Source organism: Pan troglodytes, chromosome 3, assembly GCF_028858775.2.
Source record: "Pan troglodytes isolate AG18354 chromosome 3, NHGRI_mPanTro3-v2.0_pri, whole genome shotgun sequence".
Lineage (NCBI taxonomy): Eukaryota > Metazoa > Chordata > Mammalia > Primates > Hominidae > Pan > Pan troglodytes.
Genome location: NC_072401.2, coordinates 75,551,871 through 75,696,049, shown reverse-complemented (window position 1 = coordinate 75,696,049; position 144,179 = coordinate 75,551,871). Strand labels below are relative to the sequence as shown.

Below are 144,179 nucleotides of genomic sequence, written 5' to 3'. Positions count from 1 at the left end.
ATCACTTGAGGTCAGGAGTTTGAAACCAGCCTGGCCAACATGGTAAAACCCCATCTCTACTAAAAATACAAAAAAATTATCCGGGCATGGTCGTGGGCACCTGTAATCCCAGCTACTTGGGAGGCTGAGGCAGGAGAATCGTTTGAACCTGGGAGGCAGAGGTTGCAGTGAGCCGAGATTGTGCCACTTCACTCCAGCCTGGTTGACAGAGTGAGATGCCATCTCAAAAAAAGAAAAAAAAAAAAAAAGAAAGAAAAGAAAATATAAAAACAGTTCATCCAGTAGAATGAGACATGGTGGATTAATTTTAGAGGACAGTTATGTCTAAGTGTAGATTTTCCACTGCAAAGACAGATGTATTAGTATTATCTCCAGATAATTAAGGAAATAGACAAAACAACTCAAACATACAAGTTCTAATGTTTTTATCACACAAACATATACGAATTTTGCCCTGTATTCTTGGAGAAACACAACCATTTTCTCCCTACAACTTGCTTCTCTAGCAATAGGATCTGCCAGAGAATACAGCTATGAGTATGTTTTCCAGGAAAAATTTGTTGTATTTTAAATTGACAATTTTTTCATCTTTTCATATGAAAGTCTTATTTGCTATTTATAGAGGCCTATTTGTTTTAGCTGCCTACCTGGTTGGAGTGACAAAGAACCAGCTTTTCTTGCTGAAAACTGAACCAAACCATTTTAATACTCCTGCTTCCCTAGACAAACTTTTTCTAAATAAACATAATCATGGGTGCTGGGTGTTTTATTTTGTAATTAAAGCCTAAAATCATCCATTGTCTTATATTCCTCTTCACATCTATACATATACTCATCCTTTTCTACCTCCCTCATGCACAGAACCACAAATTTACAACTGACTGAAATGAATATGTTTCATGATGTATTTATTTTTCTCTCCAAGTTCTGCAAGAAAAACTGTCTAGAAGCCAGTGACCATTAATAACTCCTTTCTTGCCAAGTAGCTACTGGTATTTGTTCAAAACATATTCATAGCTTGCCACTCTAACAACTTGGAAAGTAGTTTAAAATCACTACCATCCTTTTCCATCCCACAGCAATTTTGCATTTCAGTGCTTCACTGGACATCTCAGGAATAATCAACAGGACTCAGATTTTCCTCTTAACTTGTAGGGTAGAACTTTGATTGGTAGGGATGTCAAATCTTGGAAGGTTTGACTAAACCCCACTTCCTTCTCCTTCCCCTCAATGTGGGCATCCCTAAGACTCTGTCCTTTTCTTGCTCCTAATTTTCTTCCTCAGAGCTCTCACCTCTCCCGTGGGATCAATGATTCCTTTCATAAAGATGGTTGGTAGAACTATCATCTTACTATGTTTGTGTTCTTATATGTAACATTGTGTATTTTATATATAACATAAAATGTACTATTTTAGCCATTTTAAGCATACATTTCAGTGACATTATTGTGCAACCATCACCACCATCACACATCTCCAGAACTTTTATCTTCCCAAACTGAAACTCCATCCCATTAAACAGTAACTTCCCATTCCTTCCTTCTCCAAGCCCCTGGCAACCACCATTCCACTTTTTGTCTCTATGATTTTTTTTTTTTTTTTTTCAGATAAGGTCTCACTTTGTCACCCAGGCTGGAGGGCAGTGGCGTGATCTCAGTTCACTGCAACTTCTGCCTCCCGGATTCAAGTGATTCTCCTGCCTCAGCCTCCCAAGTAGTTGGGATTACAGGTGGGCACCACCATATCTGGCTAACTTTTGTATTTTTATTTTATTTATTTATTTATTTTTGAGATGGTGTCTCACTCTGTTGCCCAAGCTGGAGTGCAGTGGCATGATCTCGGCTCACTGCAACTTCCACCTCCCGTGTTCAAGTGATTTTCCTGCCTCAGCCTCCAGAGTAGCTGGGATTACAGGCGCCTGCCACCATGCCCTGCTAATTTTTGTATTTTTAGTAGAGATGGAGTTTCATCATGTTGGCCAGGCTGATCTTGAATTCCTGACCTCAAGTGATCCACACGTCTCGGCCTCCTAAAGTGCTGGGTTTACAGGCGTGAGCCACTGTGCCTGGCCAAAGTTTCTTTTCTAACATCTCGTATAAAGACTTCTCTTCTAAGCTCCATCTCCACACTTCCAGCTGTAGTGGATACTTTTCTTAGTTGTGCTATGGCTGATCAATCCTTCTGTATGAAACTCCTACTCCTCAGTAACTCAGGCTTAAGAAATATAAGGTAGCTTTTACTTTTCATCTCTTTTATTGTCATTATTCCAACTTAGACCCTTAATATTTTTACCTCTACCTCCAATTCATACTGTTCTACCTTGCTAAACTAAACTTAAAATATCTTCTGTCACTTTCCTTTCCAATACCCTCTAGCTTATTAAATAATTTCTAAAATTCTTAGCTAAATGTCAGAGGCCCTCTTGATCTATTCCTTACTCTTAGTTTGTTTGGAATACTATAACAAAATATCTTAGACTGGGTAAATTATAAATAAGAGAAACGTATTTTTCCACAGTTCTGAAGGCTGGGAAGTCCCCGATCAAGGCACTAGCAGATTTGAGTCTGGTAAAGGCTTACCCTCTGGTTCATAGATGACATCTCTTGCTGTGTCCTCACACGGTGGAAGGGGCAAACTCTGTGTCCTCACATGGCAGAAGGGCAAAAGTGGGAACAAATGCTGTGCCATCACATGGCAGAAGAGATGGAAAGGCCAGGAAGCTCTCTAATGGACTTGTAAAAGGCCATTATTAATTCCATTGTTTGAGAGTTAATCACTTTCCCAAATGCCCCACCTCTTAATACCACCACGATGAGGATTAATTTTTTTTTTTTCAACCTGGAGTTTCACTCTTGTTGCCCAGGCTGGAGTACAATGGCACGATCTCAGCTCACTGCAACCTCTGCCTCCCGTTTCAAGCGATTCTCCTACCTCAGCCTCCCAAGTAGCTGGGATTACAGGTGCGTGCCACCACGGCTGGCTAAGTTTTGTATTTTCAGTAGAGACAGGGGTCTCACCATGTTGGTCAAGCTGGTCATGAACTCCTGACCTCAAATGATTCACCTGCCTCAGCCTTGGAAAGTGTTGGGATTACAGGCATGAGCCACCGCACCCAGCCGGAGATTACATTTTGACATGAATTTTGGAGGGATGCAAATATTCAAACCACAGCACTAGCCGACATTTTTAGTTTCCATATCAGTTGATTAATCTCAACAGAGTCAACCATCCACTCCACTCCATCTGTATCTATTAAACTCATTAAATGCCTTGTGTTTTCCTGCCTGAATATCTTGGCCATGCCATTTTCTATATCTGGACAGCCTTTCTCTCTCTCTTCACTATCTCCTCCTACACATCTTCCTGTGGATTGCAGCACACACTGATGTCTCTCTTTTCTCTCTTTAGTAATTATTGTAAATCTCTCTTTTACTTCTTAGCAAATAACTGTCTTGGAATTATTTTTCCACTTTTCTATGTCTTAGTTTCCAGCTAGATTGTACATTCCTGGAGTCAGGGACTATGTCATTTACTTATTCATTCCATAGTGACTGAGTACCTCTGGAATGTTTTTGGCCCTGTGCTGGGGTTACAAATTGGTTTGTGGTGTGCTCACTGCTTTTAAGTTGCTCATATGGGGATGTAGACACAAAGGCAAATTATTGCAATTCAATATGATAATGGCTTTAGTGGAGCCACAGACAGAAAAAGAATAGCTAACCTTACCTAGGGGAACTGAAAAGGGCTTATACTTGACATTTCCACATTGACCAATGACCCCCTAAAGAATCACATAAATTCCTTGTAGGTGATAACTCATGATTTTCACAATTGATTTTTCTGTCACTCTAGAGAAACCATTAGTCTTTTCATGAATTTGTCTGCAGTATTCACATGTGTAGATGTTTTTAAACTACCGATTGTTAGGAAAAATTGTCAGGCCCTAATGAATTAGAATTTTTTTTGCAATTCAAATTTACAATGGGTACATATAGACCCCTACCCTGAAGACGGTGTTCCAGGAGTCAGGAAATTGCTGCAGTACATGGTCTACTTCCCAAAGCCTGGATGATTGGTGAAGAATGGATGTCTGGAGAATAAAGTGATAGTATTCAAGGCCAGGCACAGTGGCTTATGCCTGTAATCCTAGCACTTTGGGTGATTCTCTTGAGCCCAGGAGTTCAAGACCAGCCTGGGCAACATGGTGAAACTTCATCTCTACAAAAAGTACACACACACACACAAAATAGCCAGGCATGGTGGCATGTGCCTGTGATCCTAGCTACTTGGGAGGTTAAGGTGGGAGGATTGCTTGAGGCCAGGAGTTGAGGCTGCAGTGAGCTATGATCGTTCCACCACACTCCAGCCTGAGGGACAAAAAGAGATCCTGTCTCAAAAAAAAAATACATAAAAATAAATACATAAAATAAAAATAGAATAAAAAGAGGATACTATTCAGGTAACACCCAGTACTCAAAAGAAAAGATGGTAAAACTTTTAAAGATTATGTTATTTTTGATGGGGGGACGTGTCTTAGGGCATTCCTGCTGCTGTAATAAAATGCCACAGATTGAGTAATTATAAATATTAGAAATTTATTTCTCCTAGTTTTGGAGACTGGGGAGTCCAAGTTCAAGGCTCAGACACATTTGGTGTCTGGTGGGGACCCACTGTCTGTTTCCAAGATAGCGCCTTGTTGCTATATCCTCCAGAGAGGATGAACGCTATGTTCTTACCTGGTGGAAAGGATTGTAGGATAAAAGAGACTAAGATGCTGTCTTCAACCTTTTTTATAAGAACACTAATCTCATTCCTAAGGATGGAGTGCTTATGACTTAATTGCTTCCCAAAAGGCCCCCACCTCTTACTGTTATCACATTGGGTGTTAGGTTCCAACATGAATTTTGGAGAAAAACACACATTCAAATCATAGGCAAGTGGGAATCTTATATGTAGATATTTTCATTTATCTTCCCTTCTCATAAGGTCCATACCTCAAAGCCTGCTGGATGTCGCTGATTTCATGTGTTAAAGAAGGAAAACCCTTTCCTGCCTCTGAGGACTTTTGCCTAGAGTTCAGTTAATTAGGAAAGGGGAAAAACTAGTCTTGGGAATCTGCCCCTAATGGGATGACATCCCAGCTCTTTAATGCTGCATCTATGATATTCCTCACCTGTACATCCAGTTAAATGAGACCATTTATTGCTTTATTCAACAGTTACTTGTTGAAGGTCTATTGTCTGCCAGAGGCTCAGAGTAAATCACTGTTAGTCCATTTGTGCTGCTATAACAAAATATCCAAAACTAGGTAATTTATAAACAAGAGAAATTTGTTTCTTACAGTTCTAGAGGCTGAGAAGTCCAAGATTAAGGTGCTGGCAGGGTCAGCGCCTGGCGAGGGCTGCTCTCTGCTTTCGGATGGTGCCTTGTTGCCGTATCTTCAGAGGGGATGAATACCATGTCTGCACATGGTGGAAGGACAAAAAAGGGGCTCTGCAACTCACTTGAGCTTTTTTTATAAGGAGAATTATCCTATTCTTAGAGCCCTCATGACCTAATCACCTCCCCAAAGCCCCACCTCTTTTTTTTTTTTTTTTGAGACACGGTCTCATTCTGTCAACCAGGCTGGAATGCAGTGGCATGATCATGGCTCACTGCAGTCTCAAACCGAAACGATCCTCTTACCTCAATTTCCTGAGTAGCTGGGACTACAGATGTGCACCATTATACCTGGCTAATTTAAAAAAATTGTTTTTGTAGAGATGGGGGTCTCACTATGTTGCCCAGGCTGGTCTTGAACTCCTGGGCTCAAGCAAACCTTCCACCTTGGCCTCCCAAAAAATGCTGGAATTACTGGCATGTGCCACCAAGCCTGGCCCAAGCCCCACCTGTTGATGTCATTGCCTTAGGGGTTAAGTTCCAACATGAATTTTGGAGGGACACATTCAAACCATAGCAATCACAGGAATGGTGTTTACCTTTTTGGAGCCGACACAGATAAAATAGAGTCACAAACAAGAATTAATTAGAAGCAGTGATAGGTTTTATCAAGGAAGCACAAATGTCAGCAACAGAGAAAAATTAGGTAGGACTCTCTGTGTTTGCCCAGAGAAGTGTATTCCAAGGAGGTGACATTAAAGTTGGCAGAAAGATGAGGAAGAGCCAGGCAGCCTTAGGGTAGAGGGAGTGTCCCAGGAAAGAGAGAACTGTGTGTATGAGAGGGTCCCAGGATGGGGGGACAGGGAGAGAGGAGGGCTGGAGAGCACTAACCCCATCTAACTGGCAGGGATATGACATGGGAGTTAAAGAGTACAGACTCAGGAACCAGATTGACCTGGTTCAAGTCTCCACTCTGCCTCTGCTAACGCTGTGATTTCATGTAAGCTTCGAGTTCAATTTTTCAGTTGTCTCATCTATAAAATGGAGGTTAAACATAATACTTGTCTCATAGGGTTTCAGGAGAAGCCATAAACCCACTTTTTAATATGAACTCTCCCAATTTTTAAATTTTGGTCACTTATTTGGAAAGATTAAAAAAAAAAAAAAAACTGAGTAAATTGACCGGGCCCAGTGGCTCACGCCTGTAATCTCAGCACTTTGGGAGGCAGAGGCGGGTGGATCCCTTGAGTTCAAGAGTTCAAGATTAGCCTGGGTGGCCAGGCGTCGTGGCTCACGCCTGTAATCCCGGCACTTTGGGAGGCCAAGGCAGGCAGATCATGAGGTCAGGACCTGCCTGGCCAGCATGGTGAAACCCCATCTCTACTAAAGATACAAAAAACTAGCCGGGCGTGGTGGTGTGCACCTGTAATCCCAGCTACTCGGGAGGCTGAGGCAGGAGAATCAGTTGAACCTGGGGTGACAGGGCAAGACTCCATCTCAAAAAAAAAAAAAAAAAAAAAATTAGCCTGGGCTACATGGCAAAACCCCGTCTCTACAAAAAAATACAGAAATTAGCCAGGTGTGGTGGCATGTGTCTGTGGCTGCAGCTACTTGGGAGGATGAGGTGGGAGGATTGCTTGAGCCGGAAAGGTTGAGGCTGCAGTAAGCTATGATGGCGCCACTGCACTCAAGCCTGGGTGACAGAGTGAGACCCTGCCTTGAAAAAAAACAAAAACAAAAACAAAAAAACCCAAACTGAGTATTTAACTCCATTTGTGAACTCCTTATGACTTGGGGGGGTCACTAGTTTACAGTCTTTTATTTGGTGCCTCATATGGCCCATAGTTTGGATTTTTTCCCTCAAGTTTTATGGGAATTCATTGAGATGACATAATCTGACCTATGTTTTAAAGATGATGGGACTGCAGACCAGAAAATGGATTAGAGAGGGCAACAGGGAAGCAGTAAGACTGTTAAGACTTGGATGCAATTTCTAGAATGACCCTAGAATGCTTTAATGACTCAGCTCAGCTGTTTAGTTACTTCCTTTTCCATTTGCTCCCACCCCCAAACTCCCGTTAGTCCAGAGTCATTCTGAGACTTTCTTAAGGCTTCATCCATTTACATTTGGAAGCCTCTGCCCATATTATCTATGTATTTGTTCATTCATCCATTCATTCAACAGACACTTATTTAGTATTTTTCTCTGTGCCAGGTACTGCTCACTGTTCTAAGCACTTGACATTTACTTCTCACAGTCTTCTAGAGGTAGGTATTATTATTACCCATTTTTTTTTTTTTTCTTTTCTGAGACAGAGTCTTGCTCTGTCACCCAGGCTGGAGTGCAGTGGCACAATATCAGCTCATTGCAACCACCACCTCCCAGGTTCAAGTGATTCTCCTGCCTCAGCCTCCCAAGTAGTGGGGACTACAGGCGTGTGCCACCATTCCAGGCTAATTTTTGTACTTTTAGTAGAGATGGGGTTTCACTATGTTGGCCAGGCTGGTCTTGAACTCCTGACCTCATGATTCGCCCGCCTCACCCTCCCAAAGTGCTGGGGTTACAGGCATGAACCACCGCACCAGGCCTATTATCCCATTTTACAGGTGTCTTGTCCCAGTCAACACTGCTAGAATGAGGAAGAGCTTTTAACTGGGCAGTCAGACTCCAGAGTCTGATTAGAGTTTGCCTTTAATCGTGATCTTTTGCTGCCATGGCATCCTGCATTAAATAAAAGTACACATAAGTCTGTTAGGGAGAAATGGTGGGGATTGCTATGACTTTGCCTTTGAAAATATTTATTTCTGAATCTTACTAAATTTATGGCAGACCTTGAGTTTCTCAACAATCACCAGGCATAATACAAAAATCTTGCAATTCAAAAAATCTAACCTACAACTGATTTTCAAATGTGGTGAAATGTTTATGAACACTAATTAACAGTGGGCTGTGTGAAGTGGCTCATGCCTGTAATCCCAACACTTTGGGAGGCCGAGGCAAGAGAATTGCTTGAGCTCAGGAGTTCAAGACCAGCCTGGACAACATAGCAAGACTTTGTTCTCTACAAAAAAAATTTAAAAATTAGCCAGGTGTGGTAGCACACACCTGTAGTTCTAGCTACTAGGGAGGCTGAGGTGGGAACATTGCTTGAACTCAGGAGGTGGAGGCTGCCGAGCTGTGATTGTACCACTGCATTCCATCCTGGGTGACAGAGTGAGACCCTGTCTCTTAAAAAAATAAAAATAGGTTGGGCTCAGTGGCTCATGCCTGTAATCTCAGCACTCTGGGAGGCTGAGATAGGTGGATAACAAGTCAGGAGTTCAAGACCAGCCTGTCTTGAAATAGGGTGAAACCCTGTCTCTACTAAAAATACACAAATTAGCCGGGCGTGGTGGCAGGCGTCTGTAGTCCCAGCTACTCGGGGGGCTGAGGCAGGAGAATCTCTTGAACCCAGGAGGCAGAGGTTGCGGTGAGCCAAGGTCACACCACTGCACTCCAGCCTGGGCAACAGAGCAAGACTCTGTCTCTAAATAAATAAATATAAATTAATAGTGGGTGGGTGTGGTGGCTCACACCCGTAATCCCAGCACTTTGGGGGGTCAAGGCGGGCAGATCACCTGAGGTCAGGAGTTTGAGACCAGCTTGGCCAACATGTAGAAACCCTGTCTCTACTGAAAATACAAAAATTAGGCAGGCGATGTGGTGGGCACTTGTAATCTCAGCTACTCGGGAGGCTGAGACAGGAGAGTTGCTTGAACCAACCAGGGAGACAGAGGTTGCAGTGAGCTGAGATTGCGCCACTGCACTCCAGCCTGGGTGACAGAGCGAGACTCTGTCTCAAAAAATTAAAAATAAAATAAAATAAATTAATAAGTGAGTGACAGTGACATAATGCAATGTGTTGTAGACATTTAATTAACCATTTATTAATTTTGATTTTGCCAATTAAAATTTGTTTCCATGTCTTAAATTACTTCCATGAACCCTGGAACCCCTAAGTATCTAAAGTCCTGACCTCAGTGGCCTGAGGGATGGGCTGGCCTCACAGTGCTCCCAGTCTCTATCCTCCACCTCTGATCCTTTCCTGTCTGTATCTGGGATCCTGGCCCCTACTGGTTCAGACCCTACTGACTGAAACCCTGCTCTAAATCCCTGCCCAGAATTGAGCTCCTGCTGCTTTGCTTTCCTCTTGCCAGTCCTGCCATAGGGCACTGGAGTTTTGCCCTGCAGATCAGGGGATTGAGTTCCAGATCCCCTGGCTTCACCTGCCCTCTGTGTAGTGTCTGCGGCTGGATTCCCTCTCATTTAGCCTACCTGGATTGCAAGTCACAGGAGCTGACCATTTCCGAACAAAACCCTGAGAGCCAAATCCGTTGTGTTTCTTGGACATTGTGCCAGTCCAGTCAGTACCTCTATTTGGCAGCTCTGTCGTGCCAGCCTCCATTCCACCCTGAACTCAGGGTGGGTGATGGATCCACTTTGTTGGTTTTTCTGCCTTTTCTCCCACTATCTCTGATGGACCTTCTGGGTACTGAGTAGCACTTCCTTTACATCTGCTTATGTGATTATTTGGATTATTTATGTCTTCCTTGTTACTCATAAGTTCTGCAAAGGTGAGGCTCAACACTGATTTTGCACAGCATTGTATCCCAGAATCTAACAGTGCCAGGCACTTAGATGGTGCTCCGCATATTTTTATTGGATAGATTAATGACACTGAGGTGCATTTTCTATTTACCCTTCCTGTTCTGTTCCCTTTTTTTCTCTTCCCTTTTTCATTTTTTCCTAGTTCCTCTACTCTCTTGGCTTCTTCAAATTCTTAATCTTTTTATCTGATAAGAGATGGTTCTCCTTTCCCTGTTCATGTATTTTGAAGCAAAGGGCTGCTATTTCCCATTTCCATCTTCATTTTCAAATGTGTGGTCGTACAATGCTGTTCCAAATATATATATCTGGAAGACCAGGTTAAAGGCTCAGATAGATTTGGTGTCTTGTAGGGACCCTGTCTCTGTTTTCCAAGATGTTGCTTGGAAACAGCAGCCTTGTTGCTACATCCTCCAGAGGGAATGAACACTATGTTCTCATGTGGTGGAAGTGATGGTAGATAAAAGAGACTAGGGTGCTCTCTTCAACCTTTTTATTTTTGATGGAGTCTCCCTCAGTTGCTCAGGCTGAAATCTGAAGGTGTGATCTTGGCTCACTGCAACCTCTGCCTCCTGGGTTCAAGAGATTCTCCTGCCACAGCCTCCCAAGTAGCTGGGATTACAGGCGCCTGCCACCACACCAGGCTAATTTTCGTATTTTTAGTAGAGACAGGGTTTCACCATGTTGGCCAAGCTGGTCTCGAACTCCTGACCTCAAGTGATCTGCCTGCCTCCACCTCCCAAAATGCTGGGATTACAGGCGTGAGCCACTGTGCCCAGCCCCCCCTTATTTTTTTTTTTATAAGAACAATAATCCCATTCGTAAGGATGGATATGGCCAGGTGCAGTGGTGCATATCTATAGTCCCAGCTACTCAGAAGGCTGAGGCAGAAGGATCGTTCGAGGCCAGTAGTTGGAGACCCAGCCTAGGCAACAAAGCAAGAACCTGTCTCAAAACCACAACAACACAAAAAAACAAGCGGCAGCTTCAGCAAATGGAATTATAAGGTGGATGTATAGTACTCTCAAACACCATAACACTGAAAAAAAAAATCAGAGGAAAAAGAGAACTAAACTCTGCACAGGAAAAAAGGCAGTGGGTAGTATTTTTCAAATGTCTTGACATTCTAAGAAGTCTCTCAACAGTTAATAAATACGATTTTCTTTGGAAACTGCTTGTGAAATATTTTAATATTTAAGATTTGTTTTGGTTATTAAGCTTATGTAACATGCCAAGGCAGAAATTAAGTTACAAAATTCTTGTCACAGTTGGATATGACAACAACCCATTAGTCTAGACCTTAAAATGAAACTAGTTCATACAGTAATTTTTTTTTTTTTTTTTTTGAGACAGGAGCTTGCTCTGCCATCCAGGCTGGAGTGCAGCATGCAACGCCAGCTTACTGCAACCTCTGCCTCCTGGGCTTAAGCCATCCTCTCACCTCAGCCTCCCGAGTAGCTGGGACTACAAGCGCATGCCACCATACCCAGCTAATTTTCTTTTTTTTTGATGTTTTGTTGAGACAGGGTCTCACTATATTGCCCGGGCTGTTCTCTAACTCCTGGGCTCAAATGATCCTCCTGCCTCAGCCTCTCAAAGTGTTGCAATTACACGCGTGAGCCACCACAACCCACCCATAATAAATATTTGTAATTTCTACAATGCTTTGTCATCTGCAGCCCTTCAATGACCAGCAAACACAAATAGCCTTATTTTCCTGTGGTTGAATACATTTCATAACACCTGGTAGCCAAGCTTACTCTGAGCCCCATGAGACAGGAAGGGAAGTATATGCTTAGATCAAGACACTTTGTATCTTGCAAGAAAAGAAATAGGTGCTAAAAGGTAAGTGGCCTGACAACATTTCCTAGAGAAATGTGTGAGGTATGGGGAACTCTGAGTAGAGCCCAGATTTTTCTTCTGGGAATCATCAGCTCTGAGGAATTAAGGGAAAGGTGAAATCATGGTTTGTCCTGTGTTGAAAAGTTTAGTAATCTTTCAACTCACATATCATACTGGACTATTCCCTACTTTTTTTTATTTTTTTATTTCTTATTTATTTATTTATTTATTTTTGAGACAGAGTTTTGCTCTTGTTGCCCAGGCTGGAGTGCAATGGCATGATCTTGGCTTACCACAACTTCCGCCTCCCAGGTTCAAGCAATTCACCTGCCTCAGCCTACCGAGTAACTGGGATTACAGGCATGTGCCACCATGCCTGGCTAATGTTTTGTATTTTTAGTAGAGACAGGGTTTCTCCATGTTGGTCAGGCTGGTTTTGAACTCCTGACCTCAGGTGATCCACCCACCTCAGCCTCCCGAAGTGCTGAAATTACAGGCATGAGCCACCACACCTGACCTTTCTTTTCTTTTTTGTTTCTTTATTTTCTTTCCTTTTTTTTTTGAAAGAGTCTCCTTTTGTCACCCAGGCAGGAGTATAGTGGTGTGATCTTTGCTCATTTTAACCTCCACCACCTGGGTTCAAGAGATTCTCCTGCCTCAGCCTCCTGAGTAGCTGGAGCTACAAGCATGCACCACCACGTGGGCTAATTTTTTATATTTTTTGTGGAGACAGGGTTTCACCATGTTGGCCAGACTGATCTCGAACTCCTGACCTCAGGTGATCTGCCCCTCTCAGCCTCCCAAAGTGCTGGGATTACAGGTGTGAGCCATGGCGCCCAGCCAGTTCCCTACTCTTTTATACCATTAGGATATAAACCAACAGACTGGTTGATTTGCACATTTAGAACAGCTTTTCTGGTACTTAGTGTCTGTCAAAATATGGAGAAAACAATGTAACAGAATCAGTGGTCAGCTGAGTTCACTTGAGTCCTGGCCCTGCCAACAAGTTAGCTATGTGCCCTTGGGTGTATCTCACTGTCAGACCTCAGAAGAGGAAGGAAGGGAGGGAGAGAGAGAGAGTGATTGAGAGAGAGAGAGAGAGAGAGAGGAAAGGAAGGAAGGAAGGAGGGAGGGAGGGAAGGGTGGGCGAAAAAAGAGAAGAAGAGGGAAAGAGAGAGAGTGATGAAGGGAGAAAGGGAGTAAAGGAAGGAGGGAAGGAGGAAGAAAAGAAAGGGAGGGATGGAAAAAAGATGGAACAAAATGATTATGAAGCTCTGTTTCAGTTGTAATAGTCAAAACCATGATTCTTTTTTATTTCCTTTTCCTTTTTCTTCTTTACAACACAAGAGCAACTTCACAAGAAAAAATGCAAAGTCACAATTGATAGATACACATGGATTTCTCCCATCTGGTTTTGGCAGGACATCCAATGATTCCTTTGTTCTAAAAAAAATATTTAAAATCATAGATGATAAAAACAAATGGAAAAACATTCCATGCTCATGGATTGCAAGAATTAATATCATTTGAATGGCCATACTGCCCAAAGCAATCTACAGATTCAACACTATTCCTATCAAACTACCAATGTCATTTTTCACAGAATTAGAAAAATACTATCCCAGAATTCTTTTTTTCTTTTTTTGAGACGGAGTCTCGCTCAGTGCAATGGTGCGATCTCAGCTCACTGCAACCTCTGCCTCCCAGACTCAAGCAATTTTTCTGCTTCAGCCTCCCAAGTAGCTAGGATTATAGGCACCCACCAACATGCCCAGCAAATTTTTGTATTTTTAGTAGAGACGGGGTTTCACCATGTTGGCCAGGCTGGTCTTGAACTCCTGACCTCAGGTGATCCACCCACCTCGGCGTCTGAGGCTGAGGCACACTTACGGGTGTGAGTCACTGTGCCCGGCCCTCAAATTCATATGGAACCAAAAAAAAAAAACAAAAGAAAAAAAAAAGCTTGAATAGCTACAGCAATCCTAAGCAAAAAGAACAAAGCCAGAGACATCACATTATACAACTTCAAATTATACTATAAGGTTAGAAAGAACCAACACAGCATGACACTAGTATAAAAACAGACACACAGACCAATGGAACAGAATGAAAACCCCAGAAATAAAGCTGCACACCTACAACCATCTGATCTTCAATAAAGTTGACAAAAACAACAATGGGGAGAGGATTCTGTATTTAATAAAATAAAAGGTGCTGGAATTACTGGCTAGCCATATGCAGAAGAATGAAACTGGATCCCTCCCTTTCATCATATACAAAAATTAACTCAAGATGGATTAAAAATTTAAGTGTAATACCTCAAACGATAAAAATCCCGGAAGAAAACCCAGGAAATACCATTCTGGACATTGGCCTTAGCAAAGAACTTTTGACTAAGTCCTCAAAAGCAATTGCAATAAAAAAAAATTGACAAGTGGAACCTAACTAAACTAAAAAGGTTTTGCACAGCAAAGAAACTCTCAACAGACTAAACAGATAACCCACAGAACGGGAGAAAATTTTTGCAAACTATGCATTTGACAAAAGGCTAATGTCCAGAATCTGTGAGGAACTTAACAAGCAAAAAACAACCTTATTAAAAAATGAGCAAAGAACATGAACGACACTTCTCAGAAGAAGACATACAAGTGGCCAACAAACATATGAAAAAATGCTCAAAACTACTAATCTTCAGAGAAATGCAAATCAAAACCACAATGAGATACCACCTTATACCAGTAGAGTGGTTACTATTAAAAAGACAAAAAATAACAGATGCTGGCTGGTTGCAGCAGCTCACGCCTGTAATCCTAGCACTTTGGGAGGCTGAGGCAGGCAGATCATCTGAAGTGGGGAGTTCAAGACCAGCCTGACCAACATGGAGAAACCCCGCAAACACTAAAAATACAAAAATAGCCGGGCGTGGTGGTACATGCCTGTAATCCCAGCTACTAGGGAGGCTGAAGCAGGAGAATCGCTTGAACCAGGAAGGCAGAGGTTGTGGTGAGCCGAGATCATGCCATTGCACTCCAGCCTGGGCAACAAGAGCGAAACTTGGTCTCAAAAAACATAAAATAACAGATGCTGGAGAGGCTGTGGAGAAAAGGGAATGCTTATATACTGAAGGTGGGAATGTAAATTGGTTCAGCCTCTATGGAAAGCAGTTTGGAGATTTCTCAAAGAACTAAAAATAGAACTACCATTCCATCCAGCAATCTCATTACTGGGTATATATCCAAAAGAGAATAAATTGTTCTACCAAAAAGACACAGGCACTTGTATGTTCATTACAGCACTATTCACAACAGCAAATATATGGAATCAACCTAGATACCCATCAGCAGTGAACTGGATAAAGAAAACGTGATACATATACAGCATGGAATACAATACAGCCATAAAAAAGAATGAAATCATGTCCTTTGTAGCAATATGGATGCAGTTGGAGGCCATGATCCTAAGGAAGTTAACACAGGAGCAGAAAACCAAATACTGCATGTTTTCACTTTAAATGGAAGCTAAACATTGGGTAGATATGGACATAAAGATGGGAACAGTAGACACTGACAACTGCTAGAAGGACAGACGGAGAGAGGCAAGGCCTGGAAAATGACCTATAGGGCACTATGCTTACTACCTGGGTGATGGGACTATCTGTACCCCAAACCTCAGTGTCATGCAATATGTCAAGTAAGAAACCTACACATGTATCTCCTGAACATAAAATAAAAGTTGAAAAAATGCCTTGTGTTGTGTTTCCTCACAAGAAAGAAGCAGCTAACCAGTCTGGATCATCAGAGAGTGCCTCTCCTACCCAGTGGAAGGAGATCCTTTTGCTTGGCTGGGGCAGAATTATTAGCTGGCAGGTACAGAAACTGCAGGGGCATCTGGACATTGCATTCTCTTATCTCATTTTTGCACTTTGCCCGTATTAACCAACTACCTAGACCTTCACTGCATACCACATGGACTGTGAATGGCTGCTTTCACTTGCTTTGCTGTTAAGTCATATTAATATACGTGTATCAAGTTTCTAGAAAATAATGTCTTTGCAGTGTAGGGAATATGATGAAACCAATGGCACTGTCCCTACCCTAGTGAGATTTGAATGGGCATAGAGAAATGTGCTCTTTCTCTTCAAGGCATGCAACTTGGCCTCCCCTTTCCTTCTCTTTGTTTGGATTCTTGTAGTTGCAAAGGCCAGAAAAACTCTATTAATAAAATTTCCCATAGCAAAATGGGGATCTTTACTGGCTTTTAACACAGACCAGTTTGCACACAGCCGGATTTCGGGATTCAATTATGTTACTGAGTCAGGTCCATCTCTTGGCTAGAATTTCCCTCATGTACACTTTACTCTCTGGAAGGTCCTCGTCAGAAAGGTGAAGCCCAGCAGAACAGCTGGCCTAATCTTCACAACTTTCATCCAGCAACAAAAAAACCTCTTTTCTGGTCCCTTCAGCAATAGTTGTGGGATTGGTTCAGAGTGGGTCTGATTGGGTGGGTGCCATTCCTGAATCAGTCACTGTGGCTAAGGGAAGGGATGCTCCGATTGGTCTGGTCTTAGTTAACAGTCAACAAAAGGAGCTGAGAATGTGGTTGACCCCACTTACTCAGCTACAGGGACTGACAATGGGCAGGGGACAAAATTTCCCAAGAGAAAGGAAGGACACCTTTACTTAACTCCAAGAAGAGTGAATGAATACTGGCCAGGCTATGTGAACCAATATCCACATATCCTATAACATGAATCTTCTGAATCTCTTCATTCAGAAGAATAAGGGAGACTAAGCAGGCAGAGGGACGATGAGATCAACCAGGTTGAAGTTGGATACTTGACCAACCCCAGTATCATTTTATCCTAAGGACTAACTGAACCAAGTACTAAGTAGACTGTCCACTTTTCTGTTTATCTTTGTCATATCACAAGTTAGAATTCTTACAAATCCTTAGTAAAGCTGCTCCTTACAATGTACACAGGGTTTTGCTACATTATTGTTTAAATGTTGAAAAGGGTTTCTTTTTTCATCCCTCATTGCATTTTGGTTTTTCATAGTGTGCAATTTTGCTGCATTTATAATCATTATGTACTTTGTTTTGGGAGAATGCATTTTGTCATAAAAGCTCTTCACACAGCAAGAGGAATGATCAGCTTCACGATCAATATCCCAGGACAACCTGTTTTTTTTTCCTCCCTAACAATATTAAAAATAAATTGTAAAACTGTATGTATAGAAATTGAATAAAGAAACTGAAACCATTTTGATTCTTTTAATCAAGAAATAATTAATGTGTGCATGACAATATTAGAATATTATTTTTAAAAGGCTGGATGTATTTCTTTCCCTTTTCCTTTCACAAAGTTGTCATTTAAATCTAGCTTTGTTTGTGATATAATAATGCAGCACTTGTGCACAAAGTGTGACAAAACTAACAGAAAGACTTTTCTTATGAATAGGAAAAATGAATGTTTTTTAACTTAAAGGAAACTGTATTTAAAATTCAATTTTTGAAAAATATAATAAAGTCAAATATAAATATTATGAACAGATGTTTCTTAAGAAGCTTCTGAAATGAATAGTCACCATCTGGAACCATTTACAAGGAGAAGAAGGTAAGCACGCACCTGTTTCTTTCTTTAAAAAGATGTAATCTCTGTCCCAAATTATAAAGAAGTATGGCAGTTACCATAAAAATGTAATACTCAATTTGTCAAACTGTTTAGAAAAATATTGATAAGAATGTAGATGGTTTAGAAAAGTGTGCTTCTAAAAGGCTTAATCTGTCTTCAGATTTGTTTATAATTTTTTAAAGATAAAACTCTTTAAAGTGGATGCATGTTCTAAGTTTCAAAAAACATGCGCAAAACCTCAATAGACACTATCACTGCTGCTGCCACCACTATCATCCAAGGTATCTATTTGCTCATTATTGCATGTTAGATACTCCACAACAAAAGTTGAACCCATATACTCCTTCCAGTTAATGTGATTGATTGCATTAGTGGCTCTAATTAATGCCCTTCCTTTATCCATGGCCTTTGCAACATGGTATTGCAGCAGCTTTCATCAAAAAATGGAGTTTTTGGCCGGGCATGGTGGCTCACGCCTGTAATCCTAGCACTTTGGGAGGCCGAGGCCGGTGGATCTCCTGAGGTCAGGAGTTCGAGACCAGCCTGGGCAACATGGCGAAACCCCATCTCTACTAAAAATACAAAAATTAGCTAGGCATGGTGGCGGGCGCCTATAATCCCAGCTGCTTGGGAGGCTGAGGGGCAGGAGAATCACTTGAACCTGGGGGGTGTAGATTGCAGTGAGCTGAGATAGCGCCACTTCACTCCAGCCTGAGAGAAAGAGTGAAACTCTGAAATGGAGTCTTGTTGCCCATCCTTTGCGTCTGGGCTGAACTTGTAACTTGCTTTGGCCAACAGAATACAGGAGAAGAAACAGCATGCCAGTTCCAAGACTAGATCTCAAGAGGTTTTGTACTTTCTCATTCTCCCTCGTGGAGACTTGCTACTGCCATGTAAATAAACTTGGATTATTCTGCTGGAGGAGGAGAGATGACATGGGGGAGAGCCTTGCAAAGGCCATCTTAGAGCAGTAAGACAGCAAGCCAAGATCAGCAAAGCAGCCTTACTTAGCTGTTTGCGTGCAGCAGGAGGCTTTTAATTTCTCCCTGTCTTAGGATTGAGAGGGTGATACAAAAGTTGCTAAAAGATTTTGGGAACTTCTGGCTACTGTCCTTGAACTGTAGGGAGGTAGGCACAGTTGCAGGGACATAGTGCAAAAGAGAAGATGCTGGGATTTACAGATAGAACTTGATGTGCAGATTGGAGGCTCTAAATAAACAAAATAGGAAAAACTCATGGGGTTTGTGTAGAAATACAATTAACTTATTGAGGAGGATAATCTATTTTAAATTATTTTGGCATATTTTTAATATAATTACAAATGAGGCTAATCTCTTTATCAAAACTCTTCCTTCCTATAAATGAATTCTTCTTGTTCAATAGTTAGCTCCACATGCTGTATGTTCTTCTAAAATACTCAACTACTTTATCTGTAAGTTAATTCGTTTCCTAGCTAATTCATCTTAATTAGAATACTTTTACCATAACTGAATTGAGTTGTATTAACTCCATTAGTAAATTTATCTGAAAGTTCTTGAGACAAAATTTCAAAGAGTGAAGCAATGAAGAGTTACTTTTCACCGGGTGCGGTGGCTCACGCCTATAATCCCAGAACTTTGGGAGGCCGAGGTGGGCAGATCACGAGGTCAGGAATTCTACACCAGCCTTGCCAACATGGCGAAACCCCGTCTCTACTAAAAGTACAAAAAAATTAGCCCGGTGTGCTGGCAGGTGCCTGTAATCCTAGCTACTTGGGAGGCTGAGGCAGGAGAATCGCTTGAACCCGGAAGGTGGAGGTTGCAGTGAGCCAAGATCATGCCATTGCACTCCAGCCTGGGTGACAAGAGCAAGACTCTGTCTCAAAAAAAAAAAAAAAAAAAAAAAAAAAAGAATAAAAAGAAAAGTTATGTTTCATATTGGTAATGATCATTTATTGGTTACTTCCCTGGCATCTATCTTCCAGTTTTCCCTTTACCTTTACTCCACAATGTGAAAACCTCCACGGTGTAAAACCCTCATTCCTGGTCATGTGATTTGGGTGGAACCAACTTTACTCCAAATGACAGGGGTGGGCTCTGATTGGCTTATGTCCCATGGTCACTTGTGTTGGTTCTGGGGTGATATGCTGCACAGTCAGAGACAACAAGATGCAAGGAGATGTTTGTTGGCCTTCTGTTGTGGAAAAGCTGGGCAATTTCCCTGCATGGTATGAGAACTAGAATTGCGCCGGGCGCGGTGGCTCACGCCTGTAATCGCAGCACTTTGGGAGGCCGAGGCGGGCGGATCACAAGGTCAGGAGATCGAGACCGTCCTGGCTAACACAGTGAAACCCCATCTCTACTAAAAATACAAAAATTAGCCGGGCCTGGCGGCGTGTGCCTGTAGTCTCAGCTGCTGGGGAGGCTGAGGCAGGAGAATGGCGTGAACCCGGGAGGCGGAGCTTGCAGTGAGCCGAGATTGCGCCACTGCACTCCAGCCTGGGCGAAAGAGTGAGACTCCGTCACCAAAAAAAAAAAAAAAAAAAAAAAAAAAAAAAAGATAACTAGAATTATGGAAGTTTCCTTCCTTCCTTCCTTCCTTCCTTCCTTCCTTCCTTCCTTCCTTCCTTCCTTCCTTCCTTCCTTCCTTCCTTTCTTCCTTCTTTCCCTCCCTGCTTTCTTTCTTTCTCTCTTTCTTTCTTTCTTTTTTTGACTGAGTCTTGCTGTATCGCCCAGGCTGGAGTGCAGTGGGGATGATTTTGGCTCACTGCAACCTCTGCCTCCTGGATTCAAGCGATCCTCCTGCCTCAGCCTCCCGAGTAGCTGGGATTACAGGCATGCACCACCAGGCCCAGCTAATTTCTGTATTTTTTAGTAGAGATGGGATTTCACCATGTTGGCCAGGCTGGTCTTGAACTCCTGACCTCAGGTGATCGCCCACCTCGGCCTCCCAAAGTGCTGGGATTACACGTGTGAACCACCAGGCCCAGCCAGAAGTCATTTTTCTATAAGCAGAGGAGAGGAGATCCTAGAGTTGCCAGAGAGCCACAAAGTGGAGTCTAACGGTAAAGCCAGACCATAGAAGGCAGAAAAGAGACATATAGAAAAAAAATGGGTCCTTGGAAACATTATTCGAGCTGCTAGATACAGCCTTGCCTGAAGTTAACATTGCCTCTGGAGTTTTCGCTGATGAGACCGATAAATTTCTATTATTATTTAAACCAAATTGAGTTGTTTTCCTCACTTGCAAGTGAAAGATCACTGAAACAATCTGTACCTCTTAGTTTCCAGGTTTGCCTCAAGCACCCTAGTTCAGGCCCTCTTTCCTCTTGCCTAGACTACTGCACTCTCTTAACTACAGGCCCTATTTCAAGACTTTACCTTCAGATCTCTACTTCCCTACTGGGTTAATATCTCTTTTTTTTTTTTTTTTTTTTTTTTTGAGACAGAGTCTCGCTCTGTCACCAAGGCTGGAGTGCAGTGACGCAATCTCTGCTCCTTGCAACCTCCGCCTCCTGGGTTCAAGCAATTCCCCTTCCTCAGCCTCCTGAGTAGCTGGGATTACAGGCATGCACCACCACGCCCAGCTAATTCCAGCTAATTTTTGTATTTTTAGTAGAGAGAAGGTTTCACCATATTGGCCAGGCTGGTCTTGAACTCCTGACCTCGTGATCCACCCGCCTCGGCCTCCCAAAGTGCTGGGATTACAGGCGTAAGCCACTGCGCCAGCCCATGGGTTAATATCTCTTAAGCACATCTACAGTCATATCCCCTTGCTCAAAGACCTTCAGTGGGTCTCCAGTGCTGACTGGACTGTACTAAAAACAAACATCTTATTTTGACATTCCAGGCCCACCTCCGTGTTTCCCAGCCATTCTCCTTAAGGCTTCCCATGATCTCCATTCAATGTTGGTAAGTCAGAAAATATCTTTTCACTTTTTCTTATTCTTTTTTTTTTTTTGAGATGGAGTTTAATTCTTGTTGCCTAAGCTGGAGTGCAATGGCGCGATCTTGGCTCACTGCAACCTCCGCCTCCCAGGTTCAGGCGATTCTCCTGCCTCAGCCTTCCTGAGTAGCTGGGATTACAGGCATGTGCCACCAGGCATGGCTAATTTTGTACTTTTAGTAGAGACGGGGTTTCTCCATGTTGGTCAGGCTGGTCTTGAACTCCCGACCTCAGATGATCTGCCTGCCTTGGCCTCCCACGCCTGGGATTACAGGCATGAGCCACCGCACCGGCCAACTTTTTCTTATTTGACAGCTCATTAGTGTTTAGCATTGTTGATGGCTCTCTACTAAGACGTTCTTTTCCCTAGTGTCTGTAATACAGCATTCAGACCATTCTTCTCTACTCAAATATTAAATGTTGGTCTTTTTCAGGTTTTTATTCTAGTATTGCTTTCTTCTGAGTTGACATACATCACATTTTCTGGACATCTCTCATCTATTCCTATGACTTAAAATTCCCCCTTTTTGTCTTTTCTTTCTTTTTCTTTTCTTTTCTTTCTTTTTTTTTTTTTTGAGACGAAGTTTCGCTCTTTGCTGTTTTCATCCAGGCTGGAGTGCAGTGGCGCGATCTCAGATCACTGCAATCTCCGCCTCCCCAGTTCAAGCAATTCTCCTGCCTCAGCCTCCCGAGTAGCTAGGATTACAGGTGCACGCCACCATGCCCAGCTAATTTTTTGTATTTTTAGTAGAGACAAGGTTTCACCATGTTGGCCAGGCTGGTCTCAAACTTCTGACCTCAAGTGATCTGCCCACCTTGGCCTCCCAAAATGCTGACATTACAGGCGTGAGCCATCGCACTTGCTTTTTTTTTTTTTGAGACGGAGTTTTGCTCTTGTTACCCAGGCTGGAGTGCAGTAGCACGATCTCAGATCGCTGCAACCTCTGCCCCCCAGGTTCAAGAGATTCTCCTGCCTCAGCCTCCTGAGTAGCTGGGATTACAGGTGCCTGCCACTACACCCAGCTAATTTTTTGTATTTTTAGTAGAGAAGGGGTTTCATCATGTTGGCCAGACTGGTCTCGAACTCCAGACCTCAGGTGATCCACCCGCCTCGGCTTCCTGAAGTGCTGGGATTACAGGCATGAGCCACCATGCCCAGACTTTTTTTAAAAAAAAAAAAAAAAAAAAAAAAAAAAGATGAGTCCTCACTATGTTGCTCAGGCTGGTCTCAAACTCCTAGGCTCAAGTGATCCTCTTGCCCCTTGGCTTCTAGAGTCACTGGGACTGCAAGGTGCACCACCACATCTGGCTAAAATACCTTTTAAATGCCAATGACTCCTAAATCCAAGGCTCCAGCTGAGACTTCTCCTCTAAGTTTCAAGTCCCAACATCCATTTTTTCCATTGGACATCCTCATCTCAGCCTTTCCACGTTACCCTTTCCTACTCCCATAGTTGTCACCACTTATCTAGGTGCTCATGCCAGAAATTTCGAAATTATGCTGGTCTCTTGCACCTTTTAATTCTTCAAATCTAATCAAACACTAAATCCTCTCAATTCTACGTGCTAAACATCTCTTGTCTTTGTTACTTCTCTCTGTTCCCTGGCCGTCACCCTCTAGGAAAAGCCAAAAATCACCTGTCCTGAACTATTCAATAGTCTCCTAACTGGTTTCCCAACTCCCACAACCTTTCAACATTTACTGGGGGGCTTAATTAAAAATACTAAACACAAATTGGGCTGGACGCAGTGGCTCATGCCTGTATTTACTTTTTTTTAATTTAAATTTAATTTCTTTTATTTTTTTAAACAGAAATTCACTCTGTCACCCAGGCTTGAGTGCAGTGGTGTGATCTTGGCTCACTGCAGCCTCTCTGCCTCCCAGGTTCAAGCGATTCTCCTGCCTCAGCTTCCTGAGTAGCTGGGATTACAGGCACACACCACCACCCCTGGCTAATTTTTGTATTTTTAGCAGAGATGGGGTTTCGCCATGTTTGACAAGCTGGTCTCAAACTCCTGGCTTCAATCGATCTGCCTGCCTTGGCCTCCCAAAGTGCTGAGATTACAGGCATGAGCCACCATAAAATACTTTTTAAAATTTTAAAAATACAGAAGGAGTCTCACTATGCTGCCCAGACTGGTCTCAATCTCCTGGACTCAAGCAATCCTCCCATCTTGGCCTCCCAAAGTGCTGGGATTATAGTTGTGAGCCATTGTGCTGGCCTCATGTATGTAATCCCAGCACTTTGGGAGACTGAAGTGGGAGGATTGCTTGAGGCCAGGAGTTCAAGACTAGCCTGGTCAACATAGCCAGACCTTGTTTCTACAAAAACAAAAAAACTATCCAGGTGTGGTGGCGCATGCGTATCATCCTAGCTACTCAGGAGGCTGAGGTGGGAAGATCGCTGGAGCCTAGGAATTTGAGGCTGCAGTAAGCTATGATTGCCGCCACTGCACTCCAGGCTGAGCAACAGAGTGAGACCTTTCTCTTAAAAATAAATAAATAAAACAAACACAAATTCTGTCTTTCCTTTTTAAAATGTCATGCTTACATGTGCGTGAAGATTGAAAATAAATTAAAAAGGAAGCTAAATGTTTTGCATAAAATAAATTTCTCAAAGTATATTCCTAGCTTGTGAAATAAAGAAGCGGATACAGATGCCCCTTTTAAAATAATATTTTAAAACCATTATTTAAATAAGTCTCTTACAAAGGAGTATATTTGAGAAAGCAAAGAAGTAAAAACTCTCAAACCTCTTAGCATGTTTCTATCTTCGTATCTATTTGCTACAGTGGAGAGAATTGCTGACAAAAAAAAAGTTAAGTACTATAGGTCATGCAAATAGGCAGTTGCTAATGACAATGTTACAAGTTAAAAATTTGAATTATAAACGTTGAATTAATTTTCATTGCATGTGGTTTCTTTTGATAAGATCCTTTTAAATGTAGTCTAAATTTTAATTTATTGCACTTAAAAATAAAATCAATGCCATTTATTACAAGAAAATGTGGGCTGATTGTTAATTCAGCCTTTGTGTTTGGGGTAAATGAGTCAGAACCTCCTAGCATCTAAGCTTTTCTTAGGTGGTAAAGGGAAATTCTTGGAAACCTTTATTAACTTTTCCTAGCCACATGAACATGTTCAAAAAGCTACAGTTCGAAAGCTGTGCTAACAAAGAAGAATGCAGGGCCCAAACTCAAACTGATTGCACTGTTCAGTTCACTCAGTAAACAGTCATTTCCTACATTAGCCAGTTATCAGAGCTTTAGGAGATATGCCAAATACACATAATTAGTTTTTGAAAACTTAGTACATAATAACTGCATTTAAGGCCAAAAATATACTAAACATAATTTTAGGTATTTGTGAACTTAATAATTGATACTGTTCATAGCACTATGCTACATGCCCTGCATGCACTATCTCATTTAATCCTCCCAACAATTCAATGTGATATGTACTATTATTCTCTATTCCCTTTACACAATGGAGGCAATTGAGGCTCAGAGTGGTTAAGTAACTTGACCATAGCCACACAGCTAGGGGGAGCTAGAATTACAGGCCATGGAGCTGGGTGTGGTCATAGGTGCCTATACTCCCAGATGGGAGGATCCCTTGAGCCCAGCAGCATAAGGGCAGCCTGGGCAACAAAAATAAGACCCTGTCTCTGAAAAACAAAACAAAACAAGCCATGTTTTCCGACTCTGAAGCCAGTAGATTTAGTCACAATTGTGTACTACTTCTTTTTAGATTACAAATTTGAATATTCCTGTCCTGTAAGGTGTGGAAATGATAATACCAATTTCTGATTATACAATAATAAAAAGCTGAATTTGACGCCATATTTAATTTTTCAAATTTCTCACAGGAAATATATTTTTCTCCCAGAGAGAGTTTTAGCAATCAAAAACAGTTCTTCCAGGAAATGGGTGGGCTTCTCTTATCTCAGGACACTTGGTGGCTTATCAGTATCAACTTGATTTCCCAATACTTGTTTTAGAGTAATTTAAATTCTATTAATGCTGATAAGCCCTGCCCATCTCCGTATCAGCTACAGGATAGGACATCTGGGAGGCAGGCTCTGTTTGATGGGGACAGCCCAGTGGGGATTTGCCTGGGGGAAGAGGAAATAAGTGCACCTTAAGCAGAGAATTGAGAAAACTAGAGTCTAGCTCACTGCAACAGTTTGTTTGTTTCTTGAGACAGGGTCTCACTCTGTTACCCAGGCTGGAATGTGGTGGTGCAGTCATGGTTCACTGTAGCCTTGGCCTCCCTGGCTCAAGCAATCCTCTCACCTCAGCCTCCCAAGTAGCTGGGACTACAGGCACACAACACCATACCCAACTAATTTTTGTATTTTTGGGGTTTCTCCATGTTGTCCAGGCTGGTCTCGAACTCCTGAGCTCAAGAAGTCCTCCTGCCTCAGCTTCTCAAAATGCTCAACAGTTATTAAATAAAGGTGGAGCATCCCTGACCTGAAAATCCAAAATCTGCAATGCTTCAGAATTTGAAAACTTTTGAGCACCGACATGATGCCACAGTGGAAATTCCACACCTGACCTCATGAGATAGGTAGCAGAGATTATTTAAAATATTGTATAAAATTACCTTCAGGCTATGTGTAGAAAGTGCATATGAAACATAAATGAACTTTGTGTTTAGATGTGGGTCCCCTCCCCAAGGTATCTTATTATGTATATTCCAAAATCTGAAAAAATTCCAAATTCAAAACACTTCAGGCCGGGCGGGGTGGCTCACCCCTGTAATCCCAGCACTTTGGGAGGCCGAGGCAGGCAGATCACCTGAGATCGGGAGTTCAAGACTGGCCTGGCCAACATGGTGAAACCCCATCTCTACTAAAAACACAAAAATTAGCCAGGTGTGGTAGCACACATCTGTAATCCCAGGTACTCGGGAGGCTGAGGTAGGAGAATCGCTTGAACCTGGGAGGTGGAGGTTGCCGTGAACTAAGATTGTGCCACTGCATTCCAGCCTGGGTGACAGAGTAAGACTTCATCTCAAAAACAAAAACAAAAACAACAACAAAAAACCCACTCCAGTACCAAGCATTTTGGATAAGGGAATAAGGGACACTCTACCTGTTCCTGTCATGTGTTAGGCACTGTGCTCCCCACTTTTATCTGGTAATATTGGCTTTTACAGTTGAGGAAACTGAGGCCCAGAAAGGTGTGACAGCCACAGTCACAGTAGTGCAGAACCCTAATGTGTCCGACTTTTATCCAACACTCTGCTCCGCAGCACTGTCGGGTGAAGGCATGCACAGAGGCTGGAATCCAGCACTCACTGCCTGTTCAGAGTCCCAGGACAGGGCAACTCTGAGCCAGCACAGTAAGGGCTGTGAGAAACATGGGACACTGCCGCCTGCCTTTCAGAACAATGCAGTTTCGCTTCCTCTGGGATCAAGTCCAACAACGATTGTACTTCCCAATCTCCTCTCCCAGTTTATTAACAGACGCAAGTTTTCTTTATCAAAAAAAATAAAAAACCTTTCCTTGACCTTGCTACACTTGGAAGCAACCCCCTTATCTTTCAGCTCTTCCTTGCTCAACCTCTCTTAAAAGGGGTTTACACCAAGGCCAGGCGCCATGGTTCGCGCCTGTAATCCCAGTATTTTGGGAGGCCAAGACGAGCAGATTACTTGAGGTCAGGAGTTTGAGACCAGCCTGACCAATGTGGTGAAACGCCATCTCTACTAAAAATACAAAAATGAGCTAGGCATGGTGGCACACGCTTGTAATCCCAGCTACTAAGGAGGCTGAGGCAGGAGAATCACTTGAATTTGGGTGGTGGAGGTTGCACTGCCCTCCAGCCTGGGTCACAGAGCAGACTCTGTCTCAGAAAAAAGGTGAGGCCGGGGGTAGGGTGGTTACACTAGCTGCCATGGGTAGGGTGGCCCTGGGTTACCCAGGACATAGGAGTTTCCTGAAATGTGTGACTTTCTGTGCTAAAAAGGGGACAGTCCTAGACGCATTAGGACAGTTGGTGACCATAATACCAAGAGGATCCTCTCCTTACTCTGGGCTTATGTTCAGATTTAACCTTAGGAATCTGCCTTTCTCCTCCATCCACTGAAACCAACACTAACACCTAAACTCAGTGGGTTTTGTGGTGTTTTCTTAGTTCTGGAGCATTTGACTGGTGAACTTTTCCTTCTTGAAATTCCTTGGTTTCTTTCTTCACCCTCAGTAGCCCCACAAAGTTATAATTTTATTTCTTCTAGGTGGCTCATGCCTGAAATCCCAACACTTTGGGAGATTGAGGCAGGTGGATCACTTGAGGTCAGAAGTTCGAGACCAGCCTGGCCAATATGGCAAAACCGTGTCTCTACTAAAAATACAAAAATTGGCCAGCTATGGTGGGGTGCTTCTGTAATGGTATGGTGTATGGTATGGCCGGGTATGGTGGGGTACTTTTGTAATGGTATGGTGTACGGTATGGCCGGGTATGGTGGGGTACTTCTGTAATGGTAGGGTGTACAGTATGGCTGGGTATGGTGGGGTGTTTTGTGCTACTCAGGAGGCTGAGACACGATAATTACTTGAACTTGGGAGGTGGAAGTTGCAGTAAGCCGATATCACACCACTGCACTCCAACCTGGATGACAGAGTGAGACTCTATCTCAAAATAAATAAATAAATAAATACAATAAATAAATATATAAGCTGGGTTCGGTGGCTCAGGCCTGTAATCTCAGCTCTTTGGGAGGCTGAGGTGGGTGGATCACGAGGTCAGGAGCTCAAGGGCAGCCTGGCCAGTATGGTGAAACCCTGTCTCTATTAAAAATACAAAAAAAATTAGCCAGGCATGGTGGCACACGCCTGTAGTCCCAGCTACTAGGGAGGCTGAGACAGGAGAATCACTTGAACCCAGGAGACGGAGGTTGCAGTGAGCCAAGATTGCGCCACTGCACTCCCGCCTGGGCAACAGAACAAGACTCCGTCTCAAAAAAATAAAAATAAAATAAAATAAAAATAAATATATAATTTTCTTTCTCCTAACAAATTCTTCTCTGTCTGTTTCATTGACTCCTTTGACTACCAAATTCTGACATCAAACTGCATGGGATCAGGTGGATCTGGGTTCAAGATCTAGTTCTTTACTTGTGAGTTCTGTGAACATGACAAGTTATTTGATTCCCCTGAACCTTAGCTTTCTGGTCCGCAATATTGAGTTAACAACACTTACTTACACTGTACCATAACGATTGGGAGAGAAATATTTCAAATATTTAAGGCAGCTGTTGGAAGAAAGCAAGCCTTATTAAAAGGAAGTTATAGTTATGACTGTGGTTCATCATATCTTAGGGCTTCAACTTTCATTTCCATGCAGCTTGACAGACTGCAGCCTCAAGTACTCTTTCTACTTCTATGACCTAATTTCTAATTGCTGCCTTTCCCAGGTTGTCTTCCAGCTCTATCAGTGAAAAATACTAGAGGATGAGGTGGCTCACGTCTCTCATCCCAGCACTTTGGGAGGCCAAGGTGGAAGGATCCCTTGAGCTCAGGAGTTTGAGATTAGCCTGGGTAACATAATGAGACCTCATCTCTACAAAAAATTAAAAAATTAGCCAGGCATGGTGGCACACACCTGTTATTCCAGCTACTCGGGTGGATAGCAGGATCGCATGAGCCCAGGAAGTTGAGGCTGCAGTGAGCTGTGATCATGCCACTGCACTCCATCCAGTATGGGTGACAGAGTGAGTTCCTGTCTCAAAAACAAATTTAAAAAATTAAAATTAAAAATATTTAAGGCCAGGCACAGTGGTTCACACCTGTGATCCCTGCATTTTGGGAGGTCGAGGCGGGTGGATCACCTGAGGTCAGGAGTTCCAGACTAGCCTGGCCAACATGGTGAAACCCCGTCTCTACTAAAAATGCAAAAAATTAGCCGGGTGTGGTGGTATGCACCTGTAATCCCAGCTACTTGAGAGGCTGAGGCAGGAGAATCGCTTGAACCCAGGAGGCGGAGGTTGCAGTGAGCCAAGATGGCACCACTGAACTTCTAGCCTGGGCAACAGAGCAAAACTCTGTCTCAAAAACAAACAAAAAAACAATTTAAGGCCAGGCGCGGTGGCTCACGCCTGTAATCCCAGCACTTTGGGAGGCCGAGGCGGGTGGATCACAAGGTCAGGAGTTCGAGATCAGCCTGGTCAACATGGTGAAACCCCGTCTCTACTAAAAATACAAAAAATTAGCCAGTCGTGGTGGTGCATGCCTGTAATCCCAGCTACTCAGGAGGCTGAGGCAGGAGAATCACTTGAACCCAGGACATGGAGGTTGCAGTGAGCCCAGATCATGCTATTGAACTCCAGCCTGGGAGACAGAGCAAAACTCCGTCTGGAGGAAAAAAAAAAAAAAAAAAAGCAATTTAAGACCAAAGCTATCATCTTCCCCTCAAACTAAATCTAAGAAACAGTGTCTCCTCCTAGGTAACAGGATTCTCAGGAATCCAGGTTGAAACACTCCTGGCTAGCTTTGACTTATTCTCTGATTCTTCTGTCTCCCCATCCACATCTAATCAGTTCCAAATCTGACTCATTTTCTATGGTATGGTTGTTGATTTTCCTTCCTCTTGTATTGATTCCCAGTGCCACTGCTCTTCCCGCTTCTGCCCACCCCCTAACCCCCGGCTCCCATCTCAGTGTCTCATAAGCTCGTACCCGGGCTATCCCAGTAGTCTTTTTACTGACTCCTCAACCCACAAGATCTTTTGTGCCTGCTTTTGCCGGATTAATTTCCTAATGCAAGACTCAAAAAGACCTTCAGAAACAAATAAGGCACAAACTCATTGGTCCGACTTTCAAGGCTAAAGGTTCAAGACTTTCGAAAATGACTTAGCCCACATCATTTGATTGCTTAATAAGTGCTTCTTGAGTATTCAGATTCAAGCAATTCCTTGAGAAATACTATGATTATTTCCTCAATTCAAATCAGGATTGGCTGGGCATGCCTGTAATCCCAATACTTTGAGAGGCCAAGACAGGGAGGACTGCTTGAGGCCAGGAGTTCAAGACCAGCCTTGGCAACATAGTGAGACCCCCATATCCATAAACAATAAAAATTAGTCAGGTGTGGTGGTGCACCTGTAGACCCTGTTACTCTGGAGGCTGAGGCAGGAGGATAGCTTGAGCCCAAAATTTTGAGGCTACAGTGAGCCATGATTGCACCACTGTACTCCAGCGTTAGTGACAGACTGTGTCCAAAACATTTAAAAAATCAGGATTTTGTCCCCACCCTCCAATAACATTCCTGTTTGCAAGTTCACCTATAAGCTTACATTCCCAAATCCAATGCTACTCTTTTTTTTTTTTAGACAGAGCCTCACTCTGTCACCCAGGCAGTGGTGCGATCTCAGCTCACTGCAACCTCCACCTCCCAGGTTCAAGTGATTCTCCTGCCTCAGCCTCCTGAGTAGCAGGGATTACAGGTTTGAGCCACCATGCCTGGCTAGTTTTTGTATTTTTAGTACAGATGGGGTTTCAACATGTTGGCCAGACTGGTCAGGTGATCTGCTTGCCTTGGCCTCTCAAAGTGCTGAGATTACAGGTGTGAGCCACTGTGGCTGGCCCCAGTGCTACTCTTCTTTGCATTCATGCTATCCCACCTCTTGACTGTAGGGCCTCACCCTCCTTTACACATTTCCTCTCCTCTGCCACAAGGAACGGATCAAGAATGGTTCCAAAGTATTTGGTCTGAGCAACCAGAAGAATGCAGGTCTGAATATGGAAAGGAATGAGCTGGAAATATAAAAATGGGATGCTTGATTGAGGCTATAGAAAAAGGCTTAAGAAAATATTAAGAAAGACAAAATCCAGAGAGGGCCATGGAAGTGTATGGTTAAGATAGGGTGGAGACAAAATTATTAAAGGTGAGGAGATTAAGAAAATGAGCCGTGTGTGGTAATACATCCCTGCGGTCCCAGCAACTCCAGGGGCTGAGGCAGGAGGATCCCTTGAGCCCAGGAGTTCAAACCCAGGGGTTTGAGGCCAGCCTGGACAACATAGCCAAGCTTCCACCTCTAAAAAAAAAAAAAAAGAAAGAAAGAAAAGAAAAGAAAAGAAAAAACGAGGCTGAGGGCTGGGTCCAGTGGCTCACACCTGTAATCCCAGCACTTTGGGAGGCTGAGGCAGGCAGATCAGTTGAGGTCAGGAGTTTGAGACCAGCCTGGCCAACATGGTGAAACTCCATCTCTACCAAAAAATACAAAAATTAGTTGGGCATGGTGGCATGCGCCTGTGGTCCCAGCTACTCGGGAGGCTGAGGTAGGAGGATCACTTGAGCCCCAGAGGTGGAGGTTGCAGTGAGCTGAAATTGCCCTGCTGCATACCAGCCTGGGTGACAGAGCAAGACTCCATCTCAAATAAATAAATAGGCTGGGTGCATGGCTCATGCCTGTAATCCCAGCACTTTGGGAGGCTGAGCTGGTAGATCACCTGAGGTCAGGGGTTCGAGACCAGCCTTGCTAACATGGAGAAACCCGTGTCTACTAAAAATACAAAAATTAACCAGGCATGGTAGTGGGCACCTGTAGTCACAGCTACTCAGAAGGCTGAGGCAGGAGAATCTCTTGGACCCGGGAGGCAGAGGTTGCAGTTAGCCAAAATTGCACCACTGCACTCCAGCCTGGGTAACAGAGTGAGACTCCATCATCAGAAAAAAAAAAAAAAAAGATGAAATTAATATTGACATTGCTAGTATCTCATATTCACATCCCATTCAAGTTTTGCCACTTAGATCAAAAGGATTCAATTCCAAATCAAGCATTATGTTTAGTTTATCATGTTCCTTTAACCTACTCCATTATAGAAAGGTTCCTTGGTCAGTGCCTCTGCCCGGCCGCCAACCATCTGGGAAGTGGCCACTGCCCCGTCTGGGAAGTGAGGAGCGCCTCTGTCTGGCCGCCAACTGACTGGGATGTGAGGAGCGCCTCTACCTGGCCGCCAACCGTCTGGGAAGCGAGGAGCACCTCTGCCTGGCTGCCAACCGTCTGGGAAGTAAGGAGCGCCTCTGCCCGGCCACCTCATCTGGGAAGTGAGGAGCGCCTCTGCCCGGCCGCTGTGCAACCTTCCAAGTGTGAAGTGACAGCCTTGTGTGTGATCTTTTCTGTCTTCCCCAAGTTTGCATTTTCGACATTAAAGTTTACTTTTTAATTAAAAGTTTTAAATTGGAGAATATATACATGAAAAAGAAAGACTCCTTGGTCTTCTATTGACTTTTATCACCCTGATAATTTTGAAGCTTGTAGTTAGCTTATTTTGTAAAATGCCCTTCAATTTGGGTTTTTCTGATATTTCCTTGTGATTAGATTCATGTAGCAGGATGATCACAGAAGTGATGTCGTGTACTTCTCATTGTATGGTACCAATGGTGCACAGTTTCAATTTGTCCCATTACTGATGTCAAAAGACAAAATCATGAGTTTAGTTATAGACCTAATTGGCTTTTATTTGGAATTTATGAGTTAAGATAGCCTCTATTCTACAAAATAGAAGAATAGATTGGCAGGGGGCAAAAGAGAAGTGGGTTTTGTAAGGTGAGAACAAGGAAACAGAACAATAGAAATAAAGCTGATTGACCAATGTCAAGTTACTTCAGGTTACTTTTTTCCCTTTTCTTTCTTTCTTTCTTTTTTTTTTTTTTGAGACAAAGTCTCATTCTGTAGCCCAGCTGGAGTGCAGTGGCATGATCTTGGCTCACTGCAACCTCCTCCTCCTGGGTTCCAGCGATTCTTATGCCTCAGACTCCACAGTAGCTGGGACTACAGGTGTGTGCCACCACACCCGGCTAATTTTTGTATTTTTAGTAGAGGTGGGGTTTCACCATGTTGGCCAGGTTGGTCTCAAGCTCCTGGTCTCAAACGATCCACCCACCTCGGCTTCCTAAAGTGCTGAAATTACAGACGTGAGCCACCACACCCGGTCCAGGTTACCTTTTTGTAAGGGTTAAAGCAGAGGGGACTTCCTTATCATGCTGTATAAAACTGGCCTGTTTAGGGATTTGGCTATTTTTCTTTCCTGGTTTCGTGGAAGGTCAGATAAACAACTTAGTTTTGGATTGGTTTAACTCCATTTTGGTCTGTTAGGCCTAGGGTAGGAGCCCAGTCTGAACCAATGCCCTCCTATTAAGTTTTATTTAATTAACACTGATGATGTTCATTTTGTATAATTTTTTTTAACACACTCTAAGAAACCAGAATAATGTTGTTGTTTTAGAGATAGGATCTTGGTCTGTCACTCAGGTTGGAGTCTAGTGATGTGATCGCAGTTCACTGCAGGCTCAAACTCTTGGGCTCAAGCAATGATGATGTTCAGCTGGATCACATGATTACTGTGGTGTCTGCCTGCTTTTTCACTGTAAAGAGACTCTCTTTTCCTTTATAATGAATAACTATGTAAATGTCCCATCCCTTCAAACTCTTAATTTACTCATGTTTTAATGTACATCTGAATGGGCTCATGATTTCTATTTTAGCAAATAGATTATAATTTGTTACTATAATTATTTAATTTAATGTTCAAATCCTGACCACACCGGCCAGGGGAAGCCCATTCTAGTTCACTTCTGTGTCCTTTGACAGATCCTTATCATTGTTGGAGTACTGTCTTGATTTCTGGTACAAGATGTTCGAGGCTCATCGTGCACATTCTCAGTCTTAACTCTAGAATCTGCCAGCTCTCCAAGAAGTCCTCATTCCTTTTAGTGAAAAACAATATTTAGAAACCAGATCTGAGCACTAGGTGTGTTCGTTGCTCATGGGGTGTCGCTGCTCTCAGCACACGGAGCTAGGGAATAGAAATGTATATGCATATATACACATTTAAAACTATATTATTCATTGATCTCTATATATGAAAAACTTTAAGTTTTCACCAACACATCTAATCCTGGTTCAACAATTCAGAATTTATCCTAGTTTTCCTTATTTCCATAGAGACCTGGCTGTCATTATTCTTATCGCATTTATTTATTTGATCAATCCTCTGGAGTACGGCTAATATCCCATCTCATTCTCCCATGTGACAGGCTTTCTCTCCTGTTTGAGTCCTGACTTCCCATGCCAGAGGCTGCCCTGCTTCATGGACAACTTGCTCACCTCTCCTGGGTGCTGACACCCCACATCCCTTCACCTGGCATCCCACTTATGCATCCTGCCCAGGCTCTGCTTCCTCATGCTGGGCCACTGTGGATTCCTCTGTCTCCCAACCTTGGAGGTCTACCATGCTCAATTTACCTAAAAATTAGAGGGAGGGGGAGAAGAGAGAAGGGAGGTAGAAGTGTAGGGAAGTGAGAAGTGGAAGGCAGATGAAGGAGGGAGGGGAGGGAATAGAAGAGAAGTGGGGTGGGTAGAAGGAGAATGGAAGAGAGGAGGAAGAGGGGGAAAAGAAAGAGAATGAAGAGGGAGGGAAGGGTAAAGAGAAGGGTGGAAGAGAGGAAAGGTGAGGAAAAATGTGTAATTTTTAATCTCTTTAAAAAAGGCAATGGCTAGGCTGGGCATGGTGGCTCACGCCTGTAATCCCAGCACTTTGGGAAGCCAAGACAGGCGGATCACTTAAAGTCAAGAGTTCAAGACCAGCCTGGTCAACATGGTGAAACACTGTCTCTACTAAAAATACAAAAATTAGCTGGGCATGGTGATGCATGCCTGTAGTCCCAGCTACTCCAAAGGCTGAGGCAGGAGTATTGCTTGAACTAGGAAGGCGGAGGTTGCAGTGAGCCAAGATTGGGCCACTGCACTCCAGCCTGGGGGTGACAGAGCTAAACTCCGTCTCAAAAAACAAAAAGAAAAAAAGGCAATGTCCAGGTGCGATGGCTCATGCCTATAATCCCAGCACGTTGGGAGGCCAAGGTGGGAGGATCACATGAGTTTGAGACCAGCCTGGACAACATAGTGAGACCCTGTCTCTACAAAAAAAAAATTTTTAATTAGCCAAACATGGTGGCATGAGCTTTAGTCCCAGCTAATTGGGAGGCTGAGGTGTGAGGATCCCTTGAGCTCAGGAGGTTGAGGCTGCAATGAGCCATGTGGGCCTCTGTACTCTAGCCTGGGTGATAAAGTGAGAGTCTGTCTCAATCAATCAACCAATCAATAAAAATTAAAAAAGCAAAGGCAAACATGGTAAAATGTTAAGTTTTGACAAAGGCTGGGTAATGGCTAAATGAGTGTTTGGTGGGGTTTTTTTCTTTCTTTTTTTGTATCGTCTGTGGTTTGCTTTTCATACTATGTGTGATAGGGTTTCCTTCTTCTTGAATTATTTCCATGCCATTATGGACTGACATTCTTATAAATATACTAAAAATGAATAAATAGAAAAGTGAAATAGCAAACCAAAGACATGTAAAATATAGGCTCCCCAATTTTTATTATTAGATTCAAGAGACATAAGATTATTCTGTGAAAGCACTATGAAATTTTCTAAATGCATTCTCTCAATTTCTTCGTTTCTCCACTGACCAGTAGTAAGAGCCATGAGGAGCACTGTCTGTTAGCAACCCACAGTTTGAGTAACATTGTAGTCTAGATTTTTTCTTGCTCGACATATGACTTTTAAAAATAAGATGAAAAACAGGCCAGGTGCGGTGGCTCACAACTCTAGTCCCAGCACTTTGGGAGGCCGAGGTGGGCAGATCATGAGGTCAGGAGTTCAAGACCAGCCTAGCCAAGATGGTGAAACCCCATCTCTACTAAAAATACAAAACTTAGCCAGGTGTAGTGGTGGGTGCCTGTAATCCCACCTACTCGGGAGGCTGAGGCAGGAGAACTGCTTGAACCCAGGAGGCAGAGGTTGCAGTGAGCCAAGATGGTGTCACCGCGCTCCAGCCTAGGCGACAGAGTGAGACTCCGTCTCAAAAAAAAAAAAAAGATAAAAAACAAAGACTAAGAGCCTGGCTTCTGCTTCGAAAAGTCACAGCTGTGTTCATGAATTTGTGGGTGACTAGGTGAGGCCTTCTGTAGGCATTCATTCCACTGCCAAAGCATCCTGCCAAAATAATGGTGTTTAGGGACTGGTAAGCTGCCCTGACCTTGACTTCCTGGAATCCAGGGATGAAAGAAACGAAAGAGACAGAGAGCAGACTGGGAGAACCAAAGGGACAGATGCCCAGGCAGACAGAAGCCCATTAGAAGGCTCCTTACAGAACACAAAAACTTCTAAGCAGAGAGAGGAGATGGGCAGGCCAATGTAAAGAGATTATTTTCAAAAAATTGCATCTGTGGGTCTGGATCTTCCCCAGACAAGGCAGTCTCCTTTCCAGTCATTCCTGGTCCATGAGCCTGAGTAACTTGGAGTGTTGGCAGCTACTCTGAAAACCACGCCTTTGGCTCCACGTTTTGCAGACAGTGACTACCCCCTGAGAGCCTTGTCTCCTGTCATCTGTGTGGAGATTCTGCAGTCCCCATTGTTCTGGGATCCTGTAAACAAAATCACAGTGGAAGAAGGGAGATAAAGAACAGATGTGACCAGCACATCTGAAATACAAAACAAAGCACAACAGAAAACAAGGGCATTGCACAGTTTTCTCCACAGTGGGGATCAGGTTTCTATGGGGTTTGACTTCGCCTTGGCACAGGACGCTCCGAGTGGGTAGTGAGCGTGCTCAGCACAGGAAGAAAGGGGCTCTCTGTGGTGTTCATTTTGAAGGTTTATGTTTTTAGAGCAGCCATTTTGATTTGAAAAATGTGTCAGCTTAATGCCCTCTCCCCAGGGGCCTGAAAGACCATTTCTTTAAGTGTGAATTTCCCAGCAAAATATTTACTAGATTTTTGGGCTTTTTTTTTTTTTTAAGTACAGTTAACCTGGAATTTTCCCTAATAGTTAGAAGTGTTTTTTTTCTTTAAATGAACCCTTTAGCGCAGTCATGTAGAAAATACTATTCTTCATATTTCCTCTGCTAGAAGGCTTTATGTTGCATTTTCCTTCCCCCGATGGCATTTTTATCCATGCCTGACAAGCCACTTTGACAGGTGGCCCTGGGAATTCTCTAGAGGCCAGGATGAGGTCTGGATACCATTCCTGGGTGGTCTGAGAGCAGGGTATTTAAAGCTAACTTTTCACATTCTGGGTCTGGAATTGTTTCTGAATCCATTCCTCAGAGGTCTGCTGCTTGTTCTATGAGACTTTTCCTTCCAGTGTATGAACTGGGATTTTGGCTGCATGTGCTCATTAAGAAAACCATGTCACTTGTCTCAAGTGTAAAAAAGAGTGTTTCAAATGTTCCTGGAAAACTTTCAGCTCGTCTACCTGCATGCCTAGGTCCTTCTTATAATTTCCCATATTCCTCCCTGCCCGGGTTGTCCATCAGAGTTATTTCTGAGGCAGAATGACTGCCACGGTTCAGCCAGGCAGACTGGCTGCCTGTAGGTGATGGGTAAAGTCATTGATTTGGATGACTGACTGACACTGTAGAGTTCCTTAGGGAAGGGGCTCAGGGGTGAGGAAGGTGTTCCTAGGCTGGATTTCTATTAGTGTGGCCAAGACAGAAGATTTATAACAACCCTTCAAGGATTTAATACCCTTTTGTGGATATGATCCCAGAGGATCTTATTAATACAGAGGCTCATTCTAAAGCGAAGAAACTCAATAGACATAAAAGCAGGGGGGAAAAAAACCTAGCCTTTATTCCCAAAGATTTACTTAGGATGGAATTTTTTTTCTTTTTTTTTGAGATGATGTCTTGCTTTACTACCCAGGCTGGAGTGCAGTGGCACGATCTCAGCTCACTGTAACCTCCACCTCCCAGGTTCAGGCAGTTCTCTGCCTCAGCCTCCCAAGTAGCTGGGATTACAGGTGCCCACCACCACGCCTGGCTAATTTTTATATTTTCAGTGGAGATGAGGTTTCACCATCTTGGCCAGACTGGTCTCGAACTCCTCACCGCGGGTGATCCACCCGCCTTGGCCTCCCAAAGTGCTGGGATTACAGGCATAAACCACCGTGCCTGGCTAGGATGGAATTTTTTTTAATGAAGCCCCATTCACGTGTAATTTCTTAAATGTTTTTGAGCCTATTTATCTAATTATTTTATTTTATCTTCTATTTTTTGATTGACAAATAAAAATTATATATATTTATGGTATACAACATAATGTTTTGAAATTTGGAGTGGCTAAATCAAGCTAATTAGCCTATGTATTACCTTACGTTATTTATTATAATTTTTAATTGAAAAAATGTTTGGTGTGATCCTTTTGGATTTGTTGTCAGCATCAGCATGGCTATGAACATACACAAGTAAGCACTTAGAGACTGTTCTGAGGTCTTCAGGATTTTTTTTCTGTTTTCTCCTTTCTTTTCTTTCTTTCTTTTTTTTTTTTCTTTTGAGATGGAGTCTTGCTCCGTTGCCGAGGCTAGAGTGCAGTGGTGCAATCTCGGCTCACTGCAACCTCCACCTCCCAGGTCCAAGTGATTCTCCTGCTTCAGCCTCCCAGGTAGCTGGGACTACAGATACCTGCTGCCATGCCTGGCTAATTTTTGTATTTTTTAGTAGAGATGGGTTTCACTATGTTGGCCACGCTGGTCTTGAACTCCTGACCTCAAGTGATCCACCTGCCTCAGCCTCCCAAAATGTAGGGATTACAGGCGTGAGCCACTCTGTTTTTTTCTTTCTCATCTATTTTGTGAAAGAAGGTAGTCCTAAAGTTACGGCACTGGGCAACACCGACCTCAGGGGATTAAGGACTATTAACCTGCATTCAAAACAATATCACTCTTCTTTAAAATAAATAAATAAATTGAAACAGGGTCTCACTCTGTTGCCCAGTTTGGAGTGCAGTGGCATGATCATGACTCACTGCAACCTAGACCTCCAGGGCTCAAGCAATTCTGCCACCTCAGCCTCCCGAGTAGTTGGGATTACAGGCGTGTGCCACCATGCCCAGTAAATTTTTGTTTTTTGTTTTTGTATTTTTATATTTTTTTTGGTAGAGACAGGGTTTTGCCATGTTGCCAAACGGGTCTTAAACACCTGGGCCCAAGCAATCCACCACCTCAGCTTCCAAAATTGCTGGGATTAGAGGTGTGTCTGGCCACAGTATGACTCTTGAGGGAATGAAAAGACAGGACTGGGAGAAATTCTTTGTAAAACGTGTATCTGATAAAGAATTTAGGCCAGGCTCAGTGGCTCATGCCTGTAATCCCAGCACTTTGGGAGACCGAGGTAGGTGGGTCACGAGGTCAGGAGTTCAAGAACAGCCTGGCCAAGATGATGAAACCCCATCTCTACTAAAAGTACAAAAATTAGCTAGGTGTGGTGGTGGGTGTCTGTAATCTCAGCTACTTGGGAGGCTGAGGCAGGAGAATTGCTTAAACCCGGGAGGTGGAGGTTGCAGTGAGCCGAGATCGTGCCACTCCACTCCAGTCTTGGCGACAGAGCAAGACTCCATCTCAAAACATATATATATATATATACACACACACACATATATATACACACATATATATATACACACACACATATATATACACATATATATACACACACACATATATACATATATGTGTATATATATATCTGATAAAGAATTTGTAAGCAAAATATACCAAGAACCCTTAAAACTCAGCAATTAAAGATTTTAATTAAAAATGGGCAAAAGAGCTGAACAGACACCTCACAAAAAAAGATATGCAGATGGAACAAACATGAAATGATGCAATACATTATATGCCATTAAGGAATTGCAAATTAAAACAACAATGAGATATCACTGCACACCTATTAGAATGGTAAAAACATATTTTAAAAAACACTGACACCACCAAATGCTGGGTGAGGATGTGGAGCACCAGGAACTCTCATTCATTCCCGGTTGTAAATGCAAAAATGGAGGACAGTCTGGCAGTTTCTTACAAAGCTAAACAGTCCTACTACATGATCTAGCAATTGTGCTCCTGGGTTTTTACCCAAATGAATTAAAAACTTATGTCTACTCAAAAAGTTGCACATTGATATTCATAGCAGCTTTATTCATAATTGCCCAAAACTGGAAACAGTCAAGATGTCCTTTGAGAGGTCAATGAGTAAATGGTAGTACATCCATAAAATGGAATGTTATGCGGTGATAAAAAGGAAATGAGCTATCAACTCATGAAAAGACGTGGAGGAAACTCAAATGCATATTTCTAAAAGTAGCTAGTCTATAAAGGCTACATATACATACTTTATGATTCCACATATACGACATTCTGGAAAAGGAAAAGCTTAGAGGCAGTACAACGATCAGTGGTTGCCAGGGGTTGGGGAGGAGGGAGGGAGGAATGGATGTGGGTGAAGCATCACTATTCTGTGTAATATTACAGTGGTGGATATATGATGGTATGCATTTGTCAAAACCCATAGAACTGCACAACACAAAGAGTGAATCCTAATATAAACTATGGCCTTGGCCAGGTGTAGTGGCTCACACCTGTAATCCCAGCATTCTGGGAGGCTGAGGCAGGAGAATCACTTGCGGTCAGGAGTTTGAGACCAGCCTGGCCAACATGGTGAAACTCTGTCTCTACTAAAAATACAAAAATTAATCAGGCATGGTGGCACACAACCTGTAATCCCAGCTACTCGGGAGGCTGACGCAGGAGAATTGCTTCAGCCCGGAGGCGGAGGTTATAGTGAGCTGAGATCGCACCACTGCACTCCAGCCTGGGTGACAGAGCGAGTCTCCATTAAAAAAAAAAAAAATCACTATGGCTTTTGTTAATAACAATATATTCATATGGGTTCATCAATTGTAACAAATGTACCACATTAATTCAAGATGTTAATAATAGGGAAAACTAGGGGAGGTGGGAGTATATGGAAACTCTTTGTACTATCTGCTCAATTTTTATGTAAACCTAAAACTGCTCTAAAAAGTAAAGTCTAATAATTTTTTTAAAAGAGACTCAAAATGATCAGTTTTCATGATGAAGGGAAACTCTATCTTCTACTATATCTCATATCTTTGCTTGTTCCTCAAGGGCCCTGGTCTAGCGTGTTAACCATCGTATCCCCAATGGCACATAGATGCTCAATAAAGACTGCTAAATCAGTATGTTCAAAAGTCTTAGCCATTAAAACCTGCTCTTGGCTGGGAGCAGTGGCTCACGCCTGTAATCCTAACACTTTGGGAGGCTGAGGTGGGTGGATTGCTTGAGGTCAGGCGTTGGAGGCCAGCCTGGCCAACATGGTGAAACACTATCTCTACAAAAAAATACAAAAATCAGCCAGCTGTGGTGGCAGCCACCTGTGGTCCCAGCTACTTGGGAGGCTGAAGTGGGAGGATCACTTGTGTCTGACAGTTCGAGGCTGTAGTAAGCTGTGATAACACCGTGATCAGCCTGGGTGACAAAGTGAGATCCTATCTCAAACAACAACAACAACAACACTTTTGTTCTTATCACTTTATACTCTGTTTGACAGACAGAACTTGACCAAGCACAAACCACTGAATTATTAGTTATTATGTATGGAACATTTAATGTGTATCAGCCATTTTTCTAGAATCTTGACATGTAGTACTTAATAATTCATTTACTCCTCATGAGAACCCGGTGAAATGGTACTTGTTTTACAGATGAGGAAACTTGGCCATAAAGAGTTTAAATAGGCCGGGTGTGGTGGCTCACACTTGTAATCCCAGCACTGTGGGAGTCTGAGGCAGGTTGATCACCTGAGTCAGCGGTTCAAGACCAACCTGGCCAACATGGTGAAACCCCATTTCTACTAAAACACACACACACACACACACACACACCAAAAATTATCCAGGCGTGGTGGTGCACGCCTGTAATCCCAGCTACTTGGGAAGCTGAGGCATGAGACTCGCTTGAGCCTGGGAGGCAGAAGTTGCAATGAGCCGAGGTCACGCCACTGCCACTCTAGCCTGGTCGACAGAGCAAGACTCTGTCTCCAAAAAAAAAAAAAGAGTTTAAATAACGTGTTCAAGGTTACAGAATCTGTGAGTTATAGAGCCAGGATTCAAACCTAGAGAGTCTAGCTCCAGAGGCCACACTCTTTGACAACTCACTACAATAAAGCTGTGAGAATAAAGACGTGTACCTCCTCACTTAAGGAGATTTCAGTATACCAGGATAGTGAGGCATGAAGACTACAGACTATTGTAGAGAGGGCTGATCTCTGTCCTCTGGAGGGCTCAACCAGCACAGCTCTAATGGATACACCTCAGCGGGGTGGCTTGTTTATCTACATCCTGAGCCTAGTTTTCCCTTCAGACACTATCACAGTCGACATTACTTACTGATCCTTTCTTCTGTGTTCATCATTTCCCCCAATTAGACTCAGACTCCTTGAGGTCGGGGATGACTTCTTATAATTGGCTCTCTACCTGCATGGTGAATGGTTGTCTTAGTCAGTTCAGGTTGCTATAACAAAATACCTTAGACTGGGTAATTTATAAATAACAGAAATTTATTTTTCACAGTTCTAGAGGCTAAGAAGTCCAAGATCAAGGCACTGGCAGGATCCCTGTCTGGTGACGGCTGCTGTCTGCTTCCAAGATGGCACCTTGTTGCTGCGTCCTCACATGGTGGAAGGAGGGCAAAAGACCCAGGGAGCTTTCTGAAGCCTTTTCTATAAGGGTATTAATCATATTCATGAGGGCTCCATCCTCATGGCCTCCTCACCTCCTGAAGTCTCTAGCTCTTAATACTATCACATTGGCAATTAAGTTTTGACGTATGAATTTTGGGGGACATATTCAGACCCTAGTAGTGGTTAATAAATACTTTTGGATTGATTCACTGTTGGGAGAACACTCAATAAGAGAACAAATTCAAGTCCAATTTTGAATAAAAATAGAGTTCAAAAGTTATTGGGTTTGTGTTTGTTTTGTAGGATGTTTGGTAGCAGATTTCCACTTTATTTACATTTGGTTAACTGTGAAGTCATAGTGTTTGATGTTAGCCATATCTTTGATGGCCCATTAGGGGGCAAATGCTTGTGTAAACCATTCATACAAAAGCAGAGAGGGGTCCTCACTGGATCCCAGAGTTAAGGGGTCAGGAATCACCAGACTTGGTGGAAGGGGTCAATCTTCGGGGAGTTGGAGAGCTATGTTTTAGCCTAATATCGTCACTGGTGCTGTGTCTGGGGTAGGTCATTTAACTTTTCTAAGCCTCAGTTTTCCCATCCATGACATGAAAGGTCACTTTTTTGGGGGGGTGGACAGAGTCTCGCTCTGTTGCCCAGGCTGGAGCACAATGGTGTGATCTCAGCTTACTGCAACCTCTGCCTCCCTGATTCAAGCGATTCTCCCGCCTCAGCCTCCAAGTAGCTGGGATTACAGGCACACGCCATCATGCCTGGCTAATTTTTGTATTTTTGTAGAGACAGAGTTTCACCATGTTGGGCAGGCCAGTCTTGAACTCCTGACCTCAGGTGATCCACCCGCCTCGGCCTCCCAAAGTGTTGGGATTACAGGTGTGAGCCACCACACCCGGCCAATGTGAAGATAATTTTACCTGCCCTGCCTACTTTTTGTGTCAACTGAGATTTTGGTAAGTAAAAGTTCAGGATGTTATGTAAATTGAGAGAGAACATGGTAGAAAAGGATAGTGATTAAATATTTTGTACTTCATTTGACATTAATTCTGCATTAGAGGCTTATTGTTTGAAACAGGGCATTGTATAAACACCTTTTTTTTTTTGCTGTTGCAGGATATGTAAAGAGCTTCTGAAAGACGGTTTTGGTCATCTGGGTTAGCTGTTGAAGAACACCAAGTGAATGTCCTCTTTTCTCTCTAAATAAATTTCCCTCTGCTGGGCATGGTGGCTCATGCCTGTAATCCCAGCACTTTGGGAGGCAGAGATGGGAGGATTGCTTGAGGCCAGGAGTTTGAGACCAGCCTGGGCAACATAAGGAGACCCCCATCTCTACAAAAAATGAAAAGAAAAATTAGCTGGTCTTCATAGCACACATCTGTTGTCTCAGCTACTTGGGAGGCTGAGGTGGGAGGATCACTTGAGTCCGGGAGGTCAAGGCTGCAGTGAGCTGCGATCGCACCACTGCACTCCAGCCTGGGTGAGGAGGAAGACCTTGTCACACACACACAAAAAAAACATAAAAATAAATAAAATAAAATAACATATATAAAACATCCAGCCCAGTGTCTCACATGTAGTAAGAGTTTGCTGGTTGTTATCGTTTCACATGACAGCCATGTTAGGGTTATTTGCATATATGCCAGTCAGTCCTATTTGATTATAAGTCCCCTGGGGGCAGGCTCTGAGTGTACTTATCTTTGTCTTTCTTCTTCTGGAACTGAGAACTCCCTGAAGGCAGGGACTGTTTCTTATTCTTTTCTTTTTTTGTTTTTTTTTTGAGACGGAGTCTCGCTCTGTTACCCTGACTGGAGTGCAGTGGTGCCATCTCAGCTCACTGCAACCTCTGCTTCCCGGGTTCAAGTGATTCTCCTGCCTCAGCCTCCTTAATAGCTAGGATAACAGGCGTTTGCCACCATGCCCGGCTAATTTTTGTATTTTTAGTAGAAACAGAGTTTTACCATGTTGGCCAGGCTGGTCAGTTCAGGTTGCTATAACAAAATACTTTAGACTGGGTAATTTATAAATAACAAAAATTTATTTTTCACAGTTCTAGAGGCTAAGAAGTCCAAGATCAAGGCACTGGCAGGATCCCTGTCTGGTGAGGGAAGCTCACCATCTTGGAAGCTGCTGTCTGCTTCCAAGATGGCACCTTGTTGCTGCGTCCTCACATGGTGGAAGGAGGGCAAAAGACCCAGGGAGCTTTCTGAAGCCTTTTCTATAAAGGTATTAATCGTATTCATGAGGGCTCCATCCTCATGGCCTCCTCACCTCCTAAAGTCTCTAGCTCTTAATACTATCACATTGGCAATTAAGTTTTGACATATGAATTTTGGGGGACATATTCAGACCCTAGTAGTGGTTAATAAATACTTTTGGGTTGATTCACTGTTAGGAACACCTGACCTGAACACCTGACCTCAAGTGATCTGCCCGCTTCAGCCTCCCAAAGTGCTGGGATTACAGGCATAAGCCACTGCACCCAGCCCATTTCTTATTCTTGTAGATATTTGTTCTTAGCAAACAGCAGGCACATGGTAAGCAACATAGAAACTAGGTTGAATGAGTGAATGAATGAATGAAGGAGTAAATGAATAGATGGAAACCCACAAAAATGAAGAGAATGGAAACCCAGGAATAGAGTGTGATTCCATATGCCTGTTATTTTTGCTTGACATTAATTCTCAGATATTCTCTGCTGGGATCTTGGCTGACATGCATTTGCTGGAGTTGACTGGATTATATAATTGCTGTTTTCTGTCTCTGCTGTGATTATGACTGAAACAGTGGATACATTTACGGTGCTACATAAATAATAATTATTTTAATTATGGTTTGACCTGTACAACATATTCTAGCAACGTAGCTGACTGTGCATTTGTGTATGTGCTCCCTTGAGAGTCCTGGAGAAGACTCCTATTATGAGGGTACAAAGGAATCTCCCCTCTATGCACATGGTAATTTTACAATTATAACATGGAGAATTACAATACCACTGTAATTATAGCAAGTTTTCAGAACAAAATGGCTTTGAAATAATATATAATCTAACTGTATTGTACATATGTAGTATAAAATTTAACAATATTTTATTTTTGGTGCCAGGAAAAATGGATGTATGGCCATTTCTCCGGCTTCCTATAAGAGTACAAAAGTGACTTGTAAATTTTAAGTGAGACTTAAGCAACATGATTTGTGTAACATGCTTAACTAAGTGCCCAGCATGTAGTAAGTGCTCAGTAAGTATTAGGTAACTGAACTTAACTAACAACAATGATAAAAAAAAAAATCGGTATCATTTGGTCATAGTGTATCTAAGTAAGCATTTGATATAAATGATGGTGTCTCTGCATTTTAAAAATGATCCTAGGGAACTCAGATTTGGTCCACATGCCACCTGTAGGCCCTCACCAATTCAGTGAACTTTTTTTTTTATCCCACTTGTAGTGCATAGGGGACCATGCTAGACACTGGAGGGGTTGAAGAATGGTTTAGGCCCATGGAGCCCATGGGTAGGACACAAAGATAAATATGATAATAACTGCTGCTATGAAACTGACAATGTAGTGAAACAGACAAGACAGTCATGGAATAATAGAATTCTCACTGAGCACTTACTACATGTCAGGCAGTGCTCTATGATTTTACTCATGAAAAATCATTTAATCTTCACAGAGACGAGGAAACGGAGGCATAGAGAGTTAAATAGGGTGTTACAGATAAGCAGCAGTTGAGATTCCAACTCAGGCTGTCTGATCAGAGTCTACACTCTTGGCTGCTATATTATGTTTTCCCCTTTACACCTCACACCTTTAGTGTGCAAATAGCAGTTATATAAATATAATTTGCAGAGAGGGGTAAGAGAACTACTGTGGGTACATTACAGCCAAGATATTGGGACTACTTCTGCAAGGAGTGAGATTGAGTAAGAAAGAACAGCTGCCTAGAGGTTTTGACTGACACTCCCCATTTCCACCAAGTCTGGGGTAGACTACTCCTATGGGATCCCACAACAACTATAATTACCCCTATTGGAGCCCTAAGTACATTTTACTGCAATTGCCTGTTTATCTGTCTCTTGGCCATTAAATATATAAGCTCTTTGACCTGCTTGGACATATTTGTATCCTGAGCATCCAGGAGACCCTCAAGAGTTCACTGAGGGCTGGGCAGAGTGGCTTGCACCTGTAATCCCAGCACTTTGGGCGGCCCGGGCGAGAGGACCTCAAGCCCAGAAGGTTGAGGCTGCAGTGAGATATGATCATGCCACTGCACTCCAGCCTGGATGACAGAATGAGACCCTGTCTGTTAAAAGAAAAAACTTTACTGATATGAACTGTCACCATTTTTTTCCCTGAAATTAGATGTTTTACACAATAAAATGAATACATTTAATTTAAAAGACCAGACGCCTTGCAGAAATGCTCATTTATATAGTGCTAAGATTTGTTGAGCATGTAGCTCAGGATTTGAAACAGTTTTGTGGCTAAAAATCAGTAGGATTACTGGAGCCAAAGTAAACCTTTTAAATGCATATGTCATGGAGGATGAATGTTTCCCAATTATCTGGAAAGTTAATATGGCATTTTAAATGAAATAACAATAAATCCTGCTCCTGCTCTCATTGGAATGCTCTGTGCTTTTCTATTCTATTCACACATAAAGCATGTTCAGCCTTTCCAGTCCAGTAGGAAATATATAGCCATGGTTGTCAGACAGGTGCTATTTAATTGAGTAGACAATAGAGGGAAACCAGGTTCACACAAGAGAGGATGACCATATTTCAGAAATGAACAAAATTAACAATTTATGATAATTAATGTATTCTCAAATTCCTTCCAAGGAATGCTATTTTTCATGTTATCAAATTCTGTCTCCATTGTTATTGAAATGTTAGAATATTAGAAGCATATTCTTTCTCACACCAAAGTTACTGGCTTCAGGATCTGAGCCAGCTGATTTCTATGGGCACTCTCTCCTGGAAAACATTAGGGTGCTTTTTGGAGACATGGAGGGCCGTGTGTTTATTTTTAAAAATTCATTTCCTAGGCCAGGTGTGGTGGCTCACACCTGGAATCCCAGCACTTTGGGAGGCTGAGGCGAGTTTATCATCTGAGGTCAGGAGTTCGAGACCAGCCTGGCCAATATTGTGAAACCCTGTGTCTACTAAAAAATACAAAAAAATAGCTTTGTGTGGTGGTGCACACCTGTAATCCCAGTTACCTGGGAGGCTGAGGTAGGAGAATCCCTTGAACTCGGGAAGTGGAGGTTACAGTGAGCTGAGATCGCACCACTACACTCCAGCCCCAGCAATAGCATTAAGACTCTGGCTAAAACAAACAAACAAACAAACAAACAAACAAAAAATATATTTCCTAGAAGACCCAAACCCTCCCCCAGGATTTAAGCCATACTCTGCTTCTTCAAGAGCCCTCTTTGGGTTCCCCCTGATGCTTTTTTCTCGGGGCTCCTGGCTCACAGACAAGCTCTGAGCTGCCTGCCTGTCTATGCATTGCTTGGTCTGCCACTCAGGCCCTTACCATGTCCACTTTTGGCCATGTTTTTCATGCATCTTCAGTGAGTGTCAAAACTCCATCCCCAAAGGTGATATTTGACATTACTTTGGCTGGGCACGGTGGCTCACACCTGTAATCCCAGCACTTTAGGAAGCTGAGGAGGAAGGATCCCCTGAGGCAAGGAGTTTGAGACCAGCCTGGACAACACAGTGAGACTCCCGTTTCTACAAAAAATATATATATAATAATAATAATTAGCTGGGCATGATGGTTCGTGCCCATAGTCTCAACTACTAGGGAAGCTAAGGCAAGAGGATCGCTTGAGCCCAGGAGGTCAAGGTTGCAGCAAGCCATGATCACACCACTGCACTCCAGCTTGGGCGACAGAGCAAGACCCTATCTCAAAAAAAAAAAAAGAAAGAAAGAAAGAAAAAAATATATATATATTACCCATTGTCTGAAATAGACTGGATTCATTCATTCATTCCTTCAAAAAACATTTGATGAATGCCCAGTATATGCCAAGCACTGTCTGGCAGGCACAGGCACTAGAGTGGCTTATGAAGTAGTGAGGCTCCTTGTTTTCATGAACGTTATACTCTAAAGAGAGGAACAAACAAAAAAACCAAGCAGATGAGTATGTACCTATAAACTGTGATCAGTGCCATGTGGTAGCCCTATGATGAGAATAAGAACAGGAAGGAGGGGTCAGGGACTTCCTTCCTAAGGACAGACATTAAATCTGAGATAGGAGGGGTAGGGAGGAAGGCTAGCGAAAGGGTGGGAGAGAAGGTGAATGGAGAAAAGTTTTCCAGGCAGAGGAAAGCAGTGTGCAGATCCAGAGGTGGGAAAGAGCTTGATGGATTTTAAGAAGGAAAAGACCATTGTAGAAAGGAAAAAGAGTGGTATGAGATGACATTGGAGAAGGCAGGCAGAGCCACATTTAGGTGTCTGGGTTTTGTTTTAAATTCAATGGGAAGCCATCGAAGGCCACTAAGTAGGAAGTGACACTAATCAGATTTACGAAAGAGCACACTGCCAATGAGAATGGCTAAGATTAAAAAGACATCAAATGTTGGCAAAAATACAGAGCAAATGCAACATTCATGTCTTTCCAGTAAGAGTATAAATTGGTATAACTACTTGGGAAATTGGCAATATCTACTTAAGTATGCATATCCCATGCCCATCAATTTCATTCCTAGGTATATTTCAACAGAAATGCATACATACACTCACCAGAAGAAAGGCATGAGAATACTCATAGCAATATTATTCATAATAGTCAAAAACTACTTGAAAACTACTCAAGTATCCATCAACAGTAGAATGGGTAAATAAATTGTGGTAAATTCATACAATGAAATACTTCCCAGGAATAAGACTAAACAATCTACAACTACAAGCAACAACATGGATGAATTGCATCAACAAAATGTTGAATAAAAGATGCCAGGTACAGAAGAGGATGCATGGGATGATTCTACTTACATAAAGTTTTAAAGCAGGAAAAACCAATCTTACGGTGTTGGAAGTTAAGATAGTGGTTCCCCAACCCAAATGCTCATCAGTGACAGACCGAATAAAGAAAATGTGGCACATATACACCATGGAATACTATGCAGCCATAAAAAATGGTGAGTTCATGTCCTTTGCAGGGACATGGATGAAGTTGGAAACCATCATTCTCAGCAAACTAACACAGTAATAGAAAGCCAAACACCACGTGTTCTCACTCATAAGTGGGAGTTGAACAATGGGAACACATGGACACAAGGAGGGGAACATTACATACCAAGGTCTGTTGGGGTCTGGGGGGCTAGGGGAGGGATAGCATTAGGAGAAATACCCAATGTAGATGACGGGTTGATGGCTGCAGCAAACCACCATGGCACGGGTATACCTATGTAACAAACCTGTGCATTCTGCACATGTATCCCAGAACTTAAAGTATAATAATCATAATAGTAAAAAGATAGTGGTTCCCTTGGAAGGAGGGAGTGTGGAAGGGGCGTGAGCGGATGTCTGGGATGCTGGTCATGTCTTATGTATTGATCTGGCGTTGGTCACATGAGTATGCTCTTTTATGTAAAACCACTGAGTTATACAATATGGTTTGTGTTTCTTTGTATATAAGTTATATTTCAATAACATACATATAACTTGCATAAAAAATAAGACTTTATTATTATTTTTTTTTTGAGATGGAGTTTCACTCTTATTGCCCAGGCTGGAGTGCAATGGCGCAATCTCGGCTCACTGCAACCTCCACCTACGGGGTTCAAGCAATACTTCTGCCTCAGCCTCCCGAGTAGCTGAAATTTCAGGTGTGCACCACCACGCCCAGATAATGTTTGTATTTGTAGTAGAGACAGGGTTTCAACATGTTGGTCAGGCTGGCCTTGAACTCCTGACCTCAGGTGATCCATCTACCTCAGCCTCCCAAACTGCTGGGATTATAGGCATGAGCCACCACACCTGGCCAAAAATAAGACTTTATGTTTTAATAAGGGTACCCCCTGATTGCTGTGTGGAGAATGAATTGCCAAAGGCAGGAGTTGATGTAGGTAAGCAATTGGAAGGTGATTCCTTGAGAGAGGAACCTCTTGAGATTAGGTGGATGCCGTGGAGCAACAGAGGAGTGGACAGATTTGAGAGACTCTTAGAAAGTAAAAATCAATAAAACTCACTATTGGCCGGGCACGGTGGCTCACGCCTATAGTCCCAGCACTTTGGGAGGCCAAGGCAGGTGGATTGCTTAAGTTCAGGAGTTTGAGACCAGCCTGACCAACGTGGTGAAACCCAGTCTCTACTAAAAATATAAAAATTAGCCAGGCATGGTGGTGCACGCCTGTAATCCCAGCTACTCGGGAGACTGAGGCAGGAGAATTGCTTGAAGCCAGGAGGTGGCAGTTGCAATGAGCCAAGATCCTGCCATTGCACTCAAGCCTGGCCCACAGAGTGAGAATCCGTCTCACACAAAAAATTAAAAATTAAGGCCAGGCGTGGTGGCTCACATCTGTAATCCCAGCACTTTGGGAGGCCGAGGTGGGCGGATCATGAGGTCAGGGGATCGAGACCATCCTGGCTAACACGGTGAAACCCCGTCTCTACTAAAAAATACAAAAAATTAGCCAGGTGTGGTGGTGGACGCCTGTAGTCTCAGCTACTCGGGAGGCTGAGGCAGGAGAATGGCGTGAACCCGGGAGGCGGAGCTTGCAGTGAGCCAAGATCACACCACTGCACTCCAGCCTGGGCGACAGAGCGAGACTCTGTCTCAAAAAAAAAAAAAAAAAAAAAATTAAAAATTCAAAAAAAATTAAAGTGGCCGGGCACGGTGGCTCACGCCTGTAATCCCAGCACTTTGGGAGGCCGAGATGGGCAGATCACGAGGTCAGGAGATCGAGACCAACCTGGCTAACACGGTGAAACCCCGTCTCTACTAAAAATAGAAAAAATTAGCCAGGCGTGGTGGTGGGCGCCTGTAGTCCCAGCTATTTGGGAGGCTGAGGCAGGAGAATGGTGTGAACTCGGGAGGCAGAGCTTGCAGTGAGCAGAGATCATGGCACTGAGCTCCAGCCTGGGCGACAGACCAAGACTCCATCTCAAAAAAAAAAAAAAAAAAAAAAAATTAAAGCTTGCTATTGGCCTGAATGGGAGGTAAGAGAAAAGGAAGAAGAAAGTAAACTACTAGATCTGGGGTCTGGGTTACTGAATGGTGGTGTTATCATTTGAGATGGGAAAGTCTAGGGGAGAATCAAGCTTGGGTAAAAATCTACAGTTCAGGACTCAAGGCTTCCCATCATGTCTATTGGTGCAAGGCTGATTTTAGAGGAAATGGAGAAAATCAAAATGGCTCAGAACACCTATAGCTTTGCCAGCTTTGACAAGGACTCTCTGGACAAAAAGAGGGAACATTCACATTCTAAAGAATTTTCTTCCCAGGATTTCACAGTCTCTCCTCCAACTCTTCTCCACTCCTTTAGCTCTGGATCTGACAAGCAAACTCCTGCCACCAGAAAAGTGGTGAGGATATCCTTGCATTCCTCTCTCTGCCAGAAAGTGGAAAATTCCCATGTCTTCTTTTTAGGTCAGAGAGTGTTGCAATTAAAGAAAAGACTTTTCCTAGGATAAGAAGGAAAGGAAACAAAAGTACCAACCTGAGAAAACAAAGTGGAAGGAAAACGAAGAGTGTTTTCTGAGCTGCCGGGGTTCTGACACAAACAACACCATGTTGAAAGAGCTGCGATGCTGGAGCTGCAGGGTGCAGGCGGGGGTGTCCAGGGCAAGGCAGGAGAGGGCGTCGGGGATCCTATATTATATGGTAGGCATGGTAGGTTCTGCAGAGGATTCCGGCACTCAAGCTTATAGTCATTGAACAACTTTGAATAACACAGTGTGGTCTGCATTTCAGAAGGATCCTTATGGTAGGATTGTGGGGGGTGAGGAGAAGAGGTGAAGATTGGAGTTGGGAGATGCAGTTAGGAGGCTGTGACCATAGTCTGGACAAGAGAAGGCAAGGACTTGAACTAAGGCCCTGGAGGCAAGAAGGAATGAAAGAAAGACTTGGTGCCAAGAATGATTTGGGAGGTCAATCTGGAGATTTCCCAGTTTAGGGAACTGGGCAGATTCTGATGGGGAGGGGGATGGGCTAGTCAAGGACAACGTCCAAGCTGAAGGGACCCTTGGAACTGTGACATCAACAACAGATAATACAGGACAAGAAGGAGGTTTACAGGAGCTTGAATAGGATTTGTTGACTCCTATAATCTGGTGAGAGCCTAAATCCTGTTTCTGCAAAAGTCGTCATTGTTCTGGTCAATCGATGCCCCACCCAGGCACTGAGTCACTGGTTCCATGCATTTGTTCATATGCTAATTTGTTCATAAAGTTCTGGGAAATTACTTTCTATTTCTTATCTCCTTGCTGTTTCTTCCTGGTCACCAAATACTCAGCCTCGCACGTAGAAGGAACTGTATCCAAATTACCTTTTGAATTTAGTGGCTTTTATACAGTGTGAACCATAATGCTAGGAAAAGGACACAGGAGGCCAGGCGTGGTGGCTCACGCCTGTAATCCCAGCACTTTGGGAAGTGGAGGCCAGCAGATTGCTTGAGCTCAGGAGCTAGAGACCAGCTTGGGCAACATGGCCAGACCCCATGTCTACAAAATATACAAAAATTAGCCAGGTATAGTGGCACATGCCTTTGGTTCCAACTACCCAAGAGGCTGAGGTTAGAGGATCGCTTGAGCCCGGGGGTTGAGGCTGCAGTAAACTGTGACTGCGCCACTGCACTCCAGCCTGGGTGACAGAGCGATACCTTGTCTCAAAAAGAAAAAAAAAAGACAAAGGAACACTAAAGTCCACCCCATTTAGATGAGAGGAGAAAAAGAATGTTTTCCTTTGAGTTCGTTGGTTAGCAACTCTGTCCCCATTATGTGCACATAAGTTATTTCAAATGGCAAAGAGCACAATGATGTTTGAGATATCATTGCTGGGAGCCAGGAGGGTCCCTGTTCTTTCCTTATCTGAGTATGACAGTAGCTTGAGTAAATCAGTGACCTCTCCTACTCAGTTTCTTTTTTTTTTTTTTTTTTTTGGAGACAGAGTCTTGCTCCATCACCAGGCTGGAGTACAGTGGTGCCATCTGGGCTCACTGCAACCTCTGCCTCCCAGGTTCAAGAGATTCTCATGCCTCAGCCTCTTGAGTAGCTGGGATTACAGGTGGACACCACCATGCCAGGCTAATTTTTTTTTAAATTTTAGTAGAGACGGGGTTTCACCATGTTGGCCAGGCTGATCTTGAACTCCTGGCTTCAAGTGATCTGCCCACCTCAGCCTCCCAAAGTGCTGGGACCACAGGTATGAGCCAGTATGCCTGACCTACTGAGTTTCTGTGTGCAAATGGTGATAGAATGCTGCCCTTTCTTTCCGTGGCTGTGAGGAGCATCAAATAAGCTCATATATTCAGATATGCTTTGGAAGGAGTAAAATGGCATTGGAAATACCAGGCCATATAAAATGGAATAGCAAAACTAAACTGAAAGGAAATGACCTGTATACTTCTATTGGTCCATCTGGATTTTGGAAGTATCAGGGTAATTGAAATATTTATTTTTCATTCAACCTTCAGGTAAAATGTAGACCCAGCTGGTGTTTATCCTCTAGGTGGTGTGTGTGATTGCACGTGTGACACAAGGATGAGCTATTTGTCACACAGCTTTAGAATGAAACTTGAAAAGGTCACAGAGAGGGCTGTGAATTTTAAGCCATGCTCCAAGAGGGAGTACTAAGCAGCACCTATCAGAAAAGCTCTTCCTTTGTCCTCCAGGTGGGGTGAAGAGGGAACTCTTGAATCTCCAATGCCACTTTCTCAGGTTCTATTGGTGGCTTTAGTGAAAGCAAACAGGACTCAGACAGGCAGATAAGATAACCACTATCTGAAGTGTGAGCCTGCAGTTTTAAATTGCCTTTTATTTGGAAATACCTTCAATCTCATTTGGATGCTAAGGGAAAAAACTTAAATCTATCACACACAGCCCTAGACAACTTGTTTATTAAATGTGCAGAATAAAGATTTGATGCGAACTTCTATGGCAATAAACTAGGTTCATGGGTGGGTATTAGGTTAAACCAAATGAATCGCTGACATTCAAGGGATTTTTGGCTGCAACAGTTACACAGGCCAGAACTGCCTAATCTAATCCAGGTTCTGTCACTGGCAAATTCGAATCACCTACAGGAATCTTTGACAGAATTTATATTAGTAATTCCTTACTTTTTGTGTGTGTGATAGTCTGGCGTGTCTCTAATTATCTCAAAATGTGTTGAAGTATATCTTAAATCAAGTTTACTTTCATGTATCTTTACAAATAAAAATATGTCATTGCACTCTTATTTAGTACAATACGTGTTAGAGAATGAACACAAAGCTTGGAAATCATCACAATCATGCCTGAATTTGACCAGAATAGAGACAGGCATTAAATCTGAATTATCAATATTGTGTGTGTGTCTGTGTGTGTGTGTGTGTGTGTGTGTGTGTGTGGTGCTACTGGTGTCTGTAGCAACATAACTCAACCACAAATACATGAATCTTGTAGTTGGATAAATCATTTTGGTTCAGCCAACCTTTATTTTCTCAAGTGAACAAAATGCAGCTTCCCTCAATAATATCAGGTTTTTCACAGGGCTGCCATATGATATTATTTGATAATAAATATTTTCTATAATGCACGCTTGTTTTAGAATGTTATTTTTATGGAAGAGCCTCAGAAAGTTAAATCTTTTAATTCCCCAACGAAGGCTAGTCTGTCAAAATACTGTTTTTGTGATAATAAATGCAAAACCTACTATGCCATTTCTTACCAGCAGCCAAGTTGTTTTTTTTTTTTAATGTTTGAGAATTTCAGCAGTTGATGCAAAGTGGACATTATCAGCCACGGATCTATGTTACAGGAGCCAATTTTAGACATTTTAATTTGAGTGGAATTTAAGTTCAGCTCCTCCCTTATCTCTTTGAAGTTGCTGGGGCCCTGTTGCATTTTAAATCTACTCAAAAGTGCCCATAGGAGTACGACTCACCAGTCGCAGCCACTGATGGAGTTCATGGCCACCCCTCTCCCTGCTCCTGTCCGTATGCCTTTGTTCATGCAGTTCCCTCTAGAAGAAACACACCTCTGGTCGTTCTTCTCTCTCTCTCTTTTTTTTTGAGACGGAGTCTCACTCTGTCGCCCAGTCTGGAGTGCAGTGAAACGATCTCGGCTCACTGCAACTTCCATCTCCCAGGTTCAAGCGATTCTTGTGCCTCAGCCTCCCAAGTAGCTGGGACTACAGGCATGCGACACCACACCCGGCTAATTTTTATATATTTAGTAGAGACGGGGTTTCTGCATGTTGGCCAGGCTGGTCTCGAACTCCTTGCCTCAAGTGATTCACCTGCCTCGGCCTCCCAAAGTGCTGGCAATACAGATGTGAGCCACCGCGCCCGGCCCGTTCTTCTTACTTTTTTTTTTTTTTTTTTTTTTTTAAATGAGACACAGTCTCCCTCTGTCGCCAGGCTGGAATGCTGTGGCTCGATCTCTGCTCACTGCAACCTCTGACTCCCTGGTTCAAGCGATTCTCCTGCCTCAGCTTCCCAAGTAGCTGGTATTACAGGCATGCGCTAGCATGTCCAGCTAATTTTTGTATTTTTAATAGAGACGGGGTTTCACCATGTTAGCCAGGATGGTCTCGAACTCCTGACCTCGTGATCCGCCCACCTCGGCCTCGCAAAGTGCTGGGATAACAGGCGTGAGCCACCGCGCCTGGCCCGGTTCTTCTTACTCTTAAAGACAGCTCAGACAGCAGCCCAAGAAGCCCCCCGCCCCACCCCCCAAATCTCTTAGTTTGGGTAAAGCGCCCCGATTCCGTGTGGTCATGGCTTTATATTTGTCCCTCTTCCTGTTCAAATAACTTGTGCGCCTATATAGGGCCTGGCCCGCGGTGGAATGGACGCGGCTGCAGCTGGAATCGCATCACTCCCTCCTCCCCTCCCCCAGCACTGACATACGATCCCCAGTGTCCTGAGGATGACTCCAAACAGCGTCGGACCTTCAAGTGGAACCTCAGGCTTGTTAAGGAGTGGCCTGGAACTGCACCAGATTTTAGGGGTGCCTGGGGAGGCTTAGAGATGGGAGACGCCCTGACTTGGTTCCTTTCCAGAACATTTGGGAACACTTGGCTTGGTTTCAGTCACCAAATGCGGACTCGCCCAGGGTGGACTTAGTTCTGAGGTGGCCTCTTGCTCCCTCTAGTGGTTTAGAAATCACTGCAGGAGGGTCAAAGACGGGTCTGGTTTTTCTCCGAGGAGGAATCCGCATTAACCATTTAGACATCTACTGCGCAGTGAAGTCAATTCATGACTACGTTTTTGAGCAATCCAATAATTAACCAAATGCACACACAATAAGGACTTTGGACCGTCTTGTGGATCCTTGGAGGACCTTGGGTTCATTTTATAATGCAAACCTAACAGGCTGTAAGTACCCAAGGGATAATTGAAAATATGCTTTAATCAAAGGCAATCACCCTGTCATTGTCAGCCTGTGAAACATTAGCTCGTGGAGCGGGATGAGAGCACGCAGTTCTCTTATCGCTCCAAGATAACTCCACCAGGATGACAGAAAAGCATCAGATTTGGAGATGTCACCAGTCTGGAGTCTCAGTTACATTCAAATTTCATGATAGCCTATCCTTGGGGAACTGAATTGTCTCTTTTGAACAAAGACAATTTCTTAGTTGAGTGAGTTCAGTCGTTTTTTGATTCAATATCAGATCATTACAGTTCCTTTGGGACATAAAAACTATCGTTTCCAGAGACAGAGGAGTGTACTTTGCTATGTTTGTACCTGCCCTACACACAAACTTCTTATGCAACATACATTTTCTGAATGACTTAAAAATAATAGCTGAATATGGCATCTTTCTTCAGAATTGCACGAAGCTTTAAATATCACCTACTGTGGGGTGCAGCGGTGCATGCCTGTAATCCCAGCACTGGTAAGGCTGTAATGGGAGAATTAGGCTTGATTTTCGGAGTTTGAAACCAGCCTGGGCAACATAGGGAGACACTGTTTCAATTATAAATAAATAAATATCACCTCCTCAGAGAAGATTTCCTGAGGCACCAGACCAGCTTGGGCTTCCCACAGTGACGATGGCCTCCCACAGCACTGGGTGACCACAGAGCACTAGTCACGCCTGCCATTTAATGAGGGCCTGGTTTGTTTTCCGTCTGTCTCCTCTGTCCAAAGCTGAGCTCCATGGTTGGTTGTTTGTCCATGACAGCATGCCAGAGTCTAGCACAGTGCCTGGTATAAGAGGTGCTGAATAAATATTTGTCAACTGATACAATCTAGGGGGGTAAATGCTGAGGAGACAGACAGCAGAGGAGAGCTGGTGCTGTTTTTTGTTTTTTGTTTTTTGTTTTTTTTTGAGACAGGGTCTCACTCTGTCACCCAGGCTGAAGTGCAGTGGTGCCATCTCGGCTCATTGCAACCTCTGCTTCCCAGGCTCAAGCGATTCTCCTGCCTCAGGCTCCCAAATAGCTGGGATTGCAGGCGGTCACCACCACACCTGGCTAATTTTTGTATTTTTAGTAGAGACGGAGTTTCACCATGTTGGTCAGGCTGGTCTCGAACTCCTGACCTCAGGTAATCCACCCGCCTCAGCCTCCCAAAGTGCTAGGATTACAGGCATGAGCTACCGTGCCTGGCCTGATTCTTATCTTAGGGCTGTGAGGGAACCCTTCATTCAGATTATGAGCAGAAAAAAATACCTGATTAAAGACTCAGGAATAGTGAGGTGAAGGGCTGAGATTAGCACCCAGGTGGCCAGTGCACATCTGTAACCACAGTGCAGCGAAGAGGAGAGAAGCCCAGAATTCTCCCACTCAGATCCCAAGTCAAGCAGGAATCACCATCTCCTGGCTCGTGGAGCTGCATTTCTTTGTCAACGGCCTGATGGAAACTGGCCTAAGCTCTGGGGGATGGTTTACCAGCAGGACTGTCCTATTATCTTAATATGTGTGGGATGTTTACCTTAACAAAGGCATTTTTTTTTTTTTTAAACAGGCTGGAGTGCAGTGACATGATCTCAGCTCACTGCAACCTCAGCCTCTCAGACTCAAGAGATCCTCCTGCCTCAGCCTCCCGAGTAGCAGAGATGGCAGGTACATGCCACCACACTTAGCTAATTTCTCTACTTGTAGGTGAAATGGGGTTTCACCATGTTGGCCAGGGTGGTCTCGAACTCCTGACCTCAAGTGATCCACCCTCCTTGGCCTCCTAAAGTACTGGAATTACAGGTGTGAGCCACCATGCCTGGCCTCTAAAGGCATATTTTTAAAGCACTGAAAATTAAACAGTAACAAAATACCTGGAAGCTCTGGAGGCAACAAAGACAGAAGGCCAAAAGTGTGCAGACTGTAAGAATAGAATACAGAGTAAGGGTAAGACAATAAAGAGGAATGAGAATATGAGGCCAGGAGAAAAGATACGGAAAAGAGAACGAATGTGTTCCTTCTTGTGTGTCCTTCAGCTTTCCTTCTGTATCACTGACTATCCAAAGAAAAATTTAGTTAAACAGGCAGCAAGTATGAATTGAATGCTGGGAAAGACACACATACATTTAAAATCCCACAGGAAAATTATAAATGTGAGTAGGTCAGCAGAGAGGCACCCAGCCTTGGTAGGCCTCCTGGGATGTTATGTAGCTGGGTGTGTGTTTTCAGCCCTGCTATACCCCAGATTTCATTTTTGAGTGAGGGTGATTGTATTTGGAGTTAGAATGAGTAAACCATTTTTGACTTTATTAGTTAGGATTGTTAAGGTTGGCTGTAAGTAATAGAAAAAAAAATCAAAATAAGTGGCTTAACAAGAGAGAGAGAAGGTAGAATTTTAGGCCAGGCACTGGCCTAAATTTGTGGCTCACACCTGTAATCCAAGCACTTTGGGAGGCCAACGCAGGAGCCCAGGAGGTCGAGGCTGCAGTGAACCATGATTTCACCAACGCACTCCAGCCTGGGCAACAAAGTGAAACCCGGTCTCAAAAAAAAAAAAAAAAAAAAAAAAAAAAAGAGGCCGGGTGCAGTGGCTCACGCCTGTAATCCCAGCACTTTGGAAGGCCGAGGCGGGTGGATCACCTGAGGTTGGGTGTTCGAGACCAGCCTGACCAACGTGGAGAAATCCCGTCTCTACTAAAAATACAAAAAAAATTAGCTGGGCGTGGTGGTGCATGCCTGTAATCCCAGCTACTCGGGAGGCTGAGGCAGGAGAATTGCTGAACCTGGGAGGCGGAGGTTGCAGTGAGCCGAGATTGCGCCATTGCACTCCAGCTTGGGTGACAAGAGCAAAACTCCATCTCAAAAAAAAAAAAAAAAAAAAAAGAGACAATTTTCTCTCTGCTGGCATGGCCGACTCACAAGGGCATCTCAGAAAGACAAGAAGCCCAAGAGGTCAACCTGGAAGTTTAAATTGGACCTTACTCATCCAGCAGAAGATGGAATTTTTGATTCTGGAAATTTTGAACAATTTCTACGGGAGAAGGCTGGATATCTCAGGAATGTTGTTCACATTGAATGCTTCAAGAATAAAATCACAGTTCTTTCTGAGAAACAGTTTTCTAAAAGGTATTTGAAATACCTTACCAAGAAATACCTTAAGAAGAGCAGTCTTCATGATTGGCTTCGAGTGGTTGCATCTGACAGGAGACTTATGAACTTTGTTACTTCCAGATTAGTCAAGAAGATGAAGCAGAGTCGGAGGACTAGGCAAAGGCTTCCCCTATAGGGCTTTGCTGATTAATAAAATAAATGAAGTATACGTGAGAAATACCAAGAAATTGGCTTTTAGTTTATCAGTGAATTAAAAAAAATGCACCTTAAAAAAAAGAGAGACAATTTTATTTCTGTTACATTTTCAAGAAGGCAGGAGGTAGCTTATCAAGGTTTGTTTGGGGCTTAAGGGTGAGGGATCTTCTACTTGGTAGTACCACAGTGCTCAGTTTCCCTTTTCAAGGTGGCCTCATAGTCTAAATTGGCTGCTGAGGCCCCACTCACACACCTGCTTTCTACTCAGCAAGAAGACCAGACTGAGAAGGATGCATCCTTTTTTTAAAGATGCTTTTTAGCAGTTGCACCCACAACTCGTGCTTACGTCTTGTTGGCCAGAACTTTTCTTCATGACACATCGACCTGCAAAAAAGTTGGTGAAAGGAAGACTTTTGTTCCAGGGGGGGGAAAAAACAAACTAAAATTAAAAATCAAGGACTCTATTACTGAGAAGGAAAGGAGAATGATTACTGGAGGCCAATATGCAATATGCAATCTTCTTCACTGGAATTGAACATATATTTTTTTGTTCCTGAAAATGAGTCCTGCCTCAGTCTCTCCAGGGCATGGTGAGGGGTGGGAGTGGTAGCTGGTAGAAAGCTAGTGTCCTTAAGACAAGGATTGGCTTTAATCCTGCTTTGGGTCTTTGGGTGATTTGAAATCCAAATGTGGATACAAATGTCTACTTTTTTTGTTTGTTTGATTTTGAGACAGGGTCTCACTCTGTCACCCAGGCTGGAGTGCAGTGGCATGATCTCAGCTTACTGCAGCCTTGACCTCCTGGGCTTGGGTGATTCTTCCACCTCAGCCTCCCCGAGTAGTTGAGACTACAGGTGCCTGCCACCACGCCCAGCTAATGTTTTGTATTTTTAGTAGAGATGGGGTTTCACTATGTCACCCAGGCTGGTCTTGAACACCTGAACTCAAGGAATCCACCCGCCTCAGCCTCCCAGAGTGCTGGGATTACTGGCATGAGACACTGCACCTGGCCACAAAAGTCTATTTAAGAGTACAAATGAGGGAAAAATAATCTAGTTTTGCCAATTATATTATCACTAAAGCTCTTACGTTGTTGTAAAAAGTCACCAGACATATTGTATAATGTCACATCCATCTTTCTTTCTTTCTTTCTTTCTCTCTCTCCTTCCTTCCTTCTTTTTTTTCTTTCTTTTTTCTTTCTTTCCTCCCTCCCTCCTTCCCTCCTTCCTTCCTTCCTTCTCTCTCTCTCTCTCTCTCTCTCTCTTTCTCTTTAGAGACAGGGTCTTACTCTGTCACCCAGGCTGGAGTGCAGTGGTGTGATCATAGCTCACTAAAGCCTTGAACTCCTGGGCTTAAGCCTCCTCCCGCTTCAGCTTCCCAAATAATGTTGAATGTAGATGATAAGTTTACACAGGTCTTTAAATTCAACCAACTCTCATCCTATGGATTCAGAGACAACAGCTGACTATCCAGGAGATAAAGATTCCTGGCTGTTCCTTCTCACAATCTTCTTTGCTTATTGGAAAATGCTGGAGTTACCCCAAATTCTGTCCTGTTTTTTTTTCTTTCTCTCATTTTAATCCTTCTTGAGCTTTTTCAAATGTGTCATGTTTAAAAGTGGACTCATCCTTTCTTTTCTTTCTTTTTTGTTCTTTTCTTTCTTTCTTTTTTTTTTGAGATGAAGTTTCGCTCTTGTTGCCCAGGCTGGAGTGCAATGGTGCGATCTTGGCTCACCGCAACCTCCCTGTCCTGGGTTCAAGATATTCTCCTGCCTCAGCCTCCCAAGTAGCTGGGATTACAGGCTACCAGCTAATTTTGTATTTTTAGTAGAGATGGGGTTTCTCCATGTTGGTCAGGCTGGTCTCCAACTCCCGACCTCAAGTGATCCGCCTGCCTCAGCCTCCCAAAGTGCTGGGATTACAGGCATGAGCCACCATGCCCGGCCCATCCTTTCCTTTCTAACCCAGTTCCTGGTTGTCCCCCTGCTGAGTAGACAGCACCAGCCATGGCCTCAGCCAGGCACCCCACTCTCCCTCACAGTTCACATTTTCAGTGAGTGCTAGGCTTTCTACTTCCTTCTCTCTAATTCACTTTTCATTTTCTCCAAACTCCTGCCATCCCCCAGGAACAGGGAAGCATCCTCTCTTGCTAGATTATAGCAGAAGCCTCCCTATCTCCTCAGATCATCCAGGCTGATCTTGCTAAATGTTCAACTCTGTTCCTGTCTTGCCCCTCTTTAAACCGTATACTTCCATAGAATTAAGCCCAGGTTCTTTTGTCAATTGTTTTCCTTTTTATTAATTAATTAATTTTTTTTTGAGATTGAATCTTGCTCTGTTGCCCAGGCTGGAGTGCAGTGGCGCGATCTCGGCTATCCACAACCTCTGCCTCCTGGGTTCAAGTGATTCTCCTGCCTCAGCCTCCTGAGTAGCTGGGACCACGGGCACACACCACCATGCCTGGCTAATTTTTGTATTTTTAGTAAAGACGGGGTTTCAGTGTTGGCCAGGCTGGTCTTGAACTCCTGACCTCGTGATCTCCCCACCTCAGCCTCCCAAAGTGCTGGGATTACAGGTGTGAGCCACTGCACCCAGCCTTATTATTTTTTAGAGATGGTGTCTTGCTGTCTCCCAGGCTGGAGCGCAGTGGTGCGATCATAGCTTACCTCAGCCTCGAACTCTTGGGCTCATGCATTCCTCCTGCTTCAGCCTCCTGAGTAGCTGGGAATACAGGCGTGCACCACCACATCTGGTCAATTTTTAAATTTTTTGTAGAGATGGAGTCTCACTATGTTGTCCATGCTGGTTTTGAACTTCTGGCCTGGAACCTTCCATCGATCCTCCCATCTCTGCAAGCCTAGACATTTAACATGGTCTAGAAGGCCTCCATGAGCTCCATCTCACCTCTTTTTTGCTCCTTCCGCTCCGGACCTTTACAAGTTGCGGCCATTCCAAACTCCTTTCACTTCTGATTATCTCATGTTCTCTCTCACCTCCCCGCCCATGCAATGAGGTTCCTCCCCAACTAGATTCTTATTCCTCTTAGATTCTCAGAGAAGCCTTCCCTGAAAGAAGCCGTCTCCCATCTCCCGGATTGGGTTAGGCTCCTCCTGTGTGCTGACTTCATTGTCTCTCTCCAACATTGCTTAGAACGCTAAGTTGCAACTTTATGTCTAATTTATTGCTCCACTAGTCCATAAAATCTAGGAGGAAAGGGCTGTATCCTTAGCCCTTGACACATGGCCTTGTACATCTTAAGTTTTCATATGAACCGCTTTATTTACCTGGGATATTATCTTACTTAATCCCCAAGACAACCCTATACGTTGTGCATGATTATTCCAATGGTCATTACTGTTATTTTAAATAGAGATGGGGGCTCACTATGTTGCCCAGCCTGGTCTTAAACTCCTGGGCTCAGGTGATCCTCCCACCTTGGCCTCCTAAAGTGTTAGGATTACAGGCATCAGCCACCATGCCTAGTCGATTATGCCCCTTTTAATGGATGAGCAAAGAGTCGAGGTTCCACTGGTTTTCCACTGCAGTGTCTCTGCTGAAGGATTAAAAGAAAAAAAAAATCACAGGGCTGTGCTGGACTCCTGGGACTTCCAGAGGACAAGGCCCTCTCTTCAGTGAGGCTGACCTACACAGAGCCAGCCCTCCTTCCCCTCCCAGCCACAGCTGTGTGTTGGAAAGCTAGAGGCCTGGGCCCCTAATAAAGAGCAGACCTCCCAATCTCCTCGTTCCTTCCCCCTCCCCTCATATGGTTTTTCAAATTAAAAGCAACTAAAACAAAAGACCTAAGGAGCAGGAGAGGGCAGAGGCACAACAACATCCCTAAACCGAGGAAGGGGGCTCTCTAGCGAGGGAAGGGGTATCCAAAAGCCAGATCCAGAGGGTTCCAGTCCTACCAGTCTGTCCCAGGCTCTAAGGAGTGTATGGCCCACCGGGCTGGGCTGGACCAGGAAACAAGCTCTTGTCCTCAGGTCTGTAAACAGGCTGCGTTGTTAGGAACCCTCTGCTTCTACTTCCTGAAGAGCAAGCCCCCCAAACCCAGAAGAGAGGCTGCACCTTGAGATCCAGCCAGCAAGGTGGGTGCGGAGTCCTGGGGAGGGAACTTTCACCTCAAGGTGCACAGACCCATCTCGATCTTTTTGGAGAATTCCTCCTTTTCCAGGACTAGTGCCGTTCTGAATTCTGAGCGTGCAAAGAGACTCCTTAGAGCTAGCTTCCGAGCCTCAGCTGGGGCAGACCAGAGGCCAGGGCGTCTCTCTCTCTGCGGGGACCCCCCACATCTGTGCGTCACCTCCACCACCTCCGGGCAAAGGACCCTTCCTCGCTGGACCCAGGGAGGCGGCTATTCCAGATGCAGCCAAGGGTTAAAGGGGGTGGGAGAAGGAGCAGTTAGCACCGTTTTCTTTTGCAAACCACCAAACGGGCCCTTCATTTTCAAATTGTGAAGGCAGAAACATCCCCCGTTCCCTTGCCCCGCCCATCACCATTTGAAAAAAATAATTCACAAGTTTAAACGTGATTTTCACAACTAACGGCTTTGATAACTGTTAAATTCGTACGGCTTCTAGAGCAAACGGACCTGAATTCTTCAAGGAAAGTAGAATTGGCGGTGGAGCTGGGGGGCAGAGGAGGAGAAGACACAAAAAGCCAACTCAGTGGGAAGCGCCCTCAAAGCCAAAGGTGTGGCGCTCGGAGCTGCGGCCGCCCTCGCCCGGGAGTCGGGGCCAGGAGAACGGGCCCTGGAGGCAGGGCAGGGCACGGCGAGATTTTGCTTTTGTTTTTAGTGACCATTTTGATCTGGTTGTAAAAAGTTTACGAGGCCCTCTTTTTGAAAGTCAGCTCATCGACTGCACCTTTTTATACCCTTGCCCTCAATTTCATGTCGCCTGCTGGCCTAGACGCGCAAGGCGGAGGACAGAACTGTCACAGTCCCTACCCTTTTCTCCCAACTTCCCAGCCCGGCTCAGTTCGGGAGTTGGGCCTCCTTCCTCTCGGCTCGCAGCCTCCCCGACTCCCGCTTTGGGGAGAAAACCCACATTCTTAACCCCTTGATAATCCCTCAAGGAAAAAACAAAACAAAAAACCCCAAGAGGTTGAAAATTAGAATCCGGGCGCGGGTTGAGATCTGCGCAGAGCTGCCCAGGCCAGTGCATGTCGCTCCTCTCCTCCGGGTACATATGGTGGCCTGGTCCCCTCCCCCCACCCCCCACACGGTGCCCAGTGAGAAGCACAAGAAGGGGAGAAAAGACCCGCAGCTCGCCTCAGGAGGGCAAGGTTTCTCGCCCCCTGCGGCTCCGGGACCACCCAGGACCCGGGGCGTCGTGGGACCGATCTCGAAGGATCTTAGAACGACACTGGGAGAGCGCGGCAAGAACTAGCCCCACCTTCCCCCGACGCCCCGGGCTGACTGCCGGGCGCAGACCCGACTTCTCCCGAACCAGCCTCGGACCAGCCTTAGAAGGCGGAAAACAGGATTCAAACCCGCCTATGAGCAGTGGTAGGGGCGGGGGCTGTGGGGGCAGGACTCGGTTTAAGGAACCAACCGCCTCGGTTCGAGGGCCTCCTGTCCGGAGGTTGCTCCTGACCACTGGGTTTATTTTGCTTTTGCAGAGGAGGCAGATGTTGACCTCTCTTCTTTGCACAGTCTCTCCGCAAAATCTTCCCCCAACCATTTGCTTTCTTGCGCCACCCCCCACCGGGGCACTATCCCTGGAGTCAGCTCCTCAGGCCTTTAAACCTTCCAGAATGTCACACATGGAAACCTTTAGCAAATGTTTGTTAATGATCATAACAAAGGCATCATTCAAATTAGGCAGGTAATTACTACCAGAAGGACAACTGGGTGCTCGCTTGCTCATCCATTGCTTTCTGCTTTAAACTCCCGAGGAGTCGCTGCCTGGAGACACTCCCGCCCGGACTGCTTTTCGGGCCCCATTAAACGGCTCTGAAATGAACTGTGAAGTTACCATTTGTGGGCGGAGAGCGCTGGGGCCCTGCGGACGGAAGACCCTGGCTTGACCGGACTAACAGTGTCGCCGAAGCAAAGCAGCCCCTCTGGGTAGACTGTCTGTCTCGCCTCCTACCTTCTGGGGCAACTAGCCTAAAAACCCGGTTCTCAACTTAACAGCATGTGGCCCAGCACCCGCTTTTGCCTTTTATTCCGCACTCTGATTTTTGGGGGGATCGTTTGTTCCCGCTCATTTTCTACAAACATTACGGTATCCTGTTAGCATTCCGAACAAGGGGCTGTTCATATATTTGCCTTCAATGATTTCCTGAAGGAACATGTGGAAGTAATAGCGAGCGGTGCAGTCACCCAAGCTGAAGATGCACGAGAGCGGGTCGCGTAGAAGAGCTGGGGCAATGGGACCCCCAGCGCAGCCCCAGGCGCCCTGTTTTCGAGGCTGACACCCCAAGATCCTGTCCTGGTTAGGGACAGCACCGCGCCCGTTGGAGTACTTCTCTGTGACTCTCCCCTGTCCACTGCACTGTGTCCACCCTCCTGGTGAAGGAGGAGACGGCTGTTGGACATGCCAGTCCCAACCTGGCCACTTTGGCCATTTTCAGAGTACCTGTGTTGGGGTGGGGTTGAGGGAGAAGGATGAAAGACGACCCCCAACCCCAACAGGAGAATTCAAAAATCAGAGAGCGATGAAGGTGAACGCGCTCCCCTCCCCCGCTGTCGCTGGGAAGCCCCACTCTGCCCAGGTCTGGTTCCTGGAGCATCAGCGCCCCCTTTCCCTCGCCGGCAGGATCGTTTCCTCCCGACACTGGCCTCTCGCCTTGGGCGCAGGGTTTGGGGCTCAGCTGTCAATTCCAAGGCATTCGTAGGGTTCGACCCACGCGGCGGGAGGGAACGGAGGGAGAATCAAAAGGCATCCTCCCCCACGACGCGGAGGCGGTGGTACGATTCCTCAAACGCCCAAGCTTGAGCTTTTTTTGTATGCGAGATAGAAGCCAGGGCAACCTCGCCCAGATAACCCCGAAAACAAAGGCACGACCAGATAAGTGACTTCAAGGGAGTAAAGGTCGTTCTGTCGGAGAACGTTCCAAACCTACACAGACCCTCTTTTCTTTGTACCGTATTTCAGACCACCCAGTCTTGCACACACACACACGCACACACACACACACACCACACAAAACAAAAACCCATCATTGTCATATTGGACTCAACAGTTTGCCTAATCCTATTAAATAACTAGCAACTATATAGCCCTTCCCCTAAAAGACCCCTAGTTCAAAACGGCGCAACCGCTTGGAGATTTCTCCCGAGGGCCCTATTTCTCGTTGGGCCGAGTTTGTAGAAGGGACATTTCTTGATTCTAGATTTATATTCTCTCTGGGTATTAAATGCAATTTTGTATGTTCCTTTTCTTCTTTTCAAAGAGAATACAAAACTATAGCAGTCTAAGAAAATAACCCCAAAATGGGGAGGCAAACTCATTCTGGAAATGATGGGCTGTTTGTAGTTTCACAAAACCTCTTTCCCGGCAGAGCACCAACACCTCCCCCTTCCACCACCCCCCATCCCATCTGGTCTGCTTCTCCCCGCCCCCCAGTTGTTGTCGAAGTCTGGGGGTTGGGACTGGACCCCCTGATTGCGTAAGAGCAAAAAGCGAAGGCGCAATCTGGACACTGGGAGATTCGGAGCGCAGGGAGTTTGAGAGAAACTTTTATTTTGAAGAGACCAAGGTTGAGGGGGGGGCTTATTTCCTGACAGCTATTTACTTAGAGCAAATGATTAGTTTTAGAAGGATGGACTATAACATTGAATCAATTACAAAACGCGGTTTTTGAGCCCATTACTGTTGGAGCTACAGGGAGAGAAACAGAGGAGGAGACTGCAAGAGATCATTGGAGGCCGTGGGCACGCTCTTTACTCCATGTGTGGGACATTCATTGCGGAATAACATCGGAGGAGAAGGTAAGGGAAAAGAAAAAATGATTTTTTGTTTATAAGGGAAATCCCTGATCAGACTCTGGGACTGGAGAAAGCGAAGTAACTTCAAACTTTGGGCGACAAGAAAAAAAAAAGGAGCTGGATTCCAGTTGTGTGTCCAGAGAGTAATTTTTTTTTTTTTCGGAATAAACTTCACTTGGGGACGGGTGGGAGATAACCATAGAGTTATAAAGTCTAGGTATTTTTTTTAAACACACATTTTCCAGACCTATTTTTAAAAACAATGTTTTTCTAACAACCCTATGGCCTCCCAAAGAAATTGTTTAGGCTTACATTTTTGAGGTTTCTTTTGGGAGTGGGGGTGGTGTTCGTGAATACTGGGCCGAACACCAAGGAACTGGGGGTGGAGGCAGAGGTGTTTGCCCTCTTCTTGGCAGTGGGTCCTGGAAGGCGACAGGTTTTAAATGAGTGTTTTCATTCCTCGCCTGCGGTTTGGCGGGACAGCGCTGCAGCCCATGGTGTGGAGCGCGGCTGGGGGACCAGGGGAGGTGGGGAGAGGGGAGCGTGGAGGGGGGCGCAGGAGGCGGGCAGGGCTCGGCTGGAGACCGGACCTCGGTGTTGGCCTACAGCACAGGGAGCCGGCCGAATGCGCGTGATTACTGGACGGCGCTGCTCTGGGTGAGAGTCGGGGCCAGATTTGGCGCGGCGGTGAGGCGGCTGCGGGACAAGCAGAGGCGCGCGGGCGTGGGCAAGGGTTTGGGGCGCTCTGGAGCGGTTTGTTGGGTCAGTGAGGTGCCAGGGAGAGCGGGTGCCTGCCGGGCAGTGTGCTCGGGTTGCACGCCCTAGCGCGGGGGCGACAGCGGCGGCGCGGGCGGGCGGTCTGGAATAATGACAAACACATTTGGCCCTGAGTGAAGAAGTCGTCGTCGCCTCGCATTCCAGCAACTGGGATTTGAGGAATTTCGAACCGCACACCAAGGGGCCCTCATTGTGCGCCGTGGCCCCCGCCCCCGCCCGTCTTCCCGCGCCTCCTCCTCGGTAGAATCATTTCTGCATTGCCCGGGGGCTCTACTTTCGCTCAGTTCTGGCCGCAGGCAGGAAGAGAGGAAAGGTCTCCAGGAAGGTGCCGAACTTCTTGTGAGGAAGTTAGGGACGACTTGGAACTGGGGAAACTTGTTTGCAGGTAAGACAGAAAGGTGGGAGGTAAGCCATATTCTCCCTCCGGGCACCCGAGCCCTGGACACCCCCTACCCGGCGCCCTTCTCCGCGCGGGGGTGCGTGGCACTTGCCGTCTGAGCTCGCCCAGCGCTGCTCGGTCCTCTCTAGTTGCCCTTTTTTCCATTCCTCTCCCTGCCCGCTTCAGAGCCTTCTGTGCGTACTTCTCCTTCCTCTGCTGTCTACCCCCATGGAAACCAGATTTACACACGAAATTAACTCCGCCCGGCTGCGCCCAGGGAGCGGGCGGCGTCCATTTGGCATTGAATATGTGGGATCAGCTGTTCTATTCCGGGAGGGTGTCGGCCAGGTCGGAGCGACGAGTGTGGCCCAACCCGAGTACGGTTGCCAGAGGGAGCCAGGAGCCGGGGCCGGGCCAGGTGTGCGAGAGCTGCCGATGGCCTGGCCTCGCGTCTTGGTCGGGAAGGACTTGCTGGCCCGGCAGGCTGTGCGTTGTGCATCCCTCCCGCAGCCAGAGCGCCGGTCCGGCACTTCGCTCCCCGAATTGTGCTAAGACCTCAGGATGTGCGCAAGGAGTGCCTGGAAGAACTTGCCACTCACTCCATCTCCCTGGGTGGGAGGCAAGCATGGATGGGGCCCCTATCAGGTCCCTACCGCCCCGCGTCCGAAAAGCCCCGGGCTGGGCGGTGTGGGAAATGGCTTTTTGGCTCCGAGGCCAAATTGCTCAATGTTTTGGACCGACTCGCCTCGCCGCGGTCGCTCCTGACAAGAACTAGACAGATTTTTGGAGCAGGGAGCATCCAGGGCAAACGCACGACAGTCCTCCGCAGTGCATCTCACCGGACAAACATCCCCGGAGCCACAGGAGGGGAGGAAGGGGCTCTCCGGGCGTGCGCACCTCCCCAGCCGCCGCGCTGTCCCATCCCCGACCCCTAATCTGGTCAACCTGGACCCCGGCACTGCTGAATTGCATCCCCCTCCCTCTTCTCCCTTTCTCCTCGGCCTCCTCCTTTCCAAAACCCTCACGATGAGGAGGCCCTGCCTCGACTCCCCGACAGGCGCAAGGCCGACCAGCCTCGCTTTGATGCCCTGGTCAGGCCCTGCTTCGGAGCTTGCAGTTTTGGGTTGACCCAAGTGCAGCTGGACCTCGTTCACAAGAGTGAGGGGACGCCAAGAATGAACCCGTCGTTAGCCCCCGGTGCCCTGGCTCTTGTTTAAATCCTTAGATCGAGAAGGACTTGAAGGAGATCCCAGGCTCCCAGCTCTCCGCCCCTGGGCCAGTTTCCTCTCGGGACGCGGACTGAGGAGGGATGCAGGGGGAGGGGCATTGGGCCGGGCTTTCCAGCTGCAAACACGTCTGGCGCCGAGGCGGGCCCATTTTGTGCCTCCTGGGGACGGACCGTGGGCGGCGCGCAGCGGCGGGACGCGTTTTGGGGACGTGGTGGCCAGCGCCTTCCTGCAGACCCCACAGGGAAGGACTCCCTTTGACCTCCGGGGAGCTGCGACCAGGTTATACGTTGCTGGTGGAAAAGTGACAATTCTAGGAAAAGAGCTAAAAGCCGGATCGGTGACCGAAAGGTGTGGGTCTCAGGATTCCCCGGGTCTAACTCGCCGGGTCCAACCGCAGCATCAGCCTTGGGGCGGCAGATAATCTTTCGGTCTCGCCTGGGGCGCAAGATGCAGGATCGGGGGCAAATGGCTTCTCCCAACTTCCCCCTAATTCGGGTTCTGCCAGATGGTTGTCGTTTGCTGAAGTGGCTCGGCGGCATTTCCTTTTGTTTTAAACTGATCAATGAGCGAACCTGGGATGGGCTGAAAAAGTAGATTGTAGGAGGGAATAATGGGAAACCCGACTTGGGGCGCCTCCTTCCCTGCCTCCTACTGCAGTTTCTCGGCCCCCGCGAAAGGGGAGCGACAAGCGCGGGTGGCCGCGGACTCTTGAGGGGGCAGAGGCGGCTATGGCGCGTGTCGGGCAAGGTGGCACCAGAAGGCACTTTTGTGTGTGTGTGTGACAAGAGTCTCGCTCTGTCGCCCAGGCTGAAGTGCAGTGGTGCGATCTCGGCTCACTGCAACCTCTGCCTCCCAGGTTCAAGCGATTCTCCTGCCTCAGCCTCCCGAGTAACTGGGATTACAGGTGCCCGCCACCACGCCAGGCTAATTTTTGTATTTTTAGTAGAGACGGGGTTTCACCATGTTGGCCATGCTGGTCTCGAACTCCTGACCTCAGGTGATCCGCCCACCTCGGCCTCCCAAAGTGCTGGGATTTACAGGCGTAAGCCACCGCGCCCGGCCAGGAACCGTTCTTAAATGCCGAGAGGGCGCATGCTAGCTCTCCCCAGCATTCCCGGTGAGCCGCTACCCACGGCCGTGCGGCTCTCGTGCCCATAGGAGGCGCTGGCTAGCGCCTGTAACCCTAAACCCCTCGGCCCCTTTCCCCCCATCCGCCCGGACTCTCTTCCCGCTCTCCCCCCTCTCTCCACACCCCGCCCGGCCCCCTCTCGGGTCTCAGTTCAAAACAATGCAAACGCAGAGCGTCGTGCCTGGGGCGCAGCGGCCTCTGCAGCTCTGAGGTTCAGAGCGCGGCGCGCAGGGGCTCAGGGGCGCAGGTCCCCGGAGCGGCTGGGCATCGCCACCAACCCCGGGACAACCGAGCCGCCGAGGACTTGGTGGAGGTGGGAGGGAGAGCGGACCGCGCAGTGTTCCTCTGGGTCCCGGGGTCAGAAACCGGACAGTGGCGGGGGCTGGACCGTCCGAGCGCAGAGCCTCCCGGGCGAAGTCTGCGCGCAGCACTCCCGGCTGCGCTGTCGGGGACCAGGAGCCTGGGCTGCGGGCGAGCTAGCTGGCGAGCCGGGTAAGATTCGCGGGGCTGTCGCGCCCTCTAGTGGGCTCCGGGGACGCATCCCGCTTTCCCCAGCCCCGGGCGGTCGGCGCCGCTATCTCAGTGGAGCGCAGCGCTGGAACCCCGGGGGCCCGGAGCGGAGGCTAATCTGGGTCACCTTTCCCCTCCTCCGGGCAGCCAGTGGACGCCTCGCAGGCTCTGTGTGGGCCCGGGAGGCGCCGGGTGGACGAGCGGGGGCCGAGGTCTCTGGGTTTGGATTGAGAATGGGACGTCCTTGTAATTCAATGTGGGAGAAGCAGGGGAGTGTGGAGGAGGACGGGTCCCGTGCGTTCTTGGGGGGCAGGCGCCGTCTTCTGCGTTCCAGCCCCTCGCCAGCTCCCTTGCCCCGCGGGCGGCCTGTTGCTGTTTGTTTTACGACCCTGCGTTATTGTGCAACGGGAACAGTCGTTTCCAATCAGCTGCGCGGCCGTCGCGGCCCTCTCCAGGCTGGTTTATGGGGGCGGCGGTGGCGCGCGGACAGATAGGACAGCGCGGCCCGGGAACGGCGTCGAGGTCCAGGCGGTCCCCCTGCCCCGAGGGGGCGGAAATGCTGAGGTGGCGAGAGCGTGGGTTCCACAGAACCCTAGTAGCGAGTCCGGCTGAGCCTCTGCGGCCTAGCCCAGCAGCGTCGTCTTCCCGGCTCCGAAGACGTCTTCCCGAAGCCCCGCTGCCCCGGCGCACCAGCTCCCGGTGATGGGGATGATGATGGGGATGATGGGGATGATGATGGGGATGATGGGGAGATGTCCCCGAATTCTCGTGGGGTCCCGAGGAGATTTAGCCATTTTCAACATCAGTTTTCCTATTTCTGCTTAAACCCCGCGGGCTTTCAACTGAGGTCACCACGAAAGCTAAAAGTACAACCTAAGGAAGGAAGAGACTGGAAATTAACATTTGGGGTAGTGGAGCTCAGAATTCCTCGCAGCGGCGTCTGTGTCGCAACCCGTGGACGCACGTCCTTGGACCAACACTGCCATCTGCTGGCCACTCGCAAGAACTACTGCGACCCGCTGTGAGAATGGGCTTCGCGGAGACCATTAGGAAGGTGCTTTTTTTTTTTTTTTTTTTTTATTTTTTTTTTTTATTTTTTGCTCAGTAGGACCGTAATAGGTGACTGATTTTCTTTTGCTGTGAGGCTACAAGAATCGCTGGAAGACAACATTTTTATTTCGTGGAAATTTGTGTTGTGTTTCGCCTTGGTTGTTAATGCTTTGCATTTACATAGTGAACATCTTATTATCAGAGCTGGCCTGTGAGGAGGGTAGTGGGGGGCATTGATGTTCCCGTTTCTGAGTGAGGAGACCTATGTCGGGGCCTTGGTGACCTCAAGCCGAATGCTCAAACTGCTACTGCTACTCTTAAGGTTGTGCCATTAGGAGTCACACCCGTTTGGTGATATTCAAAAGGATATGTCATTTTATTCTCCCGTGGTTAAATATATGGTGAGAGGAGAGCAGGCATGTTTATGAGCCCAGATTGTCCCATAAAACGCTCCTGTGTAAAAACACTCCAGCCCCCTCCCATTACTGGAATGTCTGATGGAGCTCCGGGAGATCAAAACAACAAAACAGGCTCTGGTAGGGTGCAGAGGTCCTGGTAAACACACCCTCTGCTGGAAAACAGGGAGAAGTTTCCACCAGTGTAGACCTGCACTTGGGTTGCCTGGGCTGAAGTTAGGAGACTGCGTAGAAAAAGGAAGATGTGTAATTTTCACAGTTAGAATTAACTTAGGAGAGCTGAAATTAACTGAGCCTCGGAAATCTGAATCTTGAAGTCACCAGTGGCTTTTGGGGCTGTGAGAGAGTCTCCTGTGGTCTTTAATCATGTGAGGGTGGGGTGAAATTCAATATTCAGTGGTTCTGCAACGGGATGCACTGTGCAATTGGTGATTGAGAAGCCAACTCTCTGGCTTTAGGAGAAGAATGTCTTGCTGTTAGTCCTTCTGGAAATAGAGCCTTGCATTGCCTGCTGTCTGTTTACACTAGCTTTGCACATTGCCTTTGGTTATAGAGTCATGTCCAATGGCTCTTTACTTCTGTTTGCAGGGCAGGAGATGGCACCCTGTTAAAGAGAAAGGATAGTAGCTGCAAAATCATTTGTTTCTCTGTTTCTGTGACTGTATATATTGGCTCATCTTTGAATGGTCTTTATAGCCACACCAGGCTGGAGGTAACAGGGTCATGGGAGTGGACTGCTGGTGTGGGCTGAATCAGAGTTCAGATCCATGTCTCCAGGAGGTAGGAGGTGCAGGGCAAGTCATGTGGCTTCTGGGGCATCCCTCACTTTCTTAGTTAAGGAGAAGTTGAAGGAGCCGATCTAAAATACCTTGGGAGTCTGCAGAAAAAGTCGTGAAAATCAAAGCACTTTCAATTAAACTATATAATTTAGTCCTTACAAGAATGCCACAGGGCAAGCAACCAGTCAGGCCTTGCTAGTCGTGCTTCCTAGAAGAAAAGACTGAGGTTCAGAGAGTTGGACAGAGTGTCAGATTTGGGATCAGTGGCTAGTCCAATGTGATTTCCATCCTTTCTTCTGAGAGAAAGCATAAGAAGGCCAAGAGGATGGCGGAAAAGCACAAGTCACCTGCCTGAGAGTCAACAGGGCAGGGGGTCTCTTTCTCAGTTTGTTTCTCTAAGTTACGGCAAATGTTTTTTGAGCTGTGATTATTGAGAATGGGGGCTGAAGTTCAACATGTAGTTGGCATGAGGGAAGTAATTATAATTGAAGAAAAGATGTGGGTGAAATCTATTGTTCTTCCCTGCAAAGGGGATTGTTCTCACGGATTCTTATGGTGCCATGTTTCTCAGAATTTGTAGCTTCAGTTACTTATATTTGCACACCTGACTTTAGATGAGCTCCAGAATAGCAGTTACTAATTAAGGATGAGCATTTAGAGTAGATAAAAGTGGCAGGAACAGCAAGACTCACTCCCAGAGAGCCTCACTACAGGTCTAATAGGTGAGGAAATTCCCCATGTTTCCCATTTTTCTTCATTACCTCCCTGTGGGGCAAGCACTGCCATTATGCATGAGTAAACTGTCTGAGTTATAGATAAGTAATGACATGAAACTTCACAAACACGCTGAGCACAGTGGCTCACGCCTGTAATCCCAGCACTTTGGGAAGCTGACGCGGGTGAATCACGAGGTCAGGAGTTCAAGATCAGCCTGGCCAACATGGTGAAACCCTGTCTGTACTAAAAATACAAGAAATTAGCTGGCCATGATGGTGGGCACCTGTAATACCAGCTACTTGGGAGGCTGAGACAGGAGAATCGCTTGAACTTGGGAGGCAGAGGTTGCAATGAGCTGAGATCATGCCACTGCACTTCAGCCCAGGCGGCAGTGCAAGACTCCATCTAAAAAAAGAAAAAGAAAGAAAGAAAAAAAGAAACTTCACAAACAGGCCTGATTTCTACCCAGGGAACCACTGTTATCAGAGATGGGAGTTTGGAATCTTAAGCAACAAACACATGTTTATTCTCTTCTCTCCTGATGGCTTGCTCAAAGGGCTGTTTCCATTGCCCACTTTTTTTTTGAGACGGAATCTTGCTCTGTCACCCAGGCTGGAGTGCAGTGGCGAGATCCTGGCTCACTGCAACCTCTGCCTACTGGGTTGAAGCCATTCTCCTGCCTCAGCCTCCCGAGTAGCTGGGATTATAGGTACCTGCCGCCATGCCTGGCTAATTTTTTGTATTTTTAGTAGAGATGGGGTTTCATCATGTCGGCCAGGATGGTCTTGAACTCCTGACCTCAAGTGATCTGCCCACCTCAGCCTTCCAAAGTGTTGGGATTACAGACGTAAGCCACCACGCCCGGCCTCATTGGCCACTTTATATGTCAGTAAATAATCTTTCCTGGCAGAGGGTCCACTGTATCTGGAGGCACTGAAGGAAATCTGGGAGTGTCTGGCCAGGGCAAAGCACTGCTTAGAGCTTGCACAGGAAAAGCAGTGAGCCCTTCTTTTAAGCTGGAGAATGCTTTAAAGATGCATCTTTGGCAAGTCTTGCCAAAGAAATATGGGATCTAAATGTGATAAAACCAAAGACATCAAGCTGGCTCTGGAGGCCTTCTTTGAAGTTTGCTGAGTGGATTGTCAGTGGGAGGCTGATATTTATATGTACAAACACACAAGCATTACTGCTAATTGTGGTAAATCAGTCTGGCCAGCCTGGCTCTGGGGCCCACTGTGCCTGCCACCGCAGCAGTGTGGAAGCCTTGCATCCCAGGCACATGTCAGGATCCTCGGAGGCCATCAGCCAGCCAGCATTGTGTGAATTGCATTTGGGTTCACAGCACTGTAATTGTGTTTCTCCTGCTGTGGTGAGCAAAGGAGGAAAATGGAAGGAGGAGGTGTAATTTGCCCTAGGAAATAGTCAGGCAGGTGGCACACAGGGGTGGGATATGGCTAAAACACTGACCTTCCCTTGAGAGAGACCATATGGTGAAGTGGAGAGGGCATGGCATTTGTATCACACGACCTTGTGTTCGAATCCTGGCTCTGTCACTGGCTGTGTGACTTTGGGTCATTTGCAAAACCTCTCTGAGCCTCAACTGCCACTTCTTAAAATCAGCTCTAAGTAATCACAGGGTTATTCTTCACAAACACAGCATGCACATGCAAACTTTGGCTTAGTAAATAATGGTTTCTCCTTCTCTTACTTTGTTTTCTACGTACCCCACTCCCCTTCCTGTAAGGAGCCTTCCACCGTTTTCTCTGTGTTCTCTTCCTCTCCCATTTTCCTGGTAGCATTCAATAAAACAGAAATCTGATTTCTGCAAAGTAGGCCACCTTACGGTAGAAATACATGATTAGGCCCCACCAAAAACTTTGTTTAGGCTATTATCTTCTGGATCCTAGATCCCCTCCAACCAAACCAAACCCAACTAGGGCTAAACACAGCAATATATGAATACATTGAATTTCTCTCTCACTCTTTCTTTTTTTAAACCAGTTTACTCAGGAATCACATGCACACATATTTTAGCTTCCAAAGTCAATGATGGAACAAATCGTGTCCCATTAGGCTCGCTCCATTGTATGAGTTAGCGTCAGAGGAGTTCATACCAGAGTGACTTCATCTTGAATAGGGCCTAGGTAAGAAGAGGATGAGACCTGCTGGGCTGCATTCCCAGGAGGTTACACATTTGTAGTCACAGGAGAGAAAGGAGTTGGTATAGGAGTTGATAGATACAGGTCATAAAGACCCCAGTGATAAAACAGGTTGCAGGCCAGGTTTGGTGGCTTATTCCTGTAATCATAGTACTTTGGGAGGCCAAGGCAGGAAGATTGCTTGAGCCCAGGATTTCAAGATGAGCCTGGACAACATAGTGAGACCTTGTCTCCACAAACAATAATTTTAAAAACATGAGCTGGGCATGATGGTGCAGGCCTATAGTCCCAGCTACTGGTCTGAGGGGCAGTTGGGTGGCAGGCTGAGATGGGAGGATGGAGGCTGCAGTGAGCTGAGATCAGGCCACTGCACTCCAGCCTGGATGACGGAATAAGACCCTGTCTCAAAAATAGATAAATAAGCAAATAAATGAGCCAGCAAAACCAGGATGCAGTGAAGAAGCTGGCCAAAACCCACCAAAACGAAGATGGTGATGAAAGTGACCTCTGGTCATCCCTACTGCTTATTACACACTAATTATAATGCATTAGCATGTTAAAAGACACTCCCACCAGTGCCATGGCAGTTTACAAATGCCATAGCAATGACCAGAGATACTCTATATGGTCTAAAAAGGGGAGGAACCCTCAGTCCTGGGAATTACCTGTCCCTTTCAGGGAAAACTCATGAATCTTCTACCGCTTGTTGAGCATATAATCAAGAAATAACTATAGGTATACTCACTCAAGCAGCCATGCAGTTGCTGTGCCCATGGAGTAGCCACTCTTTTATTCTTTTACTTTCTTAATATATTTGCTGTCATTTTACTCTTTTGGCTTGTTCTTGAATTCCTTCCTGCATGAAGTCAAGAACCTTTGTGACCTCCCAGGCCGAACCCCAATTTTGAGGTTCACCCTATGACATCTTTTCTGTGTCCAATCACCCTATGACATCACCCTATGACCAATGAAGGGACAATGGTAACCTCCCGTTGACTTTAAATTAGAACTGATTGGCACTGTTTGGGCTTCACCAGTGGGTGAGTCTCTCCTTGCCCAGATTCAACTTGCTAACATTTTTTTCCCTTCAATTTTGGCTCCTTTGTCCTTTCTAATGTTCTTTATTTTGGACAGATGGGAAAGTGGCTGTGAGGCCTCTGGCTTAGCAGCCTGATAGCAGCCTCCTGTTGTCTGGGTGCCCCAGATGGGAGCACGCCTGGCTGGCCACATCTTTTGCAACCCACCTTGTCATCCCTTCTCTGGGACCTTTTCTCTTTAGTTTCTTTTTTTAAAATTTTTTAAAGTATTTATTTATTTATTATTTATTTTTAGAGATAGCATCTCGCTGTGTTGCCCAGGCTGGAGTGCAGTGGCATAATCATGGCTCACTGAAGCCTGGACCTCACTGGCTCAAGTGATCCTTCCACCTCAGCCTCCTGAGTAGCTGGGACTATAGGCATGCACCACCACGCCTGGCTAAATTTTGTATTTTTTTTGTAGAGACGGGGTTTTGCCATGCTGCCTAGACTGGTCTTGAACTCCTGGGCTCAAACGATCTGCCTGCCTCAGCTTCCCAAAGTACTGGGATTATAGGCGTGAGCCACTGCACCTGGCCTCTCTTTAGTTTTTAATGACTGGCTGTTTGACTTCTCTGCTCTTCAGGCTGAAATTCTTATTTCATGTTTGTAGTCTTTGCCTTGGCTATTTGGCAACTGTTTAAGGCAAGATACTTGGTTTTGAGAGTTCTCCCATTGTGTTGACCCTGGGACACCAGGGTCATTGTTCTGTAGCTCCAATTATGTTAGGTCTCATGCTTTTGGGTTTCACTATTGGCCACCCTCCAGATGCTCTGGGGTTTTTGGCATTTGGTGTGGGGACCCTTGTTAGCTGATACTCTGGGTTTTTCGGCATTTGGATGCTCCAGGGTGTTTGGCACTGACATTCCCCTCTAGCATTGTGGGTTAGAGTCCCACCCAGGGGAAATCTTGGTCTTGCCTTTCCTTGTTTTCTACTCTAAAGTTATCATTTTCTGTAAAAACATTTTCTTTTCTTATTGTCACTTTGTTTAATGCTTTGCTCCAGGAGGTGGGAATTTGCAGGGGAAAATAATTGGGCTCTCCCTATACTTAGAAAAACTTCTGTGTCTAGTAGAGATCCTTGTTAGACAAAGGGACAGTGGTGAGTCCCAGAGAACTCGTCACTAGGGTGCCTTTTAGGCAATTGGAGCAAATTCAAATTAGCAAACTAAGTTTGGCCATTTGGATAAGTCCCAATTTTGTCAGGGAAATAATTTGGGTCCAGCTATCTTTTATAAAATAGTGCGTTTGCGTTCCTACATTATGGCTAGACCTCAAAGATAAAAGCTATTGGATCTTTGTTTATGTGTGTGTATAAATGTCTAGATGTGTTTATGTGTATGTACATTTATTATGTTATATATTTTGTCTACAGGGTACCAAATTGGCTTATAAATAAAAGAGTGCTCATAAAAAGAGTAAATAAGTCCAAGCATTTCTCAAGCTCATGTAACTTAAGTTTACTAAAATTTAGAGTTACTAAAAATTCATATATAACTCTGTATAAATGTGCCAAAGAAGATATGCTCTTAGTGAAAATAAATTCTTTTTGGCCAATTCAGATGTCATTTATATGTGGGGTTTAAAATATGAATTTCGAAAGAAAATAAAAACAAGTAGAAAGAAATAAAAAACAATAAGCAGTGGAGAGAGATGTGAGGAAAGTTATGAATATAAAGATGTATTTTTGGTAAGGAATGTTATAAAGAAATTTTATGAGAAAGGATCTTATATGATAAATTCTTGTCCTAAGGTAGAATGACTGATTGTTTAGAAAAGAAGGAAATATAGGACAAGTCAGAAAGTCCAAGCATGTTGTAGATGACTTATGTAAGTCACGATAAAGTTTATACAAGAGAATTTATTAAAATTTAGCTGTAATTAGCCATAACTGAAAGGAAATTTATTTATTTATTTATTTATTTATTTATTTATTTATTATTTATTTTGAGAAGGAGTTTTGCTCTTGTTGCCCAGGCTGGAGTGCAATGGCATGATCTTGGTTCACTGCAACCTCTGCCTCCTGGGTTCAGGCATTTCTCCTGTCTCAGCCTCCTGAGTAGCTAGGATTACAGGCATGCACCACCACACCTGGCTAATTTTGTATTTTTAGTAGAGATGGGGTTTCATCATGTTGGTCAGGCTGGTCTCAAACTCCTGACCTCAGTTGATCCACCCACCTCGGCCTCCCAAGGTGCTGGGATTACAGGCATGAGCCATCTCATGCGCCCAGCCAGGAAATTTATTTATAACACTCTATCTAAATTTTGGTGCCCTATGTTAAAACAAGTTTTTCTTCAAGTATTGGTTTGCTTTCAGTAAGATTGCAAGAAATATTGACTTTTAATTCTAGAATCTGTTTCCTTTGAAGGCCTCTCAGATTTATATCTTTTCCTTTTCCCTTGAAAAGGTATAGCCTTTGCAAGTTCAAAACTGACTTCCCTAGACTCCTTTTAGGAAAAGCAATACAGTGCTTGTTTCAGGCTGTGGCTCAATAGCCAAGCCTTTGTTCTTTCATGGTGGTGGCCCGGGTTCAGTTCCTGGCTTAGAGAATGAGAGGTTTCCAGTTTGCTACTTCTGGGACTTTTGTCATTTATTTATTCTTTTTGTCTCCATCGACAGCTTCTGATTTTCTCACTTGAATTTTTTTTTCTGTGAGCTACCTTAAGGGTAATGCTGGATCTTGTAAAAATTGCTTGCCATCTCTTTGGAGATACCTCTTGTGTCCATGGTTAAGTTATAACCTTGGTTAAGGCCTGTTGGTTTCACTAGGGAAAATACCTTTAAAAAAAGGCTTAAAAGCCAGAGATGTTGGCTATTTGTCCTGGCTAGAGTCTGGTATTAAGGGATTTAAAAGGAGTTTTTAAAGGACCTCTATAGTTATAAGTCAGCTTAATTAAAAATGGATATTCCATATTCATATTTATATATATATACACACACATATATATGTATGTATGTGTATGTGTATATATATATATATATATATATATATATATTTAAAAGACCTGTATGATTTGTTCTTCTTGGAACTTATTTTTTTGAGAGAAAGTGTTTTGTGTGTTTGTTGTTTGTTTTTCTTCTCAGTGGACTGAATTATTTCTCCATTCTGTCTTTTTACCCCCTTTAATGCCCATATTAGAGGACCTAAGATAATTTCTGACAGTCTGGGACTCCTTGGGAGGAAACAGAAGGTGCCACAGACCTCGTTTTGGGAGAAACCTCTGTTTTCTTCATGGAACCCCAAGAACTGTAAGCAGACAGGTCTCCCTCAGAATCCAAGGCTCTGCTCTGTTTACGTCACATTACCTGACCTTTGTGACTTTTGGGGGCATCAGAAATTACTTTGCATTATGAGGGAACCTTTAGCATTGGTGTGTATTACCTAGGTAGGATGTGTGCTTTTAGGGATTGCAGTTGCTTCCATGAGTGGTTATTACTACAGACCAATACTTCTTTCTTCTCACATTTAAATGAAAAAAAAAGCATGCTCTTGGGCATCCACCTATGAATGGAGGGTGGGCTGATTTGCTTTAGGTTGGCCACCAGCCTTTGGGGAACATCCTTGCAGTGAAATGCTTGGTGAAAGCATTGCACTGTCTTATTGCATAGTGCATTTCTATGCACTTCTGTCTGATGTCCTAGGCTTAACACCTGCTACATAATTAAGATCACTTACTTATCAGGTTTTTAATCAAAATGAAATGTTGCTAAGAGTTAACATTGTAGCATATGTAATTGAGATTACTGGAGAAACAGTTTTACCTACAAGATATGTAAGGAAAGCAAAATGTATTTTTGGTAAAAGATTATAGGAAGGTGTGCCAGTATAGTTTTTTATTTTGCTTACTTTAGTGGGTTAAAGGATTGTTTTAAGTTTGATAGGAGAAAGCTGAAGCATGAGCAAGTTGTGGAAGGTATATGAAAGATGAACATTTTAAAAGAAATTCTGTGTGTAAACATTGGCTGAAGTTAAAGGGGGAGGCTGGAGCCAAGATGGCTGAATAGGAACAGCTCCGGTCTACAGCTCCCAGCATCAGCGACGCAGAAGATGGGTAATTTCTGCATTTCCATCTGAGGTACCAGGTTCCTATCACTAGGGAGTGCCAGACAGTGGGCGCAAGACAGTGGGTGCAGCGCACTGTGCACGAGCCGAAGCAGGGTGAGCCATTGCCTCACTCGGGAAGCGCAAGGAGTCAGGGAGTTCCCTTCCCTAGTCAAAGAAAGGGGTGACAGACGGCACCTGGAAAATCGGGTCACTCCCACCCCAATACTGCACTTTTCCGACAGGCTTAAAAAACGGCGCACCAGGAGATTATATCCTACACATGGCTCAGAGGGTCCTACGCCCATGGAGTCTCGCTGATTGCTAGCACAGCAGTCTGAGATCAAACTGCAAGGCAGCAGCGAGGCTGGGGGAGGGGTGCCCACCATTGCCCAGGCTTGCTTAGGTAAACAAAGCGGCCGGGAAGCTCAAACTGGGTGGAGCCCACCACAGCTCAAGGAGGCCTGCCTGCCTCTGTAGGCTCCACCTCTGGGGGCAGGGCACAGACAAACAAAAAGACAGCAGTAACCTCTGCAGACTTAAATGTCCCTGTCTGACAGCTTTGAAGAGAGCAGTGGTTCTCCCAGCACACAGCTGGAGATCTGAGAACGGGCAGACTGCCTCCTCAAGTGGGTCCCTGACCCCTGACCCCTGAGCAGCCTAACTGGAAGGCACCCCGTAGTAGGGGCAGACTGACACCTCACACAGCCGGGTACTCCTCTGAGACAAAACTTCCAGAGGAACGATCAGACAGCAGCATTTGCGGTTCACGAAAATCCGCTGGTCTGCCGCCACCGCTGCTGGTACCCAGGCAAACAGGGTCTGGAGTGGACCTCTAGCAAACTCCAACAGACCTGCAGCTGAGGGTCCTGTCTGTTAGAAGGAAAACTAACAAACAGAAAGGACATCCACACCAAAAACCCATCTGTACATCACCATCATCAAAGACCGAAAGTAGATAAAACCACAAAGATGGGGAAAAAACAGAGCGGAAAAACTGGAAACTCTAAAAAGCAGAGTGCCTCTCCTCCTCCAAAGGAACGCAGCTCCTCACCAGCAATGGAACAAAGCTAGACGGAGAATGACTTTGATGAGTTGAGAGAAGAAGGCTTCAGACGATCTAACTACTCCGAGCTACAGGAGGAAATTCAAACCAAAGGCAAAGAAGTTGAAAACTTTGAAAAAAATTTAGATGAATCTATAAGTAGAATAACCAATACAGAGAAGCGCTTAAAGGAGCTGATGGAGCTGAAAGCCAAGGCTCAAGAACTACGTGAAGAATGCAGAAGACTCAGGAGCTGATGCGATCAACTGGAAGAAAGGGTATCAGTGATGGAAGATGAAATGAATGAAATGAAACGAGAAGGGAAGTTTAAAGAAAAAAGAATGAAAAGAAACGAACAAAGCCTCCAAGAAATATGGGACTATGTGAAAAGACCAAATCTACATCTGATTGGTATACCTGAAAGTGACGGGGAGAATGGAACCAAGTTGGAAAACACTCTGCAGGATATTATCCAGGAGAACCTCCCCAGTGTAGCAAGGCAGGCCAACATTCAGATTCAGGAAATACAGAGAACGCCTCAAAGATACTCCTCGAGATGAGCAACTCCAAGACACATAATTGTCAGTTTCACCAAAGTTGAAGGAAAAAATGTTCAGGGCAGCCAGAGAGAAAGGTCAGGTTACCCACAAAGGGAAGCCCATCAGACTAACAGCGGATCTCTTGGCAGAAACTCTACAAGCCAGAAGAGAGTGGGGGCCAATATTCAACATTCTTAAAGAAAAGAATTTTCAATCCAGAATTTCATATCCAGCCAAACTAAGCTTCATAAGTGAAGGAGAAATAAAATACTTTATAGACAAGCAAATGCTGAGAGATTCTGTCACCACCAGGCCTGCCCTAAAAGAGCTCCTGAAGGAAGCACTAAACATGGAAAGGAACAAACGGTACCAGCCACTGCAAAATCATGCCAAATTGTAAAGACCATTGAGGCTAGGAAGAAACTGCATCAACTAACGAGCAAAATAAGCAGCTAACATCATACTGACAGGATCAAATTCACACATAACAATATTAACTTTAAATGTAAATGGACTAAATGCTCCAATCAAAAGACACAGACTGGCAAATTGGATAAAGAGTCAAGACCCATCAGTGTGCTGTATTCAGGAAACCCATCTCATGTGCAGAGACACACATAGGCTCAAAATAAAAGGATGGAGGAAGATCTACCAAGCAAATGGAAAACAAAAAAAGGCAGGGGCTGCAATCCTAGTCTCTGATAAAACAGACTTTAAACCAACAAAGATCAAAAGAGACAAGGCCATTACATAATGGTAAAGGGATCAATTCAACAAGAAAAGCTAACTATCCTAAATATATATGCACCCAACAATACAGGAGCACCCAGATTCATAAAGCAAGTCCTGAGTGACCTACAAAGAGACTTAGACTCCCACACAATAATAATGGGAGACTTTAACACCCCACTGTCAACATTAGACAGATCAATGAGACAGAAAGTTAACAAGGATACCCAGGAATTGAACTCAGCTCTGCACCAAGCGGACCTAATAGACATCTACAGAACTCTCCACCCCAAATCAACAGAATATACATTTTTTCAGCACCACACCACACCTATTCCAAAATTGACCACATAGTTGGAAGTAAAGCACTCCTCAGCAAATGTAAAATAACAGAAATTATAACAAACTGTCTCTCAGACCACAGTGCAATCAAACTAGAACTCAGGATTAAGAAACTCACTGAAAACTGCTCAACTACATGGAAACTGAACAACCTGCTCCTGAATGACTACTGGGTACATAACGAAATGAAGGCAGAAATAAAGATGTTCTTTGAAACCGACGAGAACAAAGACACAACATACCAGAATCTCTGGGACACATTCAAAGCAGTGTGTAGAGGGAAATTTATAGCACTAAATGCCCACCAGAGAAAGCAGGAAAGATCCAAAATTGACACCCTAACATCACAATTAAAAGAACTAGAAAAGCAAGAGCAAACACATTCAAAAGCTAGCAGAAGGCAAGAAATAACTAAAATCAGAGCAGAACTGAAGGAAATAGAGACACAAAAAACCCTTCAAAAAATTAATGAATCCAGGAGCTGGTTTTTTGAAAGGATCAACAAAATTGATAGACCGCTAGCAAGACTAATAAAGAAGAAAAGAGAGAAGAATCAAATAGACGCAAAAAAAAAAAAAAATGATAAAGGGGATATCACCACCAATCCCACAGAAATGCAAACTACCATCAGAGAATACCACAAACACCTCTACGCAAATAAACTAGAAAATCTAGAAGAAGTGGATAAATTCCTCAACACATACACCCTCCCAAGACTAAACCAGGAAGAAGTTGATTCTCTGAATAGACCAATAACAGGCTCTGAAATTGTGGCAATAATCAGTAGCTTACCAACCAAAAAGAGTCCAGGACCAGATGGATTCACAGCCGAATTCTACCAGAGGTACAAGGAGGAACTGGTACCATTCCTTCTGAAACTATTCCAATCAATAGAAAAAGAGGGAATCCTCCCTAACTCATTTTATGAGGCCAGCATCATCCTGATACCAAAGCCGGGCAGAGACACAACCAAAAACGAGAATTTTAGACCAATATCCTTGGTGAACATTGATGCAAAAATCCTCAGTAAAATACTGGCAAACCGAATCCAGCAGCACATCAAAAAGCTTATCCACCATGATCAAGTTGGCTTCATGCCTGGGATGCAAGGCTGGTTCAATATACCCAAATCAATAAATGTAATCCAGCATGTAAACAGAACCAAAGACAAAAACCACATGATTATCTCAATAGATGCAGAAAAGGCCTTTGACAAAATTCAACAACCCTTCATGCTAAAAACTCTCAATAAATTATGTATGTAAATGGGACGTATCTCAAAATAATAAGAGCTATCTATGGCAAACCCACAGCCAATATCATACTGAATGGGCAAAAACTGGAAGCATTCACTTTGAAAACTGGCACAAGACAGGGATGCCCTCTCTCACCACTCCTCTTCAACATAGTGTTGGAGGTTCTGGCCACGGCAATTAGGCAGGAGAAGGAAATAAAGGGTATTCAATTAGGAAAAGAGAAAGTCAAATTGTCCCTGTTTGCAGATGACATGATTGTATATCTAGAAAACCCCATTGTCTCAGCCCAAAATCTCCTTAAGTGATAAGCAACTTCAGCAAGGTCTCAGGATACAAAATCAATGTACAAAAATCACAAGCATTCTTATACACCAATAACAGACAAACAGAGAGCCAAATCGTGAGTGAACTCCCGTTCACAGTTGCTTCAAAGAGAATAAAATACTTAGGAATGCAACTTACAAGGGACGTGAAGGACCTCTTCAAGAACTACAAACCACTGCTCAATGAAATAAAAGAGGATACAAACAAATGGAAGAACATTCCATGCTCATGGGTAGGAAGAATCAATATCATGAAAATGGCCATACTGCCTAAAGTAATTTATAGATTCAATGCCATCCCCATCAAGCTACCAATGACTTTCTTCACAGAATTGGAAAAAACTACTTTAAAGTTCATATGGAACCAAAAAAGCGCCCGCATCGCCAAGTCAATCCTAAGCCAAAAGAACAAAGCTGGAGGCATCACGCTACCTGACTTCAAACTATACTACAAGGCTACAGTAACCAAAACAGCATGGTACTGGTACCAAAACAGAGATATAGATCAATGGAACACAACAGAACCCTCAGAAATAACGCTGCATATCTACAACTATCTGATCTTTGACAAACCTGAGAAAAACAAGCAATGGGGAAAGGATTCTCTATTTAATAAATGGTGCTGGGAAAACTGGCTAGCCATATGTAGAAAGCTGAAATTGGATCCCTTCCTTACACCTTATACAAAAATTAATTCAAGATAGATTAAAGACTTAAACGTTAGACCTAAAACCATAAAAACCCTAGAAGAAAACCTAGACATTACCATTCAGGACATAGGCATGGGCAAGGACTTCATGTCTAAAACACCAAAAGCAATGGCAACAAAAGCCAAAATTGACAAATGGGATCTAATTAAACTAAAGAGCTTCTGCACAGCAAAAGAAACTACCATCAGAGTGAACAGGCAACCTACAAAATGGGAGAAAATTTTTGCAACCTACTCATCTGACAAAGGGCTAATATCCAGACTCTACAATGAACTCAAACAAATTTACAAGAAAAAAAACAAACAACCCCATCAAAAAGTGGGCAAAGGACATGAACAGACACTTCTCAAAAGAAGACATTTAAGCAGCCAAAAAACACATGGAAAAATGCTCACCATCACTGGCCATCAGAGAAATGCAAATCAAAACCACAATGAGATAGCATCTCACACCAGTTAGAATGGCAATCATTAAAAAGTCAGGAAACAACAGGTGCTGGAGAGGATGTGGAGAAATGGGAACACTTTTACACTGTTGGTGTAAAAGTGTTGGTGGGACTGTAAACTAGTTCAACCCTTGTGGGACTGTAAACTATTTGGTTGTTGGGACTGTAAACTAGTTCAACCCTTGTGGAAGTCAGTGTGGTGATTCCTCAGGGATCTAGAACTAGAAATACCATTTGACCCAGCCATCCCATTACTGGCTATATACCCAAAGGATTATAAATCATGCTGCTATAAAGACACATGCACACGTATGTTTATTGCGGCACTATTCACAATAGCAAAGACTTGGAACCAACCCAAATGTCCAACAATGATGGACTGGATTAAGAAAATGTGGCACATATACACCATGGAATAGTATGCAGCCATAAAAAATGATGAGTTCATGTCCTTTGTAGGGACATGGATGAAATTGGAAATCATCATTCTCAGTAAACTATCGCAAGAACAAAAAACCAAACGCCGCATATTCTCACTCATAGATGGGAATTGAACAATGAGAACACATGGACACAGGAAGGGGAACATCACACTCTGGGGACTGTTGTGGGGTGGGGGTAATGGGGAGGGATAGGTTTAGGAGATATACCTAATGCTAAATGACGAGTTAATGGGTGCAGCACACCAGCATGGCATATGTATACATATGTAACTAACCTGCACATTGTGCACATGTACCCTAAAACTTAAAGTATAATAATAATAAAATAAAATAAATTTAAAAAAATAAAGTTAAAGGGATATTATTATTATTATTTTTGTAAGTTAAACATTAGGATTAAAAAGCACAACAGAGTTTTCTAGAGCACTGATCTACTCTGTAACAGAAAATTGTAAAGGGTTATAAAAGGTTTATGAGAATCTTACCTTATGGTCAAACTGATTAAGATTGGGAAGATTTGTCTATAAAGTTTTATTAAGAATTGGGTTTGACATTAATACTACACTAATGCAAAGGTGAAATTTGGCTTTCTCTCTTGAATAAGATTTTCATGTATTATTACAAGGTAAAGAAAGATTTTTATTTGCTTTTTAAATAAACTATAGGAAAAATAAGGGAGAGAAAAGTGACAGATTGTTTGGAAACCCAAGTCTCCCCTATATCAATGAGTAAAAGTTTTTACCTTTTTGAATCTTTGAGTTATCATTTTGGCTAAATAAATGCTTTATGGTGACCTGGGATTCTATTTTGTAATATCAACCGTTTAAACCTTTTGTATTTGACAAACGTTCCAAACTGAAATTCTAAAGTAAGTCTTTTTCTGACCTGATTAGTCCTTCTAGATATTAGGTCCCCTAAAGTCCAAAAGTGACATATTTGACTTACTTGATATATTAAAATCATACAGGAAGCACTTTCAAATATAAAATACTATTTGGCTTTCTTTGGACTATACTTATATAAATGTGTTATTGGTATGTGTTCCAAAATTATGCAAAACTCCTATAATTCTGATATGACTTAGTGTACATTATCAGTCATAATTATAGTTCTTATGTTACATTATTGTGTGCTACAGAGTTAACCAAATTTCTTTGTCAATTGCATCTTTAATCGGCTGTCCTAAGACTTTTGTCACCCACAGACAATTGTTGTCTTGTTTTAATCCTTTTCAAAAGGTGGTTTATAATCAGCTATAGGACTCTGATGGGTACTCTAAAATGCAAGCCTCTGATAACTTTGAAAATTGTGCCATTGGCTGGGCATGATGGCTCACAACTGTAATCCCAGCACTTTGGGAGGCTGAGGCAGGCAGATCACGTGGGGTCAGGAGTTCAAGACTAGCCTGGCCAGCATGGTGAAATGCCATCTCTACTAAAAATACAAAAATCAGTCAGGCATGGTGGCATGCACCTGTAATCCCAGTTACTTGGGAGGCTGAGGCAGGAGAATCACTTGAACCTGGGAGGCAGAGGTTGCAGTGAGCTGAGATCGCACCATTGCATTCCAGCCTGGGCAACAAGAGGGAAACTCTGTCTCAAAAAAAAAAAAAAAATAGAAAAAGAATATTGTGCCATTGAAACAGAAAAGAAAACACAAATAAACTTCCAGGATTCTCATAGAAACTTAATATATTCATAAGGAATGTGGCCCAATATCAGGCAAAACAAGAGTTAACAGCATGGACTAAACTAATAAAAGACCAAAACAATCTTTTAATGACTTTTTGCTTAAAACATTGCATATCCTTTCTGTTTTGCTTTTCAGAGTCAAGAAAACTTTTCCTTTGGAAAGTATTTACTGCTTTTAACAATTGAAAAAAGTATACTACTATGGACAAAATTTGGAGCATATGTCTTTCTTTTTACCTGATTTCTCCAGAATTTGAAAACTATTTGGGAGTATTCTTAACTAATGACAATATAGTTATTTGCATAAGTGCAGTAAGAATCCTTTCTTTTGTAACAGGACACAATTAAAGAAACTGCTTATTTTATGAAGGCTTTGACTAGAATGGTGTGCTTTCAGATACAAACAGACTGCTTTAAGGGATCAAAGTTGACTTATAGAGCCAATAAAAGCCACTATGGAAAACTGGCCTCATTCCTTGTCTATGCAGTCTCTGTATGGGGTTCCTGACCTGTGGTAAGTGAAGAATGTCACTTTCTGACCAGCCCAGGAGCCCCAAGTTATCTTGGGACATCAAGAAGAAAGGAATGCACCCAACTTATACAGGTATTTGCAGGCACAGATAAATCTGTGGCTGGCTCAAGGCTTTAAGAAGCCTAATGTGAGATTCTTTATAAATTAAATTTCCATCGAAACCAATTTTAAAAAGAGCCTATGTGGCAGATAATTATTTTTGCTGCACTTTATACAAATAATCAGGCCAAATATAATAAGATTAAAACTTTATGGCAAACAAATTTGTCCCACTGTGATTTGTCTTTGGTAAAAATGGAAGCTAGAGAGAGAATTTGTTTCAAAAACTATGATACACCAGTTATTAGATTCTAGGCTCATCTGTTGTTTTTGAGTTTCTTCTGCAATTTAGGCAGACCCTGCTTATTCCTGAGAATCAACCAGTGATCTATGGCTGTTGCTCAGAAGAAATAAGAGGGATGGCTAACATAAAGATATGGATTAGTATTCTAATTCTGGGCATGTATTAGAATTGGCTAGTGGCCCCATATCAGCTTGGTTTTAACAATTACCCAGTTCATGGAAAGCCTTCTTATTTAGTTTACTTGGGATAATTGTGCTGATTTTGTTTTACTGTTGTGGAATATATTGCTGTTGTCCTCTTTGTGTAGGAATGCAGGAAAAGCATACTTAACATTTTCTTAAATTGAACACTTATTAATCTTCCAGATTTCACCTTTTGTCAGAACTCAGAGTTATGATTTGCCCTCACTGTACTGACAACAGGCTTTGGTAGGGTGCAGAGGTCCTGGTAAACACACCCTCTGCTGGAAAACAGGGAGAAGTTTCCGTCAGTGTAAACCTGCCTGGGCTGAAGTTAGGAGACTGAGTAGAACATTTGCTGCAGAAAAAAAAGATGTGTAATTTTCACAGTTAGAATTAACACTTAGGAGAGCTGAAATTAACTGAGCCTCGGAAATCTGAATCTTGAAGTCACCAGTGGCTTTTGGGGCTGTGAGAGAGTCTCTTGTGGTCTTTAATCAGGTGAGGGTGGGGTGAAATTCAATATTCAGTGGTTCTGCAATGGGATGCACTGTGCAATTGGTGATTGAGAAGCCAACTCTCTGGCTTTAGGAGAAGAATGTCTTGCTGTTAGTCCTTCTGGAAATAGAGCCTTGCATTGCCTGCTGTCTGTTTACACTAGCTTTGCACATTGCCTTTGGTTATAGAGTCATGTCCAATGGCTTTTTACTTCTGTTTGCAGGGCAGGAGATGGCACCCTGTTAAAGAGAAAGGATAGTAGCTGCAAAATCATTTGTTTCTCTGTTTCTGTGACTGTATATATTGGCTCATCTTTGAATGGTCTTTATAGCCACACCAGGCTGGAGGTAACAGGGTCATGGGAGTGGACTGCTGGTGTGGGCTGAATCAGAGTTCAGATCCATGTCTCCAAGAGGTAGGAAGTGCAGGGCAAGTCATGTGGCTTCTGGGGCATCCCTCACTTTCTTAGTTAAGGAGAAGTTGAAGTAGTCATTCTGAAATATTATGGGAGTCTGCAGAAAAAGTAATGAAAACCAAAGCACTTTCCATTAAACTCCATAATTTAGTCCTTACAATAATGCCACAGGGCAAGCAACCAGTCAGACCTTACTAGTCGTGCTTCCTAGAAGAGACTGAGGTTCAGAGAGTGGGACAGAGTGTCAGATTTGGGATCAGTGGCTAGTCCAATGTGATTTCCATCCTTTCTTCTGAGAGAAAGCATAAGAAGGCTAAGAGGATGGGGGAAAAGCACAAGTCACCTGCCTGAGAGTCAACAGAGCAGGGGTCTCTTTCTCAGTTTGTTTCTCTAAGTTATGGCAAATGCTTTTTGAGCTGTGATTATTGAGAATGGGGGCTGAAGTTCAACACATAGTTGGCATGAGAGAAGTAATTATGATTGAAGAAATCTAGATGAAATCCATTGTTCTTTTCTGTAAAGGGGTTGTTATCCCTGATTCTTTTTTTCTTTTTTCTTTTTTAGATGGAGCCTTGCTCTGTTGCCCAGGCTGGAGTGCAGTGGTGTGATCTTGGCTCACTGCAACCTCTGCCTCCTGGGTTCAAGTGATTCTCATGCCTCAGCCTTTCCAGTAGCTGGAACTACAGGAGTGTGCCACCATGCCCGGCTAATGTTTGTATTTTTAGTAGAGGTGGAGTTTCACCATGTTGGCCAGGCTGGTCTTGAACTCCTGACCTCAAGTGATTCACCCACCTTGGCCTCCCAAAGTGCTGGAATTACAGGAGTGAGCCATTGTGCCTGGCCTGTTCTCACTGATTCTTATAGTGCCATGTTTCTCAGAATTTGTAGCTTCAATTACTTATATTTGTGCACCTGACTTTTAGGTGAGCTCCAGAATAGTATTACTAATTAAGAATGAGCATTTAGACTAGAAAAAGTGGGAGGAACAGCAAGACTCACTTCCAGAAAGCCTCACTACAGGTCTAATAGGTGAGGAAAGTCCCCATCTTTCCCATTTTTCTTCATTACCTCCCTGTGGGGCAAGCACTGCCATTATGCATGAGTAAACTGTCTGAGTTATAGATAAGTAATGACATGAAACTTCACAAACAGGCCTAGATTTCTACCCAGGGAACCACTGTTATCAGAGAAGGGAGTTTGGAATCTTAAGCAACAAACACATGTTGATTCTCAGTATTTGCCTCCTGATGGCTTGCTCAGAGGGCCTGTTTTCATTGCCCACTTTATATGTCAGTAAATAATCTTCCCTGGCAGTGGGTCCACCATGTCTGGATGCACACAGGGAAATCTGGTGGGGTCTGGCCAGGGAAAAACACTCCTCAGGTTTTGCAGGAAAAGCAGTGAACCCTTCTTTTAAGCTCGAGAATGCTTTAAAGATGCATCATTGGCAAGCCTTGCCAAAGAAATACGGGATCTAAACGTGATAAAAGCCACGACGACATCAAGCTGGCTCTGGAGGTCTCCTTTGAAGTTTGCTGAGTGGATTGTCAGTGGGAGGCTGATATTTACATGTAGAAGCACACAAGTGTTACTGCTAATTGTGGTAAATCAGGCTGGCCAGCCTGGCTCTGGATCCCACTGTGCCTAATACCAGCCCTGCATCCCAGGCACATGCCGGGCTCCTCAGAAGAGATCAGCCAGCCAGCATTGTGTGAATTGCATTTGGGTTCACAGCACTGTAATTGTCCTTCTCCTGCTATGAGGAGCAGAGAGGGAAAAGGGGAGGGAGGGTTGTGTAATTTGCCCTAGGAAATTGTGGGGGAGGGACAGGCACGGGGGGTGGGGGGCGGGCGGCACGACGTGGCTAAAACACTGACCTTCCCTTGAGAGAGACCATATGGTGAAGTGGAGAGGGCACAGCTTTTGCATCACACAGGCCTTGTATTAGAATTTTGGCTCTGACACCAGCTGTGTGACCTTGGGTCATTTGCAAAACCTCTCTGAGCCTCAACTGCCCCTTCTTAAAATCAGCTCTAAGTAACCACAGGATTATTCTTCAGAAACACAGCATGCACATGCAAACTTTGGCTTAGTAAATAATGATTTCTTTTTGTTCCATCTACTCCACCCCCCTTTCCCATTAGAAGCTTGCTACCTTTCACTCTGTGTTTTCTTCCTCTCCCATTTTCCTGGTGGCATTCAATAAAGCAGAATTCTGATTTCTGCAATGTAGGCCACCTTAGAGCAAAATACATGATCAGGCACCACCAAATTAGGCTATTATCTACTGGATCCTGTTTAACCAACCCAAACCCAACTCAGGCTAAATACAGGAATACATGAAAACGCTGAATTTCTCTTTTTTTTTTTTTTTTTTTTTTTTGAGATGGAGTCTTGCTCTGTCACCCAGGCTGGAGTGCAGTGGTGCGATCTTGGCTCACTGCAAGCTCCACCTCTTGGGTTCATGCCATTCTTCTGCCTCAGCCTCCTGAGTAGCGGGGACTACAGGTGCCTGCCACCACGCCTGGCTAATTTTTTGTATTTTTAGTAGAGACAGGGTTTCACCGTGTTAGCCAGGATGGTCTCCATCTCCTGACCTCATGATCTGCCCGCCTCAGCCTCCCAAAGTGCTGGGATTACCGCCGTGAGCCACTGCGCCCTTTCCTCCTTTTTTTTTTTAAAACAACAACAACAACAACAACAACAAACAGTTTATTCAGTAATTATGTATACGTATTTTAGCTTCCAAAGTCAGTGATGGAACAAATTGAGTCCTATTAGGCCCACTCCATTGCATGAGTTAGCATCAGAGGAGGTCAAACTAGAGTGACTTCATCTTGAATATGGGCTAGGTAAGAAGAGGATGAGGCCTGCTGGGCTGCATTCCCGGGAGGTTAGGCATTTGTAGTCACAGGATGAGATAGGAGTTGGGTAGGAATGGTTTCACGAGATACAGGTCATAAAGACCACAGGATGCAGGCTGGGTGTGGTGCCTTATGCCTGTAATCCCAGTACTTTGGGAGGCCAAAGCAGGAGGATTGCTTAATCCTAGGAGTTCAAGACCAGCTTGGGCAACATAGTGAGACCTCATCTTTACAGATAATTTTTATTTTATTTTATTTTATTTTATTTTTTGTGATGGAGTCTTGCTCTGCCGCCCAGGCTGGAGTGCAGTGGCATGACCTTGGCTCACTGCAACCTCCACCTCGTGGGTTCAAGCGATTCTCCTGTCTCAGCCTCCTGAGTAGCTGGAATTACAGGCGCACACCACCATGCCTGGCTAATTTTTTTGTGTTTTTAGTAGAGATGGGGTTTCGCCATGTTGGCCAGGCTGGTCTCGAACTCCTGACCTCAGGTGATCCGCCTGCCTTGGCCTCCCAAAGTGCTGCGATTACAGGCATGAGCCACCGTGCCCAGCCTCTACAAATAATTTTTTTTTTTTTTGAAATGGAGTCTCAGTCTGTCGCCCACACTGGAGTGCAATGGTGCGATCTCAGCTCACTGCAGCCTCTGCCTCCCTGGTTCAAGCGATTCGCCTTACAAATAATTTTTAAAAAATGAGCTGGGTGTGGTGGTTTCACAAGATACGGGTGATAAAGACCCCAGGATGCGGGCCAGGTGTGGTGGTTTATGCCTGTAACCCAGCACTTTGGGAGGCCAAGGCAGGAGGATTGCGTAAGCCTAGGAGTTCAAGACTAGCCTGGACAACATAGTGAGACCTCATCTCCACAAATAATTTTTTAAAAATGAGCTGAGTGTGATGGTGCAGGCCTGTAGTCCCAGCTCTTGGGCTAGGCGTGGGGGTCAGCTCAGGTGGGAGGATTGCTTGAGCCCAGGAGTTCAAGGATACAGTGAACTATGATTGTGCCAGTACACTCCAGCCTGGGCAACAGTGCAAGACCCTGTTTCATAAATAAATTAAAAAACCCCAAAAACCCAGGATGCAATGAAGAAGGAAGCCCAAACCCACCAAAACCAAGACGGTGATGAAAGTGACCTCTGGTCATCCTCACTACCCATTATATGCTAATTATAATGCATTAGCATGCTAAAAGATACCACCAGCACCATGACAGTTTGCAAATGTTGTATTAATGACAGGAAGTTACCCTATATGGTGGAAAAAGGAAGGAACCTTCAGTTCTGGGAATTTCCTCCCTGTTTCTGGGAAAATCATGAATAATGCACCCTTTGTTTAGCATATAATCAAGAAATAACCATAAGTATACTCAGTTAAGCAGCGTGGCTGTTCTGCCTATGGAGTAGCCACCCTTTTTTATTCCTTTATTTTCTTAATAAATTTGCTTGAATTCCTTCCTGGGTAAAGCCAAGAACCCATGTGGCCTCCCATGGTGATCTCCAATTTTGGGATTCACCTTGTGACATTAGGAGCAACTTAGGGATCTGGTGCATCCCAGGCCAAGACTAACGTGGTGATTTTTGGGGGGTTATGTTAAAACTGAGGGCTCTGCCCAGGCCCCTCAGCATGGCTTCTTGAGTCAATACCTGGGTACTTACTGGCCCTGGCACCTACAAGTTCATTCACAGTTCCTTCTCACTGACTTCACCAGTGACCACTATCAGTGACTTCAAGGGAGAAATGAGGGGGGAGATAAAATAAAGTGAATGGGGAAGAAATAAAGAAGAGAGGTCTTTTCACAGTTTGCCAGAATAGTCCCTTCAGTGGTTTTACCCCAGGGCAACAGGGGCCCCCTTTTAGTTTCTTTCTCTTTTAATTTTCTTTTCCCTTCCCACTTTTTGCCCACTTTTTGCCTTATTTGTGTCTTACTCAATGTTCATCTCTTTCTCTACTTCTTCATTCCCAGATTTGGCTGTAGAAAATTAGAAAGTTCTTGAACTTGGTTTGCACGGGTGCTTTTACTTTAACATGAAAATGAATGATCAGCCTCCTTCTAATTTTATCCTAGAGTCTACTGCATCCCTCCTACCCCCTGCACAGGAATTTAGTCACACTTATCTCTCCCACTTTCTCTCCCTTCTTCACTTTCTCTATTGCTCCTCCTTTCATGCCTGTACCTGGTTTTCCATGCCCTGTTTAGCCTGGCTTGGGATCCAGCAGGTTCTCCAAGGGTTCCTGCAAGAACCCCGGCTGGGTGCCCAGGTCTGAGCCTGGTATGTGCCTCAGTATCACAAAGGCCTCCTGTAAATGACATCCATTGTTGGAAGTTTCAGAAATTCTAGGTCAAAATGGCACTGAAATATTAATGTATTTACTCCAACCCAAGCAACTTTTCTAAAAGTTGTAGAGAGTGTGACCTCTTTATTAATTGAAACGTGAAAATCAGCTCTAGTTTGGAAGCTGAGAAAAAAAATATATATATATGTATTTATTTCTTTGTTGTTTGAATTCTTAATATAAATGGTTTAAAGGACCATTGAAAACTGCATGCAATCACAGAAGGTTTTGGCTTCAGGCAGCTCCCGCCATGATCTTGGGACCCCATTGATTCTTTCATCTTTCAGGCGTCTTACTGTTTGAACCTTGAATTTTAACCTGGGACATGTTTGACTAAAATGATGCTGTTAATATTTTCTGTTGTGCAAAACACAAAGAGAACTAGGCTCCAGGGTTGTTTCTATTTGCTAATGCTGTTTCTGTTGACTTTTGACTTTTCTAGTTTCCCAGAGCTATGGGGACTTCCCATCCGGCGTTCCTGGTCTTAAGCTGTCTTCTCACAGGTACGGAGCCCAGTCCTCTCTGAGTTCCTTGTTTGGGTGTCTCGTTTTTTTAAGCTTTGTGCTGCATGGGTTTATTACCAGTACTCTGCATACACAGTCCAAAAGAGTGAAAAGAAATAGAAAACTATAGGACGTTATCCAGAATGACCACAAACCTTCAGTTCCCTTTGCTGTATCGCACTTACTCCATTTCAAAAGGAATGCTCTCCAGTGGCAGTTTTAGTACATATATAATGTTGGCATTGAAATGTTGTTAGTAATAATGTCTAAATTTACTTACTACTCTCTTCCTTTTCCTAGGACAAGGCTTCTATTAGAGCTGGATTAGATAAATTCAGGAATGGTCAGCTGTGGGAGGTGGCACATCTGTTGTCCCAGCCCCTTGAGCAGCTGAGGTGGGATGATCCCTTAAGGCCAGGAGTTCAATGTTGCAGTGCACTGTGATTATGCCTGTGACTAGCCACCACACTCCAGCAACATAGCAAGACCTCATTTAAAAAAAATGTTCAAAGGAAATAAATAATAGAAAATTCTTGCCCAAGAAATCATACTTGTCTTAAATCATAACTCTCTTGAGGAAAGATGCTTACATTGCTTCCAAATCTCAGAGTCACCTTTATCTTCTCTAGGAATCAAATTGATAGATGAATGTTTGGCTCTTGGAAAATCTTAAAAACTTTCCCACCAAAAGGATCATTGGGGTAATTTGTTGAAGTGTGTATTGGACTGTCTTAGTTTTCCTCCAGATATTTATGCACTGCAGATGTTCGCCATGAAACCAGTGCTCTTCTATTCTGAGGAGTTAGCTCAGCCCGTTAGTGTCTTTGTCTTACCCATTTGGATATGGTAGAATTGAGCAAGACCAGAGATTCAACAGTTCTAAGCTCCACTAAGTATACCCCATCTACAGAGTAATAGGTGATCCAGATGTACTTACAAATCCTATCTTAACAAGCTTTAGGAATTATAGTGGTCATATACTGAAGTTGGGTGGGAATCTCACACCAGGTTCCAAGGGAGATTACAAATCATTAATTAATAATTAAGTCATAATATCTCTTCTATCAGTCTCGGGTTTCTTGTTTTCTAAGTTCTGTGCTCCATGGGTTTATTATCTGTACTCTGCTTACACAGTCCAAAAGAGTGAAAAGAAATAGAAAACTACAGGACATTATCCAGAATGACCACAAACCTTCAGTTCCTTTGCTGCATTGCACTTACTCTATTGCAAAAGGAGTAAGTGCAATTTCAGTCTAAATAAGTGAGACTGAAATTTGAGCTTCAAAGATGAACTTAGAGTTTTCACTCTTGGGTTTTACTTACCAATTGTGAATTAAAATCCATATCATCTGGCACCACTGCACTCCAGCCTGGGTGACAGAGCAAGACTCCATCTCATAAAAATAAATAAATAAATAAACAAATAAATCCACATCATCCTGCTTTGGCCCTGGAAGTCATGAGGGAGAGACGGCATGCCCGAGGGCTATAAGAAATGAAGATGTGGAATTCTTGAGCACAGATGTGCTTTGTGTTTTGTTCAGTCTGTATCCTTGCCTCCATTCTCATTCCATGTGGGTTTTTTTTTTTTTTTTTTTTTGAGACAGGGTCTCTCGCTCTATTGCCCAGGTTGGAGTGCAGAGGCTCACTGCAACCTCAATCCCCTGGGCTCCAGTGATCCTCCCACCTCAGCCTCTGGAGTAGCTAGGACTACAGGTATACACCAGCACACCTGGCTAATTTTTTTATTTTTTTATTTTTTGTGGAGACCAGGTCTCACTACGTTGCCCAGGCTGGTCTCGAACTCCTGAGCTCAAGCAATCTTCCCACTTCCACCTCACAAAGTGCTGGGATTATAGACATGAGCCTCTGCGCCCCAGCCTCATCTCATTTTAACTAAAGGAAACCTTTGCAGTGATTGTGAACCATAAAGAACCCATATGTGCTTGAGCCCGTGCCATCTTGGGATATTTTATGGTTACACATAAGAGTCTGAAATATGGAATTGGAATCAGACATCCTCTGTCTATTTGAGTGTTTGGAGGGGTGAATCTAGTGGGGCTTGGTGGAGCTATTTGGAACATTTGCTGCTCTCAGCAGATGCAGTGGCTGTTATAATGGGGGAGCTTTCATGGGCATCCAGGCTAACGGATTTTTGTGTAGAAATGGTCATTGTTCATCTAAGCTGCTACTGTTGCTTCTCTCAGTTATCGGGATGAGACTGTCCTTTCTGACTGCATCCTATTCAGAGCGTGCTTCCTTTTGCAGGGCTGAGCCTAATCCTCTGCCAGCTTTCATTACCCTCTATCCTTCCAAATGAAAATGAAAAGGTTGTGCAGCTGAATTCATCCTTTTCTCTGAGATGCTTTGGGGAGAGTGAAGTGAGCTGGCAGTACCCCATGTCTGAAGAAGAGAGCTCCGATGTGGAAATCAGAAATGAAGAAAACAACAGCGGCCTTTTTGTGACGGTCTTGGAAGTGAGCAGTGCCTCGGCGGCCCACACAGGGTTGTACACTTGCTATTACAACCACACTCAGACAGAAGAGAATGAGCTTGAAGGCAGGCACATTTACATCTATGTGCCAGGTGAGTTGGCTGGGTCCCCAGGACCAAGCTTCTTCTCTTCCTGTCTTTCCTGTTAAATGTACTAAGGTTTTAAACATATATATAAATAATTAATATTTATTGTGGGAAGTTTGAAAAATGTAAGTGAACACACACAAAAATCATTTGTAATATTATCAAGAAATATTCATTGTTAGCATTTCAGAGCTGTATTAAGTTTGGAAAGTCATCTTTGTTATGACATGTCCTGTATTGATACTGTATAAACAATCTGAAATATACTCATCTCTATTCAGTTCATTCAAGTTGCACACATACTCACAGTGTGTCCAGCACTGGGCTAAGTGTTGAATACACAAAAATTAATAGGTAAGCCCTGTCTTGGAGTTGCTGATAGTTCATTATAATATCTTCCAAATAAACACTCGATTTTTCAGATTCACTATCAACATACATTTATTCTTGGAGAGTTGGAAGAAATTTTCTTTTTCCTTTTAAAAAAGTTACATATATATATATATATATATATATATATATATATATATATATATATATTTTTTTTTTTTTTTTGGTAACAGGGTCTCACTCTGTTGCCCAGGCTGGAATGCAGTGGCATAATCATCATAGCTTACTGCAATCTCAACTCCCTTGGTTCAAGCGATTCTCCCACTTCAGCCTCCCCAGTAGCTGGGATTACAGGCACGCACCACCACGCCCAGCTAATTTTTATATTAGTTGAGACAGGGGTTTCACCATATTGACCAGGCTGGTCTTGAACTCCTGACCTTAAGTGATCTGCCTGCTTCGGCCTCCCAAAATGCTGGGATTACAGGCATGAGCCACTGTGCCTGAATTTTTATTTTTATTTTTGTAGAGATAGGGTTTCACTGTGTTGCCCAGGCTGGTCTCAAACTCCTGGGCTCAAGTGATCCACACCCACCTCAGCTTCCCAAAGTTCTGGGATTACAGGCACGAGCCACTGGGCCTGGCCTACTCCTGCATTTTAATTAAAAGGACAAAAGGGTCGAGCACAAGTGATGGCAATTTCAGTATGCAGTTGGGTAAATTAAAAAGGACTATGGCTAGAATCCTTGGTTTTAGAACAAAACCTAAACTGTTTATGATTCTTGCCATCCTTGCTGTTTTGGCATAGGTGTGTCTTCCTACCTTTCTGCCTTTTCTTTTTCAGTTTTTAATGGGCTCCTCTTCCTACCCTCTATAACTACGAGTGTCCCCAGGGATCTAGACCCTCTTTACTTTTTCATGATACTCTTATTCATATGAACCTTCCTTCTTAACAATTAAAAAAAAACAAAAACTTTGTTTTGAAAAGGGAAGGTATTTAGAATGTCACTCCAACTTCATTCACACTTAGATTCCTTCAGGAAAATCCTCTAGGTGTGGAGGGATTTTCCCCTGCTGTGAAGAGAATGGTAGGAACGTGAATGTGTTAAAGGCACACGAGTCCCTGAAGTTTTAATCCGTGTAAGATTGTCCAAAAATTCTTCTTGTTCCAGCACAGACGCCATCCAAGTAGCCCCTGCATCGCTGTCTGACTGAGATCTTTTTATTCGCGATCATGGAGACTTAGGGGCCCTTTCTGCAGCTGATGTTTGAGACTCTTAGAACTTCTTACCACCGTAGCTTAAGTAGCTGTTTTTCTTTTGGAAAGGAAATTCTCAGGCTCCTTCTCCTTCTTTAAATTTTATGTATATCTCAAAGGATTACTTTTTAATAAACAGATTTCTATGCTATTTTTGAATCATACTGACTATAGGTGATAAGAGTTTTTAAAAGCATTTCATAATAAAACTAGAAATATTTTTTCCTGTTTTAAACAGAGTTGGACTGTATTATTTTATTGTTAATTTTTGTTTTTAGTTGTTTAAATTTTGATTTAGATTCCTGGTTAGTATTTATTTATTTATTTGTAGAGACAGGGTCTCTCTATGTTGCCCAGGCAGGTCTCAAACTCCTGAACACAAGCAACCCTCCCACCTTGGCTTCCCAAAGTGCTGGGATTACAGGCATGAGCCACAACTCCTGTCCAGTATTGATATTTATCATCAGTATTATCCATCAGGAGACAGGCAATTTGGTATTATTCATACTTAAAAATCACTTTGTAGCTGTCATGATAACTAATGCCAGTGGGGCAATTCTTCTGGATATATGTGTAAAGGTGAACTTCATACCTAATATCAATAATGCCAGTGGGATAGTTTTTCTGGATTTATGTGTAAAGGTGAAATTAATGTCTAATAGAGTCTTCATTCTTTTTTAAACCACAGACCCAGATGTAGCCTTTGTACCTCTAGGAATGACGGATTATTTAGTCATCGTGGAGGATGATGATTCTGCCATTATACCTTGTCGCACAACTGATCCCGAGACTCCTGTAACCTTACACAACAGTGAGGGGGTGGTACCTGCCTCCTACAACAGCAGACAGGGCTTTAATGGGACCTTCACTGTAGGGCCCTATATCTGTGAGGCCACCGTCAAAGGAAAGAAGTTCCAGACCATCCCATTTAACGTTTATGCTTTAAAAGGTACTTGTATCATCTCCTTCCTTCTTTAAATAAGAATAACAGGCAAAATCATCAGGTGCATGTAGGATTTTTTTTTTTTTTTTTAAATCATCATCACTGGTGATCCTAAATTCTGATTTGGGGATTTAGGACCCCAGCTAATACAATGTCTGTGGCTATAATAATAAGCTTAAAATTACTAAAGGCCAAAGCTTGATTACCCATGCAAGATTTCATGTTTCATCAGTTGACTTCAAAATACTGTAAGGAATTCTTTTCTTACATAAGCCTCTTACTTTCATTCACATTCCTGGCTATGGCGGCCCTAAAAACAAACATACACCCAGGGGGTTAGATGCCTAGATTAATTTTAGTAACTTAAGAAAAGTGATTTGAAGAAAGTAGTTTAGACTTCAACCCTTTGATGTCCACAGTTAGTATGCTTGGGGAAGTATAATACATGCTGAGGTCAACAGATATTTCCTGAACACTATATTACATGGAGGAATGGGTAGCAGCAAGAGTACACTGTTTTAAAATCAGAGCACAGCTAATTTTGTGCCAGGCACTGTGCTAGGTTCTGGGAAAGTACTGAGAATAACTGAGGAGCAGAGTGGAAGAGAAGAAGAGAAGAAACAATTGGATAGAAACAAAGTGTCTAGAGCAGTGTGGATCAGCAAATGTTGGTTGATTAAATGAATAAATTTATTAGTCAAGGAGATTGTGGACGAGTATAACCATAACTAACCCACTGCTGAGGAATGCGGTGTTCTGTTTGATTGGAATTTATTTTTATTGTTATTATTTTGTAATTCTGTATTATAACTATATGCCTAATTGTTGTACACCATCTCACAATCAAGCCTTGTGAGATTTTCCAAATTTTATCTTGATCAAACTGGTTTGCAAATTATTTTTCAGGGTTTTCTTAAAAAAAAAAAAAACACCCAAACTTTATAAGATCCTGGCTATCCTGTGGATTTTTAGGCCCTTGTATTTGTTCTTTTTTATAGCAACATCAGAGCTGGATCTAGAAATGGAAGCTCTTAAAACCGTGTATAAGTCAGGGGAAACGATTGTGGTCACCTGTGCTGTTTTTAACAATGAGGTGGTTGACCTTCAATGGACTTACCCTGGAGAAGTGGTAGGTACCCTCAAAACGTGCAATGGCTTGGAGCAGAGCAGCAGGGCTCAGAAGACCTGCATTTGAGCTCGGTCTGTCACTGATGGGCACATCACTGAGTTTCTCTAGACCTTAGCTTCCCACCTCTGTGATGAACACATTTGATTAAATGGCCTTTAGGACTCCTTGATCAATGGGAGAGTTTGAAATGATAGTTCCTGGACCAGGCCCTTCAGAATACATAAAGAGTGTGCAGTAAGCCTTCTTTTTCAGAAGTCAGACAGAAATAGGAAGGTTCTCTGGCTACAAGATATCAACCAAAAAATTAGAAGAGCAAAAAAACCACTGGATTTTACTATTGTGGAGACAGTGATTGATTCTCATCGTCTTGGCCTCTGTGCCCTGAGGTTTGATTCATCTGATAGTGTTGATTGCCCGCACCCCTTCCTCTTCTGCCTTGTTGGCACCCAGGACAATGTGTCTTCCTGTTCCACCTCCTATGTGCCTGACCTTTGCATGGCCCACCTTCAGTGAACAGTTATGATGTAATCATTCAGCAAAGGTTTAATGAAGTTTGCTCAATCCCAAGCACTGTACCAGAAGCTGGTTCAGTATTGCAGGAAGAAGGGAGGAAGGGAGATGGAAGTGGGGAAGGGGAGCCACCATGCTGCCTCTTGGTCACTGAAGATTTACACAGAGTCTCAGTCATTCTAATGCATTGTCACTAAGTGTGTAAGACAGCCATGTGTAAGAGGCTATGAATGCCCAAATGCAGGAATGACTAATATTCTTATGGAGAACAAAAACGAGATATATATATTTCTTCCCTCCACTCCTGACTTGTAAATTTCTGCTCCCTGTTCTTTTAGGCATTTGACAGCTTTCTGTCCTTCTATCCATTGATCCCCCTCCTTTTATCCGTTTCTCTCTCCCATGCATTTGCCGCTGCTTTTCATTTGTCCTGGGGCGTCTGATAGGAAGTTGGGCATTTTCACTATTGCCTCACAAACTTCACACAGTGAAGGGACATTTACAGTCCAACAAATGTACATCTTCCCTGAAATATGAAGTGATTTGGTTCTTCTGTTCATACTTGATTGACTTTAATCCTTAACACATAAACACTGCTTTTTATTTATAGGAGACAGCAATTTTTTTTTCCAAACCAAAGTACATGCTATTTGGCTTACAAATATATAATCAAAGTATTGTTTCATACAGTATGTTTTTTCCGATTATAAAAGTAATGCAGGTTTATTGCAGAAACTTTGTAAAATATGGAGAGACAAAGGAAGGGCTACTTCCCAGAGCATCACTGTTTATATTTTAGGGAGATAAAGCTTTTATTTTTCATTTGTATTTCTTTCTTTTTTTTTTCTTTTTTCTTTTTGTTGTGGAGATGAGGATCTCACTACATTGCCCAGGCTGGTCTCGAACTCCTGGGCTTAAGTGATCCTCCCACCTTGGCCTTTCAAAGTGTTGGGATTACACATGTGAGCCTCTGAGCTTGACTGAGATAAAGCTCTTAAGTATTTCTTATCCATAGATAAACATTGAATAATAGGTATTATTCTTTAAATGGTAATTTATTACATTCTTTATCCTTCAGCAGTATAGCACAAACACCTTATATGTGTCATTAACTGTCCTTTTAAAAAATGGGCTGGGTGTGGTGGCTCATGCCTGTAATCCCAGTACTTTGGGAGGCTGAGGCAGGAGAGTCACTTGAGGCCAGGAGTTTGAGATCAGCCTGGGCAATGTATCAAGACTCCGTCTCTACAAAAATTTTTAAAAATTAGCCAGGTGTGGTGGCATGAGCCTGTAGCCTCAGCTACTCAGGAGACTGAGGTGGGAGGATCACTTGAACCCAGGAGGTTGGGGCTGCAGTGAGCCATGATTGTGCCACTGCACTCCAGCCTGGGCAGCAGAGTGAGATTCTGTCTCTAAAAAAATTAAAAACAAAATAAAAAATCTCATGATTTTCTAAGCAGCTAGCTTTTATTCTTTAGGTTTTATCTTTTAGAGCAGTTTTAGGTTTACAGCAAAATTGAGAGGTACAAAGATTTCCCGTGTGTTCCCTACACCCACACATTGCATAGCCTCCCACCTTGTCAACATCCCTACCATCCATTTGTTATAACTGCTGAACCTCCATTGACACATCCATATCATCCAGAGTCCATAGTTTATCTTAGAGTTCACTCCTAGGAGCGAGCTTTTTAAAAGTCGGTTTTCTTCCCCTTTTGCTGTAGAAAGGCAAAGGCATCACAATGCTGGAAGAAATCAAAGTCCCATCCATCAAATTGGTGTACACTTTGACGGTCCCCGAGGCCACGGTGAAAGACAGTGGAGATTACGAATGTGCTGCCCGCCAGGCTACCAGGGAGGTCAAAGAAATGAAGAAAGTCACTATTTCTGTCCATGGTACATTCCGCTTTCTAAAATGTCAGTTGTCCATGCTGCTTGGGATCCATATGTGGTAATCATTATTTAATGGAAACTCTTCCCTGTACAGAGAAAGGGTTCATTGAAATCAAACCCACCTTCAGCCAGTTGGAAGCTGTCAACCTGCATGAAGTCAAACATTTTGTTGTAGAGGTGCGGGCCTACCCACCTCCCAGGATATCCTGGCTGAAAAACAATCTGACTCTGATTGAAAATCTCACTGAGATCACCACTGATGTGGAAAAGATTCAGGAAATAAGGTAAAGAAATTCTCTGCCCAAGTATGCCTTTTTTTAGTGTGCATCAGAGGCAGACTGAGGTTTGTGTGTGTCTTACAACCCAGACCCAAAGTCAGTCTAGAAAATGTAACAATCTGAGTTAAGAGATGCTTGAAATCACATCCCTTTGATGATAACATTGCAAAGTGGTATTAGTATGCTGGTAAGTATTTAATGAGAAGATGAGAAGAAAGAACTAAAAGCTCTGGCCCCTGGGGAAAGACAGGTCACTGGATTCAGCTAGGGTGGAAGAAAGGAAGTAAAATTGGACTCACCAGGATTGAATAGATTGAATATATTCCCTGATGTTCATCATCCATATCGCAAGTAGACAGGTATGGTGATTACACCCATGAGGCAGTTATCACATCACCTTATGTGAAAGTTAACGTCATAGGCTTAATCTGGAACCCATTTGCCCTAATTGAGGACTCCACAGGAAAGAAGAGTAGAGCCTGGCTAACTTTAATCAGGAGAGAGATATGCAGTGAGTTGCTTGGATCCCTACCTTTTAATCAGAATGGTAGATTGCTCTCATCTCTTAACTGGTGGTGGAGTTTTGAATGAGTCACCCCTCAGCCACAGTTTCCTCATCTACAGTGTAGGATAAACAATACCTTATGTCCTTCAAGGCAAGGAATTGGATCAGATGATATCATGAGGCCTCTTAAGGTTTTAAGCTGTGATTAGAACCCAAGAGTCAGAAGGTACGTCTCACAGCACCCAGCTAACCAGCCCTATACTTTTGTCAGAAATCATCTCAGAAAGACAAAGTCAGTCCTGTATTTCAAGCCTTCAGGAGGAAGAACAGAGCCTTTCTCATCAGTTCCATTCACCTCAGGATTTGCTTTCTTCTTTGTGAACTAAATTCCACGTGTAATTGAGAAGCAATGTCTGAGAAAATGGAATTTTACAACCTCTATAGAATAGTAAAGGAAAAATGAAGTGGGATACTGAATCTGGAAGGCTTTCTGTTGACACAAAATGAAGGTGTACAACAAGGAGGGCAGCTTTCCATGAGGAACTTCCATGAGGCTGTGCAGCCAGAGAGGAATAGGGTAACAACCCTGGTACAGCTAACACCTCCAACACGTGTGTGAGCACTGTCTGCAAGCCATAATCCATAGCAGTGGCAGGACAGGCTTGCCAACTGAGTGGTTCTGGAAAGCTGCCTTTTCCTTTTAGTGATTCAAGGATGCTTCAACGTGGATTTTTTAGTTCCTGTTATGAGCCAGTGAATACAAAGATGAACATGGTAGATGGGGGATCTGGCTTCCTGGAGCTTAAAACTCCAGGATGGGGGATCTGGCTTTCCTGGAGGAAGAAAACCAGTGGTTTTCTTGGCCGAAGAAGTGTAGAGAACAAACAGCAGAGGATAATTTGGTAATCAGCATCCCAGTGTGCCCCAGGGGACTCTCTTAAGGAAATCCAGTCGTGGAGCACACCCAGTATGGTCCAGCCTGCTCTCTTCGTAGGTCTGAGTGCCCAAGTATTTGCAAAGTGTTGTGGAGCCTATGAAATGCTTTCACACATACAATCTCCTTTAATTAACTCTCACAATGACTCTGCGCTATGTGTACAATTATCACGTTTTACACACAAGGAAACTGAGGCATGGAGCATTGTAATAATAATGCCTGAGATCTTCTCACTCCATGACCAGTGCTTTCCTTCTCCATTCCAGTTGCTTTTTCAACTGTGATGATTTATAAAGGACAATCAAATGGCACATACTATATTTACGCACATACATACACACACACACACACACACACACAACCAGATGTCATTTATAATCCATGTAAAATATTTTTGGGGAAGTTTCTCTTTAATAAAGTTTGAAGAGGCATATATATATATATATATTTTTGAAGAGGCATGTTTTTTCTAACTTTTTTTTTTTTTTTTTTTTTGAGATGGAGTCTTGCTCTGTCACCCAGGCTGGAGTGCAGCGGTACGATCACGGCTCACTGCAACCTCTGCCTCCTGGGTTCAAGCGATTCTTCAGCTTCAGCCTCCTGAGTAGCTGGGATTACAGGCGTGTGCCACCATGCCTGGCTAATTTTTTTTTTTTTTTTGTATTTTTAGTAGAGATGGGGGTTTCACCATGTTTGTCAGGCTGGTCTCGAACTCCTGACCTCAAGTGATTCACCTACCTTGGCCTCCCAAAGTGCTGGGATTACAGGTGTGGGTCATCACACCCAGCCTATAACTTTTTTTAATAGGTGATAGAATCCCGTGCTTGAAAAATAATCAAACAAAAAGAGAATGCATTGTAAGAAGCCTCACTGTACTCCTGTCCCCAACTGCCCAGTTCTCCCCTCCTCCCCACAGGGAAACATCTTTATTAGTTTCATTAGGTTCTTATGAAACCTTCCAGAGTTTCTTTAAGCAAAATACAAGCAAGTAGGACTGTCATATCCTGCGGACCACTACATACCAATACATAGAAAGTGTCCTCATTCTATCCTCCAGTGATATTCCATTTTTTGGCTGAACCACCTAAATGATGGATATTTAGGGGAAGCAAGTATTTTTTTAAAAAGGTAAAAATCAAAGGTTTTTATTTTTTATTTTTTTAAAGAAAAGTTGGTAGGCTGTGTTTATTCATTCAGAAGTCAGGCCGTGGCTGAACTGATAGCTCTTGGAGATGGCCATTGCTCATCTCTGAATGTCTAGTTTTCTCTTGTAAGAATTGTGTGTATGATCCAGACCTTCAGTGTGTGCACTATATATTGAGGATTCCAGAAGAGATGATATGGACAAGAAAAAAAGATGACTTTACTTTTTACAAGAAAAATAAAACTTAAATTGAAGAGTACAATTGTTTAAACAATTGGAACTTACTTAGCTACTGCTTGTTGAAACAAAATCCTTTTTTTAAAAGGTATCGAAGCAAATTAAAGCTGATCCGTGCTAAGGAAGAAGACAGTGGCCATTATACTATTGTAGCTCAAAATGAAGATGCTGTGAAGAGCTATACTTTTGAACTGTTAACTCAAGGTATGTAAAGGGAGTATAAAGATAATGCTAGCTCTGTAGATGAGTGTCTTCCAAGGAAAGCCTGGCACTTTTCTCCCCAGTCATGGAAGAAAAGCAGCACTTAGGGGAGAAGCAGTGTCTGCATATGTCACATATCGGGAATACCTCTGCTGGACTCATGAATTCAGGTATTTCTGGGAGGTTCTGGGTTACTCTAGAGTAGGGAAGGAATCCCTTGGCTCCACCAGCTTTCTTTATTTTTGTAGAGATGGAGTCTTGTCATGTTGCCCAGGCTGGTCTCCTGGGTTCAAGCTATCTTCCCACCTTGGCCTCTCAAAGTACTGGGATTACAGGTGTGAGCCACTGCACCTGGCCTCCACCAGCTTGCTTAGCACCTGCTTCTCAATCTGAGAAGAGAGAAGCAGATGACCTTAGATTGTTCTGGAGAGTTTTGCTACAAGTTTTCCTTATAGACATTGTACAGTGGTCCTTACCAGAAGGGAGTGCCCAAGTCTGTTTACATTCAGGCTCAGCACCTATCCAGAGTCCCAGCCATGAGCCAGGTGCTGTCTGAGGTGCGCTCATGTGATCCTCACAGTAAAACCTGTGATACAAGCAACACCGTATATCTAATTTATTTGACCACAGATTTAGAAAAGAATCTTTAAAACCTAATAACATACCACAGATGCATTTTGGTAAATGCTGCTTTAGATTATACTTTAGCTGAATCCATTAGTTGAATCCTAAGCTATAAAATAATTTTAAGAACCTCCTTGCCTTTCAAGCCAAATAACCAAGGGACCTTCTCTCTCTCTTTCCCTCCCTCCCTCCCTTCCTTCCTTCCTTCCTTCCTTCTTCTCTCCCTCCCTTGTTATCTCTTTTCCTTTCCTTTCTCTCCTTCCTTCCTTCCTTGCTTCCTTCTTCCCTCCCTCCTTTGTTCTCTCTTTTCCTTTCCTTTCTCTTTTTCTTTCCTTCCTTCCTTCCTCACTCACTCTCTCTTTTCTTTGCCTTTCTCTCCTTCCTTCCTTCATTTTCCTCCCTCCCTCCCTCCCTTGTTCTCCCTTTTCCTTCCTTCCTTCTTTCCTTTCTTCCTTCCTTCCCTCTTCCCTCACTCTCTTTTCCTTTCTCTCCTTCCTTCCTTCCTTCCTTCATTCTCCCCTCCCCTCCCCCATCCCCTCCCCTCCTCCCTCCCCCCCCCCCTCCCCTTCCCTTCCCTTCCCATTTTTCTTCTCACCATGTTGCCCAGGCTTGCCTCAAACTCCTGGGCTCAAGTGTTTCTCTTCCACCTCAGCCTCCCAAGTAGCTGGAGCTACATGTGTGAGGCATCACAACCATGGACTTTTCACTTTCTTCACTCCAGGTTAAAAACATCACAGGGATAAATCTCAAAACACCAAAACTGTGAAAATGCTGCTAACCATGTGGGTCTGTCTAAACCGGAGTGTTACTTGTACAACTGGTTTCAGCCCCACCGGAGTGTTACTTTTACAACTGGTTTCAGCCCCTCCGGAGTGTTTTCAATGCCATGTAGATGAGTTGTGAACTCATATTCCACTTTGTAGTCTCACATGTTCTGGGACACGAACTATTCCATTCTGACTTCTTTCTGCCTCTTGCAGTTCCTTCATCCATTCTGGACTTGGTCGATGATCACCACGGCTCAACTGGGGGACAGACGGTGAGGTGCACAGCTGAAGGCACGCCGCTTCCTGATATTGAGTGGATGATATGCAAGGATATTAAGAAGTATGGAAAACAGATGTGTCTTCTTCTTTCGTGGTCAGAATCTTTCTCCCTTGACACAAATGATGTCAAATACATTTTACTTATTGACTATAAGATAGGGTTTTGGGTGTGATAGCTTCAGGGTGTGTATCTTTTGTCATGAATAGCTGTGAGAAGAAGGTCCAGGGCTCTCATTAGACCTTCAAAATGTCTCCAATCTAAAAACAAGAGTGAATTTTAAGAACCACTGTTCTAAGAAGATTTTTACTACCCTGGCTCACATATCTTATTTGGTGAACTTTGTTTGGTAGTCGGACTGCATGTAAACATAAATGTGACTGCTTAGTCCCTTATCTGCCCACCTGCTGTTTGGTGGGTTAATTCGCCATTCCCTCCTCCCTCCCCCCAGTCCTCAGCCTTCTTAAATGGGCACATGAGCAATGTGTTTACACTTCATCCATGGTAACTGGTTGTGTTCAGAAGCCTCAGTTGTTTCTTCCTCTAGACAGAGACTCCTCATCTTAACTTCTCCTAGGGCTAAGAACAGACTTGGATGTTGACTGGAGTTTCTAGTAGATTCCAGTGTGGAGCAGGAATCTAGGTCTTATAACTCAATCTGAGGATCATCGCAACCCTAGTGACACCTTAGGGGCTCTTCCCAGTGTGAGTGTTGAGAAGGGAGGGCTCCAGGCCTTTTTGAAGGGGTGAGAGATCGAGATCATTAAATATGGTTGAAGTTGAACTGTTCAGTTTGCTCATAGGTTCAAGACTGGGGAATGGTAGTCATATTTTATTAAACTTGTTTATCTCTGCCTGCTATGTAAACACTTAGCCTTCAGTTGTTCATGTGTGAGTTATTCCCTCTTCAGCACATGCAGACAAGTTTTAATGTTCATCTGCATGTAAAATAAATCAGTGTGTATTGCCCCGAAATGCAGACAAGGTCCCAACTCCTTGCCATCTTAGAGTGTTCCCGTGGCTCCACTCATTGCCATGACTCTCAGGAATTGGCCCTATACTTAGGCCCTTTTTCTTTCTAGATGTAATAATGAAACTTCCTGGACGATTTTGGCCAACAATGTCTCAAACATCATCACGGAGATCCACCCCCGAGACAGGAGTACCGTGGAGGGCCGTGTGACTTTCGCCAAAGTGGAGGAGACCATCGCGGTGCGATGCCTGGCTAAGAATCTCCTTGGAGCTGAGAACCGAGAGCTGAAGCTGGTGGCTCCCAGTGAGTTCCTCAACAGTCAGGACAACTCATCAGCTGAGCCGCATCTCCCCCAGGCGGAACTTTGAATCCCAGATAGAGGTCATATAGAAATGAAGGTCCCAAGGCAGAAATTCAGTTATGAATGCTCTTAAAGGCATGTGGGACTTTGTTTTATTTTGTTTTGTTTTTTGAGACAGAGTTTTGCTCTGTGGCCCAGGCTGGAGTGCAATGGCACAATATTGGCTCACTGCAACCTCTACCTGGGACTTTGTTTTAGATTCAGATCCAAAACTGCATTTTTGCAGAGGCCCCTCAACATTTTGCTTGTCTAATAATATAGCTACAGTCTCTACTTTGAATGTCTGTGTATGTGGATGGAGAGTGGGGAAGGATCTTCTGTCTCATTGCTCCTTAAAAGATAGATGAAGCCAAAAGCAATATAAGCAAAATGCAACTTACAAAATAAGCTTTATTTTTTATTTATTTATTTATTTTTGAATTTTTATTTATTTATTTATTTTTATTGATCATTCTTGGGTGTTTCTCGCAGAGGGGGATTTGGCAGGGTCATAGGACAATAGTGGAGGGAAGGTCAGCAGATAAACTGGTGAACAAAGGTCTCTGGTTTTCCTAGGCAGAGGACCCTGCGGCCTTCCGCAGTGTTTGTGTCCCTGGGTACTTGAGATTAGGGAGTGGTGATGACTCTTAACCAGCATGCTGCCTTCGAGCATCTGTTTAACAAAGCACATCTTGCACCGCCCTTAATCCATTTAACCCTGAGTGGACACAGCACATGTTTCAGAGAGCACAGGGTTGGGGGTAAGGTCACAGATCAACAGGATAAGAATTTTTCTTAGTACAGAACAAAATGAAAAGTCTCCCATGTCTACCTCTTTCTACACAGACACGGCAACCATCCGATTTCGCAATATTTTCCCCACCTTTCCCCCCTTTCTATTCCACAAAACCGCCATTGTCATCATGGCCTGTTCTCAATGAGCTGCTGGGTACACCTCTCAGACGGGGTGGTGCCCGGGCAGAGGGGCTCCTCACTTCCCAGTAGAGGCGGCCGGGCAGAGGCGCCCCTCACCTCCTGGGCGGGGTGGCTGGCCAGGCGGGGGCTGCCCCCCCCACCTCCCTCCCGGACGGGGCAGCTGGCCGGGCAGAGGGGCTCCTCACTTCCCAGTAGGGGCGGCCGGGCAGAGGGGCCCCTCACCTCCCAGACGGGGCGGCTGGCTGGGCGGGGGGCTGACCCCCCCACATCCCTCCCGGACGGGGCGGCTGGCCGGGCGGGGGGCTGACCCCCCCACCTCCCTCCCGGACGGGGCGGCTGGCTGGGCAGAAGGGCTCCTCACTTCCCAGTAGGGGCGGCCGGGCAGAGGCGCCCCTCACCTCCCGGACAGGGTGGCTGGCCAGGTGGCGGGCTGACCCCCCCCACCTCCCTCCCGGACGGGGCGGCTGGCCGGGTGGGGGGCTGACCCCCACCTCCCTCCCGGACGGGGTGGCTGCCGGGCGGAGACGCTCCTCACTTACCAGACGGGGTGGCTGCCGGGCGGAGGGGCTCCTCACTTCTCAGATGGGGCGGTTGCCAGGCAGAGGGTCTCCTCACTTCTCAGACGGGGTCGCGGCCGGGTAGAGGTGCTCCTCACATCCCAGACGGGGCGGCGGGGCAGAGGTGCTCCCCACATCTCAGACGATGGGCGGCCAGGCAGAGACGCTCCTCACTTCCTAGATGGGATGGCGGCCGGGAAGAGGCGCTTCTCACTTCCTAGATGGGATGGTGGCCAGGCAGAGACACTCCTCACTTTCCAGACTGGGCAGCCAGGCAGAGACGCTCCTCACTTCCCAGACGGGGTGGCGGCTGGGCAGAGGCTGCAATCTCCGCACTTTGGGAGGCCAAGGCAGGCGGCTGGGAGGTGGAGGTTGTAGCCAGCCGAGATCACGCCACTGCAATCCAGCCTGGGCACCATTGAGCACTGAGTGAACCAGACTCCGTCTGCAATCCCAGCACCTCGGGAGGCTGAGGCTGGCGGATCACTCGCGGTTAGGAGCTGGAGACCAGCCCAGCCAACACAGCGAAACCCCGTCTCCACCAAAAAAATACGAAAACCAGTCAGGCGTGGCGGCGCACGCCTGCAATCGCAGGGACTCGGCAGGCTGAGGCAGGAGAATCAGGCAGGGAGGTTGCAGTGAGCCGAGATGGCAGCAGTACAGTCCAGCTTCGGCTCGGCATCAGAGGGAGACCGTGGAAACAGAGGGAGAGGGAGACCATGGGGAGAGGGAGAGGGAGAGGGAGAGGGAGAGGGGGAGGGGGAGGGGGAGGGAGAGGGAGAGGGAGAGGGAATAAGCTTTATAATAAAGCATATGAAGTAGAGGTGTCTGCCCATATAGTAGCTGTCAATTGCATTTATCCTATTCAAATTCTGTCCACAAGGTTACTGTTGGAGCAACTTTGGAGAAAATACTGAGTTCTCCTGATTGAATTTTGTCCTCTTCTTGTATAAGGAAAGAGTTGATGTAGTTTCCTGGGTGTAGATGGTTTGAGAGATGGTACTGCCTATCCCTAAAATGAACCAGGCAGCCCTCACACTTCCCCACCAGCAGTGAGAGATTCCTGGCTCAGACACAGCCACACTACCTTGCTGCCCCTATGCATGTCTGCCAGGAAACTTTTCATTGTGCCTCTCTCTCTTGTCACGTAGCCCTGCGTTCTGAACTCACGGTGGCTGCTGCAGTCCTGGTGCTGTTGGTGATTGTGATCATCTCACTTATTGTCCTGGTTGTCATTTGGAAACAGGTAGATATTTTCTTATAAAACTAAAGATCTTTGAAGCCAATGATAACAAGCATAGCAACCTAGTTCAGTGCTTGGCACAGAGAAGGAGCTCAGCAATTACATGTGGAGTGAACGTTGTTGGACTCTACTGTGTCCAGTCACTGTGCTGCTTCAGTGAAGCTCTGGTGCACTGGGACTTTGGTAATTCACCAGTTACCCGTCCTGGTCATTTATAGAAACCGAGGTATGAAATTCGCTGGAGGGTCATTGAATCAATCAGCCCGGATGGACATGAATATATTTATGTGGACCCGATGCAGCTGCCTTATGACTCAAGATGGGAGTTTCCAAGAGATGGACTAGTGCTTGGTAAGTTCCATGGGGTGACCTCCCAAGACTCCCTTTTCCCTTGCACACAACTTTACAATTTATAGGCCTTGGCAGAATAGAGATCTGAGCTTGTGCTTAGTAAGAACTAGGCAATGGAAATTTACTTTCAGAAATACATTTCTGTCTTGACAATAAGTTAATTGGATCATTGCAATGATTTTTTTAAATCTCTTTCCATAACAAATTATAGTTAAGGAAAATTTTACAAAGGGAGAAGAGAATATGAAGAGGGCTGGCAAAGATACCCACCAAAATTGCTTTTCTTTAGAAATGACACATTGAAAATGAATTTCTGTGACTAAAAATGAGCAGATGAGAAATGAATGAGGACAACCACAAAATGTATTTTGATTCAGTACATTCTGAAGATGCATTAGATACTCCTTTTTACATATTTGGAATATGGAATATAAAAATATAGGTACATTTTAAGGCAAAATATGTAAAAATAAGCAAGCCAACTTATCACAAGCATTTCAAGTATTTCAGTCCTGGGCTGAGACCAAGTATATGAAGCTTTAGTCCAAGGGAGTATTTCTTTTTTAAATCACATTCCTAATGAATGAAAGCAAGACAAAGGCAAATGAAAGTAGAGGTAGAGGTTGTGTTATGATGAATGATCTAACAGTATATATGTTAAAGAATGCCAAATGCAGGTTTTAATTATCCACCAGTCTCATTGCAAAATACAGAAGAGTTTAAGTCTTCTTAGAGAGTTAGGTAAACTGAAATCAAGCAAGGCACCAGAGTGAAATCACCTTCGCAAAAATTGTAACTGAGGAAATTATGACAGTGAATGAGATATGACCTAACCAACTCCATTTTGCTTTAGCCTCCAAGTTGTCCTTGTTCCTTCCTGGGCATAGGCCGAACTAACTTTGAGAGGAACTTAGTTTATAGTTTGACTTTGAAAAAAAAGACAATAATAGCCCTTTGCCAAAACAAACCCTCTTTTTGCCTGGGAACTAGACTGCCTTTGCGGGACTAACGAATTAGCTACAAGATTAGAAAGTATGGTTTAGGGGTCACTGTTGTAAAACCTGAGGTCAGTGCTTGAGATATTTTGGAGACCCTGTATTTCGATTCGCCAGCTGACACCACCCAGGTCAATAAACTGGCTCATCTGATCTTGTGGCCCCTACCTAGGAACTGACTCAGTGCAAGAGGACAGCATCAGCTCCCTATGATTTCATCTTTGACCCAACCAATCAGCACTCCCCATTTCACCCCCTACCCACCAAATCATCCTTAAAAACCCCATTCCCCCAGTTTCAGAGACACTGATTTGAGTAATAGCAGAATAGTAGAAATTCCCCCAGTTTCAGAGACACTGATTCGAGTAATAGTGGTAATAGTAGAATAGGTCTCCCGTACAGCTGGCTCTGTGTGAATTAAACCCTTTTTCTATTGCAATTCCCCTGTCTTGATAAATCGGCTCTGTCTAGGCAGCGGGCAAGGAGAATCCATGGGGCGGTTATAAGAGCTGCCCCCCAATTTCAAATATTTATATCTAAGCTTTCTTTATTTTCCTGCCTATTTCCCAAAAAGGGATGAGGAGCTTAGGGAGGTAAAAAGTAGTAAAATATGGGGAAGAGGGCATAATTCCCATTATACCAAGAGGCATTGCTGGTGAAGCAATACCTTTCCAGGTACGATTTTCAGTAACATAGACGTGCAGTAAGAGGCAGTGTTGGCTGTTAGTGTCTTTTATGAGCCAAGTCTTTTCCTGGCTTGGCTATCCGTGGTGAGACTGACACCCCGGGAAATGTTTCTCTCAGGGTGAGCTCTTTCAGGGTGGGACAACAGCTTCAGTGTCTTTACGTATGTCTCCTCCCAACATGAAGCTAATTGCTGTGCTCTCGGGCATGTTTAGCTCTTGGTAGAGTGGCTTTCCTAACAAATAGGGAGCAGTGAGCCCAGCCTGAAGTTTTTATTTAGTCACTCCTTGGAATCAGTGATATTTTGAATACTGAAGTATTTCCAGTGGCTAGTAATTTACTAAGACAAAAGATGCCCCTGTTTGCATATGGAAAACAGAAGGGGAGAGAACCAGGGGGTGTGGGTGAGAGCCCCCGAAGCCAGAGGATCCCAGGGGCTGGCCCAGCATGGAGCTGGTAGACAGCGCACTCACACCAGGGAGGGCTGCACCCTCCTTTCTCCCGTCTGTGTTTTCTTTCCCTTGCAACTGTTATTCGACAAAAGCAATTATGCTAATTTCCTTCCCTGTGGGCTCAATTCCGTTTTTGACACGATGACTTGGAGAAGTCATTATGATTACTCCAAACAGGAAAGACACCCGCCCAGCTGTCCACCCGCAGAGAGCTGGCTACGGTGCAGAAAGCTGAGGAGGCGTCTGGAGTTTTTGGGTGTTAATGATTCTGCCTGCCCACAGGTCGGGTCTTGGGGTCTGGAGCGTTTGGGAAGGTGGTTGAAGGAACAGCCTATGGATTAAGCCGGTCCCAACCTGTCATGAAAGTTGCAGTGAAGATGCTAAAACGTAAGTGCTCCTTCCTGGGGATTTTTTGAGCATGGGGATTTTTTGAGCATGGGGATATTAAGGGAATTTCTCAAAATCATGCAGCTAGTAAATAAGACATTTAGGACTAGGTCGTGATTATTTTGACTCCAGGTTTTATGTGTATTTAGATTAGGTTTATTTAGATTGCTCTTGCTGCCTGTATGTTGGAAAATTAAGAGCTTGTTATTTCCAGTGACTTCTTTTTACTAGAAAGACCAGGAATTAGTTATTAGCACTGAGGCCAAGTAACTATCTGCTTCTTTTAGACTTCTGGTAAATAGAATGATATCCAATCACAGGATTAGTCATATTCTTGGTTTTTTTCTGAGAACAGGAAGTTGGTAGCTCAGCTGGACTGATATGTGATTTATTCTTTCAACAGCCACGGCCAGATCCAGTGAAAAACAAGCTCTCATGTCTGAACTGAAGATAATGACTCACCTGGGGCCACATTTGAACATTGTAAACTTGCTGGGAGCCTGCACCAAGTCAGGTGGGCTCACTGACCTGGAGTGAGGATTTTCACTGGACACATGTGGTTGTGAAAACTGTTCAATCAGGCTTAAATCCTCCACTCTCCATCCCCACACATGGCAGGGAATAGAAGTCCCTTGAATGGAGCTGACTGGTCCCTTGAATGGATGGAAGCTCATTGTTTTTTGAGCAAAATCTGTTGCCAGTCCAGTCATAGCCGTTCATGGCTCTTTATAAAAAAAAAAAAACAACAACAAAAAAACCTTTTTTGGTATCTTATTTTTTTCTGCACCATATGGTCTGCAGGACAATTCATGGCTTTTCTGTTCTTCATTTTCATACCCATCTCCTAACGGCTTTTGTCCCCATAGGCCCCATTTACATCATCACAGAGTATTGCTTCTATGGAGATTTGGTCAACTATTTGCATAAGAATAGGGATAGCTTCCTGAGCCACCACCCAGAGAAGCCAAAGAAAGAGCTGGATATCTTTGGATTGAACCCTGCTGATGAAAGCACACGGAGGTGGGTGCAAAGAGAGATGTTGCTGTCTATCATTATCTTACAGGCATCACAAATGGAAAGACCCATGTCCTGATAGATATCATGTCTGCAGATTCAGTGCCCAAGGTAGCAAGACTTAGAGTCAAACCACCCTGTCCAGTCTTTCCATGGTCATGCAGAGAGATGCATGATGTCTAAAGGTGTTTTGGACTGGGGTGTCACATGGGAAGGCCTTGCTGATAGGTTTGAATGAGAGTGAGTTAGAATGACTCTGGGAGCTCTTCTGCTATTTACATGTGATCCACTTAGACCTATAAAATGCAGCTCTGGCCAGGGATGCTTGAGTTCTGGAACCTTGCGAGAACTGTCTGTGGATCTCCAAGCTCGAGGTCCTTGCTGAACCTGGACCTATAAATGACGTCAATGATAGTGATCCCTACTGCAGAAATCTACAAGTGGCTATAAAGAACTCTGTAGGTAAGAAATTCTGTAAGATCAGAAAGTACAATGAATTCACTTCTTAATAAATTACTTGGTGGACACCAAATGGGTGCTAAATTGATTGGGTAGAAGGAATTGTATGCCCAAGCCACATGGCCACACGGCTCAAGTTCCAACCAAGGCTTGTGAGTTGAAAAACTGAGAAAGAATAATGACAGACTTAATGTAGTGAATTCTTCAAACTTTAAGTGTAATGGACTTACAGGTCCATGGGAGCACAGCCCCACTGTCTTAGATGTGGCTCTTCAGGATGTGCGGGCTCCTGCTAAAGATGTGCAGGGAACTGGCTCTGAAAACAAGTGAACAGTAGTCATCATGGCAGCTGACATTTGTGGAGTCCTTTGTATGTGCCAGGTGCCATGACAAATATTCCGCTAGTCTTTCCCATCTTTGTCAGTGGGATTCATTCTACGTCTTCTGAAAAGTGCTTCCTTGACCCCCAGATCAAGTCATTTTCCTTACAAGCTATTGAAATCTTTCTTCCTTCACAGCGCAGCTGAGTTTGATTTGATCTGTGTATTTATTTTGTTTGTTTTTTACATTTCTTTTTTTCCCTATTTAAAAAATTTTTTTATTTCCATAGGTTTTTGGGGAACAAGTGGTATTTGGTTACATGAGTAAATTCTTTAGTGGTGATTTGTGAGATTTTGGTGCACCCATCACTGGAGCAGTATACACTGAACCCAGTTTGTAGTCTTTTATCCCTCACCTGCCTCTCAATTTTTCCCCCTGAGTCCCCAAGTCCATTGTGTCATTCTTATGCCTTTGCATCCTCATAGCTTAGCTCTCACTTATGAGTGAGAACGTACGATGTTTGGTTTCCATTTCTGAGTTACTTCACTTAGAATAATAGTCTCTAATCCCATCCAGGTTGCTGTGAAAGCCATTAATTCATTCCTTTTTATAGCTGAGTTTTTTATATATATATATATGCATACCTACACATACATATGTATAGATACACTGCAGTTTCTTTATCCACTCCTTGATTGATGGGCATTTGGGGTTGGTTCCACATTTTTTCAATATGTGAATTGTGCTGCTATAAACGTGTGTGCAAGTATCTTTTTCGTATGACTTCCTTTCCTCTGGTAGATACCCAGTAGTGGAATTGCTGTGATGCATGTATTTGTGTGACTATTTGATTAATGCTCATTTCCTTGACTAGATCACCTCATGTGAAAGGTGTGGATTGGTTTTGCTTTTACCCAGTTAGCTCCCATGCCTACCTCAGTACCTGGCACATTGTAGGTCCCCCAAAATCATCATCTACTGAAAGTGGAATGACCACTTCAGAAGGGCACCCTGGGTAAGATTTCTCTTTCTGTTTTTACAGCTATGTTATTTTATCTTTTGAAAACAATGGTGACTACATGGACATGAAGCAGGCTGATACTACACAATATGTCCCCATGCTAGAAAGGAAAGAGGTTTCTAAATATTCCGACATCCAGAGATCACTCTATGATCGTCCAGCCTCATATAAGAAGAAATCTATGTTAGGTAAAAGTGTCTGTACTCACTCTGGGTGTTGGGACTTTCCAGTGGTTTAATATGATACTTAAAGTATTTAGAGGGAAGTGTATAGGGATGGTAAGTGAACCTGGCAGCCCACGTGGTCTCTAAATGCAGGTCTGCACAACCAGTTCTGTGACATGTTTCCAGGTTTGTGGCCTATAAATTGAGAAGAATAAAAGCTGACAATGTAACAAATTTTTTAAACTTTAAATTTAATAGTTTTAAAGAATTTTCTTGGTGTGTTCCTGCAGTAAACATTTTTTTTAAAAAATAATTATTTATTCTGATATAATGAACTTCCTTTTTTATTGCTGTCTTTTTCTTTTTTAATGAAAATATGGTGATTGATTTTTTTTAATGCCCTTACTTGGCAGAATTACAAGTTGGCTGTCTTACGTTGGTTCCTCACATTGCTTTTTTTCCCTTAAGTTTTAGAAGTCTCTGATGTCTATGAGTTCAGTAACCCTTGCTTTTACTTTTCCTAACATTCAATTTGTGATAGGAACTCTAGAGTAGATAATTTGCAGTTATATTTTCTGGACCAGTGTTTCTGTTGAATGTATTTTGAAGGTGGGTCTATCTGTTTTTCAAGTACATTAATATGTGGCAGGGTTAAATTGATTTATAAACTCCAGGGAGTCCAGCTGATGCCCAGACCAGATGGACCACTCACATCTGTTCAGGGTGGTTCCTCCAGAGCCCTGGACTGGTCACAGACATGAAGCTGGAAGTCTGACATTGGCTTGTCCTGTGAGCTTGCCTTTTTGGGTCTGAGCCTTCCCATTAGTCAATGCAAAAAAGTGTTGAGCTGCCCTGGACATAGTTTTGGAAATTATTGATGTGCTCTGAATGTTTTCAGGTTCTTAAGTGAAAGGTACAATCGATTTAAAAAAGAATGTGTTTGTTTTGCAAAGCTCAGTACACAATATTTTCCATTTCTGCGGTTCCAAGTTCCATTCACTTCTCATTGCCAAATGGGTGAACTTCCAAGTGCTTTTAAAAGATTAGCCAGTGAGAGTTATCGGAACCAGTACTTCCTCTCCCCTCCCATATTGTTAAAAATAGTTTACATTGCTTCCCAGGCTGGGCTGGTGGAGTTGGCACGAGATGTCAGAGGAACCTGAGTCATGCTCAGGCCCAAGCCCTGTTGGCAGGCAGACCACTGCTTTCTGGCCTTCCGTGACTATCTGAAAAAATTGTGAATGGCTAGAGCTACTCTTCCCTTGCTGAACATTTTCAAAAAGAATTGAGAACTTCTGGATTAAATTGCCTTCTTCCTCGAAAACCCTGGGACCCTTCCAGATGGGACTAACTGGGGAAAGTGGACAAGTTAGAAACAAAGAAACTCAAAGCAAAGTCATTGGCACTGATCTCTAAGATGCTATCACATGTGATTGGTGGTTGATTTTATTAACAAATTATAAGCAAAGTACTACAAAGGTGGCTTTAAAAAGAAAATAAAGCAATTCACAGAAACTACTTTTTCATGTAGCTTGTATGTGTGCTCCATGTATTTCATCATGGAAGATTTTAGTGTGTGTTTATGTGTATGTGTGTTTTAAAGGTAGCTGAGATGATTTGCTAATTATGGTCGAAAAAAAGAAATTTAGGAGGTAAACAAAATAATTATGTGTAAGATTGGTCCTTGTGGCTGTGTGTGTTTTGTGTGTGCGTGTATGTCTCTGTGTGTTTTAGGCTGTTCTTTTATTGCTATAAATAAATACTTGAGACTGGGTAATTTATAAGGGAAAGAGGTTTAATTAGTTCATGATTCTGCGGGCTTTACAGGAATCATGATACTGGTAGATCTGCTCAGTTTCTGGGGAGGCCTCATGAAGCCATGAAGTCATGGCAGAAGGCAAAGCAGTGCAGGCACATCACATGGCCAGAGCAAGAGCAAGCGAGAGAGAGAAAGAGAGAGGTGCCACACACTTCTAAACAGTCAGATCTTACAAGAAGTCACTTACTATTGCGAGGACAGCACCAGAAGGATGATGCTAAATTGTTCATAAGAAATCTGTCCCCATGATCCATTCATCTGCCACCAGTCCCCACCTCCAATACTGGAGATTACAATTCAACATGAGATTTGGGTGGGGACACATATTCAAACTATATCATATTGACCCTGGACCCTCCCAAATCTCATGTCCTTCTCATATTTCAAAATACAATCATCCCTCCACAATAGTCCCCTCAAGCCTTAACTCATTCCAGCATCAACTCAAAGTCCAAAGTCTTATCTGACACAAGGCAAGTCCCTTCCACCTATGAGCCTGTAAAATAAAGAACAAGTTATTTACTTCCAAGATACAATGGGGTTATAGGCAATGGGTCAACATTCCCATTCCCAAAGGGAGAAATCGGCCAAAAGAAAGGGGCTACAAGCCCCACAGAAGTTCAGAACCCAGCAGGGCTGAAAACTCCAAATAAACTCCATTGACTCCGTATCCCATATCCAGAGCACACTGATGCAAGGGGTGGAGCTCTTGGGAGGGGTGGAACACCCTGTGGCTTTGCAGGGTTTAGCCCCTGCAGCTGCTCTCAGGGGCTGGTGTCGAGTGCCTGTGGTTTTTCCAGGTGCAGAGTGCAGGCTGTTGGTGGATATATTATTCATGGAGGATGGTGGCCCTCCCCTCGTAGCTCCACGAGGCAGTGCCCCAGTGGAGACTCTGTGTGGGGACTTCAACCCCACATTTCGCCTCTGCAATGCCCTAGTAGAGGTTCTCTGTGAGGGCTCCACTCCTGCAGCATGCTTCTGTCTGGACACCCTGGTTTTTTAATATATCCTCCGAAATCTAGGCAGAGGCTCCCAAGCCTCAACTCTTACACTCTGTGCACCCACAGGCTAACACCACATGGAAGCGGCCAAGGTTTATGGCTGTCACAAGCTGACGCAACAGCCCAAGCTGCACCTGAACTCCTTTGAGCCACGGCTGGAGCTGGAGTCATAGGGATGCAGGGAGCAGTGTCTCGAGGCTGCACAGGGCAGTGGACCCTGGGGCTGGCCCATGAAACCATTCTTCCCTCCTAGGCCTCTGGGCCTGTGATGGGAGGGGCTGCCATGAAGGTGTCTGAAATGCCTTAAAGGCCTTTTTCCCATTGTTTTGGCAATCAGCCTTTGCCTCCTTTTTAGTTATGCAAATTTCTCTAGCAAGTGGTTGCCCAGCAGCCCTCTTAAATTCTCTCCCAAAAAAGCTTTTACTTTCTCTGTCACATGGCCAAGCTACAAATTTTCCAACCTTTTATGCTCTGCTTCCCTTTTACTTTTTTTTTTTTTTTAAAGAGATGGGGTCTCGCTATGTTGTCCAGGCTAGTTTGAACTCTTGGACTCAAGCAATCCTCTCACCTCATCCTCCCAAAGTGTTGGGATTATAGCTGTGAGCCACTGCGCCCAGCCTCTGCTTCTCTTTTAAATATAAGTTTCAACTTCAAGTCATTTCTTTGCTTCTGCATCTGACTGTAGGCTATTGGAAGCAGCCAGGCCATATCGTGAACACTTTGCTACTTAGAAATTTCTTCCACCAGATATCCTAGGTCATCACTCTCAAGTTCAAACTTCCACATATTCCTAGGGCATCGACATAATGTGGCCAAGTTCTTTGCTGAAGCTTAACAAGGGTGACCTTTACTCCAGTTCCCAATAAGTTCTTCATTTTCATCCGAGACCTTGGCAGCCTGGATTTCATTGTCCGTATCATTATCAGCATTTTGGTCACAAGCATTTAACCAGTCTCTAAGAAGTTCCAAACTTTCCTTCATCTTCCTGTCTTCTTCTGAGCCCTCCAAACTCTTCTTATCTCTGCCTGTTACCCAGTTATCTTTACAGCAATTCCCCATTCCTTGATACCAATTTTCTCTATTAGGCTGTTTTTGCATTGCTATAAAGAAATACCTGAGACTGAGTAATTTATAAAGAAAAGAGGTTTCATTGGCACATGGATTCTGCAGGCTATACAGGCGTTTGCTTCTGGAGAGGCCTCAGGAAGCTTCCAATCATGGTGGAAGGTAAAGGGGGAGCAGGCATATCACATGGCCAGAGCAGGAGCAAGTGAGAGAGAGAGAGAGAGAGGTGCCATACAGTTTTAAACAGGCAGATCTTGCAAGAAGTCACTCACTTTTGCAAGGATAGCACCAAGGGGATGGTGCTAAACCATTCGTGAGAAATTCACCCCCATGATCCAGTCATCTCCCACCAGGCCCCACCTCCAGTACTGGGGATTACACTTCAACATGAGATTTGGGTGGGGACACATATCCAAACTATATCATTGCGTGTGTGTGTGTAATTTTTAAACCAGATATATGTTTCTGCATATCTCTTTCCTTTCTTTCATTCATTCTTTCTTTCTTTTTTTTGAGACAGAGTCTCACTCTGTCACCCAGGCTGCAGTGCAGTGGTGTGATCTCAGCTCACTGCAACTCATTGCAACCTCCTCCTCCCTGGTTCAAGCAATTCCCCTGCCTCAGCCTCCCGAGTAGCTGGGATTACAAGCACATGCCACCATGCCTGGCTAATTTTTTTGTATTATTAGTAGAGATAGGGTTTCACCATGTTGGCCAGACTGGTCTCAAACTTCTGACCTCAGGCAATCCACCCACCTCGGCCTCCCAAAGTGCTGGGATTATAGGCATAAGCCACCATGCCTGGCCTATACATCTATTTTCTAAGATAGAATCTTTGCATAGTGATATTCATCTGTGAGATCTAAACATTCTACAAAAAAATTAAGAAAATATTTTTGGATGCGTTCTTTGGGCATGCCTCTGCAACCTGATGATTTCCTGCTGCCTGCCAGCACCAATACATTTAATTTCTTTTCTGCAGACTCAGAAGTCAAAAACCTCCTTTCAGATGATAACTCAGAAGGCCTTACTTTATTGGATTTGTTGAGCTTCACCTATCAAGTTGCCCGAGGAATGGAGTTTTTGGCTTCAAAAAATGTAAGTTCAAGGAACACAGACCTTTTTAGACCCAGATTTCAGTGAGTGGAGTGTGGAAGGAGATGCTAGGAGATAGATCTTGGAAAGGCCATTAATAACAGGGGCCTCTTACTTACCTGTCTCTCTCCTTCATCCCTTACGCAGGACAGGGAGTCTGAAATCATCAGGCGTCTACTCTTCTCTAGAGCTTTCTCTCTGTTGGGAGTGGGTGGAGTGAGAACCTGGGAGAAGGCCAGCCCTTTATATCCAGGCAGACAGCTCCAAGTGCCACCATGGATCAGCCAGTCTTGCAGGGGTGATGCTATTCAGCTACAGATGGCTTGATCCTGAGTCATTTCTTCCTTTTCCATGCAGTGTGTCCACCGTGATCTGGCTGCTCGCAACGTCCTCCTGGCACAAGGAAAAATCGTGAAGATCTGTGACTTTGGCCTGGCCAGAGACATCATGCATGATTCGAACTATGTGTCGAAAGGCAGTGTACGTCCTCACTTCCCTCACTAGGCAGGCTCACCCTCCTTCACTTTAATCTCTGAAGTCAGGTGTTGCTTCTAGAGATTCGGTGCCTGTTTTTTAAAACATCAATAGACTTCAAGGGGTCAGTACACTGCCTTGGCAGCAGATTGCCCAGGTGTGAGTGCCAGCTCCACCACTTACTTAATTTGGATTTGGGGCTAGATACTTGACTGTTCTGCCCCTCTGTCTCCCTGACTGTAGTGGGAGGTGGTAATAGTACCTATTTGCTGAGTTGTTATGGGGATTAAATCAATGAATTCATGTAAAGTGCTCAGGACAGTGCCTGGCATATAGAAACAGCACTCAATAATGTTAGCTATTTTATTTATTTATTTATTTATTTATTTATTTATTTATTTTCTTTTTTTTTGAGACAGAGTCTCACTCTGTCACCCAGGCTGGAGTGCAGTGGCACAATCTTGGCTCACTGCAAACTTCTGCCTCCCAGGTTGAAGCAATTCTCCTGCCTCAGCCTCCCGAGTAGCTGGGATTACAGGCATGCACCACCATGTTCAGCTAATTTTTGTATTTTTAGTAGAGACAGGGTTTCACCATGTTGCCCAGACTGGTCTCGAACTCCTGGCCTCAAGTGATCGACCTGCCTCAGCCTCCCAAAGTGCTGGGATGACAGGTGTGAGCCACTGCATCTGGCAAGTGTTAGCTATTAATATGTCAATTGTGTGTATGCATGGACAAGCATGCATTCCCAAGGATGGTGTCTTTATATTTTAAGCTTTTATCAGATTTTCAAAAGCCATCTGTGACCCCTAAAATATTGAAACCATTTGGGTTTATGTATCTTAGAGGCACAGTTTCCTTAAAGATACTCATTTTGTTGTCTACTTGAACCATTCTTCCCATCCCTTCCACTTCTCAGCAGATGACATAGCTCCCTGTGGGGATATATCTGCTCCCTGTAGGTACAATTCCAAATCACCTCACTGCACTGGACGTGAGACAGCTTATGGCAGCTGCAGCTTCCACCTAGAGAAAGACATGGGCCTGCATCCATGCTGTGTGTGATTCATGTACTCATGTGGCCGTGATAGCTGTAATCGGCTCATAGATCGTTGGATCTGTTCTTAATTTTGTTCCCAGGAATATCTAAAAATAGGAAACCGGTCCATTCAGGGCTTACACCTTTTGGGTGAAAATTCAGGATTAATGTTTTTGGATATTATTCCTTTGGAGGACATAAAAGGCAATATTGACCATTCATCATTCATCTAGTATTTGTTGAGCACCTACTATGTGCCAGGGACTGAGAGTTCAGTAATGAACAAAACACATGTAAAAGACACTCAAATGGGACAAGATAATTAGCACAAGTTATTAAGAGCCCAAGGGGAACCCTTTTCTATTTCCACTGCTGTGGATCATCAGTGAGTAGACATGGGTTTAACTGTCTCCCTCCTTCCTTGCAGACCTTTCTGCCCGTGAAGTGGATGGCTCCTGAGAGCATCTTTGACAACCTCTACACCACACTGAGTGATGTCTGGTCTTACGGCATTCTGCTCTGGGAGATCTTTTCCCTTGGTATGGGCCTGACATCGCTGCTTATTTGGGCTGTTCTGAAACACCACTGGAAGGAAAATGTGTTCTTTCAAGCCCCAGGATGTAGACACTGTTAAGATAACCTGGTGTGAGGCCAGTATGCTGCAGCCGCCTCAAACCACATGTTGTGCCTTATTGTGTCTGAGATAGGCCCATGCAGGTGGAGATGGGGGTTTTTGTTGGGGGTTGCGTCTCACTCCTGGCCTCTGCCCCTCCTCTCCTTTGGGCTATGCCAGAGTGACTTCCTCCCACTGGAAGTGGTCCCAATGACATTCGCATCCCAGCTGCTTTTTCATTTTGGGCTTTGGGTCACATGGGTTCACCCATGGAGAGTGGGCCCTCCCTCACCTGGTGGCAATTGATGCTCAGGTGAAAAGGGGTATGTGGCGGGAAGGGCAGGGCTCTCATTCCTGGTTGTCACTGGCCAGTCTTGACAACCCAGGTGCTGAACAACCCAGGTGCCCTGGGCTGTCCGGTGAGGTCCCTAAGAGAAGGATGAGCCATAACCCTGACATCTGGATGGTTCATCTGGGGAGGTGAGACTTACACACTTAGGGATAAACAGTGTGGTGCTGATTTAAAATTGTAATTTGAGTCTTGAGTAAAGAGAAAGGAGTCCTGGAATAGTGTGGGAAGGCTTCAGAGAGGGAACTTAACTTGACCTGGCCTTGGCTTTGAAAGTGTGAAATGTTTCATGAATTTATCTGTGATCAGGATGTAATAGTAAAGTGTATCTTCCTGCCCTGTCTCCTTTTTCATCCTAGTTCTCCCTCCATGGATGATCACAATGGATCATCCCCAGTGGCTTAATGGAGTCCTGTACTCCCTTAAAAGCAGAGAGGCCACAACTTTGATTTTTGCTTTAGCTATTTGAACATACCTGGTAAAAAAGACTCTCTGGGTTTTAATGATTCAGAATTTCTCCTTGCTTTTCTAGTTCATTTTGTCTGTGTTGATCCAATAGTCATACACATTGAAAAACACTTGAACGCTTATTTCTAAAGATGTGGAATTTTTGTGATGGTACTTGGACTTGACCAACCTGGAGTCCTAATTAAACTTAAGGTTTGAGCTGGTCTCTGAAGTCAAGGAGATGATGACACTGAATTTTCTTGAAAAAACCAGTGCTTCAAGGCTATAGGATCTGAAAGGTTTTCTAACAGTGTTCTATCATGCCAAGTGTTTCAACAATGCACTGAGCGTTTGTTAGTCCTGGTGTTTTATTGTTTGGCTTTTAGGTGGCACCCCTTACCCCGGCATGATGGTGGATTCTACTTTCTACAATAAGATCAAGAGTGGGTACCGGATGGCCAAGCCTGACCACGCTACCAGTGAAGTGTGAGCTCCTTCCCCATCCCGGGGGCCTGTGTTCACAGTCTGTGGGTCTAGGGGGAGGGAGGGGCCCTGAGACTTCCCCCTGTGCCCACTCTTGAGTTCTGTCCCCACAGCTACGAGATCATGGTGAAATGCTGGAACAGTGAGCCGGAGAAGAGACCCTCCTTTTACCACCTGAGTGAGATTGTGGAGAATCTGCTGCCTGGACAATATAAAAAGGTGTGTTTGGATCTATGGGTGGAAAGGTCTGGTTAAAGCTGGAAGTTATACCAGTGAGCTGTGCTGTTCCACAGTTCTAGAGGAGCATTTTCAAAAGAGGCAAAAGATTGTGTGATCCAGTGGCTGGGCTTCATGGCGGTGCTCCACGAGACCCTAGTAGCAATGATGAATGAAAACCCTCCCCTTCCCGTGGGGCTTTCCTTTCATCTTATATGTGCAGTACCTGTAAGCACTATTCTCCAGATGTTTGAGTATCAGAAGTTAGTGTGCAGTTAGAAGACTCAGGGCATCCATGGCCATTACATCACTAATTTGAGTGCACTTAAATCCATGCGAAATTGGCTTTTACCAGCGGACTGGAAGGAACAACCTCAGCTGTTATCTGTGGCACCAGCTGGTTTTTTGTGGAATAGGAAGCATTGTTCAAAGGAACAAATGTAATTTCTTGGAACCAAGCAGGATATGTAAATGAATGAAACAGCTTTCTGCTGAGGTGTTGAGAGGAAAACTCAGACATAACCTCAGTTTCTTAGATTAAGATTAGTCCCTGTGTAGACTTTTTATACTTACCATTTTTCTTCCTTCTTCTCAAGGAGGAATAGCGTTAGGAGATTGTGTGCCGAACTGGAAGTTAAATACTTCTGTCTGTTAATTATCTCACTGCCCACTACAACTTTCACAGGTGAGGCAGTGAGGAGGCAGAAGGAAATTAACCCTCAGTTGGTCAAAGATGCTCTGACTGGTGGAAATGTGTTGGTGGGAAGAGATTGAAGTTATTGTTGAAAATAGGGTCTTTTCACATCCAATGTTAGACCTCTCCAATGTTTAAGGATCATGAAGGCTTTGGGTATTATCCACCCAATAGAAGGCCTCACTGCCTATCTATGGGACCCATCCAAGCCCTGGAAAGGCAACGTGATGGGGACCAGAAGGGTTCTCAGTTGTAGCTACTGACTTGGAGAAGGGGCTACTGGTATCTTAGCACCTAATGGCAGAAGCTCTTTACCATTGGTGGCCCCTTCTTCATGTTCTATGTCTCTGGGGATAGTTGACATGACTCTCCTTCAACTAAGTCCCACATCTTCCAGGTAGTTTGGAAATATGTACAGTTAAATAATAGTAAGTTCTGAGTGTCTCTATTCATTTTTGAGGTTTGGTTGTTAACACTTGATTAAATATGTTCAATGAATGTTTATAGAGTTATGAAAAAATTCACCTGGACTTCCTGAAGAGTGACCATCCTGCTGTGGCACGCATGCGTGTGGACTCAGACAATGCATACATTGGTGTCACCTACAAAAACGAGGAAGACAAGCTGAAGGACTGGGAGGGTGGTCTGGATGAGCAGAGACTGAGCGCTGACAGTGGCTACATCATTCCTCTGCCTGACATTGACCCTGTCCCTGAGGAGGAGGACCTGGGCAAGAGGAACAGACACAGGTAGCTGTGGGGGCAGCCTCAGTGTCTCACCTTTCCCCTCCCCTATAGGCCCTGAAGGAGAGGACCCATTTTCCCGATAATGGTGCACTCCCGGTTGGTAAATATGTACTCAGGGACAAGTTGCAGAATCCTCAGGAGGTCCACGTGGTTTTGAAAATGCTTCCCAGATGATTCTAATATGTTCCCCCTGGGGCTGGGAGAGGGATGTGCATGTTGTGGGGAGAGGGACATGCTTCCCTGGTGGAGAATCTTTGAGCTAAATTCTCAGGTAATTTGATCAAATTGATACAGAACTGTGATTACTGAGATCATATAAGCCTCTCCTGCCATTGTCTTAAATAGTCATTGAACTGGGGAAAAAGTGAAGAAAGGTGGGACTGAGTCCTTTGACGCTATGCCCTACCTGTGAATTGGAATCACCTGCAGAGATTTAAAAACTGCTGATCTACAAGCCTCACCCAAAACAACAAATTAGAATCCCTGGGGGTGGTGGCCAACTGCTCCCTGGCTGATTTGTTTCTTCTTTCTTTTAAATTTTGTATTATGGAAGATTTCTAACGTGTGCACAATTCACATAGTATAGTGAGCTGTTCAGTATCCGTCACCCAGCTTCAATGACTATGCACTCTGCCAGCCTGGATGCACACATGGCCATGTCTGTCTCTCCTCAGCCTCCTCTGGATTGTTTGGAAGCAAATCCTAGACACCTTATCATTTCACCCATAAATATTCCAGTGTGTGTCTCTTAAAGATAAGGGCTCTATTTTAAAGAAGAACAACAGTTATTAAAAATAACTACAATGCTGTTATCTCACCCAAAACAGGGACAATAAATCATTAAGGCATCAGGCAGCCAGTTAAAGTTCAAATTATCTCACAAATATTATCATACTCCATTAAAAAGTGGGCAGAGGACATAAGCAGACACTTTTCAAAAGAAGACATACCTGCAGCCAACAAGCATATGAAAAAATGCTCAACATCACTGATCACTAGAGAAATGCAAATCAGAACCGTGATGAGATACCATCTCACACCACACAGAATGGTTATTATTAAAAAGTCAAAAAATAACAGATGCTGGTGAGGTTGTGGAGAAAAAGGGAAGCGTATACACTGCTTGTTGAAGTGCAAATTAGTTCAGCTATTGTGGAAAGCAGTGTGGTGATTTCTCAAAGAACTTTTAACAGAATTACCATTCGATCCAGCAATCCCATTACTGGGTATATAACCAAAGGAATATAAATCATTCTACCATAAAGACATGCATACGTATGTTCACTGCAGCACTATTCACGATAGCAAAGACATGGAATCATCCTAAATGCCCATTGACAGTAGACTGGATAAAGAACATCTGGCACATACACACCATGGAATACTATGCGTTGATAAAAAAGAACAAGATCTGAGATACCATCTCCCACCAGTCAGAATGGCTATTATTTAAAAGTCAAAAAGCAACAGATTGTGGCGAGGTTGTGGAGAAAAAGAAACACTTTTACAATGTTGGTTGGAGTGTAAATTAGTTCAACCATTGTGGAAGACAGTGTGGCGATTCCCCAAAGACCTAGAGGCAGAAATACTGTTTGACCCATCAATCCCATTACTGAGTATATACCCAGAGTGATATAAATCATTCTATTATAAAGGCACATGAATGTGTATGTTCACTGCTGCACTGTTCACAATAGCAAAATCATGGAATCAACCTAAATTCCCATCAATGATAGACTGGATAAAGAAAATGTGATACATATACACCATGGAATACGATGCAGCCATAAAAAGGAATGAGATCATGTCCTTTGCAGGGACATGGATGGAGCTGGAAGCCGTTACCGTCAGCAAACTAACACAGGAACAGAAAACCAAACACCACATGTTCTCTCTTATAAGTGGGAGCTGAACGATGAGGACACATGGACACATGGAGGGAAACAACACACACTGGAGCCTTTCAGGGGTTGGGGATTGGGTGGAGCATCAGGAAGAATAGCTAATGGATACTGGGCATAATACCTGGGTGATGGGATGATCTGCGCAGCAAACCACCGTGACGCATGTTTACCCATGTAACAAACCTGCACATCCTGCATATGTACCCCTGAACTTAAAAAGTGGAAAATACAAAAATGAAATTAAAAAAAGAACAAGATCATGTCCTTTGCAGCAACGTGGATGGAGCCGGAGGTCATTATCCTTAGCAAACTAATACGAGAACAGAAGACCAGATACCTCATGTTCTCACTTATAAGTGGGAGCTAAAACAACGAGAACACATGGACACAAAGAGGGGAACAACACACACCAGGGCATAGTTGAGGGTGCAGGGTGGGAGAAGGAAGAGGATCAGAAAAAATACCTATCGGATACTGTGCTTATTACTTGGGTGATGAAATAATCTGTACATCAAACCGCCATGACGTGATTTATCCATGTAACCTGCACACGTGCCCTTGAACATAAAATAAAAGTTAAAAAAAAATTATCATACACTTGTTTTGTTCTGTTTGAGATCCAGATAAGAGTCACACATTGCACTTGGTTGCTATGTCTCTGTAAGTTCACTATGCCTCTTTTTTTTGCCCTCTTACATATTATTTGTGAAGAAACCATAGTGTTTGCCTGTGGAGTTCCCACAATCAGAATTTTGCTGATTACATCCTTGAAGTGTCCTTCTCAGGTGCTTCTGTCTTCTCTATGTGTTGTAAACTGGTAGTTAGTCTAGGAACTTAACCTGACTCAGGTTAGATCTTCGGCAAACATGCTTCATAGATGGTTCTGTGTGCTTCTGTCAGGAGGTATGCACTGTCCAGTTGTCTGCCTTTTGTAACATTATCAGTCATTGGGTGACCATTACCTAGAATTTCTTTTTTTTTTTTTTTTTGAGATGGAGTCTCGCTCTGTCACCCAGGCTGGAGTGCAGTGGTGTGATCTCAGCTTACTGTAACCTCTGCCTCCTGGGTTCAAGCCATTCTCATACCTCCGCCTCCTGAGTAGCTGGGATTACAGGCACATGCCACCATGCCCAGCTAATTTTTGTATTTTTAGTAGAAATGGGGTTTCAGCATGTGGGCCAGGCTGGTTTTGAACTCCTGACCTCAAGTGATCTGCCAGTCTCGGCCTCCCAAGGTGCTGGGATTATAGGCATGAACCATCTCACCTGGCCTAGATTCTTTAACTCAGCACCAAGGTGGAGCTAATGCCCAGGCAGGACTGAGAATCACTGGTTCATGTGGTCAGATGGAGGAGACCATGCCCCAGTTCTCCGCTGTCTTTGCATGGCCCTTGGACAGAGGTAGGAGAAGGTGATGATAGTGGCCCCTAGTTCAAGGTCCAAGTTGCTTGTGTGTGTGTGTGTGTTTTTTTTTTCCTCTTCTTTCCCATCAGAACATTATTTTGGAGGCTTATGACTGTGACCTTTGTTAACCAATTTAGGTATAATATGTAGACAGCCCTTGTTTATTTGTATGGACTGGGTAATTTTGAAAGTATGGCTTTTCTATTTTGTTTTAGAATGTGTTATGTGATTTGAAGATGGGACACAGTGGCCCATCAGTCTTCGGTTTTTTATTATGCTTTGCTCAGGCCAGTTTTTATAACGTGTTTATATCTCTTGAGCATATGGTGTTCCTCCAAGTTTTGGGGGTCTGCAATGGAACTTCACGGGGGTCGGGGAAGGCTGGGCAGTGAATCTAGGGCTCTCTGTCTCAGATCCTTTCTCAATTTGGTTACTTTGTATTTGTGGGCTCTGAATAATATTTGAGTTGTAAGAGGGTTCTGCTTTTATATAAAGTTAGAAAGTCACATTGGAATAAATAACATGAGAAAGGTGCCCAGAAGTTTTCTAGGGCTACAACAGGCTGAGCTGCAGAATTTGATGCACCAGGAATTGAACTTTCTCAGTTGAAGTTCACGTTCAAGTTAAGTAACTTGTGTGGCATCACACAGCTAGTAAGTGGGGGGACCATTCCAGACCTAAGGCTTTCTGACTCCAGAACTCCCCTTTCAGCCACTTCTCTAGTATGTAAGGAGCCGTCACCTGGGCCTTCAAGTTGGGGGCCGGTGGGGGGGCATTTGATGTCAAGAGAGAGGGGAAGAGGGCATTCCAGGCAAGTGGCAGGAGATCCTGAGAACACAGTTTGGATGCTCAGGAGGCTTCCGGGAGAGCACCTGATGGGCCTGGCTGCAGCTTGCACCCTGATGGGCCTGACTTCACCCCCTGCTCTGCTTTCCCAGGCCTTTGGATCCGGCATTGCTTATGTTCTCTTCCACTAGGATTGAGTAGGGAAAGTAGAAATTCTTGCAGCTTGTCAGTAACTTTGATGAAAGACCCAGCAGAAAAGCAGGAAAGCTGAAGTGTAAAAGTGATGGGTGGACCTTGGTTTTCCACGTGGCCTACCACAGCATGTCAGGCCTGGGGGCAGAATCTTGCCATACTGTGCAGCCCAAATTTGAATGCCAAAGGCTTTTGTTTGTCTCTGGGGGGCCACAGTCTAGGTCTAGTTCTGTGCAGGAGTTGTAATATTTGCTCTTCTCTCCCTCCTCCAGCTCGCAGACCTCTGAAGAGAGTGCCATTGAGACGGGTTCCAGCAGTTCCACCTTCATCAAGAGAGAGGACGAGACCATTGAAGACATCGACATGATGGACGACATCGGCATAGACTCTTCAGACCTGGTGGAAGACAGCTTCCTGTAACTGGCGGATTCGAGGGGTTCCTTCCACTTCTGGGGCCACCTCTGGATCCCGTTCAGAAAACCACTTTATTGCAATGCGGAGGTTGAGAGGAGGACTTGGTTGATGTTTAAAGAGAAGTTCCCAGCCAAGGGCCTCAGGGAGCGTTCTAAATATGAATGAATGGGATATTTTGAAATGAACTTTGTCAGTGTTGCCTCTTGCAATGCCTCAGTAGCATCTCAGTGGTGTGTGAAGTTGGAGATAGATGGATAAGGGAATAATAGGCCACAGAAGGTGAACTTTGTGCTTCAAGGACATTGGTGAGAGTCCAACAGACACAATTTATACTGCGACAGAACTTCAGCATTGTAATTATGTAAATAACTCTAACCAAGGCTGTGTTTAGATTGTATTAACTATCTTCTTTGGACTTCTGAAGAGACCACTCAATCCATCCATGTACTTCCCTCTTGAAACCTGATGTCAGCTGCTGTTGAACTTTTTAAAGAAGTGCATGAAAAACCATTTTTGAACCTTAAAAGGTACTGGTACTATAGCATTTTGCTATCTTTTTTAGTGTTAAAGAGGTAAAGAATAATAATTAACCAACCTTGTTTAATAGATTTGGGTCATTTAGAAGCCTGACAACTCATTTTCATATTGTAATCTATGTTTATAATACTACTACTGTTACCAGTAATGCTAAATGTGTAATAATGTAACATGATTTCCCTCCAGAGAAAGCACAATTTAAAACAATCCTTACTAAGTAGGTGATGAGTTTGACATTTTTTGACATTTATATTAAATAACATGTTTCTCTATAAAGTATGGTAATAGCTTTAGTGAATTAAATTTAGTTGAGCATAGAGAACAAAGTAAAAGTAGTGTTGTCCAGGAAGTCAGAATTTTTAACTGTACTGAATAGGTTCCCCAATCCATCGTATTAAAAAACAATTAACTGCCCTCTGAAATAATGGGATTAGAAACAAACAAAACTCTTAAGTCCTAAAAGTTCTCAATGTAGAGGCATAAACCTGTGCTGAACATAACTTCTCATGTATATTACCCAATGGAAAATATAATGATCAGCAAAAAGACTGGATTTGCAGAAGTTTTTTTTTTTTCTTCTTCATGCCTGATGAAAGCTTTGGCGACCCCAATATATGTATTTTTTGAATCTGTGAACCTGAAAAGGGTCAGAAGGATGCCCAGACATCAGCCTCCTTCTTTCACCCCTTACCCCAAAGAGAAAGAGTTTGAAACTCGAGACCATAAAGATATTCTTTAGTGGAGGCTGGATGTGCATTAGCCTGGATCCTCAGTTCTCAAATGTGTGTGGTAGCCAGGATGACTAGATCCTGGGTTTCCATCCTTGAGATTCTGAAGTATGAAGTCTGAGGGAAACCAGAGTCTGTATTTTTCTAAACTCCCTGGCTGTTCTGATCAGCCAGTTTTCAGAAACACTGACTTAGGTTTCAGGAAGTTGCTATGGGAAACAAATAATTTGAACTTTGGAACAGGGTTGGAATTCAACCACGCAGGAAGCCTACTATTTAAATCCTTGGCTTCAGGTTAGTGACATTTAATGCCATCTAGCTAGCAATTGCGACCTTAATTTAACTTTCCAGTCTTAGCTGAGGCTGAGAAAGCTAAAGTTTGGTTTTGACAGGTTTTCCAAAAGTAAAGATGCTACTTCCCACTGTATGGGGGAGATTGAACTTTCCCTGTCTCCCGTCTTCTGCCTCCCACTCCATACCCCGCCAAGGAAAGGCATGTACAAAAATTATGCAATTCAGTGTTCCAAGTCTCTGTGTAACCAGCTCAGTGTTTTGGTGGAAAAAACATTTTAAGTTTTACTGATAATTTGAGGTTAGATGGGAGGATGAATTGTCACATCTATCCACACTGTCAAACAGGTTGGTGTGGGTTCATTGGCATTCTTTGCAATACTGCTTAATTGCTGATACCATATGAATGAAACATGGGCTGTGATTACTGCAATCACTGTGCTATCGGCAGGTGATGCTTTGGAAGATGCAGAAGCAATAATAAAGTACTTGACTACCTACTGGTGTAATCTCAATGCAAGCCCCAACTTTCTTATCCAACTTTTTCGTAGTAAGTGCGAAGACTGAGCCAGATTGGCCAATTAAAAACGAAAACCTGACTAGGTTCTGTAGAGCCAATTAGACTTGAAATACGTTTGTGTTTCTAGAATCACAGCTCAAGCATTCTGTTTATCGCTCACTCTCCCTTGTACAGCCTTATTTTGTTGGTGCTTTGCATTTTGATATTGCTGTGAGCCTTGCATGACATCATGAGGCCGGATGAAACTTCTCAGTCCAGCAGTTTCCAGTCCTAACAAATGCTCCCACCTGAATTTGTATATGACTGCATTTGTGTGTGTGTGTGTTTTCAGCAAATTCCAGATTTGTTTCCTTTTGGCCTCCTGCAAAGTCTCCAGAAGAAAATTTGCCAATCTTTCCTACTTTCTATTTTTATGATGACAATCAAAGCCGGCCTGAGAAACACTATTTGTGACTTTTTAAACGATTAGTGATGTCCTTAAAATGTGGTCTGCCAATCTGTACAAAATGGTCCTATTTTTGTGAAGAGGGACATAAGATAAAATGATGTTATACATCAATATGTATATATGTATTTCTATATAGACTTGGAGAATACTGCCAAAACATTTATGACAAGCTGTATCACTGCCTTCGTTTATATTTTTTTAACTGTGATAATCCCCACAGGCACATTAACTGTTGCACTTTTGAATGTCCAAAATTTATATTTTAGAAATAATAAAGAGAAAGATACTTACATGTTCCCAAAACAATGGTGTGGTGAATGTGTGAGAAAAACTAACTTGATAGGGTCTACCAATACAAAATGTATTACGAATGCCCCTGTTCATGTTTTTGTTTTAAAACGTGTAAATGAAGATCTTTATATTTCAATAAATGATATATAATTTAAAGTTATACTAAGGTTTCAGCATTTTTGTTTTTAGTTTAATCATAAGAATTAAAGCAATCCTGTTCTATTTACTTTCTTAGCAACATTTGTAGGACTCTATATTAGGCCTTTTTTTTTTTTTTTCCTGAGACGGAGTTTTGCTCTTGTCATCCAGGCTGGAGTGCAGTGGCGTGATCTCAGTTCACTGCAACTTCTGCCTCCCGAGTTCAAGCAATTCTCCTGCCTCAGCCTCCCAAGTAGCTGGGATTATAGGCGCCTGCCACCATGCCTGGCTAATTTTTGTATTTTTAGTAGAGATGGGGTTTCATCATGTTGGCCGGGCTGGTCTCGAACTCCTGACCTTAGATGATCTGCCTGCCTCGGCCTCCCAAAGTGCTGGGATTACAGGTGTGAACCACCACGCCTGGCCTATATTAGGCTTTTGATGAACCAATAGAATATCTAAGGTTTAAGACATTATATGAGCTAGATTGTTCCACGACACAGTATTTGACTTAAAGATGATTGGCACTTGGCTCATCTTTGGTCTCATCATTTTTTTGATTGTTCATCTTTATCCTGTGGTGTTTTCTTCCCCTGCATAAGGAATACAGGACTGCAGTTACTCTGTACAACATTCAACTGTCGTAAAAGTGTAGGAAGTAAAACGTTACATTATTTTTTTCACCGTGTCTTCTTCCCTGTCCCTGTCCTGTTTCCAAGAGACAGAGCTGCACCACTTGGTGTGTCTTTTAAACTTCCAGTTCCCTTTGTATGCATCTGTGTATATATATTCCCATACACACATCTCTACGTTTGCTTCATATCTCCCTAAATGGGATCTCACTTTATGTAATCCTTTGTAATGTTCTTTTTTCCTTTCCTTTTTAAAACTATTTATTAAAGCAGTTTTAGATTTGCAGTAAAATTGAGTAGAAGGTACAGAGATTTCCCCTGTGTGCCCTGCCCCCACACCAACATAGCATCTCCATCACTAACATTCTCCACCTTTGCTACAGCTGATGAACCTACATTGCCAAATCATTACCCATAACACAGTCCACAGTTCTGTTTTTTTTTAATGCTGTTTTAGCGATCTCTGTGAAAAGTATACAGAGGCAGACTGCCCTCATTTTTATTAGCTCCATTGGATCCCGTTATGTAAATGTACCATAATTTATGCAATCATGGTCTTGTAAAATGGATTTATAGTTTCCAGTTCTTTGCTATTAAAATGATTTCATGAACATCTTTGCAACATACATATTTGCATACAAAAATGTGTTTTGTAGAATGGATTTCTACAAATGAAATTGCTAGGCCAAAGGGTGTGCAGAAATAAATTGATGTTGAGCTGAAGTCTTCAGATAGGATTGATACATAAGTTCTTGATCATCTGCACGTGAATCACTGGCTTTGCACATTACATGCAGTTTTCTAGTCTCTGCTCCACATTGCCCAGGAATCATGGTCTTCAAAATAGGATTGGAAGAAATACAATGTGGTAAGTGTGAGAGAATGTGGGTTTTGTGTTCTGAAGCATACTGAAGCAAGTGACTTTAGGAATTTAAAAAAATGGTACAACTCACCTTATTTTGAGCTCACGGATAATGAAAATTGATTATGTTGTTAATAATCAGAATATAGCACCCTATTCCAATATAACTCCTTATCCAAATTCAAGTAGCCTGCAGCTGGAAGCATACTTCTTTGGAGTTAAACCTCCAAGGAGGGATTCAGAAGATCACGGCATATGAGAGGCAAGACTAGATTGCAGCTCAGGACAGAGCAGCATGCAGCAGCTTGCATTGTGAATTTTAGCTCTAGATTGATTGCAAGGACAAACCAGCAATCCTGAGAGGACCCACAGACCCTCTGATGGAAGTGGACTTCTCCTGCAGGACTGGGGAGACACCCCAAATATTGTGAGTGCCCCAACTGCGGAAGTGGTACAGGGAGACCCTCCTCTACCGAATGCACAGTCCCACTGGAGAAGCTGAAGCTTTGCTTGCGGGAGAAGTTTCCGACTTTACCTCAAGCTGAGTCAAGTTAGAGAGCTGAGCAAAATACAGGGGTAGAGGAAGCAGCAGAAAGGCCCTGGGAGCTTGCTGAGTCCCCAAGCAGCCCATTCCTGCCTGGCACCACAGGGATCCATAGGGAGGGTGGCCAGAGGAGCAGGGGGTAAAACTCCACAGGGAGAAGGAAATCTCTAGCTGAACTTTGTAACAATTTGAAAGGGGCAAGAAGCTTCCTGGCCGGAACTCGGGGGAGGGTGCAAATCGGGCGTACAGACTTCACAGGCAGAGGAAGAACTAAAGCCCTTTTCTCTCCCAGCTGGGAGGAGGATAGCCTTGGGCAAGTTTTCAAGCCCATCTTGCCCTCTGCCTGGAAACAGACTCAGGGCTGTTGAGGTGGGCAGGGTGGGAGTGAGACAAGCCCTTCGGTTTGTGGGGGAGCTGGGTGAGGCTTGTGACTGCTGGCTTTCCCCCACCTGCCTGACAACCTGCATGACTCAGCAGAGACAGCCATAATCCTCCTAGGTGCACAACTCCAGTGACCTGGGAATCTCACCCCCATTTCCCCCCAGCAGCCTCAGCAAGACCTGCCCAAGGAGAGTCTGAGCTCAGACATGCCTAGCCTCACCCCCACCTGATGGTCCTTTCCTATCCACGCTGGTAGCATAAGATAAAGTACATAATCTTGGGAATTCTAGGGCTCCACCCTCCACTGGTTCCTCTCCACACTACTATAGCTGATACTTCCTGGGAAGTACCACCTTCTGGCAGGAGGCCAACCAGCACAAAGATAAAACATTAAACCACCAAAACTAAGGACCCTCATGGAGTCCATTGCACCGTCCACCACCTCCACCAGAACAAGCACTGGTATCCATGGCTGAGAGACCCATAGATGGTTCACATCACAGGACTCTGTGCAGACAACCCCCAGTAACAGCCCGGAGCTGGGTAGACTAATTGGGTGGCTAGACCCAGAAGAGAGAAAACAACCACTGCAGTTTAGCTCATAGGAAGCCACATCCATAGGAAAAGGGGGAGAGTACTACATCAAAGGAACACCCCATGGGACAAAAGAATCTGAACAACAGCCTTCAGCCCTATACCTTCCCTCTGACAGAGCCTACCCAAATGAGAAGAAACCAGAAAACCAACCCTGGTAATAGGACAAAACAAGGCTCTTCAACACCTCCCAAAATCACACTAGTTCACCAGCAATGGATCCAAACCAAGAAGAAATCCTGATTTACTTGAAAAAGAATTCAAGAAGTTAGTTATTAAGCTTATCAGGGAGGGACCAGAAGAAAGTGAAGCTCAATGCAAGGAAATCTAAAAAATGATATAAGAAGTGAAGAGAGAAATACTCATGGAAATAGATAGCTTAAGGAAAAAACAATAAAAAATTCAGGAAACTTTGGACACACTTTTAGAAATGTGAAATGCTCTGGAAAGTCTCAGCAATAGAATTGAACAAGCAGAAGAAAGAACTTTAGAGCTCAAAGACAAGGTCCTCAGATTAACCCAATCCAACAAAGACAAAGAAAAAAGAATACGATGCAGCCATAAAAAGGATGAGTTCATGTCCTTTGCAGAGACATGGATGAAGCTGGAAACCATCATTCTAAGCAAACTATTACAAGGACAGAAAACCAAACACCGCATGTTCTCACTCATAGGTGGGAGCTGAACAACAAGAACACATGGACACAGGGTGGGGAACATCACACATCGGGGCCTGTCAGGGGGTGGGGGGCCGGGGGAGAGATAGCATTAGGAGAAACACCTAATGTAAATGACGAGTTGATGGGTGCAGCAAACCAACATGGTACATGTGTACCTGTGTAACAAACCCGCACGTTGTGCACATGTACCCTAGAACTTAAAGCATAATAATAAAAAACAAGAAAAAAGAATAAGAAAATATGAACAAAGCCTCCAAGAAATCTGGAATTGTGTTAAACAACCAAATCGAAGAATAATTGTTGTTCCTGAGGAAGAAGACAATTCTAAAAGCTTAGAAAACATACTTGGGGGATTAATGGAGGAAAACATCCCTGGCCTTGTGAGATACTAGACAGCCATATACAAGAAGCATAAAGAACACCTGGGAAATTCACTGCAAAAAGATCTTCACCTAGGCACACTGTCATCAGATTATCCAAAGTTAAGACCAAGGAAAGAATCTTAATAGCTGTGAGACAGAAGCACAAAGGAAAACCTATCAGATTAACAGCAGATTTCTCAGCAGAAACCCTACAAGCTAGAAGGGATTGGGGCCCTGTCTTCAGCCTCCTCAAACAAAACATTTTATAGGCCAAGAATTTTGTATCCAGCAAAACTAAGCATCATATATGAAGGAAAGATACAGTTGTTTTCAGACAAATAAATGCTGAGTGAATTCACCATTATCAAACTACCACTATAAGAACTGCTAAAAGGAGCCCTAAATTTTGAAACAAATCCTGGAAACACATTGAAACAGAATGTCTTTAAAGAATAAATCACATAGGGCCTGTAAAACAAAAATACAATTTAAAAAGCAAAAACAACAAAAAAAAACCAAACCACAGAGGCAACAAAGAGCATGATGAAAGCAACAGTACATCACATTTCAATACTAACATTGAGCGTAAATGGCCTAAATGCTCTACTTAAAAGATACAGAACCACAGAGTGGATAAGAATTCACCAACTAACTATCTACTGCCTTCAAGAGACTCACCTAACACATAAG

At 44.0% G+C, this 144,179-nt stretch overlaps 1 protein-coding gene and 1 pseudogene across 4 annotated transcripts; both read left to right on the top strand.

The window, feature by feature from the left end:
• The first annotated feature begins 52,327 nt into the window (after positions 1 to 52,327).
• LOC471242 (ribosomal protein eL22-like) lies at positions 52,328 to 60,884 on the top strand (annotated as a pseudogene).
• A 7,603-nt stretch (positions 60,885 to 68,487) lies between these two features.
• On the top strand, positions 68,488 to 139,456 carry PDGFRA (platelet derived growth factor receptor alpha). 4 transcript variants are annotated; one of them, XM_024356152.3, is made up of 23 exons: positions 68,488 to 68,781; positions 98,174 to 98,234; positions 100,503 to 100,820; positions 103,091 to 103,351; positions 104,344 to 104,474; positions 106,706 to 106,877; positions 106,969 to 107,158; positions 110,064 to 110,179; positions 111,781 to 111,907; positions 112,927 to 113,120; positions 115,802 to 115,896; positions 116,112 to 116,244; positions 118,658 to 118,762; positions 119,166 to 119,276; positions 119,629 to 119,782; positions 121,599 to 121,765; positions 126,609 to 126,724; positions 127,079 to 127,201; positions 128,662 to 128,773; positions 130,030 to 130,129; positions 130,240 to 130,345; positions 131,544 to 131,785; positions 136,340 to 139,456. In XM_024356152.3, the coding sequence occupies exons 2-23, from the start codon at positions 98,186 to 98,188 to the stop codon at positions 136,485 to 136,487; spliced, it is 3,270 nt and encodes a 1,089-aa protein (XP_024211920.1). In that variant the 5' UTR covers positions 68,488 to 68,781; positions 98,174 to 98,185; the 3' UTR covers positions 136,488 to 139,456. The 4 variants fall into 4 exon arrangements, with proteins under 4 accessions (XP_024211920.1, XP_016807216.1, XP_024211921.1 ...); XM_016951727.4 differs by lacking the exon at positions 68,488 to 68,781 and adding an exon at positions 69,918 to 69,940; XM_024356153.3 differs by lacking the exon at positions 68,488 to 68,781 and adding an exon at positions 72,441 to 72,784.
• Positions 139,457 to 144,179: the final 4,723 nt, after the last annotated feature.

Excerpts from the sequence above, each read along its gene's own strand:
- PDGFRA (XM_016951726.4), top strand. The coding sequence starts at position 73,830 with ATGGGCTTCGCGGAGACCATTAGGAAG. Across the intron at positions 119,783-121,598 it reads GCTGATGAAAGCACACGGAG|CTATGTTATTTTATCTTTTG; the intron begins GTGGGTGCAAAG and ends CTGTTTTTACAG. Across the intron at positions 131,786-136,339 it reads GGCAAGAGGAACAGACACAG|CTCGCAGACCTCTGAAGAGA; the intron begins GTAGCTGTGGGG and ends TCCCTCCTCCAG.